Here is a 144,179-nt window from a genome sequence, read left to right on the forward strand (position 1 = left end):
ATTGGACGCCTACCCCACCTAGGTGACACATTTGAGGGGGATTTCAAGTGCGCTCTCATAATTTTGTCTGGATTAATGGAGGTGCCGGACCATCAGTTGCCAGAAAATCAATGGAGGACCTGTAATTAGCAAAATATATGCAAATTAATAGCCACAACATTGTCTTTTGGCAATTGCAGAAATGTTTTTGTTTTGAACATTTTTTTTGTTTTGTTTGAGCAGTTTCTTACTCAGTTGAATTCTACAGCTGTTTGTCCAATATTATGGTCTCTGCTTAATCTGGCTTAATTAATATCAGTTTCCCATGATCAAGAAAGACCATTATACATGGGAGCAGAATTAGGTCATTGAGCCTACTCCACCATTCGACCATGACAAAGGGAAAATGATTCTAGAGCCTGTTCAATTGCCATGACCCATGGTAGAAAGGTTGATTGATTTATTTGTGCAGAACAGTGATGGAAGTCCGACTTGCCTTGTTTCTCTTTTTTTTCTCCCTCTCTCTCTATACGTATATATATATAAATATTATATATAAATCTGATTTCCATACATGAATATACTGTCATTCATGTGCTGCACATGTTGATCAGAGCCTGGCTCTGCTGTGGAATGTAATTAGGAATGTAATTTAGCCTAACCTTATTAATACCTAATCCAATTTAAAAAGCATAAATGCTGCATTCAAGTACAAGTTAAAAGACTCACTACATTATGCACCAGATTGCACAATTTCAAGCTGAAAAATGTAAAAGCTCCCTTCCGTGGGGGGGGGGGGGGGGATGGTACACCCTCTCCAACACCCTCCCCCCCTCGGTTGCTCCACAATTTCTCACTCTCAACTCTCACCCAATGTTGGCAGCACTGAGTAATGTGATGTTTTTATTTTTTTTAATAATCTGTCCTTTGAATTCACTGATAATATAAAAATGGATGTCAATGTCTGGTTGAAAGAAATACCTACACATGTGCAAAATGAGACAAAGGACGACAAGAAAATGAATACAGTATCATGTGAATTTATAAACAAAGCAGAATTGCAAAATAAAAAAGACAATCGGAAAACAGAAAAATGTTGATAAGGATACTGGAAAATCCATACGGATCCATAGTCTCATCATTAGCCATGAAACTTGTAAAAGGAAGAATTGCAACGAGCAGGTAATACACTTCTTAACAGAACACTATGGGTAAAGAAAAATAATTGAACCAAGTAGAAATCTTCCTTAACAGATTTATCCATTGTTGAACATTGCTGGTTTGGGAGCAAGATTGAAACATGGATCCACAGGTCAGGACAAAAGATAATCTATCTTTCAGATGGTATGTACAGTATGCTCATGCGCCAATTGTAACATGAATAATACTGAATTTAAAGATAACACAATCTGAAAGGGACAGCTCAGATAATGACCTGGGATAAAGACATTTTTCACAAAATAAAACCAGCAGACTATGAACCACACCCAGCACTTGTCCAAGGAAAAACGTTGACCATTGACAGAACAACAAACCTCTTCTCCAGTCTCAGTGCATTTTGTAAACTCCCTGTGATATGGGCATAGACATCGTCCCTCCCAGTAAGCTTTCTTTTTCTTAAGCACTGTTCTTCCATAATAATTGGGTTAGTGTCTGCAACTGGCTGAGCACTCCCTTTCAATATTCTCTTCCTCCTCCAATATAATAGACGCATAATCATCACCCTCATGCTCTCAGGCACAAAATACTTTTATACCATCTGTAAATTTTCTCTTTCACAACTTGCAAACTCGCTAACATACTTTCCTTTGCAATGTAAATATGTACAGTGTTTTTCAAGTATTCTTGCTTAACTTTATGGTACAAAAACATTTATCCTCCGATATTGTAAAGTAACAAATTACTTTTTTGGACAAAATGCTTTAAGAATTCGAACAAACCTCATGAGTTCATTAAATATTTACCTTCCTTTTTCAGTAGGATGTGGTGAGTGTAGTTATTCTGAATAAAGCTAACTATAAGCAAATAGACAGTGCTTCATTAAGATATAACACCCATTTTATTCAGGTCTATATCTTGACTAAAAATATTGACCAAAGCAATAAGTAGTCCATTTCTAAAAGCAAGAGCCTTGAAGGGAGATCTGTGGCCCTACTATTACTAAATGGACAATTCGATGACAACATAAATACCAGGACATTCTAAAATATATAACTATTTACAAATCTGTACATTTTTTTTCAAACTCTACATTTCTGCTCATCTGGGTCCTGGCAATGTCAATTAAAAATTAATTGTTTGTTACAGCTGACAGATTAAAAAAAGCCTAAAGCCGAAATGTTGCTTAAATTCAATGGAAGTATTTTTTCACACCCACATCCTGAAGCAGACACTAATTCAGTCTCACATTGCTGCACACTTGGTTTGTAAGGCACGTCTTTAGTACCAAAACTTGAAGCACAGTCTAAAAAGCTATAAACACCAAATTGCATTCTGATGTAAAGGAGGGAGACATGCTGAGATATTTGCTGTGCAGAGCAGAAAGACTCTGCGTTATCAAGAATCATCCTTTGTTGAAGAGAAGCCAACGCTGTACCAATATGGATGAGTTGCTTTAGAGTCCCAAATTCAATTAGTTTAAGGCATTCGTGGATTTCTTAGGAGTAGCTCTCATTTTCTTGCCAAGATGTCATCCATTGTTTCTTGCCACTTTTCTTGCTTAATTTTTCATCCTCAAAGGGACGCTCTTCTTTCCGGATTCGAACTGCATGGTACCGTGGAACACTATCTTCATAACGGGAACGTTTAAAAAATCCACACTAAATGTGAAGAGGCAATTAAAAGAATCAGTTGTTTATAATACTATACCCATAGGAATAATTCTAGAGCATGCAAAGCTGCTTAAGAATGCAATAGTTATTAATATTAAACATTTTTAGTAATAAAGTCAAAACCACCATTAGCCCACAGCCTTGCAACACAGAAAGCAAAGAGAAGCCTTAAGTTTAGATCTTTTTCAAGGCTTGAAAATAAGTCTCCTTGAGAAACAGTGGAAACAAATTGACTTGCAGCTCAGCAAGTTGATTGGTTCAGGAGCAGCTCAACAGATTACATTTTCAGTTAAAATTTCTGATGGAGACATGGGAAAAACATATCTTCAATTTATTCCAAACTCATTGTAGCAGGATAGTTACAGGAAATTTAGGGAATGAACTCCATCAAAAATATTTGTAACAACATAACAGAAGTTACTCTTTCCCATGATGAAAATATTTGGTTCTTTCACTATTGACTCCAGCAAACAATCCATTTAAAAAATATTACTTTGGTGAGGAAAGATGCAAACTATAGAAGTCTTACTGATGTATTTTTAATAAATAGATTTGAAATTACAAATCAAAAAACCTGAATGGTGGTTCAGAAAATATCACTACACAAAGTACAATTTGGAAAGAAACAAATTAATGCTGGACGGATAACTGCCGATAAAAAGTTTAAATCATTTCTGAGAGCTGGAACGTGCGAGATAACACAAGTGTGGAAGTTCCCGTATTCAGTCACCTAAAGGGCAAGCACCAGTTCCCAAACAAGAAGTTACATGCAAAGAAGGCTGCAGCAAAGTTGCACAAACACTGAAAAGCTCCAATAAATATGACAGCATCTGTGTGTCTAACCAACAGTTGGGGACTGTGTTTGCTCATTCTTTGTAACGAATTACATTTTCAATTCAGAAATAATTAATAATCTAATTGAATAATTTAGAATTAAGTTATATATTTAAAATGATTCCCCGTGTTATTTTTAACATCAGAATATTGTATTTGTATATTATCCACACTCCAATAAGCAAAAGGTTTTGTTTCAGTGTTAATGCTGTCAATCTGTGAGATGTGTCCCTTTTGAGGAACAGGAAGATTAAAGTGATGCCAAGCTCCCCACACCATGCCATTCCAATCCAACAATCAGAGACCAATGGACTGACTATTTACCAAATTAGTGACTGTCAACATTATGCATCAGTAGTAAGTCTTTCTCTGTCAGATGGCTGAACATCGATCTCAGCCTTGTTATACCTGCCGTCATAGTGGGAACCTTTGTTTTTGCCGAAGAAACCAAACTACAAGATACAATGTTTAATAATCATTTTTTTCTGATGCCACTTACCAGTACACACTTGTTATAATGTAATTGTTGTTTTAACTCGTTAAAAGTTGCACACAATTTCACAGAACGCAACCAATCACAACCAGAATCCTCAGATGTTTTCAAAATACATTTAAAATACATTCAGAAGTGCATTCAGAAAGTATTCAGACCCCTTCACTTTTTCTACATTTTGTTATGTTACAGCCTTATTCTAAAATGAATTAAATTCATCCCCCACCCCATCAATCTAACACACACAAATACTCCATAATTAAAAAGTGAAAACAGTTGTTTAGCAATTTTTGCAAAGTAATTAAAAAAAACTGAAATATATTTACATAAGTATTCAGGCCCTTTACTCAGTACTTTGTTGAGGCACCTTTGGCAGTGATTACAGCCTCAAGTCTTCTTAATTGGGAGTCTACAAGTTTGGCACACCTGTATTTGGGTAATTTCTCCCATTCTTCTCTGCAGATCCTCTCAAGCTCTGTCAGGGTGGGTGGGGAGCATCGATGCACAGCTATTTTCAGGTTCCTCCAGAGATGTTCGATCGGGTTCAAGTCTGAGCTCTGGCTGGGCCATTCAAGGACATTCAGAGACTTGTCACAAAGCCACTTCTGCGTTGTCTTGGCTGTGTGCTTAGGGTCGTTGTCCTGTTGGAAGGTGAACTTCCGCCCCAATCTGAGGTCCAGAACGCTCTGGAGCAGGTTTTCATCAAGGATCCCTGTACTTTGCTCCGTTCATCTTTCCCTCGATCCTGACTAGTCTCTCAGTTCCTGCCGCTGAAAAACATTCCCACAGCATGATGCTGCCACCACCATGCTTCACCGTAGGTATGGTATTGGCCAGGTGATGAGCGGTGCCTGGTTTCCTCCAGACGTAACGCTTGGCATTCAGGTCAAAGAGTTCAATCTTGGTTTCATCAGACCAAAGATTCTTGTTTCTCATGCCTTTTGGCAAACTCCAAGCAGGCTGTCATGTGCCTTTTACTGAAGAATGGCTTCTGTCTGGCCACTCTACCATAAAGGCCTGATTGGTGGAGTGCTGCAGATATAGTTGTCCTTCTGGAAGTTTCTCCCATCTCCACAGAGGAACACTAGAGCTCTGTCAGAGTGACCATCGGGTTCTTGGTCACCTCCCTGACCAAGGCCCTTCTCCCCTGATTACTCAGTTTGGCCGGGCGGCCAGCTCTATGAAGAGTCCTGGTGGTTCCAAAGTTCTTCCATTTAAGAATGACGGAGGCCACTGTGCTCTTCGGGACCTGCAACACTGCAGAAAATGTTTTATACCCTTCCCCAGATCTGTGTCTTGACACAATCCTGTCTCGGAGGTCTGCAGACAATTCCTTAGTCTTCATGGCTTGGTTTTTGCTCTGACATGCACTGTCAACTGAGGTGCATGCCTTTCCAAATCATGTCCAATCAATTTAATTTACCACTGATGGACTCCAATCAAGTTGTAGAAACATCTCAAGGATAATCAATGGAAACAGGATATACCCAAGCTCAATTTTGAGTGTCATAGCAAAGGGTCTGAATACTTATGTAAATGTGATATGTCAGTCATTTATTTTTAATCACTTTGCAAAAACACTTTCTAAACACTTGTTCTCGCTTCTTCATTCTGGGATATTGTGTGTAGATTGATGATAAAAAAAATGAGTTGAATCCATTTTAAAATAAGGCTGTAATGTAACAAAAGTGAAGGGGTCTGAATACTTTCTGAATGCACTGTATAAGAACAGAAGAAATAAAGTTTGCACAGTTTATAAATCACGTTCATTACATGTAGACTCATTTAGACATAATATTCATTATTTATTTGTTTTAATTCATTTCAATATTATTGCATTAGTTTCTTTTTTTAAATTAATTATTAAAATCTCTAAATGTCCTTAATTTCCAATAATTATAGAATATTTCTAAATAATTTTAGAATTATTCTAAGATATCAAAAAATACTTATTTTGACAGCCACTAGGTCAGGCGACGTACCCAATGTTCCTTTCAACAATTTTAGAATCAGTTATACAGTGTGGAAACAGCCCCTTTGACCCAACTTCACCACACCAACTAGTGCCCCCTCTGCACTGGTTCTACCTGCCTGCGCTTGGCTCATAACCCTCTGAACATATCCCATCTATGTACCTGTTCAATAGGCAATAGGTGCAGGAGTAGGCCATTCAGCCCTTCGAGCCAGCACCGCCATTCAATGTGATCATGGCTGATCATCCACAATCAGTAGCCCGTGATCATCCACAATCAGCCTTCTCCCCATATCCCCTGACTCCGCTAACTTTAAGAGCCCTATCTAGCTCTCTCTCTTGAAAGTATCCAGGCAGAGAATTCCACAGACTCACAACTCTGTGTGAAAAAGTGTTTCTCTGTTCTAAATGGCTTACCACTTATTCTTAAACTGTGCCCCTTGTTCTGGACTCCCCCAACATCGGGAACATGTTTCCTGCCTCTAGTGTGTCCAAACCCTTAATAATCTTATATGTTTCAATAAGATGCCCTCTCATCCTTCTAAATTCCAGAGTATACAAGCCCAGCCGCTCCATTCTATCAACATTTGACAGTCCCGCCATCCCGGGAATTAACTTTGTGAACCTACGCTGCACTACCTCATTAGCAAGAATGTCCTTCCTCAAATTTGGAGACCAAAACTGCACACAATACTCCATGTGTGGTCTCAGGACCTCTTTGCTCCTATACTCAACTCCTCTTGTTATGAAGGCCAACATGCCATTCGCTTTCTTCACTGCCTGCTGTACTTGCATGGTTACTTTCATTGACTGATGAACAAGGACCCTCAGATCCCATTGTAGTTCATTTTCCCAACCTGACACAATTCAGATAATAATCTGCCTTCCTGTTTTTGCTCCCAAAGTGGATAACCTCACATCTATCCACATTAAACTGCACCTGCCATGCATCTGCCCACTCACCCAACCTGTCCAAGTCACGCTGCATCCTCATAGCATCCTCCTCACAGTTCACACTGCCACCCAGCTTTGTGTCATCTGCAAATTTGCTAATGTTACTTTGAATCACTTCATCTAAATCATTGATGTATATTGTAAATAGCTGCGGTCCCAGCACCGAGCCTTGCGGTACCCCACTAGTCATTGCCTGCCATTCTGAAAGGGACCCGTTAATCCCTACTCTTTGTTTCCTGTCTCGTAAATGTCTCTTAAGTGTTAGGATAGTACCTGCCTCATGATAGCATCTGCTTTAAATTTTGCTGGGAATCTTTGTGCCTCATCCTTGTTCCCCCTTCTTCTATTGCACAATACCCAAGTTGAATGCCCCATGTTGGTTCTCACCACTGAGTTTAGAGCAGCGCTTCCTCGCAGATTATCTTTGGGCTACACAGCAAAGGTAAATGCCATCTGGTTCTTAGCATTGTGGCAAGAGCTGACATTGGCATATATGAGAATTCATTTTGGCCCAAAATAAGAAATATCTACTACTGGCTGGTTTAAAGCAAACTGCGATCAACTAAGATAAATGCCAAAATACACCACAAGATTCCAGGTTGATTTACCACGGTTACAGTAACCAGTTCTGGAGTCTGTGGAATAAAAGGATAGATGCACTCACCTTCCATAATAAAAATATTAAAAGTGCCAATAACAGAATTCCAGCCAGGATCGCAACAAAAATGATCCACCAAGGAATTCCAAAATAATGGCTCACTGTTTTTTCAGGAAATACTGTAACCCGTACCTGAAAGAACATTTAATAAAATTAAACATCACAAAAAAATGCTCCTTTTCGTTGCTGGGTTAACCATCAGAAAAGCCACCGATCAAGCACATTAGCACAACAACATTACATTGGTCCTCACATCACAATCATTCATGCACACAAGGAACTGGTAAATTCTTTCATAAGATATATTTACCAAAACCATCCTCCAGCAACCAGTGTAACTGCAAAGAAATAACAATAAACTCGAACATTTCAATCTTCAAATGAAAAATACAAGAAAATTATATACAAGGGGCTCTTTGCTGGGCCACTTCTATGGGTAAATGATATTTGATTAAGATTGTGAAATTCTTGAAAGCCTGAGATGGAGGTACTTCCGGAAGGCTTCTGCCATCAATTTTGTTTCGCTGCTTCTCACTAATGCAGGCAACTTGTTTAGAGCAAGTTTAAATAATGTTCATTAAAATTCATTACTTCTACCCAAATTAACAAACATTCCCTTCAACAACATTTACAAAATCTATTCATTGGGAAAAATCAGATTTTAAATAAAAATAAATGCAATCATTAATTTCCAAGTAGTCTTCAAAAGTCAAAGTGAGGACCAACACAAATTGGAGGAATAGCACCTCATATTTCACTTGGACAGCTTAAAACCCAGCAGTATGAATATTGACAAGTAACCTTTGCTTTCCATCTCTCTCTCTCAATCTCTCTCGCTGTCCATCTCTCTCTCTCGCTCTTAGTCCCTCCCCCATCATCGTCCTCCGACTAGTTTCACTGTCTTCCTGATTAAATTTTACTAACTGTATGCCTCGTTGTCACCTTCTCCTCACCTAACAATGAACCATTCTACATTTTCCTTGATCATCATCCTCTTTGATCTGTCGTTTTCACCCCCTACACTGCCATATCTCTGTGACTTGACACTCAGTCTGAAGAAGGGTCTCGAACCCAAAACGTCACCCATTCCTTCTCTTCAAAGATGCTGCCTGTCCCGCCGAGTTACTCCAGCATTTTGTGTCAGTCTTCAAAATAATACTTTATTATAGGATAACGGTCACCAGATATTGATGTTTAAAAATCATCATTAAATCATTGCTAATTTGTAAAGATATGTAGTGCTGGGATCCTGTCAAAAGTGCTTGGATTTAAATCTGCATTGATACCTCTAATGTCGTATTTAAATAGCTGAGTAGATGGACATTTGCCTGTTCCAAATTCAGCTCTTCAGATACATTCAGCTCTCAAATCTTGTCTTTTCACTAAAAGCTGGAGTAACACAGCGGGTCAGACAGCATCTCTGAAGAAAAGGAATAAGTGATGTTTTGGGTCGAGACCCTTGTCCAGTCTGGAGAATGGTCTCGTCCAGAAACGTCACCTTTTCCTTTTCTCCAGAGATGCTGACTGACCTGTTGAATTACTCCAGCTTTTTATGTCTATCGGTTTAAACCAACATCTGCAGTTCCTTTCTACACTTTTCGCTAAAAAATATTTGGTGTCATTACATACAGTTTCACTGTGGGCTTGATAGCCACAGTTTTTCCATGTAGTGGCTGCATGTGTGTGTGCCCCTTGCAGCCAACATGCAAGTGAAAAGTTATCCACAAATCCTGTGCCTCTTGCTTTTTCTAACTGCTCCCTGTTCCTTAAAAATCTATAGTCAGCTGAACTCATAAATCCTCACTCCTTGACCAGTAATTATACGTAAATGATAATTCTATTCTATCAAATGCAATGCCTTCACATTAACTGGAGAAAATATTTTAGAAAATATGCATTAATGACGTGTCTTAATTTCAAACATAATTTCTTCATAATTACTACAATGTATATTACCTCCGTTTCTGCATTCTTAACCACAATGTTTTTGGCTTTAGATTCTACATTTATCTTGGCTTTAACAATGATGTCAAGATAGTTCAGCTTGGAAAATTCCTGCAAAACAGAATTAAACACATTTAATAACCAATATGTTAAAAGGAATTGTAAAGCCTAAGATTTATAAAAAGGTTAATGCACACTGCTCAGAGATATTTACCTCAAGGAAAGTGCTGTTCCATAGTCGTGAATGCAAGACCACAAATGCATTGCTATCAAGACCTCTGAGGGGACACTTTATATTAACACATTTAGCACTAGCACGCTCATGCTGGCCGCATTCCTGTGGAACATCAAGGTAAATAATTGTCAGTTTTGAGACAGAAATAAATATTCCAATTCAATTATTAAAGTAACGCCTGCACTTACCAGAGTTGTATACTTGCTTTTACCTGTGAAGTAAGAAGAAACTAATCCTGTATTCTTATTGTCTTCAACTTCTCTTCTCTTTCTTGTTTGGATTGGAGCTTCCTAGAACAAAATAACTGAGTAAATTGGAACGGTCACAAAATGTTCTGTAAATTAAGCCTGTAATTATGGAATGTGTTATCCGTGTTATTTTCACAAAGGATCATAATTTAGACAATGCATGCTCAAATGTTCAGGATTTCAGTTTTCATTTAATAATTTTTGTTAATTATTAAACCACATAATTTTTGTCCTTTGATAATAAACCTGCATTTTAATAATAGTAGGGATGTGTGGAAAGGAACTGCAGTTGCTGGTATAAATAGAAGATAGACACAAACTGCTAGAGTATCTCAGCGGGTCAGGCAGCATCTCTGGAGATAAATTATGTATGACGATTCGGTTTGGGACCCTTCTTCAGATTAAAGTATGTCTATTCAAAAAATCATTATAGTTCAAGAGACAAGAAGATAGAGATGCGATTTCCAACGTGCCAAGTTATCTTGTGCAATCCAAATGCTGCACTTTTGGGTTTCTGGCTGATCACATGGGTGATCACTTTTGGAAACATGATTATTTGGGCTTTTAAAGCATGACAGGCTGTTCACCTTCTATTATATGTTTACCATTTTCTGAAAGTGAAATACATATAATTTTAATAAAACTTAATTTTCATCCCCTCATCTCTACCACTATTAAAATGTGGTTTTATTGTCAAAGGACAAACAGTATGTGGATTAAAAATGAACAACACATTAAATGAAAACTGAAATCTTGAACATTTAGGTATGCATTAGCTGAATTATGATCCTTTGTGAAAATAACAAAACTGCATGTCGTACAAACACTCAAATAAATCTCAGTGACAGCACAGCTCGGCATGAAAAAGTATTCATTTCTGCAGAAATAACTTAAATCAACCTCATCTTTAAACAAATAGTCAACAGCAAATTACCTTCAACTTCCGTTCGTTAATCTCACTGCTAGGCTGACAAGATTCAGAATCAATGCCTTTTGAGTCAATTTTCATTAAATAGAGTAGCCATTTTCCATTGTAAATCGCCTTTGGCCACATGATTTCAAGCCAAGCACCGTCAAGAGTTTTAAGTGATCTTCCCAAATTAATAATCTGTGGAAGGATAAAAGTGTCCAGTGTAGATATCAAGCTCCCATTGTTATCTAAAGCAGCTGCTGTGAATCTCAACACAAACAGTATTCTGTTAAGATGGACAATTAAAAAATTACTACGCATTATTTGGATTAAAATCATAAATGATATTAACTGTATTTTTCTTTATGGACGATGTTACCACACTTACCCTGAACTCATACTGAATCAAACTTCCTACATCCTCTTCAGTCTTCATAGCACTCTCACCTACTTTTTTACCTCCAAAATACACCTGAGATGGTTTTGCAGCACTGTTCAATCAGAAATACAATTATTTGTTTATATTTTATTATAGTTTCTTCTATCCAACAACACAAATACAATACAGAGAAAATACTTGCATCAAAACAAGACTAGAGGAATGTGTTCCTACTCACCCAACTATAGACAAGAGTAGTTCAACCACTACTCTAGCGGTAGCGACGGATAACAGATTAACCTGTTCACTGGTCCTGTAAATGGAAATGAAAAGTTTAATCACAAATTACAAAATTGATCAAAAAAAATTAGTTTAGATTCCCTGACAGCTCAATTGAGCAAAGAAGAAAGTGGTGAAGCCTGACAAAGCAGAGTCATTAAATATCAGTTTGAAATTGGGCATGGCACTCAATTTTGTTTTTTAGAACATACCACTGGGAAAAGTTGTGATTCTCAGTCTTAATCTCTAACCAGTATCAGTGATAAGCAAGGCAGGAAATTAAATGTTGGTTCATTTACTCAAAGTAAATACAAATGCATCAGTTATTCTGCCATTCCATTTCATTAATGTGTTACTAGATATTACCTTGCAGATATTTATTTAGCTTTATTTTAGGTGAGGGGAAAGATTTAATAGGAACAGGAGGAAAAAGATTTTCAAACAAAGGGTGGTGGGTATATGGAATGAACTGCCTGGAGGTATTTGATGCAGATAATATAACAACATTGAAAAGTCATTTGAACGTACATGTTGAAAGGTTTAGAAGGATGTGGGTCAAATACAGGCAGGTGGGACCAATAGATGGAGCATCTAGGTTGGCGTAGGCAAGTGGGACTGAAGGGACTGTTTCCATGCTTGTCAATGCTATAAAATGCAGGCTTCAAGTTTCAAAAACTCAGAAAATATCTATTACGTCATCAAAGACTGCAATTTTTAATCAATGTATAAACAAAGTACAAATGTGTAATTTGCCTTACGTTTCAAGCTGCAGGTTGATGTTAAGGTTTCCAGTGTCCAGCGTTATTCCACCTGTACTCATGATCAAGTGGAAAGTAACCTAGAGATCAAAATCATCATTGTATTATTTGAACATTTCACTCAAATGTCACTTATGGTGCATGTGACAAGAAACTGACCTTGAAACCTTGACCGTGAAACATTTATCATATATCAACATAAATTGTGTGTCCAATTTAGAACACAGATAAACACAAATTCTCTTATTTTATAGCCAGTATAAATAATATAAATATACATCATGGAATATAAAAGGAAAATAGCATACCTCTGATCCACGTTTTAAAGGATTTCCCAAATCACACTCTGCTTGAGATCCATTTTTATTTGCAATGCATAATACTTTGTCCTAATATAAAAACAGGAAATAATATAAAAGTAAGTTTCTGTTACCGTAAGCAATCAATTAAAAGGTAACATATGCAAACATCCAATAAAATTAAGCGGTTGTTAGCAGGGAAATATACTGTTCTGTGTAGCATTAACTAATCTCAACCAGAGCATCCAGTCTCTTTCCTTGCCTGTAGGATGCCTGCTGGTGTTACTTGAAACTGGTGTATTTGGTGGAAATGAAGAGGTGGAGGGAGAAGATAAAGAAAGAAATCAAGATTCCCACTCTGATTTTCATCCTGCCTAATACGTAGCATCACACCTATATATTAGATAAGGACAAACTAGACCCATATGATGAGATATTATGTACTCCCTTCTATCCAGCTAAAATATGCTAACCTGGACGAGGTGTACGAGTGCTGGTATTAATTTATTCACCTTCCAACCAAAGACTATTTTGGGAGTGGCCAAAGAAGCAACAAGTAAATGGAGAAAGTTGAAACCCTCACCTGATTTAGGGATGATACTCGATATGCAGAGTAAGTCAATGTTTCAGGGAATGTTGCAGTCAAGTGAGCCTCATGCGCATCATCCCCATCTTTTTTCGGATTTCTTGGATCAGATGGCTTGTTAGAAACAGTTATTTCCAGTACTATATCCTTTTGGTCACTTAATTTAAATACTGGCAACCCATTATTCCTAAAGAAACAGCAACAAAAATAAATGATTGCATATTTCCCTCCACATCAATGAACAAAGCTAAAAGGTTTCTCCATGCTCCAATACAAGGAAATGATCTATTGGTTGCCTATCTTCAGTACTTAATCTTTTTTACATTTATTGCAAACACTTATTTCTTAAATAAACTTCAATTTTATTCTGTGATCTATTATACTTAAACAATTCTCACAAGGGGAAAAATTCCTAACTTGTAATTGCATTGTTGTAGATCTATAATAAATAAATCTATAATATTGGTAAAATGAAAAATAAAATAACAAGTCAAATTTAAAATAAACTTACACTTGTAAAGGAACAAATTTGTCCTGCTGCTTTTCAACTCTGGAGCCAAACCGATATTTTAGTTGAAGATTACTCTGGCATATGTGGTCAGATCCACAACCTTCCTTCAAAAACTGGATCTGTATTAAAATCACAACCAAGGGAAACCATGCTGCATCATACTGCAATATTTGAATGAAACAAGCTTACTAACGCTACATATGAGCATCCAGAGACCTCAACCTCATCCATGATTGGTTGGAAAGCTCAGATTCAAATATCTACATTGCAGTCAAAAACAACATATAGGTGCATAGTAGTTAAATTGATAAATGTATAATTCCTACGTAATAAACATAACTAAACTTAACTTCCATACACTTAAGGCCATGTGAAATAGCACCATGAGAAGGCAACTCAGCCACTTCATACTTGGCTGACACATTGAGTTTAGTTTGGCGTTACAGGATGGAAACAGGCCCTTCGGCTCACTATATCCATATTAGTTAATAGACAAGAGACAATAGGTGCAGGAGTAGGCCTTTCGGCCTTTTGAGCCAGCACCGCCATTCACTGTGATCATGGCTGATCATCCACAATCAGTACCTGGTTCCTGCCTTCTCACCATATCCCCCGACTCTGCAATCTTTAAGAGCTCTATCTAACTCTCTTGAAAGCAACCAGAGAATTGACCACCACTGCCTTCTGAGGCAGAGAATACCACAGATTCCCAACTCTCTGGGTGAAAAAGTTTTTCCTCATCTCCTTTCTAAATGGCCTACCCCTTATAAACTGTGGCCCTGGTTCTGGACCCCAACATCAGGAACATGTTTCCTGCCTTCAAGCATGTGTAATCCCTTAATAATCTTATATGTTCAATAAGATTCCCTCTCATCCTTCTAAATTACAGAGTATACAAGCCCAGCCGCTCCATTCTATCAACAGATGACAGTTCCGCCATCCCAGGAATTAACCTTGTGAACCTACGTTGTACTCCCTCAATAGCAGGAATGTCCTTCCTCATATTTGGAGACCAAAACTGCACACAATAATCCAGGTGTGGTCTCACTAGGGCCCTATACAACTACAGAAGGACCTCTTTGCTCCTATACTCAACTCCTCTTGTTATGAAGGCCAACATTCCATTAGCTTTCTTCACTGCCTGCTGTACCTGTATGCTTATTTTCAGTGACTGATGAACAAGGACCCCCAGATCTCATTGTACTTCCACTTTTCCCAACTTGATATCATTCAGATAATAATCTGCCTTCCTGTTTTTGCCACCAAAGTGGGTAACATCACATTTATCCACATTAAACTGCATCTGCCCACTCACCCAAGCTGTCCAAGTCAACTTGCATCCTCATAGCATCCTCCTCACAGTTCACACTGCCACCCAGCTTTGTGTCATCTGCAAATTTGCTAATGTTACTTTGAATTCCTATATCTAAATAATTAATGTATATTGTAAATAGCTGCGGTCCCAGCACCGAGCCTTGCGGTACCCCACTAGTCACAGCCTGCCATTCTGAAAGGGACCCGTTAATCCCTACTCTTTGTTTCCTGTCTGTCAACCAATTTTCTATCCATGTCAGCACTCTACGCCCAATACCATGTGCTCTAATTTTGCCCACTAATCTCCTATGTCGGACCTTATCAAATGCTTTTTGAAAGTCCAGGTAAACTACATCCACTGGCTCTCCCTTGTCCATTTTCCTAGTTACACCCTCAAAAAATTCCAGAAGATTAGGCAAGCATGATTTCTCCTTCATAAATCCATGCCAACTCGGACCAATCCTGTTACTGCTATCCAAATGTGCCGCTATTTCATCTTTTATAATTGACTCCAGCATCTTCCCCACCACCGATATCAGGCTAACTGGTCTATAATTACCTGTTTTCTCTCTCCCGCCTTTCTTAAAAAGTGGGATAACATTAGCTACCCTCCAATCCACAGGAACTGATCCTGAATCTATAGAACATTGGAAAATGATACCCAATGCGTCCCCAATTTCTAGAGCCACTTAAGTACCCTGGGATGCAGACCATCAGGCCCTGGGGATTTATCAGCCTTCAATCCCATCAGTCTACCCAACACCATTTCCTGCCTAATGTGAATTTCCTTCAGTTCCTCCGTCACCCTAGATCCTCTGGCGACTAGTATATCAGGGAGATTGTTTGTGTCCTCCTCAGTGAAGACACAAACAAAGCACCTGTTCAACTCGTCTGCCATTTCCTTGTACCCCATAATAAATTCACCTGTTTCAGTCTTCAAGGGTCCAACTTTGGTTCTATATTATCTCACCTTCTCATCCACTCCCTACACACTGGAGGCCAACTAAAGTACAAACCTGCACACCTTTGTGATGTGGGAGGAAATTGGATCAACTGGGTGAAACCCAGGTAGACATGCAAACTCCACAGACAGCAACCAAGGTCAGGATCAAACCCAGGTATCTGATGCTCAGAAAATATCATCAAATCATTGTAATAGACTATTTTTTTTGTAGTTTTCGATGAGTTTACCGAGAAGACAATTTTCTTTGGCTCATTCTTCTATTGCGAGTATTGAATATTCAAGCAAAAATAAATTGTTTTGTGGTTTGATTCACTGAACAATAGAAAATAAACATATCTGATTATTACTTAAAAATCAGACTACTAACCTTTGAGACTGTGGGCTCACTCTGTTGAAGGACAGGAGGCAAGTCAATTAAGTTAGAATGCTGCCTTTTCTTGCGCCCAGATTGTTTGATCTCTACTTCAACTGATATGGGAATCGGGCGCAGTTTATCTCTGATATTGTCCTGAAAATATGAAACAAAAACAGTGTGCTCTTGAACACATTTATGTTCATGTTTAAGAAGGAACTGCAGATGCTGGAAAAATCGAAGGTTGACAAAAATGCTGGAGAAACTCAGCGGGTGAGGCAGCATCTAATGACATGATAACTGTTATGCATAGGGAAGCAGCCGGTTTTGATATGTACCACTACTTGCCTACGTACCAAATATTTGCTTAAGTATGTTTTAAAGATAGCACAGTTACCATTAAGTACCGTGGATGGAATACAAGGAACTGCACATGCTGGAATCTTGAGCAAAACACAGTCAAACAGTATCTGTGGAGAGAATAACAGGCGATATTTCGGGTCTTCAAACTTCTGGAAAGTGAGGGACTGGATGGGAGATGAGTGTAAGGATGAATGGAAAAGAGAAGGTTCTGAAGAAGGGTCTCAATCTGAACGTCACGTATCCACGTTCACCAGAGATGCTGCCCGACCTGCTGAATTACTCCAGCCATCAAGCCTGACTAAAATGTTTACTATTGATAGGTTCTCACCCGAAACTGCAGCCGTTCAACGATGCATGCCATTTTGTTTTGCTTGTCTAGTACAATAGTGCCCATAACCTGGGTCTCCTGATCGTTCGAACGACCAATGAAGAATACTCTCGATTGCAGTTCCAGTTTTTTTCCCTCAGTGTCAGCATCAAGCTTGTAGCTCACAGCTAAACAGGAAATTAATCATTTTCAAAACTCAATCACCAAAAAGAAAAAGAACAAAAAAAAAGAGATGGTAGATTTTCATTCACTTACTTATCCTGGGATTGAAATTACTGGGTTTAGCTGTGTACTTAAAGCATGCATTGACGGTCACACTGCAAAAGAAACACCAAGGAGCATAATGGTCATCAGTTAGTTCCAATCAGAAAGAAGAGTTAATGAACAACAACTAGAAAAAAATGAGTCTGTGGTCACGAAATATAACTAACTACACCCTGCAAAAACAAAATAGAAAGACACAAACAACTGGAGAGGCTGGAATCTTGAGCAAAACACAAGGGCTGGAGGGTCTCAGTTGGTCTCAGGCAGCATTTGTAGAAGGAAATGGCCTGATGACATTTTGGATTGGGACCCTTCTTCAGACTGGAGAAGGGTCCTGACATGAAAGATCACCTGTTCATTCCCCTTCCACAGATGCTGCCTGATCTGCTAAGTTCCTCCAGTACTTCATGTTTTGGATGAAAGAGGTGCCTTTTCTAGCATTAAGATGAACAATGTTGTTTGAATTTGGCAGTTACTTTCTAGTGATTTGGCAAATATGAATTAATCCATTGTGTGAATTTGTCTCCAAAATAATGGCGTATACAATATCAGAGTCTGTTTCCTGATGTTTACATCCATAAAAGCCTTTCCAGTATTATCTTCATCTTCAAACTTTATACTTTTCGCCAATGGTTCAGTCATTGGTTTACACAAATGCTCTGTGCTATCTGACCTCAACCTTGACTTGAAGCACGATAGAATGTCAATCACAAGCCTTCATTTTATTCTCATATCTCCTGCCTAACAAACTGAACCCCAGGTCAGGCTACCTGATCAATTTACTTCCACCTCTCCTAGTGCTGCCAGTCAGCCCATGATTACTCTGCCTGCAGTTTCCAGTCCATGTTTCTTCCTTATTACGATACACTGTGTTCATATTCAGAGTGAAGGGAATTGAGATTTAGAATGTGAATTTCTGTTTTGTGCCTTCCTTGAACTCGAAGATGAAAGCAACATTCAAATTGTGAGGGATTTACACATGACACTCATCCATATATTTTGGAGTTTAATTAATCTGTATATTTTGTCTTGAAAATTGGCAAATTTCCACATTGGTAAAGGGATGTTTTTGATTTGAAACAGAGACTTTGTGTATCCAGCATCTACCAGAGATTAACATCATTTTAAAAAGCTTTCTGTGAACTCAGCTGCATTGGACATCTTGCCCACCAACATCCAACCCTCTCCCCCACTACCCATTACCCCATTAGACTCTATACCATGGCAGTGTTTTAGGCTAGTGTAGTCAATGCAGCTTGAAAGCTTACATTCATGTAGATACTCGCTTTTGTTTCTAATTACTTACCAAATTCCTTGCCCACCAGGGCAATTGTTGTCATTAATATTAATATTCTTGGGTGTAGTAGTAACTGTTTTCTCAATATTTATAACAGGTCGCGTTCTGAGAAAAAAAACAATAAAATAGTTTAGTAAAGCAAGTGGCCTCTAGATTCGTGAGTCTGTGAAAACTTGCTAAAACAGTATCGAGGGCTACACCTGCACATCCAGGCCAGCGGACATCTTTCATGCATGCACGTTGTGAAAGGGACTTGTGCAATTACAAGACCCAAAACATCATGTTTTTGCTCCTCAGCAAACACTGACCACTAGTAATTTCAGGAGTCTTGTGTACCAGCTGTAACTGAGAATGACGGATGACTGACTTCACACCAGCATCTGTTTATGAGGAGGAAGCTGTACAATCTGCCGTGCATCTGCAGCAACCATGGCATTATAGGAACAGGAGTAGACATCCCGATTCTTGGACACTGCGAATTGTAGTGGAAGAGGCGGAAGAAGTAGAGTATTGGGCAGAAATAGTGTTAGCGGAGAGGGTAGCAAGAGAAATCAATACCTGAAGTGGAGAATTTGGTTTAATGCCCCATAAATGTGCATGAGGTTAATGGAAGATCAGCAAACCCCATCTGACAAACACTGCGCTAGTATAGGTGAGAAAGAATTGCAGATGCTGGATAAAATCAGAGATAGACACAAAATGTTGGAGTAACTCAGCGGGCGAGGCAGCATTTATGGAGAGAAGGAATGGGTGAAGAAAGAGAAGAAGGAATAGAGTCCCCCTTGTCCTCACCTTCCATCCCAATCCTCTGACATTTTCGCCACCTCCAACGGGGTCCCACTACTGACCACATCTTCCCATCTCCACCCCTTTCTGCTTTCCGCAGAGACCGTTCCCTCCGTAACTCCCTGGTCAACTCGTGCCTTCCCACCCAAACCAACCCCTCCCCAGATACTTTTCCCTGCAACAGCAGGAGATGCAACAGCTGTTCCTTTACCTCCCCCTCGACTCCATCCAAGGATCCAAACAGTTTTTCCAGGTGAGGAAGAGGTTCACTTGCACCTCCTCTAACCTCATCTACTGTTTCAGGTGTCAACTTCTCTACATCGGCGAGACCAAGCACAGGCTCAGCGATCATTTCGCTGAACACCTTCCACTCAGTCTGTCTTAACCTACCTGATCTCCAGGTGGCCCAACACTTCAACTCCCCCCCCCATTCCCAATCCGACCTTTCTGCCCTGGGCCTCATCCATTGTCAGAGTGAGGCCCAGCGCAAATTGGAGGAGCAGCACCTCATATTTCGCTTGGGCAGTTTACGCCCCAGTGGTATGAACATTGAGTTCTCCAACTTCAGGTAGCCCTTGCTTTCTCTCTCCATCCCGACATCAGTCTGAAAAAGGGTCTCGACCCGAAACATCGCCCATTCCTTCTCTCCATAGATGCTGCCCTGCCCGCTGTGAGTTACTAGAGCATTTTGTGTCTAGCTGCACTATTATACTTGCATGCTTAGCACTATTTGAACACTTGCATTAACATATCTCACACCATGCACACAGTTTTAGCTACTCAGCCATGGCAGGCATCTGATGGCTGACAGGCGAGTTTGTCATGAAGCTGTTCTATTTAAATGCAATTGCACAGCCAGGTTGTGGTCTGGGCTGTTTTAGAGCAACAATACTGAAGATGTTTACTGGCACTGCGGCAAGGATAACTCGGGTTCATTTTGTAAAATATTGCTGTAATTAAACTGCACAACTGCTTCTGGAAGACATGATATCACTCAATGCCAATAAATCATGCCATGCACGGCAGTTTATAAGGACTAATGCTATAGTCTGTTGTACAATGAAATTATCATGCCTTATTTCTGGGCATCTTGTTAATTGGTACAGCACACCTGGCAAATGTGAATAGAATGAAAGCTTAGAGCTTGTAAACTATACTTGATTGGACAAGATTTTTACATGCTCCCAGTCTACCTGGATCTGGAGCTTCTGGGCAATGATTTAGCAATGTAGACTTTGCCCAATAATCCACTTCTTTTGGTCATTTGCTGGTGATTTGGTGATTTCTGTTGAAGGTCAGCAATCTATAAATTGGTGTATTTTTCTCTCTCATCCAGCATAAACTGGCCTGACTGCAGGACGTTTCCTACAGCTCTGCATTTCTCAGCCCTTAAAATTATTTGTTTCCTCCCCCTCTCTAACTGTCCATCTTTCATACTCCTTTGCTTTTGTTTTTCACTCCAACTGCTCTTGTTAACCTATCAACCAGATTTCATCGCTGTTTGCTCCTAGGCAACCCTGGTCTCACCTCATCAACAACATTCCTTTTGTCCCATCCATCCCTCCCCCACACTCTTTTCATCTTTAAATTAACTTGTTATCTCTTCCTCAGTTCTGACAAAGGTATTAAACTGCATTATTAACTCTGGCTCTCTTTTCACATATGGTGTCAGATCTGCTGAATGGTTCCAAAGCTTGCTAAATTTTCAAAAACAAATTTCAAAGTATTTTAGAATTGAAAATGTTGTGGGATCGATATATTACACTCCTATCTATATGGTTAATGAGCAAAGCATCTCACCTGTATATAAAGACTGCATTACTGAGCGATCCAACAGCCATGTCAGGATAGTGATTACCATCTAGATCCATGTTCCCGGCAAGAGAGTAGCCAAAGTGTTTGACAGATCTGTCTTTCGCATCAAGGATCTGGTTTATTTGCAACAATTACATTTTATTATTACTTTATCAGTTAGAGAACTAAATCATGCATCAACTCCAAAATGCCAGGAGCTGAATCTTTGATTACCTATTTTCCAACATTAACTATACTTCAAAATATACGTCAATGTATGTAAAGCTTTGGCATGCCCTGGTGTCATGAAAGATGCTATTTAAATTGAGTTAACGCAGCAGTTGAATTGCTGCTTTACAGCGCCAAAGACCCGGGGTTGATCCTGACTACAGATGCTGCCTGTGCAGAGTTTGCATGTTCTGCCTGTGACTGTGTGGGTTTTCTCTGGGTGCTCCAGTTTCCTTCCACATTCCAAAGGAGTGTAGGTTTGTAGGTTAAATGGCTTGTGTAAATTGTCAGTAATGTGATAGAACTAGCGTATGGGTGATCATTGGGCAGCTTGGACTCAAGTAAGCCGAAGGGCCTGTCTCCACACTGTGTCTCTAAACTAAACTGAAAGTTTCTTCAATTAATAGTATCGCTCAAAAAACAGTGATGTTGTTAACAATGAGGAGGAAAGATGCAGACTATGGAATATCATTGATCAGTTGCTAAAATTGGCAAACAATGGCAGAATTTAATCCTATTAAGTGCAAGATGATGAACTTTGAGAAGAGTAATTAAGAGTGGGACACAAACAATAAATGGTGGGGTACCAGGGAATATTAAGGAAAAGTGTGCCCGCAATATATAAATCCAAGGATCGCTGAAGCACTGGAATATAAAATGGTGAAAGCAGCATAAGTGATGCTCACCTTCGTTAGCAAGGGCATACAACACAAGAACAGAGAAACTTTGGTTAGGCCACAGCTGAGGTACACTGTTCTGGTTGCTACACTAGAGGAAGGGCAGACTTGCATGAGAGAGGGTGCGGAGGAGATTCACTAAGATATTGCACAGGCCGGAGTGTTTAAGTTATGAGGAAAGATTGACCAGATGGGGCTTGTTTTTCTTGGAATGGAGGAGGCCAAAGAGGGGCGAGATGGGGGAAATGGATAAAGAGCAAAATTATAAGAAACATGGATAGGGTGGATTGAAAGCATGCAAAATACATTCTTACCAGGTTTTATGTAAACAAGTCAGATAAATATTAAAATATTAAAATAAAATACAAAATACAAAACAGTGAACCCATACTCATATTCTGCCCCAATGCTGGAGTTAATTTTGACTAGACTACCAATTTATTACTGCTAAAAACTGTTAAATATACTGTGGTTTATTACATTGTAGAATAAAGGTACTATTTGAAATCTAGTGTAACTATTTCAGTTGGAATGGCAAGACCTTAAATGCATAGGAGGTATTTAGGCTGGCGATTTCAACATTAAAACACTCTCTCGGCTAACTAATAACTAATAATATCCTTTGATATGAACTGTGACCATGTTGTCTGTCAAAAAAAGAGCAAAAAAGTTCTGAAATACAGCCGCTATGCAAAATGCATAATTACATGACTGATATGCATCAAAGTTATACCCAAGCAAAAAAATGCCCTATAGTTTAACCTCTTTATTCCTTTAGATTCAATCCCCATTCATCTGCAGTAAATTTCTGACAATGGCAAAGCTAGTTATTATTACAATTCACAGTAAATGTTAAGCCACCATTTCATTTTGGTTACATAACTCACACAATAGGTTCTGCAGCCAAATTACTTGCTCACAGCTGATCAATTCACTGCATTATCTACTGCTAGAAATAACCCATGTTAAATGTACAACAGAATAAAATCACAAACATTATAACTTTGTTGTAAAATTGAAACAATTGGTTTTCTGAACAGTAACAAATCACAAGCCTCCAGTATTGTAAACATTGGTTAAAAATTCTTACCTGAGCTGGGATTGTATTTATTCCAGAACTAGACCCATGGTATATAAAAACTTTGCCATTGCCATCGTAAGGCGCTCCAATAGCAATATCTGAAGACGGATTAGCAGAATAATTAGCACCTACATTATAAACAGCCACCAAGTCTTACACAGCACATGTCACAGTGAATTAAAGAACAAAGATAAAAAGATGACTACCCACATAGTGATTAGCACTGTGGTATAGATTGTTGTACTGATTCAATTTCTATTTTTGCTGAAATCTGCAACTTTTCAAAGCTATATGAAAATGAACTGGCTTGGCTAATCAATTAAATGTTATCATAAGATCATAAGTGATAGGAGTAGAATTAGGCCATTCGGCCCATTAAGTCTACTCAGCCATTCAATCATGGCTGATCTATCTCTCCCTCCTATCCCCATTCTGCCTTCTCCCCATAACCTCTGACACCTGTACTAAGCAAGAATCTGTCTATCTCTGCCTTAAATATATCCACTGACTTTGCCTCCACAACCTTCTGCGGCAAAGAATGCCATGCATTTACCACCCTCTGGCTAAAGAAATTCCACCTCATCTCCTTCCTAAAAGAACGTCCTTTAATTCTGAAGCTATGTCCTCTAGCCCTAGACTCTCCCACTAGTGGAAACATCCTCTCCACATCCACTCTATCCAAGCCTTTCACTGTTCTGTATGTTTCAATTAGGTCCCCCTTCATTCTTCTAAACTACAGAAAATATAGGCCCAGTGCCATCAAACACTCATCATATGTTAACCTACTCACTCCTGGGATCATTGTTGCAAACCTTCCCTGGACCCTCTCCAGAGCCAGCACATCCTTCCTCAGATATATTGCCCAAAATTGCTCACAATATATAATGAATAAAGGGAAAGTTAAGAGAGCACAATAATGATGGAGCCAAAAACCTGGAACCAGCTTTTATGGATTCATTGAGACTTTTCACTCACCCCAACAAAACAAAATTCCACGTTTTTGCCGCCAACTTTCATGTTTCTCTATATGGATGGAATAAATCATCTCTCTAATGAGGAAGGGGCTACATGGCTGGGTGGGTTCTTAGGAATCCACAATCAAATGCACAGATGCCAAGTTCTATCACCTGTGCATTCAACATGGTCTCCAAAGGTTTAAAAAACATTTAGAAAGTCTTTGGTCCCCTGATGATGTTGGTAGGTCATGTGCAATTATCATTAACACCCTTTGGACCAAGAGAGTGATGGCAGATACAGTGGACTACATTATCAGAATCACATGATAACTCCAATATTCCAGTAGACATATGTGGTAGGATGTTAACCTCATGAACATCAGTTCTTATCCAGTTATCAATTATATCAAGTTCTGCCTAAAAGTAAGAATTATATGCCGAATGTGGGATTTATTTTGATCGGAGCAGTCGTGTTTTGGAAGTGTTAGTCAACAAAGCCAAGTAGATGCAGTAAAACCCTCGCAATAATGGACCTGTATAGCAGAATTCAGTTGTAGTGGATCGAGGCTCCTGTTGCACCACGTCCCCCCTCCCCCTTCCCCCCCCCCACTTCTGCCAATGACCCAATAAGATGGCGCCATGTGGCATCCTTCCGGTTGCGTGAGCGTAGAGAGCAAGCAACATGAAGGCGACGTTGGTACCAGGCCGTCCCTGGCGCACCCCGGGCTCTATAGCTCTCAGGCCCCGCAAATTCTCACGTTTAACCCCCACCCCCTCCCGATGCCGTTTTTCTTCCCTCCTGGCCTTGGGTTAAACTTTACCCCCCCCCCCTTGCGATAATCAACAATAACGGACACCATCCCTCTCCTTTGTGGTCCATTATTGCAAGGGCTTACTGTATTTATCTTCAACAAATGGGAATGCTTTTAGAGTATGATTCAATTGCACTTGGAAAATGCAACATAAATCAGTTTTACAATGGCGAGATGTCTGAACACATCCCACCATTTTATATTTAAATATATGTTTGCATTTTGAATGCATTATAAATGCTAACTAAGAAATTTCTATCAAAATGTAAATATAAAATAATGTTTAACAAAGTAATACTGTTAGTTGTAAAAATACATACAAGTGCAAGCTATATTTATTGGTTATCTACATTTATTTACATACATGTAAAAAGCACAAAAAATCCATACAAGCTATTTCTTACAGGTTACAGCTATGATATTACCTGAATATCCATCCTGGTCAATGTCACCTATATTCTCGACGGCTAATCCGAACATGGAGTCCTTGGTCCCATTTAATCGAACGAGATTGAATTTATTCCAATTCCCTTTGTTATTGATATAAACATATGCAGCCCCACCAATCTCCGCTTCCCTATCAAAGAACTGAGGTGCTCCAACCACAAGATCCTGCCAGCTGGGGAAAATAAACACATTAATGTACAGAAACAAGTCACCTTTTGATAATTTATCCGTCTTATTAACAATGCACACATACCACTCTGATACTTGCAGCTGCACAGACCCACCATTACACTACTATTGTTTTATTTGGTCAATTTCTATTGATTGGGACTTCATTGTATCGGGAGGCAATTATATGATCCCTCCATGGTGAAGAACATTTATTCAGTATTATATTTATTCAGAATTTATACCATCAACTAGGTTACAAAAACTAGATTGTAAACTTGCATTCTTGTGTTGAATTCAATTACTAACAATTTCTATTTTACAATCGAAATGCTTATATAACCATATCATAAAATCTGGCTGACCAGTTGCTTTTTCCATTATAAGCCACCTAATTTAACGCTGAACTCTTTCTTCGCTCTATCACACCAGTCTTCAATTCCTTTCTTAAAGATCTGTGGTCCTACCCCACCTCTAATATACAACAAGTGACCCACTCCACCTCCCTTCTAAATAAAACGCTCACCATGTATTGGTGAGCAAAGGGAAATATCTTAAGTACTCGGCTAGGTATCGAATATAACATTACAAATAATGATTGGGTTACAAACTCCATCTCAAAATATATGATAAGCACTTTTCTGGAGCAGTCGCATTTCCTACATTACAACAGCGCTTACACTTTAAAATGTACTTTATTAGCTGAAGAGTATTTTTGGAATGGTTTAAATAGTGTTATATAAATGCTAGTTTTTTTTCCTTCTGTCTGTAACAACATTTATTCTAAAGTATGATAATTTATCTGCACTAGTTGGTATGCCAGCAGATGGCATCATGATTTGGTTTTTGAATGCTAAAAAGTAATTGTGTTAACGTCACACTCTGCACTCTATTTTACTTGAACAAAAAAAATAATTGCTAAAGGTACTCAGAAGGTTAGGCCACATCTGTGGAGTAAAATGGATGGACAGTGTTACAAGTTGGGATCCTCCTTCAGTTACTCTAATTATATCCTGTAGCAAGTTGCAGTGTATGTTCCTAGCAAAGATCTTAGAACAGAGCAAGATAGACTACTCCTGCAAAATCCAATGGACTGACTTACAGTACGCAATGGAGCGTAACTTCCACCATTTCAGTAACCCCCGACCCTATCTTTGATCGGACCCGACTTCAGTTATGCGTTCAGTTAAAACGGCACATACCTTGTACAGGGAGGAACTGCAGATGCTGGTTTAAACCGAAGACAGACATAAAAGGCTGGAGTAAATCAGCGGATCAAGCAGCATCTCTGGAGAAAAGGACTAGGTAATATTTCGGGTAGACTTTTTTGATAGCTGCCATGACCCGTTTGATGTCATCCTTCGCCCTGTTCCTGGTCTCGGGCCGCACCGATCTGCCGGACATGCAGTGTGTGTGTGTGTGTGTGTGTGTATATGTGTATATATGTGTGTATATATGTGTGTGTGTGTGTGTGTGTGTATGTGTGTGTATATATATGTGTGAGTATATGTGTGTGTGTGTGTGTGTGTGTGTGTGTGTGTGTGTGTGTGTGTGTGTGTGTGTGTGTGTGTGTGTGTGTGTGTGTGTGTGTGTCAGTGTGTGTGTGTATGTGTGTGTATATGTGTGTGTGCGTGTGTGTGTGTGTGGGTGTGCGTGTGTATATATATGTATATGAGTGTGTGTGTGTGTGTATATGTGTATATATGTGTGTGTGTGTATATGTGTGTGTGTGTGTGTGTATATATGTGTGTGTATATATATGTGTGAGTATATGTGTGTGTGTATATATGTGCGTGTGTGTATATATATATGTGTATATGTGTATATATATATATATATATATATATATGTGTGTGTGTGTGTGTGTGTGTGTGTGTAAGTGTGTCGAAGTCTGAGGGGAGGAGCGCCGGCACCAAGAGCGAGCAAATGCGCAGACAGACGGACGAAAGCAAAGATCATAGAGCGGCATAGGTGACATTTCAGGTCAAGACCCTTCTTCGGACTGACAGTCAAGGGAAAGGGAGGCATATCTTCCATTCATTTGTCCTTAGTACCGTCTATATCTATTGTTCCTCTTTTCCCTGATTCAGTCTGAAGAAGGGTCTCGACCCGAAATGTCATCTATTCCGCTCTATGATCTTTCCTTTCGTCCGTCTGTCCGCGCATTCGCTCGGTCTTGCTGCCGGCGCTTCTCTCCTCAGACTTCGACAAACACACACACACAGCATGTCCGGCAGATCGGTGCGGGCCGAGACCAGGAGCAGGGCGTAGGATGACATGAAACGGGTCATGGCAGCTATCGAAAAAGTACCAAAATGGTAAGGGGGGAAATTTAAAAAAAACACCCGGAGGAAATAGATGTTTAACAAAAAAGGCGGCAGGTGATCGCTCCTTGTCCGTGTTGGAGACGGGGGAGGATGGCTTGAGTGGGTGCAGGATTTTCTGGATCTCCTTCCTAATGGCAATATTTGGTATGTTCAAAGTTAATAAGGAAGACTAGGCAGGAATATCAACAAAAATCACCTGCAGCTGAGAAAAAAAAAGATGATTTGTGTGGTATTTAATAAAATAATAGCAATATGAAGACACCATGACCAAAGCAAAGATACTAGAGCGGAGACGGAAGCTGGTTACGGAAATGGCGCAAAAGATTACCCATGACCTACTACAGCTTTTTCATCGAGTGGACTATCTTGCTCCACTCTAAGATCTTTGGTTCCTAGTCACTAGATTATAGGAAGGATCTGATAATATTAGAGGTGACACTGAGTAGATTCCCAAACTAGAGAAGGTTAGTAATGAGAAAGAGGGCCAGATTTATTATTTATTTTGAAACTGAAGAGATTAACAGGATATTTAGGTCAGATTAGGAAAAGAGGAGGTGCAACGAGACCCGGGTGCCCTTGTACATCAGTCACTGAAAGTAAGCATGCAGATACAGCAGGCAGTGAAGAAAGCAAATGTTGGCCTTCATAGCGAGGATTTGAGTACAGGAGCAAGGAGATCCTACTGCAGTTGTACGGTGCCCTGGTGAGATCACACCTGGAGTATTGTGTGCAGCTTTGGTTTCCAAATTTGAGGAAGGACATCCTTGCTATTGAGGGAATGCAGTGTAGTTTCACCGGTTAATTCTCGGGATGGCGGGACTGACATGATGAAAGAATGGGTCGACTAGGCTTGTATTCATTGGAATTTAGAAAGATGAGAGGATATCTTATAGAAACATAAAATTCTTAATGGATTGGACAGGCTAGATTCAGGAAAAATGTTTCCGATGTTGGGGTAGTCCAGAAATGGGTCACAGTTTAAGAATAAGGGGTAGACCATCTAGGACTGAGATGAGAAAAAAAAAAACCCGTTTTCACCCGAAGAGTTATGAATCTGTGGAATTCTGTGCCACAGAAGGCAATGGAGGCCAATTCACTGGATGTTTACAAGAGAGAGTTAGATTTAGCTCTTGGGGCTAACAGAATTAAGGGAAATGGGGAAAAAGCAGGAACGGGATACTGATTTTGGATGATCAGCCATGAGCATATTGAATGGCAGTGCTGGCACGAAGGGCCGACTCCTGAACCTATTTTCTATGTTTCTAGTTAATCAAAGTGCAAAACATTCTGAGGAGCCTAGATCCTTTATTTTGTATCTCAAGCCATTCCTTCTGGCTCTAAATTCTGGGTACCTAAAAGGGCACAAAGTGCCAGAGTATAACTCTGCAGGTCCGGAAGCATCTCGTATTCTCCAGAGATGTTCCCATACCTGCTGCATTACTCCAGCACTTTGTGTCCTTTTGTCGAAACCAGCATCTTCATTTGCCCTGCCATTCTTCCACAAACAAACAAACCAATTGAAGTTATATTTCAGAAGATGTGTATTTCCTTTTAACCATCAATCATTTTACATACTATTTCTTTGCTCTTTTTATCATGGTCAGATGAATTTTTGCCAATTGAGTCAGTATGCTTTCTTTTGGTCTTTCCTTATGAATAAATATCAGGAAAAAAGTTAGCATGGTCTGCACTTTTGCTCACTACTGTGTTAACACATTGTGTGGGAGAGAGTGGAGATACATGAGATTGCAGATATTGGAACCGCAAGCAAAAAACATACTGCTGGAGAGGCACAGCGGGTCCAGCGCTATTTGTGGTGTGAATGCACAGATGACATTTTGAATCAGATTTGATGGTAGTTGAAGGTAATAGCTGGCAGAAAAAAAGGTGATAGCTGGCAGAAGAAAAAAGTGGTGGGGTGAAAGCTTGCTTGTCTGACACGTGACCTGCAGTATATCAAATTATCACTTGTCCCTTGCGACAGCTCAATGGACTAACCCGTCTTGATTAAGATCCACTACAGCAATATCATATCCAAAAGACGACGCTAGCCCTTCTCCATTCAGGATGTACTCGGTCTTTAGATTCTGTCTTTCCATCGTTAGGAAAAGAACAGCCCCAGTGTGGTTGGCTCTTGGTGCACCCGACACAATGGTCAATATGTCTTGCGATATGATTCCTTTGCCAGAGTCCAGAGAGAAGCCTAACACAGAACAGTAGAATGAAAGCACATATTCTAATCAATAAAACGGTACTGGACAGGTAATGACACTATAATTGTGTAATTGCATCATATCTGCAATCTATTAAATCAATACATATTTGCAATTCGGTTATGAGTATATCACATGGTTGGGGAAGATACACTAGTGGCATTTAAGAGACTTTTGGATAGGCTTGTGATATGCAGGTAACGGAGGGATAATGAAGTTGGTCCTGGCATCTTGTTCTGCACAGACATTGTGGGCCAAAGGGTCAGTTCTAGTGCGGTACTGTTCTATAGTCTATTGAGCAGTATGATCACATTTGGTAATAAATCAAGGCTCCTGCTGTTTTTTGTGCATCTGGCCATCATTCTCTGCAGTCAGATGTTCTGACGACACTATCATGGGAATCAAATGGATGCAGACTAAAGGTGACCTGCATCTGTGGAACACCTCACAACAAAGAATTATACTTGATAAAAGCAAGTGGTTAATTATTCAAGTATAAATTTCATGACACAAGGTATAAGATAATTTAAAAAATCAGTAATTAAACATGCCTTAGATTCTAACATTCCTTAAGCCAATGAAGGTGGTACAAACCTCCACCGCTGGATCATAGTTCTGCTCAGACTGCTCTCTTCAATGCAAGTTTGTTGAGGGGGAGGTGGAACATCACCCTGGTACATTTTTTATTCGAACCAATATCGAAGGAGTACGCCTGAGTCACTTCCAAAACTTTCCTGGGAAAATTCTGCTCATTATGTCTTTAATAAGCCTCAGTAGAATTCATGCCAGCTCAAACCTGGCACACGTCCCATTTAGGCCATAAAAAAGACCGTAACTCTTTCAGTGACTAAGGCAAATTAATCAAAAGGAGATTAATGATCTTGGTCTGCAGGGAACAACGGCTCTTCAGGGAACAAAACATCTCTTTGGCATTTTTTTCCCTTTGGCCCAGACTTGCTGGGGACACCTTAGACTGGGCAACAGACTGAGCTCTTCTGGAATGTGTGTTGTGGAATTTGCAGCTTAGGTACCCCTACATCTCTCTGCAGTAAGTGAAATAGGCCCACTCCCACAAATAAGGATAGTTCAACTTCACTCCAGGATTTGGTAATTCCACATTCTTAAACTTCAGCAAGTCCCCCGCCAATCTTGGAGCATGGCCACACAAGACAAACACCGTGTTAGGGGGATAGTGACAAATATTCTCTTATTCGGAGAGTTACTCTCTTGAATCGAATTGCACAAGTTAACTACATAGAAGAGTACAGGATTAGAACAGACTCTTCAGCCCACAATGTCTGTGCTGAACATGATGCCAAGACCAACTCTGAATTGCCTCCACCATATAATTCATATCCCTCCATATCCATATGCCTATCCTACACATTCAGGACAACTTTACTGAAGCCAATTAACCGACAAACGTCTATGTCTTTGGAGTGTGGGAGGAAACCAGTACACCTGGAGAAAACCCTCAGAGAGAACGTACAAGCTCTGTACATACAGCATCCGTAGTCAGGATTGAACCTGGGTCTCTGGCTCTGTAATAGACAATAGGTGCAGGAGTTGGCCATTCGGCCCTTCGAGCCAGCACTGCCATTCAATGTGATCATGGCTGATCATCTCCAATCAGTACCCTTCCTGCCTTCTCCCCATAATCCCCTGACTCCGCTATCTTTAAGAGCCCTATCTAGCTTTCTCTTGAAAGTATCCAGAGAACCGGCCTCCACCGCCCTCTGAGTCAGAGAATTCCATAGACTCACAACTCTCTGTATACAAAAGTGTTTCCTCATCTCCGTTCTGAATGGCTTACCCCTTATTCTTAAACTGGTGGTGCTGGCTCGAAGGGTCGAATGGCCTACCCCTGCACCTATTGTCTATTGACTCCCCCAACATCGGGAACACGTTTCCTGCCTCTACCCTTAATAATCTTATATGTTTCAATAAAATATCCTCTCATCCTTATAAACTCCAGTGTATACAAGCCCAGTCGCTCCATTCTCTCAGCATATGACAGTCACGCCATCCTGGGAATTTACATTGTAAACCTACGCTGCACTCCCTCAATAGAAAGAATGTCTTTCCTCAAATTAGGGGACCAAAACTGCACATAATACTCCAGGTGTGGTCTCACCAGGGCCCTGTACAACTGCAGAAGGAAGTTTTTGCTCCTATACTCAACTCTTGTTATAAAGGCCAACATGCCAATCGCTTTCTTCACTGCCTGCTGTACCTGCATGCATACTTTCATTGATTGATGAACAAGGACTCCCAGATCGCGTTGTACTTCCCCTTTTCCCAACTTGACACCATTTGGATAACAATCTGCCTTCCTGTTTTTGCTACCAAAGTGGATAACCTTACATTTATCCACATTAAACTGCATCTGCCATGCATCTGCCCACTCACCCAACCTGTCCAAGGCACCCTGCATTCTCATAGTATCCTCCTCACAGTTCACACTGCCATCCAGTTTTGTGTCATCTACAAATTTGCCAATGTTACTTTGAATACCTTCATCTAAATCATTGATGTATATTGTAAATAGCTGCAGTCCCAGCACCGAGCCTTGCGTACCCCACTAGTCACTGCCTGCCATTCTGAAAGGGACCCGTTAATCCCTTCTCTTTGTTTCCTGTCTGCCAACCAATTTTCTATCCATGTCAGCACTCTACCCCCAATACCATGTGCCCTAATTTTGCCCACTAATCTCCTATGTGGGACCTTGTCAAATGCTTTTTGAAAGTCCACGTACACTACATCCACGGGCTATCCCTTGTCCATTTTCCTAGTTACATCCTCAAAAAATTCCAGAAGATTAGTCAAGCATGATTTCCCCTTCGTAAATCCATGCTGACTCGGACCGATCCTGTTACTGCTATCCAAATGTGCCGCTGCTTCATCTTTTATGATTGACTCCAGTATCTTCCCCACCACCGATGTCAGGGAACTATCGCTGCACCACCATGCCGCCCCAATGAATCAGAACCAATTTTGGAATAAAATCTCATTGCACATAAAGAAGCCATTTAATGCTAAATCACTGAATGAGCCATCTATTTGTCACAAAATTATGCCCTTGCATACAATATATACATACGCACATACACACACACACATAAAATATTTATTCCCTTTACTCAGCATACCTAAATAGCTATTCGCAGGAACAGGCACCAATTTCTCATCCCTGATATTTTCATCACCGACTTCGTAGGGTCCATCATCAAAATTAATTTCCTCAATATCTCTGGATTCTACGTGCACAATACCTGAGGGGACAAACAGTTAATTATCAGCATAAGTGATTCCATCCAAAGTACAGGTGCATGTTGCATTACGGTCAGTATGCTGCAGGTTACTTTGAGCATTAAATGAGAATTTTTGTTGGTTTTACATTCTCGATTATATTGATTACACAATTGTACGAATTTCAAATATTTGAATATAATTTCAGTAACTCAACCTGCAAATACAAATGATATGACGAGACTGAAGAAGGTCCATCTGCCTCCTCAGATTCTGGTGAACTTCTACCGCTGCACCATCGAGAGCATCCTTACCAACTGTATCACAGTATGGTATGGCAGCTGCTCTGTCTCCGATCGGAAAGCACTGCAGAGGGTGGTGAAAATTGCCCAACGCATCACCGGTTCCTCGCTCCATTGAGTCTGTCCAAAGCAAGCGTTGTCTGCGAAGGGCGCTCAGCATCGCCAAGGACTGCTCTCACCCCAACCATGGACTGTTTACCCTCCTACCATCCGGGAGGCGCTACAGGTCTCTCAGTTGCCAGACCAGCAGGTCCAGGAACAGCTTCTTCCCTGCGGCTGTCACACTACTCAACACTGTACCTCGGTGACTGCCAATCAACCCCCCCCCCCCCCCCCCCACCCCGGACACTCCTCCCACAGGAAAAACACTATGACTGTATGCATGTAAATAGATTTATTTACTGAAATCATATTCTATGTCGCTCTCCAGGGAGATGCTAACTGCATTTCGTTGTCTCTGTACTGTACACTGCACAATGACAATTAAAGTTGAATTTGATCTGAATCTGAATCTGATATTAAGAGTAGTCAGGAAAATGGTGGAATCGACTATGGGATGTGAAAATGGCATTTTGCAGAGTTTACATTTTCTTATGACAGGAAAATTTTGTATGATGAATCTGAAAACTATCCCGAGCAATTTTACATACAAACCCGTGCATGGTCATGAATTCAAAGGTGATTGAGCAGATTAATTTAACTTTACAAACAATTAGTTAAAATGAGTCAGAGAGGGGTGCATTGTGAGAATTCTGGCCTACTAGTATACCCACCAGACTGCAAATAACATGGGGCAATAGGGTCTCAGCCCCGTTTGGGGTTAGCAATGGCGTTAGACAAGGGGGGATTTTGTCCCCAGTCCTTTTTAATCTTTATATTGATGATCTGTCCAAACAATTGAAAGCATGTAACACTGGGTGCAGGATTGGTAATATTTTAGTGAACCATATTATGTATGCAGGTGATTTTGAGGTCTTTAGTCCATCTAGCGCTGGTCTACAGCAGCTCCTTACTGTATGTCTGTGTATGGTATGGAACATGCTTGTAAGAGTGCTGTTATGATGCATTTTTATGTAATGTTGTCCCTAGTCTGGACCTTGAATCCGAAATAAAGTTTATTATTATTATTATATTGTGAGCAGCTATTAATTGCCGATTCTTCATATATATATTACTAATTTTAAAAAGTGAAACTTTATTCAGCAAATTTGATATGCTTATTTTACAGATATCACAAGAAAACTAAATGTCACCGTGCTTTGCTTGGAAGAAAGTTACCTTTCCAGTTGTAGGCACCTGGAGCCCCGTACACACAATAATTATCACCCTTGGAGAAAGCACCAGCTACACCTTGCTGACAGATACCAAACTTTTCGTGACCTTGCGGTCGCCCGGCACAAAGTTTCACATTTACATCAGTTTCATTTCCTCGGAAAATTAGATCCTGGCTCAAAATATAGCACTGTCCAGTCACATCACGAGACTCCTCTACATTATTCACATGTCGCCTTTGCTCGTATCGATGCGCACAAACCTGAAATTACAAAATATTTTACATTCAAGATGAACAGTTAGACAATAAGAATAAGAATAATCCATGCAGTTACCTGATACAGCCCATCATTAAATGACTAGCCAGGAACCTATTCAACCGTGATAATCATTGCAACCATCTTCACCTGCTTCATCAATGAACTTCTTACCAACTTAGACTCAGAAATGATGTTTGCTGATAATTGTGTAATATTTGAATCCATTTGGCACTCCTCAACATATGGAACAGTGGGTGCATGCAAGCAGCAAGACCTAAACAGGCATGGGCTAAGTAACAGCTAGCCCGTGCAGGCGTGGGCTAAGTAACAGCAAATAACATTCATGTCACACAAATGCCAGACAATACCATCTTCAAGAGCAGTCTAATCGATCCTTGATATTCAATGACTTTACAAATGCCAAGTTTCCCATCACCAATGTCCCGCCGGTTAATGTTAACCAGAAAAAGTCCACTCCCTGTAAGTCGGTTTCCACATTTTGTTTTTGTTGTGCCTCACTTCGAAGTGATCATTTTTCTACTGAATTCTACTGATTCCTGCCAAAAAATCCCCTCTAATTAAAAATAATGAATTAAAGATACGTATAGTTATTAAAATAATGGTTCCCATCTACTTCTGCACGGACAGCACCCAGGCTGAAAACATAAGTAATAAGCATATAAACAAATAATTCCTTAATAGCTTTATTGTAGTTACAATTCCACAAGGAAATCCTTCAAATATATTTCCATAGTAAATAAAGCAAAATGGGGTTCCAATTGGACAAGAAATGAAAGGTCTCTAAAGGAACGATAAATACAATAAAAAAATTGCCAAGACTGTCAGCAGAAAAAATAAAATGAAGTAATGGTTAGACCTGAAGTTGTTGAGCTCAAAGGAGATTGTTTGCCACGTCAAAGGATGCTGATTTACAAGTTCAATTGAGTGTCATTGGAACAGTTAGATGGTCACAGTTAGCAAGGTTAAAAGGGGGTTCAACAGGTAACTAAAAGCTATCAGAAACTAGTGTCCACTCGTGGATTGAATGGAGATGTTCCGTCATTGCATTTAGTCTTCCTAGTGTAGATGAGCTAGTGCGGATGAGTTGTCGGCAGTAAATACAGTGGACTACTCTGAAAATAGCACAGGTAGATGGGTGGAAGGAACAGTTGAGCACCAGGATCTGAGGAAAGTAGTCGGAAAATAACATTTGTGAAGAGCTCAAAACTTACCATAACCTTTCCTCCCGGACCCTGGCTTTCCACAGATACACCCATCCACTGATCATCTTTACTTTCCAGCGATAGGTCAACTGTAAAGAGGGTAAAAATAACCTTCAGAGACAATTCAAATTAAATATTTCCCTTTAACCTTTTTGAATGTGCCATTAGGCTGTCCATAGTTCAGATCTTAGGCTCTGAGTGGTGGGAAAGAAGGTGGTCAAAGGACACGCCTCATATTTCTAGCACTGATGCTAGTTTGCAATGAGAAGGGCAGCAATTGTAGCATGTATAGTTCATGGAGATGTGGTCCTTCCCACTTGGATTCTCACAATGCCCCCCTGGAAGTTACAACCTTTAAAAATCACTAAATCTTTTGTAAGTGAAATTTGCTGCGACACGGAGCAGTGGAGGACACCAACAACATCGCCTGGCCAGGCCAACCTTGCAACTCCGACCCAGTGCCGCCACCAGGACTAAAGACCTTTATGGCAAAATTAAGTTTCTCCATTGTTAACAGCTTTGGACTTAAATTGCACAAAATGGCACTGGAAATGTGGTGACTCTCGTGTCCTGTCTCAGTGTAATCTTCTACTCTAACATTCTTGTATTCAAGTATGTTTGTGCCCGTCTATAGTAAGATTTTTAAATACAAAAAGGAACTTCACTGTACTTAGGAAAACAGAAATAGGGCACATCATCTGCCAAGCCAACGACACAGCTACACTTGCAGATAGGATTTACCACAGTCTCAAATGCCCAAAGCACTGACACTTGCCTAACAAAACTCAGAGGATAATAAACTCTGCAAATATATTTTATCTGCTGAGGAGCAAGGGAGACAAAAGTCCGTTTAGGTAAGCTAACCTGATTTCTCCAGGCAGAATGGATAAAGAAAAGCCCATTCATAGTCTGCACTGTTTTCAGATTTTCTGCCTAATAAACAAATGACAATACCAATCTTCTTCTATCAAGACAGATAAAATATTTGTTTTGTTTTCTACTCTTATCGTTTGACAATGGGTCATTAACCAAGATGTTGACGTAGTTGCTTGCTCCAATCCCTTCCCACCCCCTCCATCCCCTGGTTCTTTCCCCTGCAACCCAAAGAAGGTGCAAGAGATTCCACCAACCAACCAACGACTCAAGCAATCCTTCCAGTAAGGTAGACATTCACATGCACCTCCTCCAAACTGGCCGACTGTATTTAGTGCTTGCTATGAAACCTCCTCTAAATGGGAGAGACCAAGCGTAGATAAGCCAATAGTTTGCAAAGCACCCATGCTCTGTCTACAACAGCCACCTCAGCTTCCGGTTGCACATCATTTCAATTCCCCTTTCCATTCCCACACTGACATTCCATCCGCATCCCTTTCCACTGCCACAGTGTGACCAAACACAAACTAGAAGAACAAATCCTCATTCCACATGGGTGACTTGCACCACAATTATAATGAACATTGTATCTTCTATTTTCTGGCAGCCCATGCTTCCAGTATTCCTTTCCCGCTCCCACCTGTCCACCCATAGTCTCTCTCCCTTCGTTCAGCATTTCCATCACCCGACACCCCTTACTTGGTTCCATCTGTCCATCAGCCCTCCGTTCATCTGGTTCCACCTATCACCTACCAACTCCTGTCCTTCCTCTCTTCCTATATTGGCCATTTCCCCCCTCTCCCCCACCAATCCTGATACAAGGTCTAAAATGGTGAAACATTTCTTTTGTCTCCACAGTTGCCACTTCACCTGCCGAGTTCTTCTGGTGGATTAGTTTTTGCTCCAGATTCCAGCATTTTCGGTTTCTCCACATTATTAGTTGTGCAGTTTCTTGTTTCTCCACATTACTAATCGCAGAGAGAATAATTCTATATGCAATTCAATTATTTCTGGTAATTAGCTTTTCCTGTTTGTGTCCAAAATTAGTCAATTCCAGTACCATCCACCCATACCATTTTTTTCTTTTCACAAATGGTACCTTTTCTGCCAACTATTTCAGCATTCTCCTATTTCAGATTTCTAGCCATTATGTTGTGTTCAGCATATCACAGCAGTCCCAGCTTGAAGTGTCTGAAGAAGTCTCGACCTGAAACGTCACCCATTCCTTCTCTCCAGAAATGCTGCCTGGCCCACCGAGTTACTCCAGCATTTTGTGTCTACCTTCGATTTAAACTAGCCTCTGTAGTTCTTTCCTACCCAGCTTGTTTCATGTTCTCTACTGAGCTAATTCGTCTGCGTACATTTTTACTTTCTAGAAAGTACCACTAATGATTAACATTAATGTTCTCCCCTAAACCAATATCAAAAACAATTCCTAGACAACGTTTGGTGTCCACCCTATCAGACATTCCAGTGTTCTTTCTTTTCCTTCCCCCATTTACAACTTTACACAACATTTTATTTCCTTTTTCCACTTCAGGCCTGCAACATTAACTCTGTGTCTCTCTCCAAGGATGCCTCCTGATAGTCATAGAGTGATACAGTATGGAAGTAGGCCCTTCAGCCCAACTTGCCCACACCGGCCAACATTGTCATGTGTTCCAGATAGGACAATGAAATTCTTGCTTGCTGCTGCACAACAGAATATGTAAACATAATACAGAAAAGGAGATAAAGGTTCAGTGTGTCTATATACCATAGACCATATATATATATATTACTAAAAGTAAGATCTTGACCGCTTTTGACTCACTGCAGTGTGATTTCCGAGAGAACGCCGCCAATTACGGCCATCACCTTTGGCCACCTCGCTCAGAGCCCCCCTCGGCCGGACTGGACCGGAGGATTTTTCCCATCGATGAAAATCAGAGAGATATTAATGTCTAAAATGTTTTGCCATTCTCTCTGCTGCCCCCGCTGGTGGCAGGGGGGAGGGATTATAAAACCTGAACGTGTGGTGGCTCACTCAGAGGGTGACATCAAGATGGCACCGAGTGCAGGCGCCGTTGAATAATTCAGGAGAGCTGCTCTGTCTATGGTAAGTGTTCGTTGGATGTTATTTAAAGCACGTTTTTGCTTCAGCAGTGTGTGTGTGTGTGTGTGTGTGTGTGTGTGTGTGTGTGTGTGTGTGTGTGTGTGTGTGTGTGTGTGTGTGTGTGTGTGTGTGTGTGTGTGTGTGTGTGTGTGTGTGTGTGTGTGTGTGTGTGTGTGTGTGTGTGTCTCTGTCTGTCTGTCCCTGATCACAACTCAGCCTGTCGGTGACCCCCTCTCATACATAAACTAAACTTGTGGCTTCTTGGCGCCTGCCTTTATACAGGTATACATTGGCCTGGCCAATAATGCTGCTCCCAAATTCAAACTATATCCAATGGCAGGGGGTTGCGCAGGGCCTTCAACCCCCCCCCCAATTAGGAACAAAACGCTATCAGCCGCAGACTGGCACTCAAATCAATACACACAGCGCTACAGACTTGGCCCGCAAATCAATACACACAGCACTGACAGTTTGGCGCGCAAAAGTTTAAACAGAGCGCTGTCGGCTTAGCATGTGGGAATTTAAACAAAGAGCTGTCGGCTGCAGCGCTATGGGTTCTAAGTATAGCGCTGCCGGCCACAGCACTATGGTCATTAAATATAGCGCTACCGGCCGCAGAGCTATGAGCTTTAAACATAGCGCTATGGGGTTTAAATATAGCGCTATGGCACAGCGCTATGCGTCATAGACTGTTCGGACAAAATTCTCTTGTAACAATTACCAGCAGAATCATCTGGCATACAGTATGAAAGTATTATGATTCAACAGCCAGAGGATTACATTTATCTCCTTTTAGGGCATGTCCCACTAACGCAACTTTTTAGCGACTGTCTTCCACCTTCAAGTTCAAAGGCACTCGACTGAAAACCTCGAGCTGGATCGACCGTCAGCGATGAAACAGCGAGCCGGATCAACCGTCTGCGCACACACACACACACAAACACATCGCATAGGCGGGGGCAGGGGAAGCGGGGGAGCGGTCTGAAATTCACACCCGCGATGAACAGGTAGGTAAAAGCACAGTCATGGCCCTGTCCCACGGTACGAGTTCATTACAAGAGCTCTCCCAAGTTTAAAAAAAATCAAACTCATGGTAAGCACGGAGAATGAACGTAGCGGGTACGACGGAACTCTGGGACGTCTCTTAGCGGCTCATAACGCTAATGGCAGGTACTCGGGAAGTCTCGCTAACGGCGGGGGGGGGGGGGGGGGGGGGGGGGGGGAGAGAGGGAGAGAGGGGGAGAGAAGGGGGGAGAAGGAGTGGAGACACTTTTAAGAGGCCGGACAATTTTTTATAAAGTTTTGCGTTAAATTAACATTACCAGTCGGTTTACTTACCTTTTTTTTCTCAACGAGCTTTACCTTTGACTACCTTCGATTAGCTTTGATTGCCTTTGATTACATACGATAGCATTACGACCTACTATGACCTACTAAGACCTACCTCGAGTAAAAAAATATACATATTTTCTATGGCGACCTTTATTTACTCGCAAGCATTTTTCAACATGTTGAATAAAACGCTGCGACCTAGCTGAGGCCTCAAGTATGCGGGGACTACTCTCGAGCATGAAGGAGAGTTACAAAGACCCCCTAGGACCTCGTGTCGACCATGCTGCGAGTATGAGTCGAGGGCAAACTCTTCTAAACTTGTGAATTAGGTCGCCGCAGTGGGACAGGCACTTTACTACATTGCACACATTAGCCTATGACAACTGACTGTGAATGAAATTATCTTTAGTGCTGTATTAGATATTTGGAAAGGGCCATGTTTTCACCAACTAATTTTCTGAACCTGCCATCCATCTGGAAAACTAATGGTGAATTTACATGAGAGAGTAACTTCATTAAAACATTCTCTCCAGTGTTGGCAGCAGATTAATTTCCACAGCAGCTGGGATCTGCATCAAATTAGCAACCAATATAGTATAAACACCCATTACATTTCCAATGGCTGGGAGGGAACCGTATTACATCATGAAGTCAGGCAGAATCCCTGCAGTCAACTAAAGTCGGCGAAAGGCTTTCTGATCATAAAACTGATGTTATTTTATGTACAAAGTACACTGTAATATTGTGAGTTTCATTAAGGCACACAATGGGAACAAAATGAATTTGCAGTGATCACCAGCTTTACACTCCGTTTAATTCTCCAACCTCCATGGAGTACTGAAGGCAGGCACTGGATGGTGAATGTTGTTCAACTCACTCATATTTGGAATGCTTACCGGGAACAGGAACAGAATACATGTGTTCCGTGGGCTGGGTCTTAATCACCTCATTGTAGTCACAGTAACAGAGTAGCAGAATTCACCAGGTGGCCCAGAAAGCTAGTTGGTCGTATTGAGTCTTGAGTCCAATGTCACATCACAACATTCATGAAATGTTCACAAACGCAAATCATAGTTTGGTGGTCCACTTCCAAAACATTTACACCATGCAAGCATTGTTTTGGACATCAGTTTATCTCCCTTTCCATTTGCCATATATTTGCCATGTTTTTGATGCATTGTAAATCATTATAACCATTTAGTTATTAAGTCATACAGGAAACAGACTCTTTGGCCCAACCTGTCCAGGTTGACTAAAATGTTAGTCCCATCTAAGCTAGTGCATTTGCCTTTCACAAACCGAACACCTCCTTCAGATGAACTTGATCCCCAAGATTTCTTTGTTCATCAACATTCCTTAGCACCCAACCTATTATTGTACATGTTGTACCCTTATTGGACTTCCCAAAATGCATCACCTTACACTTGCTGAGATTATATTCCATCTGCCAATGCTACAGCCCAACTTTCCATCTGATCTGCATCCTGCTGTAGTCTTAGACAAAATTCATCACTGTAATGGTTTAATGGTTCTTATTATCATGTGTACCATGGTACAGTTAATTGTTTTTGCATTTAGATCAGTAAGGTTATTCCCAAACACTAGTACAATCCCCATTTAAGTACAGAATACAAAGAAACAGCCCACTGAGCCCATAGGCAAGTTGTCAGGGTTTTGACAACATTTGTTCATCCACATGTATTAATGCATTCCGTTTACTAATGACTTGAATGGAAATATATCACAAACAAATAACAGTCCCAGCACAGATCCCTGTAGTATATCACTGGTCACAGACTTTCAATCAGAAAAGTATTCTTTCACCTCTACACCCCACCTCCAAATCACTTTTGAATTGAGGTAGCCAGCTCTTCGTGGATCCCAGGTGCATTAATCTTCTAGACCAACCTAGCATGCAGGATGTTGTCAAATGCCTCACTAAAATTCATTCAGATACAGTCTACCTTTCATCAACCTTCTTCAATTACCTCCTCAAAAATTAAAAAACTCCAGCCTCTCCAGTCCACCCACATAATTAAATGTTATTCCAGAAATTATTTAGGTAAATCTCTTCTGTATCTCTCCAAAACCTTCAAATCTGTCTAAATGTTTGGCACTCAGAATGGACCCAATATTCCAGTTGTGGCTGAACTAGTGTTTTGGAAAAAAATCATGGCTTCCTTGCTCCAGTATCTCTTGTTTATAAGGCTAGGATCCTACATACTTATTTTTTAAAGAACACTTTCCAAACCAGCTCTGTTACTTTCAACAAATTGTGTGTGGATTAGAATTTTGTTTCTTATTCTTTTGCACCCAGTGCAGAGTTCCTCATTTCTTTGCATTAAATTTCATTTACTGCTCAGACCTCCATTTCAATTATTATGTCTATTATTATCCTTCTCAGAGCTTCTGAGCAAACACCAAATTTGGAAGTGGATTGCCCTATACCCAAACAATTGGTGGACTCACTGTGGTGGATGTTAATTTGTGTTTACTGACTGTTCTGTTGTTTATTATTGTATGTATGGCTGCAGGTAACGACATTTTGTTCAGACCGTAAGGTCTGAATGACAAATAAAGGATCTAAAATCACTGATACATTAAGAAAAGCAATGACCATAGCAATAATTCTTGCTGAATTTCACCATTTACACACACTCTCTCTCTCCCCCCCCCCCCCCCCCCCCCCCCCCCCACCAATTTTCAAGAAACAACTTTCACCACCACTATTCGTCGTTGTTTATCAATTTTCTATCAATGTTGTGCAGTCCTGTAAATATTTCCAATACTTGGGAGCTTTTAATATAAATGTACATACGTCTGCTGCAATGAGAGGATAAGTTATGAAATATATTTACAGCTCTCCATGTAGCTTAAAGAATAAACAGTCAGCAGTATTTTCTTGTTTAACATTTTCAGCAAGACCTTTTATACTGTTAGCTATCCTGGCCTTCAATAAAATAACACTCACCATCATTGTCAAAAACGGCACGCACACAGTCATTTTCTCTGTTTGTAATGGGGCATTTGTATAATCCTCCTGTTACTTTAGCCTTCTGCTCTGGAAATCCTTCTGCTTTCGGAGCACCAACCAATAACCTGTTCAGAATTCATTTTAAAACATTAGATGGTTGATCAAACAACACCACAGTCACAGATTATTGAATACTTCCGTGCAGGGCAGACAGAGGGGGAGAGCTTTGCAGCAGGGATCAGGGACTACAATATTCAACTATTCAATGGTTCAATAGTACGTTATTGGCACATGTACCTAGATACTGTGATTTGTTTTTGCATACAGTTCAGTAAAAATCTCATCATACATAGGCAGAAATCATACTTAATTACAAGAGTGTAAGATAGTAGATTACTTGCACAGTGCCGGTACAAATACTACCTCAGAAGCAATTCTAAACAGATAAGCATCATATATCAATTTCAAGCATATCTTACAATTATCAGGAATATTCTGTATGAAGATTGAATACCTTCCTAATTGTTTTTATATATGGTGAATATCAGCATTCAGGCCAAGTCTGAGAAGAACAATCAATGGGAGCCAAAACCACAGAAATGTTCCTTTGTACTCAGTGAGAACACCAGCACCTGGGATGTACATGGCATATTTTTGTTACTATCTGTAAATTTTTAGGCATTATATTAAATTAACAATGAAACACTAAGAAAAATACTCATTTTAAAGTAGAAACAAACATTTCTCTCTTCAGTCTTTTTTGAAAGGGACGTGCCAAATACCATAGCTTCAATTAATTTCCGAGTTTAGTGGAGTTGGGTGCATTCTCAAGGCAAAAGAACAGCTTTCTCTATAGTTGGCTTCCTTCCCTCTTTTTGTTGTAAAGAACAGATAGTGGCTTTCATTTCATGAAGCATGGTGACAAACAGCAATAGCCACAGGCCATTATTAGACATCTATGTATGACGTCACTGAAATCAACAGTCATGAACTTGAACAAAGGACAAAAGATTTATGAGAAGCTTGAAAACTTCTGGAAAAAGTACAAAGATCCTTTCAGAGACCAAAATGCAAGGGTTTGCAGAACTGCACTACAATAGCAAAAACAACGGCTCACTGACTCCAACTCAAGCTTCCATTTCAAACGCATTCCTTCCTCCCTCAGTATAAATTCTTAAGTGTCCCAAAACTCTTAGAATTAAAAAGCCAAGCACATGCATACTAAAATAATGCACCATACATTTCCAGGATCTTTAGAAATATTTTCAAGAATACTTATCACCTTTAGCAAAGGAGTACCCTTAGTCAAGGCATCACATAAACACAAATAGAGGCTTTGAACATCCATATATTTGTATTATGGATTTTGTATAAAAATCAAGAAGCAAACTGGATAGAGTCAGCTGATTTCTAATCCAAAATTCAATGCTCCCAAACAAGAGATTTTCAAAGGGCCACTGAGCTCTTCCCATGTCTGCTCATTAACTACCCAGGTCTGGGTACAATAAATAACATACAATGAAAGTCAATGAACAAGCCTAAATTTGCTGCTTAGATATTTATTTTTGCAATGGTTATTCCAAATTGTGCAAAGTTAAGGGTCTGTCCCACTTTCCCAAGTTATTCACGAATTTTCCCGAGTTAATTCACAAATTCTCCCGAGTTTTCCCCTTGATTCAAACTCGCAGAATGTTCGTAACGGGTCCCTAGGAGTCCGTAGATATATCGTAGCAGCTCGTTATGCCAGCCGTAGGTACTCGGGGCATCCTCCCGCCTATATTTTTTACTCGTGGACATTTTTTATCAGGCTGGAAAAAACGTCCTGACTTACCCGATGCCCCGTTACGAACATTCTGCGAGTTTGAATCAAGGGGAAAACTCGGGAGAATTTGTGAATAACTCGGGAAAGTGGGACAGGCCCTTTACTTGTTTTCGTCAATTTCTTGTTCACTGGGGAGAAGCAACTTACACAGAATGTAGGGTTCCGATGGGAACATGAATAGGTGGAACACGTTATCTTATTGAGGTTCTCCTATCAAAGGAAATATTCTCTCAGTATTTTCTATGTCTAGGCCTCTTAAGAAGCTTAGAGGCATTTCAATAAGACTACCTGTCATTCTTAACACTGTTGAGTACCAATCTATTTAACCTTTCTTAGGAGGTCAACCCCTCCATGTCTGGGATCATCCCAGTGAACAGGTACAGCGGGGATAATCTTCATTGATCAGTGAGTGATTATTAAACTGTGCCAAAAGGAAAATGGGGTTATGTGCTGCAAGTGGCATTATGACGGCCATCAGAAAAGCATCAGAGATTGCAGGCTCTGATTCTAGCAGTGATCACACATCAAATGAACATTAAGGCCTGTCCGTGGCCTCCCTAACTTTAACAATTAGACCAAATGCAAGCTTGAGGAACACCTCACCAGAGTACATTGCAGCCTTCAGGACTCTGCACTGAATTTTCCAACTTTACATAATTCGCTCCTATCTGCATCAGAACTGACCATTTCTGCCAGTCATCTGTTTAAAGAAAATTCTGACCAAGGGTCTTTGACCCAAAATATTAATTTGATTTCTCTTTCCACAGATGCTGGCTGACCTGCTGAGTGTACTTCCAGCCTCTGTGGTTTATTTTGCTTTTCCTTCAAATCGTTACCATTCACTCACTTGCACGTGCTCTTATTGCTGTGGCTGTTCCAGTCATTGAGACCCTGCACTTTGCGGACCCAGAGCCCTCTTCAGCTGGCTGCAGATGTCTTTAGGAATATTATGAAGTAACTGGCTTTAGCAAACAGAGCATCGGAAACTAATAGTATTGATATTTCTGGAGGTCAAAATCTTGTGGGTTCTTGTTACTTTCCCTCCCACAGGCAATGCAGTGACCCCTTAAAAGTGACATCAGTTTGCAATTGTTTTGCTGATTTATGGATCTCCATGCCAACTTTCACTTCCAACCAACAATAATAAAATGTTTGTGTTACTGCAGACCTCGACATCCATCATATACCACGTGGCTCTTTTCAATAATGACTGTGAAATTTTGCAAGCCAGTGACTGCCATCAATGATGTCTACATGCAAACATTCATGCTCTAGTACTATTTCCTACGACAAAGTAAGAGCTTGCTCTCGATTATTTAATCAAAGCATAATTTATACTAAAAAATAATCCACCATATTCTGAAGCTAATAACGATTAGCACAATAGGGGTTTCCTATGGCATTTTATTTATATCTTACAACTTTTCCCCTCATTCACAGACTGCTCTTTTAATAATCTCATGCTATTCTCATGATTTGACAGTGCCTCAGTGTTGTGGTTCTTTAATTACTGGCCTTCAGTTTCCAGACGCTGTTACCACACTGATCACTCAGAACCCACAGCACAATGATGTTATCATGAAAGGCATCAATGCTTTGTAGCTACACACTTAGCAGCTGAAAGTCAGTCAGAATTAATTGAATTTAACAAACTATTGAAGCAGGTTGTACTTGTCAATTTTTTATTAAGTTAACAAAATATGTCCTTGGTTCAACTGCTTGTTAGCTAATATGCAGCCGGGGACTAGAAAATCCTAGTGACCAAGTTCGGCATGGAAGGAAAAATTGACTGCAATTCCCAGAATTGGACAACAGTCGACAATCTTTTTGAAAGAATGCATTCAGTATACAGAAATGCACAGAAGTTACAAGTTTAGACCCTTTCGGTCCAACCATTTCATTTGACCTCACCTCTGTTTACAAACAGTCCTAATCCACATTGTTGCTTTCATCAATCAATATTCCAGACTGTTGTAAAATAGATCTAGAAATTCCATTGCATGGTGCAACATATAACTGCCCTACTAGATGGAATTTTATTAAAACTCCATTATGTAATGGCTACACCACAACTTTTTGTTTTGGGTTCTTCATGAGTTTAGCACACATGCATAGAATCAGTGGACACATCCAGTATTGTCAAGTGTGTGAGGCCCAATTTTGATGGTACACACGCGGTTCTGCAAATACGTTCCTGCAAACAGCATCTGCCTCACCCACTGAATTGAACTTGAACCAGAGGCTTAGTCTGTGCCAATGTTAGAGCATTTTGGTATTATTAGTTTATCATTGTCATGTGTACAGAGGTCCACCGATAAACTTTGTTTTGCGTGGGTTCTAGACAAACACAAGCACATAGGTAGCATAAAAGAAAAATAATTCAGAATCTCATATAACAACAGCAAAGAAAGTCCTGATTAAAAAAAACTGCAAGTAACAACAATGCAGATCAGAAGATCCTGAATTTATCCCGAGCGTACAAGAGGACCATTCAAGAGTTTGATAAAAGCAGACGAGGCATCTTGAATATATGCTTTCAATCTTTTACATCTTCTATCCCCAGGGCAAACGTCACAGGACCGTGAAGAAAAGAGAAGGAATGAGGAGTGGTTGTCCTTAATTATGCCGACTGCTTTTCTGAGCCAGTGTAAAGTATAGATCGCGTATTGCTAAGAATTAGTAAGTATTGAAAATTCATAAGGATACGTGTACTTCATTGGACAAATCATCGCAAACCACTCATTGGTATATAAAAAGGTGAATTTTATGAAGTACTCAAATTTAAATGAGGTACTCGAAGTTTGCCCAGCGTTAAAACTGTGGAAGAGTGATTTATTTGCTTTGCTTTCAATTACTTCCTTTCACAGAAGCTGCCGGATCTGTTGAATGTATTAAGCATTTTCTGCTTTTGTTTCAGGAAGTCAATCCAAATTTGTCAATTTTCATATTTAACCCAGGAATGCTGAGTTAGGATTATGACATCCCCTCTGGAAGATGGGTTGGTACTTAAATGTGTTCACATTACTAAATAAGAACAAGAGCAGTTTATGATACATGTCAATGAAACCAAGCCAAGTAGAAGCAAAGAAATGTGTAGGAAGGAACTGCAGATAACAGTTTACACTGAAGATAGACACAAAATGCTGGAGAAACTCAGTGGGACAGGTAGCATCTCTGGAGAGAACGAATGGTGAAGTATCGGGTCGAGACCCTTCTTCAGACTGAGAGTCAGGGGAGAGGGAGACAGAGATATCTCTATTCATTTCATTCCTTCGCTCCAGAGTTGCTGCCTGTCCTCCTGAGTTACTTCAGCTTTTTGTGTATATCTTCAAAGGAAAGAAACTTGGGAATCAACAATTTATTTTGACCAGATGTTACTTTGAGTGCTGATGTGAAATCAATAACTATGACGTTCTTTTCTGAAGAAATGTTATGGAAAGTTTGAGAGTTCACAATAGCTATGTGACTGAGGTTGAGTTTGGAAGTTTTGGAATCTCATATTTGCTTACAGCAGATCTTCACAAATACATCACCACCATTTCTCCAGTAGTAAGACGCAGAGAAATGTAATGATCTTCAATTGGAGGCTTAGGGCCAAATGTTGGCTCCATTGCAAAGAGGTGTTCATAACTGAGATGCAGTTGCAGGAGGTTCTATGTTGTATATTGGATGCATGGGTAGAGGTTCAGTTTCTTGTACATGGTCAGAACAGTAATGGAAAAGGTTCCATCACCATACACGGCAGCATATCGTTATCATCTCCTGAACAGTCGTACTTTACCAGCAGCAATGAAAGTGACCATTATCCCCAATCTCTACACTTCAGAAGCCTTCCAGGACTCGACTAGACACTTATGTGGGCTCTTGCTGCTGGCCACTCAGATGTGTCTAGAGAGATGGTCTTCTATTCGTGAGACCAGCCCCAATGACCTGGTATTTAGAGACGAGGCTCAGGATACTTCCTACAAGTGCAGTCTGTAATTGGCTGCATTTATGTCACCAGCCGATCACTTATTAATTAATTCCATTTCATTGATTACATTTATGTCCAAATGGTCTGCAGTCTCAAGCTGAACTTTCCCCGTGTAGCTCGCACGATTCATTCGACCTGCTGCACTCAAGCCAACCAACAGCCAATTTCTGAAAAAAGCTTTTATGGACCTTCCCCACTCTGATGCATCAATCAACATGCACTTTCAGAGCCTTCAAGAATTGTCATATTCTGGTGAAGTAGTTTAGACCAAACAGCAAGATTCAGGAGAGCAATGAAGGAGCAGCGCAGCTTAGTGCATGGTGGCTCAAAGCTGCAAGGTTCATAGAGCAAGAATGCCATCATCCTGCATCTAAATGGAAAGCTCACTTGCCTTGACTCCTTCAACCCAGATAAAGCAGTCGTAGTCATCTATATGTGCCCAGCCAAACCTCATTACTTATCAGTACACAAACTCCTCATTCCAAGCAGACAAAAACTACTTCAATACTGCAGAAGACCAGAACATGTTAATTATCTTTTAATTAAAGTTCAATAATAAAAACTTAAGACTTTGACTTTACACAAGTCCTCTATTTACAGACATTTGTGCAATTAGCAAGTTACAATCTTAGCAGTATATGCAATCCCTGTGGCTTCAGCGACAGTTGAGATGCCCAGATTTATGTTCTGACACCAGAAATGTCAGAGATCCTTCAATAGCTTACTCCAATACTTCCATATCCCCTCTCCCAGTGACACCTGATCTGCTCAGTGCTTCGAGCACTTTGTTTTTATTTTATGATTGGTTGTCATCTCGTGGCCTTCCTGCACTTTCGTTCCCAGGTGCTTCAGAGTATATTGAAGCAGGACAGTGAAACAATGAATGCCAAGGTCAAAATATATTTCCCCTTAAAAAGGTGCAACTTGTTGCACGTAAATTCTTGGAGAGACTGGATTCCACTCTGTAGGAAGCTAACATTTCCATGGACAAAGATGGCATTATAAAAGCCTGAAACAATGTGCTATTCTTCCATAAGACCAGTTCCTCCAACCAAGAAATAAGAACAAAATGCTGAACATGTCAGGCAGCATCTATGGAAATGAAAGCAGTTAATAAGTTCAAAGCCCCTTCATCTAATGCTTCTGGTCAAAACATTAGAGGCTTTGATCAATTTGATCACTTTGATCACTCCAGCAGGAAGGCTTGGACTCTCCTTAGTCATCTTGGTTCAGCTGCTCCTGCCCGGTACAATCCCCCCAAGTTGTCAGCAAATGTTGTAGCCTCTCGCCTACTGGAAAACTCAAATGTTGCCACTTCCAAAGAATCCTGACAAGAAGTGAGACGGAGCCTGACAAAGTCCATCTCTTCTTCAAGAGTCAAGAATGTTTTATTGTCATATGCCCCAGATAGGACAATGAAATTCTTACTCACTACAGCACAACAAAACATGTAAACATAGTACACAACGGCAGAAAAAAAAGTCCAGTGTGTATATATACACACACACACATTCGCACATGCTCAATAAATAAACAAATACTAGACTAAGTGGGGCCCGTTGGGTCCCATGTTCACACGGGAGGGCTGGTCCCCCAACGCAATATTCCACCTCTCCACCAATTCCAATATTGGTGGCCAGTGGGGGGGTGGGCTTTCAGGAGCATTAGTATGGGTGTTGTGGGGCCGAAGGGACTGGTTTCCAGAGGGCTAGTATGGACATTGTGGGCCAAATGAATTACTTGGGCTGGCAGCTCAGTCACTCCGACCTGGTGGGCTGGCAGCTCAGTCACTCAGGCCTGGTGGGCTGGCAGCTCAGTCACTCAGGCCTGGTGGGCTGGTCACTCAGGCTTGGTGGGCTGGCAGCTCAGCCACTCAAGCCTGGTAGCTCAGTCACAGGGCTGGTGGGCTGGCAGCTCAGTCACTCAGGGCTGGTGGGCTGGCAGCTCAGTCACTCAGGGCTGGTGGGCTGGCAGCTCAGTCACTCAGGGCTGGTGGGCTGGCAGCTCAGTCACTCAGGGCTGGTGGGCTGGCAGCTCAGTCATTCAGGGCTGGTGGACTAGCAGCTCAGAAACTGCCAGAAATTCTGCCCAAGAGGGATGCGCAGAGACCCAGTTTCTTGAGCTTGGTAGTCAGCTGTTTTTTTTTTGTTTTTTTAATGTTTTATTCATCACAAATTTATTCAATTATTAAAAAATAATATTTACACTACAATAAAACAAGCCAGAACTCACCACAATACACAAACAAATATCCTAAATAAACTACTATACAACCATGTTACAATCCTTATTGAGGATGCATTCAACACCCTGCAGTGTCTAGCGGTCCCGGAAAGCCCCCACTTGGTAACCAGCTTGGAGGGGATGATGGTATTGAATGCCGAGCTGTAGTCTATAAACAACAGCCTGACGTAAGTGTTTTTATTGTCCAAGTGGTTCAATGCGGAGTGAAGAGCCAGTGAGATTGCATCCTCCGTTGACCTGTTGTGGCGGTAAGCGAACTGTAGTGAGTCGAGGTTCTTGTCAAGGAAGGAGTTGATATGTGCCATAACCAACCTCTCAAAGCACTTCATCACTACTGACGTTAGTTCCACTGGTCGGTAATCGTTGAGGCACATCACTTTACTCTTCTTGGGCACCGGTATTATTGATGCCCTCATTAAAGCAGGTGGGGACCTCAGACCGCAGAAGTGAGAGGTTGAAAATGAACAGGTTCTGAGAACTCGACCGGGTATACCATCAGGTCCAGGGGCTTTCTGAGGATTCAGCCCCCGAAGGATTTTCTGACGTCGGCATCCTCAAGCCCCCTTTCTAATCCATACACTCCAGTTGATGTACACAAAGGCCTGTCCTCTACTAAAGCTGGGAAAGCAGGAGGAGTTGATGGGATCTACCTGGAATTTCTGAAGAACCCTATGGACGCAACTGGCTGGCTGCTTTTTTCCACCCATGTCCATTGTAGTGGAATTATCCCCAAGGCATGGAGAGAGGCTAAAGTCATCGCCATCTTCAAGCCTGGGAAATCTGCTGATGGTCCAGCTAGTTACCGACCCATCTTGTGCACATTCTACAAGCTGTTTGAGCGCCCCCTGCTTTCCAGGATTTCTCCATTGGTAGAAACTGTTCTGCCCAGAGAGCAAGCTGGCTTTAGACCTGGTAGAAGATCAAGTCCTTGCCCTCACTACCAATATAGAGGCTGGCTTCCAACATGCCCTGAAAACAGGTGTTGCTCTCATCTATCTGTCATCAGCTTATGACACTGTGTGGAGACATGGTCTGTTGCTGAAAGCTTCCAGAATCTTGAAGTGCCAAACCAGCGTGCGTGCCCTCTCATCCATCCTCAGCAACAGTAGATTTAAGATCTCACTTGGGAACCAGACCAGCTCTGTCAGGACCCTGAATGATGGCGTCCTACAGGGCTCTGTCCTAGCTGCCCTACTCTTCCACATTTATGTGAGTGACATGCTAACTATCTCGTCCAAGAAATTTGCATATGCAGATGATCTTGCCCTTGCCCTTGCCCTTGCCTACCAGGGAGCTGCCTTTGAGGATATCAGCAGAGTGCTAACCCAATACTTGAAGGGGATGGAGGAGTACTTCACCTTCTGGGAACTTCACTCTAACCCAGCTAAGACAACTGTCACTGCCTTTCACCTTAACCAGCTCGTCAATGCAAAGCTCCAAGTGTTTTCTTGTGGTCAGCCCATGAAGAATTAAGAATTCCCCAAATACCTCGGAGTCACCCTGGATCGCACCCTCACCTATCGTGAACACCTGAAGAGGGTGGCTGATCAACTGAGAGCAAGGGTCAACATCATCAGGAAACTTGCAGGCAGCAGCTGGGGATCCAATGCGCACACCCTCCCTAACCGAAGCTTAGCCCTAGATTACTCAACAGCCGAGTTTTGCTCAACAACTTGGGCTAATAGCTGCCACACCAAACGAGTTGACACTGTCCTTAACTCTGCAATGCGGGTCATCACAGGGACGCTCAAGTCAAAACCTTTGCAGTGGCTCCTTGTCCTCTCTCATATTGCCCCTCCCAGCATATGCAGAATGGAGAGGATGTTGAAAGATTGGTGCACCATCAAGGCTAACCTTGACCTTCCCATCCATGCTGACTTGACCAATCTGCCCGACATGCACCTGAAGTCCCGCAAACCCTTCTGGTCTTCAGTTAAATCCCTCGAAGACTTTGACTCCAAGTGTTTTGCACAATCCCACAGGCATTGCCACTTTCATTTCACTGCGAATGTTGCATGTGTATGTGACAAATAAAGTTGACTTGACATGAATGAGTGGCGCAGAGCCTGGAAAGATGCCAACACCAACAACGGAGAGGTCATCATAGACCCCACAGTGAAACCACCGGGTTATGACCTCCATCGCAAGCAATGGCTAAACCTGAACAGAATCCACACCCTCCATGCAAGAACACCCCACCACCGGCATAAGTGGGGGATGACAGGCAGCCCTGCTTGCGGACATCCAGACCAGACCATCCCACACATTGTGAATGACTGCCCACTGAGGCCTTTCCCTGGTGGCATCAAAGCCATCCACCCAGTAACTGATGCTGTCCTGGCCTGGATGTCTACCCTTGATCTGCAACTTTAGGCTGTGCACGCCATACGCAAGAAGATGATTCCATTGGCTCTTTGTGTGCTTCCAGTATTTTCTGGTTTCTCTTCTATTCCTACCTCCAAAAATCATGGATTTGATTAAGCTAATCATAGCTTATAGTTATAAGCAAGGAGTCCTAAAATGGGATTAGAGAACAGATAGGGCATGTTAGATCCCACCAAATATTACACCAGAGGCGAGGTGGATGTATAATTCACCAGTCCATATATGGGAGCAGGTATCACATCTTACAAGCAAGGGATGATGATTTACTGATCATTGGCACCTTATTTGCAACTGAGTGCAACTCAGCACCTAGATGTATAGAGATTGGAAGTTATTTCTGTGACTGTGTAGGTTCCTCCTTCCAACATCCTAAAGGTATTAGCAAGTTAACCATCTACCTAATGTCACAGCTAATGTAGGTTAATGGCAAAAATGCAAAGAGGAGTTGATGGACATGTGAAGGAGAAGGAGCTGCAGGGAAACAGAACTAATGGGGTTCCTTCTGAGGAGCATGCACAGAACCACCAGCCTTCTGTGTTTTTACAAGAATAGGATAGGCTGCTATTATGAATAAGAAATTCCTAAACTTTTATCTTGTTGCACCTTTTGGCAACACTACAGTGTGAATTCCTGGCCCACAGAAACAAGGTTAGTGCCCTGTAATAAAATATTTCATGCAGATTATCCCTTCCAAGAGTTTTTAAATGAACAGGCGATTGTAAAAAAATCATAACATTAACAAAGGACTTAATTTATGTTACTGAAGAAAGGTGCTGTAATAGAGAAAGTAATTTGGCTGCTTTCACCGTAGAGAGGAGAGAATGCAAAACACATACTAATATTTTCATCACCTTTTAATAAAGAAAGGACAAGATTTGTCTAGTCACAAAACTCAGAACAAAAGCACAAGTATTTAGTTATAAATATTTTGAATGAATGCAAAAAAAGTCCCTGCCCAAATGCAACAAGAGCAATAAAACTTACAGTACAGCCAGCAACCAGGTGTGTAACACATTAGAGTTTATCTGGTGGGTTGTTGTACTTTGTTTTGGTTGTGCTATTACATGAGGGATGTGGAGGCTTTGGAGTGGATGCAGAAGAGATTTATTAGAATGTTGCCTGGATTACAGGGTATTAGCAATATGGAGAGGTTGGATAAACTTCTACTGTTTTCTCTGGAGTGGAGATCAGAGACACCCAATAGAAGTGTAAAACATTTTGAAAGGCGTAAATAACGTAGCAGTCAGGACATTCGTTCCAGGGTGCAAATGTGTAAGGCTACAGGTCATAACTTTTAAGATCAGAGGGCAAATATTTAAAGGAGATGTGCAGAGCAAGATAATGTCACAGCTAATATAGGTTAAATGGCAATAAATGCATCAAAGTGGAGTTGATGGACATGCAAGTGGATGCATGGAACACACTAATTGGGATGGCGAGGGAACCATATACGATTGTGTCGTTTAAGCAGCTTTTCAATAGGCATATGGATATGCATGGAATGGAGGGATATGAATCATGTGCAGACAGATGAGATTAATTTGGCATTATGTTTGACACAATCATTGTGGGCTGCAAGGTCTCTTCCTTTGCTGTACTGTTCCATCTTCTAAAGAGTTATCTTGCTTTTTATTTAATTATCACTCCTTTCCATGGCCTAGGCATGCTCAAGTATCAAGTCTGTAACTTGGCGGCACGGTGGCGCAGCGGTGGAGTTGCTACCTTACAGCGCTGGAGACTCTGGGTCTGTGTTGTTTGTACTGAGTTTATATGTTCTCCCGTGACCTGCATGGGTTTTCTCCAAGATCTTCGGTTTCTTCCCACATTCCAAAGACTTACAGGTTGGTAGGTTAATTGGCTTGGTAAATGTAAAAATTGTCCCTAGTGTGTGTAGGATAGTGTTAATGTGCAACATGATGGCAAGACCAACAGGGCAGCAACGGTGGTGCAGCCGCAGAGTTAATACCTTGGCACCAGAGAATCGAGTCCAGTCCCGACTATGGGTGATGTCTGTACGGAGTTTGTACGTTCTCCCCGTGACAGCGTGGGTTTTCTCGATTTGGCCAACGAGATTCCAAAGCGATCTTCGGTTTCCTCACGCACTCCAAAGAGGTACAAGTTTGTAGGTTAATTGGGTTTGTAGAAAACTTACTTGTCCCGTGTGTGTGTGTGTGTGAGATAGTGTTAATGTGCGGGGATCGCTGGTCGGCGTGGACTCGGTGGGCCGAAGAACCTGTTTGCATCCTTTATCTCTAAACTAAAAATCTTATCTGCCTGCACATAATCTATATCATTCCATTCCCTGCATATGCCTAATAAAAGTCCCTTAAATGCCAGATTCATATCTGCCTCAACCACCACATTCGGCAGTGCGTTCCAGGCACTCGCCACATTTTGCATGAGAGAAACAAAACTTGCCTTGCACACCACTTTTAAACTTAGCCCTCTACAGCGAGGAAACAGGTGGGCCGAAGGGCCTGTTTCCTCACTGTATCGTCAAACTAAAGTCAACTCCATGAAAGGGGCAACATATACGTAGACAGAACGATAAAGACAGAATATGGTATGCTTGCTTTCATAGATCAGCACATCTACAATGCCAGAGGTTATGGGGAGACCTTAGAAGTATTTAAAATTCTGAAAGGCATAGATAGGGTTGTCAGAATATTTTCCCAGGATGGCAAAAATTAAATACTAGTGGGCATAGCTTTAGGCTGAGAGGGCTAAGTTTTAGTCAAGTCACTTTTATTTATATAACACATTTAAAAAACAACTCTCGTTGGCCAAAGTGTTTTACATTGGTGGAGGTACTAACGTTATACAAAATTGGTTCATAGATTAAGTACATACATAAATATACAGTGGCTTGCAAAAGTATTCATATCCCTTGAACTTTTCCACATTTTGTCACGTTACAACCACAAACGTAAATGTATTTTATTGGGATTTTATGTGATAGACCAACACAAAATGGTGCATAATTGTGAAGTGGAAGGAAAACGTTACTTGGTTTTCAAATTTTTTTACAAATAAAAAACTGAAAAGTGTGGCGTGCAAAAGTATTCAGCCCCCCCGAGTCAATACTTTGTAGAACCACCTTTCGCTGCAATTACAGCTGCAAGTCTTTTGGGGTATGTCTCTACCAACTTTGCACATCTAGAGACTGAAATTTTTGCCCATTCTTCTTTGCAAAATAGCTCAAGCTCAGTCAGATTGGATGGAGAGCGTCTGTGAACAACAATTTTCAAGTCTAGCCAGAGATTCTCAATTGGATTTAGGTCTGGGCTTTGACTGGGCCATTCTAACACATGAATATGCTTTGATCTAAACCATTCCACTGTAGCTCTGGCTGTATGTTTAGGGTCGTTGTCCTGCTGGAAGGTGAACCTCCGCCCCAGTCTCAAGTCTTTTGCAGACTCTAACAGGTTTTCTTCCAAGATTGCCCTGTATTTGGCTCCATCCATCTTCCCATCAACTCTGACCAGCTTCCCTGTCTCTGCTGAAGAAAAGCATCCCCACAGCATGATGCTGCCACCGCCATGTTTCACAGTGGGGATGGTGTGTTCAGGGTGATGTGCAGTGTTAGTTTTCCGCCACACATAGCGTTTTGCATTTAGACCAAAAACTTCAATTTTGGTCTCATCTGACCAGAGCACCTTCCTCCACATGTTTGCTGTGTCCCCCACATGGCTTGTGGCAAACTGCAAACGGGACTTTTTATGGCTTTTTTTTTCAACAATGGCTTTCTTCTTGCCACTCTTCCATAAAGGACGGATTTGTGGAGTGCACGACTAATAGTTGACCTGTGGACAGATTCTTCCACCTGAGCTGTGGATCTCTGCAGCTCCTCCAGAGTTACCATGGCTGCTTCTCTGATCAATGCTCTCCTTGCCCGGCCTGTCAGTTTAGGTGGACGGCCATGTCTTGGTAGGTTTGTAGTTGTGCCATACTCTTTCCATTTTCGGATGATGGATTGAACAGTGCTCCGTGAGATGTTCAAAGCTTGGGATATTTTTTTTATAACCTAACCCTGCTTTAAACTTCTCCACAACTTTATCCCTGACCTCTCTGGTGTGTTCCTTGGGCTTCATGATGCTGTTTGTTCACTAATGTTCTCTAACAAACCTCTGAGGCCTTCACAGAACAGCTGTATTTATACTGAGATTAGATTACACACAAGTGGACTCTATTTACTAATTAGGTGACTTCTGAAGGCAATTGGTTGCACTGGATTTTATTTAGGGGTATCAGAGTAAAGGGGGCTGAATACTTTTGCACGCCACACTTTTTAGTTTTTTATTTGTAAAAAAATTTGAAAACCATGTATCATTTTCCTTCCACTTCACAATTATGCGCCACTTTGTGTTGGTCTATCACATAAAATCCCAATAAAATGCATTTACGTTTGTGGTTGTAACGTGACAAAGTGTGGAAAAGTTCAAGGGGTATGAATACTTATGCAAACCACTGTAACCCTCACTCAGAGGACATCAAGAAAGGCTTGATAGTAAAGATGAGTTTTAAGTCTCGACAAAGGAGTCGATGGAGGGGGCAGCTCTGATGGGGAGTGGGATGCTGTTCCACAGTCTAAGAGCTGCAAGCGCAAAGGCGCAGTCGCCCGAGCTTATGCCTTATGTTCAGTAAACCCAAGTCGGCCGATCTGCGGGACCTGGGGGTGGTGTGGTGTGTAAGCAGTCTTTTGATGTAGGTGGGGGCAAGCCCGTTAAGGGCTTTGTAGACATAAAGGAGGATCTTGAAATTTATTCGGGACCGCACAGGGAGCCAGTGGAGAGAGGCCAGGATCGGGGTGATGTGGTCCCTTTTTCGGGTGCCCGTCAGGAGTCTCGCTGCGGCGTTTTGGACCAGTTGCAGGCGGGACAGGGAAGATTGGCTGATGCCATTGTAGAGGCAGTAATCTAGGCGGGAGGAGATAAATGTGTGGATGATCTTTGAGGTAATCAAACTGGAGGAATTGTTTTATTTTAGCTATCGTCCGAAGCAGGAAGAAGCTAGCTTTTACCACGGCATTGACTTGTTTGTCAAATTTCAATGCTGAGTCAAATATCACGCCAAGGTTTTTGACGTGAGGTTTGAGTAGTGGGGTAAGGCTTCCAAGGCTGCCAGCTATCATTTTGATTGAGTCTGAGGTGCCGAGAAGGATGACCTCAGACTTACTCTCGTTTAGTTGGAGGAAGCTCTGGGCCATCCAACACTTTATATACTCGAGGCAGCAAATAAGGTTAAGCAGATTTGATCGGTTTTTGGGCTTCAGGGGGAGATAGTGTTGTGTATCATCTGCGTAGCAATGGAAGAAAATGCTGTGCTTTTGAATGACTTGGCCTAAGGGGAGCATATACAGGGAGAAGAGAATGGGGCCAAGGATGGAACCTTGTGGAGCTCCACAGCAGAGGCTAGCTGGGGAGGAGAAAGAGTTGCCTATGTTAGTAGAGAAACTCCTACCTTTGAGGTAGGAGATGAACCAGCTCAGGGCAGTGCCATCAATACCAACCTCGTACCGGAGACGGTCAATTAGGATGGTGTGGTCGACAGTATCAAATGCTGCGTTGAGGTCGAGAAGGAGCAGGATTGCACAGTCACCAGTCACAGTTTAAAAATGGTGTGCAAGGCAAGTTTTGTTTCTTCCACGCAAAATGTGGCGAGTGCCTGGAACGCGCTGCCAAATGTGGTTGTTGAAGCAGATATGAATCTGGCATTTAAGGGACTTTTATTAGGCATATGCAGGGAATGGAATGATATAGATTATGTGCAGGCAGATAAGATTTTTAGTTTAGAGATAAAGCGTGCAAACAGGTCCTTTGGCCCACCGAGTCCACGCCGACCAGCGGTCCCCGCACATTAATACTATCCTACACACACACACACTAGGGACAATTTAGTTTTCTACAAACCCAATTAACCTACAAATTTGTACGTCTTTGGAGTGCGGGAGGAAACCGAAGATTGCTTTGGATTCCGGGAGAAAACCCATGCTGTCACGGGGAGAACGTACAAACTCCGTACAGACGGCACCCATAGTCGGGACTGAACCCGATTCTCTGGTGCCAAGGTATTAACTCTACCGCTGCACCACCGTGCTGCCCTGTTGGTCTTGCCATCATGTTTGCCATGGACATTGTAGGCCAAAGGGTCTGTTTTTGTGCAATGCTGTTCTATAACTGCATTTCCAGTTGATTTATTGCTTGAATATGAAACACAAGCTCTTGCTTGTCACTGTGTGATTTAACCATTGATTGGAGACCCAGAAATATTTAAAAGTTCACATGGGGAAAAAGTCTTTACAGTCATTTAAAAAATGTAAAGTTCAATGACAGAAGCCTCAGAGGCATTATGAGAAGGCATCATTAACACATGCATTCAGCCCGGCTATTTTTCAGATCTTTAAAACAAAGATGATTTGTTGCAGAATTGCAAGTGAGATTCTTTACGTACTATGTGTCTTCTTTGATCAAATGGAAGAATTTACCCAATGACGTGCAACTTACCCACGTTACTATTGTGTATTAATGTAGTTTTGTGATCACCAACTGCTTCTTTGATATTTTATTGTTGGAATGCATGTTAGTTTTCAAATAAATGTACAATTTTACAACAAAGCAACATTTACAAAATAACAATTACAATGTTATTTACTAAACACCAATAAATGATGCTGGGGTTTTTTTTTCAATATACAGTAAAACTGTCACAAACACATTTATTAACGTGGCACAGCTTTCAAATACAATTTTGTATTCAGGGAAATATTGTGTGTGTGTATGAGCTATCACATACATTTTGCAGAGCGGATTCATTAGCAACTAAATGTTTTGAAACCTGCATTTTAATTACTTAATTCTAGTTATACTATCTTTAATTCACTGCTATAATAGCTGGCATAAGCCAAAGCTAGTAGGCACATGTGGAGTATTTACAATTGTGTCATTCAAATGTTAATGTCAATGAAACACAGACTGAAAATGGTAGCCACATAAATTATGAATAGTTTAAAAAAAACATTAACACTAATGGGATTTTATTCTGCAACTGTAATAAAATGCTTCAAGAGGTTGGTTAGGGCACAAATCAATTCCTGCTTCAGAAATGACCTGCATCTGCTTCAGTTTGCCCATCGCCACAACAGATACTATCTCACTGGCTCTCCATTCTGCCCTGAACAATGTGGATAAGAGTATATCCATCAAGCTGCTATACATTAACTACAGCTTGGTGTTCAACATCATCCATTCCAAATTCGTCACCAATCTCCAAGACTTGGGCATCTGATCACTAACAGCACCAACAGCGCTGGGTGAAAACCCATGAAGTCATAGGGAGACCACACTCAAGGTCATGGGGTTGAACCCAGGTCTCTGGCACTATGAGGCAGCAGCTTTACCACCCAGTTTTCATTCTACTTTCCCATAACATCTGTTAACATGAGCAGATGTGCCCAGAAATGGTGGGACTCTGGAGGAGGACAAGAGAGGTCAAAATGCTTTACCTCTCTGTGGTGGTTTAGAAACATGAAGCTCTGTGGGTACAAGGATCAGGGGAAGGTCATGCATGTGCACACAAAATTATATCTAAATATGTTGGTTCTAAAATGATAGAAATATCTTGCTAATAGAGCTTACCTGCATTGGGTGCCATTTTAATTCTATGCATTTACCCATTTTTTTTAAACTAAAATAGTTTGGGTTTATAGTTGAAGCAGACTTTGAGTTCGACAAGTCGTTATAAAATTACACCTAAGCAATGCGTTAATTTAGTGGTTAATGTGACTCACCTTAAAGACATTTTTCTGATGTGGTCACAGCTTGAAAAATAGTGAAGACCACTGACCAGAATTATGTTTCAAAAGTACAATCTCAAAGGTGCAAATGCAATTCCCAAGAATAGAAATTCATTCAATTCTCATTAGGCTTTCATATCTTTGATAATTAAATTAATGGTTAAACATCTTTAGGGTGACAAATAGATGAGGTGACAATTAATATCACAACTTCATCTGCACAAAAACATTGCCTTGCATTATTGAAAATTACACCAAGAATAACACCAACACTTTGGCCAAACCTGTGTTAAAGTGGAGAATTAAGCTGGATAATATCCTTCATGTACAGGTGCACAACCTTTTATCCGAAGATCCAAATAACGAAAACCTCCGAATAGCGACATTTTTTCAGTCCTTGAAGAAAGGTCCTTGAAAACGTTCACCGAGGGCGGCCCGCAGAGGTGACAGCAGAACCTCCGGTCGGTCCTCAAAGAAAGGGGAACTAAAGCCCCATTCATAAAAGAGAAGGTGAGGGTATATTGCGCGGGAGGGTTAATAATTGACAATCTGCTGCTGCCTGCCCGCTGAGGTTAAAAAGTTCCCACGGTAGACTCACGATACACAGTATATCGTGAGTCTTGCGTGGGAACTTTTTTAACTCAGCGGGCAGGCAGCAGCAAATTGTCGCTCCCTTCAGTTTCACCCCACCTACACCCCTCTGCTTCCCGGCCATGTGTGTGACCCCTTCCCTCCCCTCTCCAGCACCCCGCGCATTGCACCGGCGCAGGGGCTTTGTACTGTCTTCACGTCGGAGCTAGTGCCAGTCACCGGAGACGTCAGGACCAACGGGACACCGGCCCCCAGGCCCACTGCAAGCACGGAGATCCCAGAGGCCCACAGCCAGCAGCAGCCCAGCCCCGCTCCAATTCCAGAGGAACACGCTCTCCGCTGTCCCCCGTAGGGACAGAAGCTGATGGCTCGGGCTGTGACGTCTCCGGCCACCCCCCTGTACAGGAGGAGACTGGGAACTGTGGGGCTGTTTGCAGTTGCAGAGGGAGGGGGCAAGGGCGGTACAGTTCCCAGTCTCAGCTCCATTCCAGGGCGGTGACCGGAGACGTCAGGACCAACGGGACACCGACTGCAAGCACGGAGATCCCAGAGACTCACAGCCAGCAGCAACTCTAGCCCAGCCCCGCTCCAACTCCAGAGGAACCCGGGTTGCGGATGAGGGGGCGCAGCTCGGGCTGTGGGCGAACTGCCACTTGTCGCTGTAGCGGCGCATCGGGGAGCGGGTTCCTGTTGGTCCTGACGTCTCCGGCCATCCCCCTGGACAGGAGCTGAGAGACGTCAGGACCACCACAAGCTGCTCCCCGATGGGCCGGTACGGCGACAAGTGGCAGTTCGCCCACAGCCCGAGCTACGCCCCCTCATCGGGACACCGACCCCCAGGCCCACTGCAAGCACGGAGATCCCAGAGACTCACAGCCAGCAACAACTCTAGCCCAGCCCCGCTCCAACTCCAGAGGAACCCGGGTTGCGGATGAGGGGGCGTAGCTCGGGCTGTGGGCGAACTGCCACTTGTCGCCGTAGCGGCCCATCGGGGAGCGGATTCCTCTGGAGTTGGAGGGACAGGGAGACACAGCGGCTTTTGAGAATGGTGGGCAATCACTTCCAAAGTTCTGCCCACACAGTCAGTACACCTCTCCTACACTTGTCTCCCGCACTAAGATCATCTCGCAGAGAAGGATCCCAGCCTAACCCTCCCTATTCTCTCCTATTCTGCAAGAAAAACCTACATTGAAGACTCAAACTCGCGATCGAGTAACTGCCGGGATCGAGGCGCAAACTCGCGACCTTGCGGATACGAGCCGAGCACTCTACCACTGAGCCAGCCGTTAAAATCTACGCTAAAAATCTTCCATTCCGAAAACCGAAAAATTCTGAATTACGCAAAGTGTCTGGTCCCAAGGCTTTCGGATAAAAGGTTGTGCACCTTACTTCTATGATACCTTTAGAGTTGTCATTTATTAACACTTCTGCCTGGCATCTTCATCTTCTGTGAACTAGGTGTTGAGAGAGATGGGAGTTTTGCCGGAACTAGAGGTCTCTGATGCTCAAGCTCTAAGAATGGACCACCCATCTTTGGCTGGTGTAATTGGCTCCCAGTTAAACTGCGCCTCCATTTTATAACCCTAATCGTTGATTTAAAATCCCTTCAAGGTATCACCCTTCCATCATTCTAATCTTTCCCCGCTACCAAGATGAATGCATTCCTCCAATTCTGGTTTCCCGAGTATGAGCTTTTTTCCCCATTATTAGCCCGTAATTGAGTAAATTCTTCTGAAACACGTTTAGTTCAGGGTTACCTTCCGATATTCCAAAAATGATCCATTCTGGTTTTGGTACCAGTTTTATTTTGATTAATTTTGTAAAGATATCAAATATTTAATACCAGAATTTTTTGATTTTTGTACAAAAAACAAAAGAATGTGCTATGGTAGCTTCTTGACAGACATTTATCACAGATGGGTGAGACATTAGGGAAGAGTTTATTTATTTTAGTTTTTGAATAATATAATCTATGTAATGTTTTAAATTAGATGAGAAGAAGAACTCACAAGAACTTTTAAAATGAATAAATAACAGGCAACACGGAAACATTCTACAAAAATTTATTCTAGTCCTTCGTTAACAACAGGCGCTTGGACTTCCAACAAACACCCACTTACCTCAGCGTAAAACTGGACAGGTCGCTTACATTCCGTCAACACCTGGCTGGTCTCCACAACAAGGTCATGGCACGTAGCGGCCTTATTGGACGCCTGGCAGGAATAAGTTGGGGGAGCTAGTCCATCATCACTTCACACCTCTGCCTTAGCTCTTGTGTATGCCCCAGCTGAGTACTGCACACCCGAATGGAGTAGAAGCAGACATACTAGCCTGGTAGACTGAAGCCTGAACAGCACCTTGCGAACCATCACTTGGTGCCTTCAACCTACTCCAGTTGAGCAGCTCCCTATACGTGCAAGCATTCCGCCTGCAGGGATCCGAAAGTAAGCCGCAACATTGGGACTATCTCATCGTGCCATGGACCCAGATCACCTCCTCCATCAGGCTATCAGCAGAAAGCAGAGGCCACCCCAACTGAAGTCCTGTCACCCCTTTGCTCCACATGGAAAACAACTACTAGCATCCATCCAGCCAACTGAGACAAAAGCACACTGGATAGCCACCAGGTGGTCACTGGAGTGGAAGGCAACCTCATCTCCATTACACAGCTACATCTCTTCACCAGATAAAAGCTGTGTCCTAGAGGAGCATGGGTGAAGCTCAACACTTCGTATTGGAGTTGGGAGTTTCAATGCCAGCATGTGGAGATGGGGACTCTGCCAGAGCCCAGCCTGTGAATGCAGAGCACAACAACAGACAGCCAACCATGTCATCTCTGGGTGCCCACTCTACCACCCACCAAGTGGAGCTCAGGGCCTGGCAGACATTGACACAGAGACAACAACCTGGCTGCTCAACACCCAGCTTGAGATCTAACTATTCCTTAGGTTTAAGTTCCATTCGCAAGAAGAAGAAGAAGTCAAGGACGAAGAAGAGTGCTACTACCTTTGCTACAATGCGATTCTCCACCCCAATCTATAGAATGTTCTGTTTTTATATCCAAGAAATAATGTTATAACCATATTGAATGCTCCGACTCGGCATTTATTCGATTTTGCGGCTTTCAATTAAACAGCTCCAGCTAATCTTGCTATCAAGAAACAAAAAGTACTCTTTTACTTATGAATCGGCTAACTACACTTTTCACTATTTTCAAGTTAATTGGATGATTATTTAAAATTTGAAGAATTAAGCAGCCAGCTGAAGGTCTTTATCAATTAAAATTTTAACATACGGCAACAGCACATTTATTGTCGAGTTGAAATGTTGCAATTTACATAGTAAATGCCATTGTCGAGAATAGAATATTTTCAAATGTTTCGTTCAGTTTTCTGTCACCAAATGAATTAGAAGACAAAAGGTTCCCTTCTAGAGGTACAGCAATACACCCAGTTCTCAATCTCCACCTTTTTCTAACATCTTCACTATTTGTGTGGGTTTTTTTGGTTTTTTTTTTTTAACTGGTTTAGGAATATGCATCCGACTACACAGGAGAGGAATTTACCTTATCAACCATAAATTAAAATCTAGGTGCTTGAAATGAAATGAAATTAAAGGACTTTTTCATTCCTCCATTGCCAAAGGCATCATTCAATTCAGTTCTTGCTGGATGCACAACCCTCTTCTAGAATCTCACTCAAATGGTTGTTTTTCATGAAGCCAATAACGGTGCATCAACAGACTAACTGACCCAGCAGGGATCTACACGGCTTAATAAATTTAATTGACACCCAAAACAATTCAACAGGACGAATGACCTCCTTTCTGATCTTTTGGGATCTACAGACAGTCACTTCTCTGCAGTTTTCATTGAATACCCATCACAATTTGGAATTCAAGCTGATTTATCTCCTGCTGAAACTGGAGGAGACATACTTCCACAAGACAAACTAAAAGGTCAATTGGAGTCTGCCAGATGGAGCTGAAATGTGCAAAGTTAACATCGCAGCAGCAACCGATTTCCATCCCCTGCCATAAACACATGTGCATTCATGCACAAGCACAGACTAGCGTACTTTACTTTAAAATAAAACAAGTTGAGTATGTGCTATTGTCCAGCCATGAAGAATTGTATTAATCAAAATTAGTTTTACTTCTTTGAACAATTAATCAGCAATTTTATGGGTCAAAACCAAGTATCTTATACAGCTGCATCTGTACAAATACAATATTTCCTCACAGTCTCTAGTGGCAAGCTTGCCTTCAATAACCTGACAATAGTGACCCAGGGTATTTTGAAGGAAAGATATTAACATAGAGGGAACACAAGCAGATTTTTAGTTTTAAATCAGTTATTTGAAAATAATCTGTTTCCATCCATGCAAACAATGAAATGCTGCTTTACAAACGGTCTCAGGACACATTTGCTATTGATTTGTGAACGCGGTAATATTTTTGCCTCCGAATCAGATGCCCAGGTCAACGTTATTATACTTCGATAAAGTGCTAGAGCAACTCAGCAGGTCAGACAGTCAGTGCAGAGAACGGACTGGCAACGTTTTGGATTGGTACTCTTCTTCAAACTGATTATCGTTGGGGGAGAAAGCTGGTAAAAGAGGTGCAGACGGGACAAAGCGGGACAGGTGATAGGCAAATACAGATGAAGTTTTGATTGACAGGTGGGTGGAATCAGTGGTAAAGGCAAGACATTAAAAGGAGACCAAGTTGTATTAGGCAAGGAGAAAAGAGGAATGCAACATAAAGCCAAAGGTGGGGTTATAGGTGGAAGGGGAATGATGGGGGGAGGAGGGTGGATTAAGAGTAAATGAGGGACTTGGGGGATGGGAGACTATTGTCTGAAAGTAGTGATAGGAGGAAGGTGTGACTGAATTGTGGGAGACCAGGCACCCATTTAGCTCAACACTTGCACTCTGTCCATCCAGGCTTGCTGGATTACCTGGTTGCCAACCGTTTTAACTTACTTTCACAATCTCATGCCACCATTTGTATCCTTGGCCTCCACCATTGCCAGAACAAGGGCACACAAACACTGAAGGAAGAGCACCTCATATTCCACTTGGATAGCTTACAACCTAATGGTATGAATGTTAAATTCTCCATTTTAATATAATGCCTCATAACCTCTCTCTTCTGTCACATTCAATCCCTCTTCAGTCACATTGCTCCTTTCCCCTCCTTGGTACACTCCTCTCCATTAGCAAGACCCATATGTCGCTTTTATTTCATCCTCTTTTACCTGCCGTCACATTCCTCGTATCCCTCCCTTTACCTTTATATTTCACTCCTCTTCCCTCATAATCTGAAACACTTGTGTTTTCTATTACACCACGAGCTTTTGACATTTATTCTACACATCTGCCAATCAAATACTCCTCACCTGCATCCACCTATCACCTGCCAGGCTTTGTCTCTCTGCAACTCTCTTCCAGCTTTTTCCCCACCCTACTGCAACCCGTCTGTCTGAAGAGTCCCAATCCGAACGTTGTCTGTCTATTCCCTTCGCAAATGCTGCCTGATTCGCTGGGTTTCCTGCAGCACTTAATGTTTTGCACAACATTCCAGAATCTGGGTCTCCATAATTAAAATACAGTCTGGCATTATACCTCAGTCTTCACTGTAAAAGTACAAGGTCACTGAAGAACATGGTAACGTGACGTCTCAGAAGGGACCCTTCTTCAGAGTCGACCCGAAACATCACCTATCCATGTTCCCCAGAAATACTTCCTGACTTGCTGAGTTACTTCAGCAATGTGTATTAACCAGCATCTACATGTTTCTATTACATGTTACTTGTTTCTGCATACTGGCTCAGTAATAGACCCAATAGAGATTCCATAAGGCTGTGAATTAGAAGTCACCCAATATCAACTACTAACAAGAATCCCAAGTCAACCATACAGTACTTTGTTTCAAAACTTCACATTTAATTAGACCAAAGAAGGTGGAAAAAATGTTTTTACAACCATGATCGAATCTAAATTTTTCCCTTACAAAAACATAATTGCAATCGATTTAAGGCATGAAGCATAAGACACTTTATGCCTTAAGTACTTATTAGTAAAAAAAAATTATCAAAGAATCTGTCAGGAGTACCTAGAAATATAATTCTTAAGTATGAAGTGTGTTCCTCATAAATATCTGGAAACTTGAGCCTCAAATGGAAGACCAACCAAATAACTCTTTGACAGCCAACACAGAACCATATATATCAACCAGTCTCTACCAACACCATCTTTATGCATGTCCCACCCTACCAGCACAAATACAGATCAAATTTGTCTTTGCTCACTTTGACTAAACCCAAGAATGTTAAAGGCTGCAAAAATAAAATGTAATAAGGTGGCTTGGTCCTATCATTGAAAGAGTGGCCACCGTCTCTGCAACAGTATTCAACGCTCTCCTTGCATCCCCAAATTCTACCCAATATAATCTTTAAATCATTTTGGAAATTGTGCTAATTCTTTCCTAATGCCTCATTCTTGTAATCCGTAATACCTCTTCTCACCATCTCTGTATGTTCAAATTCTCATAACACACCAAATTTCAATTACACCTATTTAAATACTTTTTGAACATCATTAAAACTTATGTTTGGTCTTATATCCTTCACTCTTTGGCTACAATGGATACAATCTATGTTAGGTTGCAGAAACTTCTGCCGTTTGAATCCGTTTGTAAAGATCACCCAACACCAACCTCTCTCCTGTTACTTATACACTTTTAAAAACCTTTCATCAAGATCTTCCTACAATAACCCTTTCTAACTCTTCAGCTTCTTCTTGCCAATTCCCTTTAATTGTGCAAAGCTTTTGGCACATTCTCCAATTAAAAAGAAACTGCATGCAATTTGTTGATCTTGTGAAAATGAATAGACCCATTATGATCACCAGTCCATCACCCAGACAAGATTTCCCACCATAGACTCCATCTATAGTTCACACTGCCTCCAAAAAAACAGCCATCATAATCAAATACGTTCCACCCCAGTCTTTCCTTCATCCTCTATCTGTCCAGCAGAAAGGTACAGAAGTTTGAAAGCACGCACCAGACTCAGCTTCTTCCCCTCTTATCAGGCTTCTTTAACAGTCCTTCCATAAGCCAGGGTGATTCACACTACCCCATTGAGGACATTGGATTTGGTCAATGGAACTGATGTGCTTGAGAGCCGACAACTATATCCTGCACTCTTCCCCTTTGCACCATGTATTGCACTAGAGTTTGACTTGATTGCATTATGTATGGTATAACTGATCTGTTTAGCTAGCATGCAAAACAAAGCTTTTCAGTGTACCTCAGTACATGTGACAATAATAAACCAAACATGTCAAACACATCTGTACTTCACTACACATCCCAACAGTACACAGGCTATGACAAATGTGAACCAATTTTAACAACCCCCTTTATTGGGGGTACAATGAAATAAACAGAATCCATCAGGTTGATTGATTGAAAGACACAGTAGGAAAACAGGCCCTTCGATCCACGCCAACCATCGATCACCAATAAACTAAAAACTGTTACACAAAAAAGCTGGAGAAACTCAGCGGGTGCAGCAGCATCTATGGAGCGAAGGAAATAGGCAAAGTTTCGGGCCGAAACCCTTCTTCAGACTGATCGGGGGCGGGGGTGGGTGGGGACAAGAAAGGGAAAAGGAGGAGTAGCCCGAAGGCTGGGAGGAGACAGCAAGGACTAACAAAATTGGGAGAATTGCACGGACCCCAACTAAAAACTGTTCCTATGTTATCGCACGTTTGCATCAATTCCCGACACACTGGGGGAATTTTACAGAAGCCAATTATCCCACAAACCCAAACGTCGTTGGGACGTGGGAGGAAGACAGACGCCGGCGGGGTAAATACACGCAGTAACACGGAGAGCCTGCAAGCTCCACAGCAACAGCACCCGAGGCGTGGATCGAACCACAGTCTCTAGCGCGGAGGCAGCAGCTCAGTGCGTACTATTGGGAGTCTCGGCAAGAATTGGTTTGCTTTTTAATTTGTTGTCACATGTACCAAGCTACAGTAAAAAGCTATGCAATGCAGTCAGTAAAATCAGCGGATAGATTAACCATGACCCGCTGAGTTACTCCAGGATTGTTTGTGTTCGGTGTAAACCAGCGTTTGCTGTTCCTTCCTAACAAGGTTACAATCAAGGCGTACGCCCCTGCTTGCGACTTGTTCCAGGGGGTCTTTAATGCCAAGGAGAAGAAGGGAATGCATTCAGCAACAGGTTTTACTTGCAAGAGGAGGCTGGCCAGCTCCACACCGACCTGCAGTCATGGCGGCGCAGTGGAGGCCGCGCAACCATGGCAACCGGACCCGCCGCCCGACGCGGCCCCTCCCCCGCCCCCGCCCCGCACCCACCCAAACCCTAGACTAGACGTTCAATGCACCACTCTCGCAACAAGTTTCTGGCAGGTTTTGTGCTGATGCATGTTCCGTGAAAGCTACTATCGCCGCCTCGTCGCTGCATTGTAACGTACGAGGCGTGCAAAAAATATTTGCAGAGAAAAAGTTTAGAACAAAAGTCCCTGAAAAAGTTGCATTTGTTCAGTTAAATAAATGTTTAAAAGGTTTCAACGCTGGTTGCAACCTTCTTTAATTAAAGGGCAATAGGTGTATGATAATAAAAAAGGCTTTTAGGATTACGTTTCCGATCATTTCCACTGAAGACAATTACGTGGGCTCATCCCGGCTCCAACTTTGCAAGACTTTGTGACCACCCCCACTCGGGGGAGTTAGCAGTGGGGGTGCAACACACGGCGCTGCCCTGCATACCAATGATGGCTTCACCCTTCACCGCTTTGCTTTCTTTAATCGGGGTGGGACACCCAGCTACATTCTTCGTGAAACATCTGCAACCATCCTACTTCTAATAAAGATTTTTAATATTTAAAAACATTTCACTACCAGAAGACCGATGTAGATTCATGGGAATCACAGAACAACCAGACACTAAGGGCAGCGGCAGCGGCAGCGTCTCCAGGGGTTTTCCTGGAGTGGCGGCGCTACCTCTATGCCCCCAGCGCCGGCAGGCTTGGGGAGGGGAGGGGGTTCAACAGGTACTGTAGCCGCTGGCGGAAACTTCTCGCTGCACTTGCTTAACCTTTGCGACAAGTTTAAATTCCATACGCCTGCTCGAATGCAATCGCTCCAGTGAAGGTACGCGAGGTTACACATACCGCGCAAAGTTCACACTTGCAATCCTCTCTACAGCTCAGAAAGTAGCGTCCTCGAGTAAAATAAAAATCATATGTATCCATACTTACATTATTTTATCTGAAGGTTGTAACTGATGGTGCATAGCAAGAGAAAACCCAAACAGGCTGGACGGTTCTCCGATTTTTTTCATGACATTTTGCGTATCCAAATTAAAAGCTAAAGTCCATTCCTTGAGGGAAAACAAAGACAGGTAGATAAGAAGCCACTGCTCTGCGGCCGCCATATCAGAAAATGCTCCTAACGTTATGTTCCCTGTCTGACTCTTATTCTGAGTAGCCGCCTTGTGTGGCAAATCATATTATAAAGTGACGGTGACGCCTCGCCCCGCCTCTCTCTCGCTCTCTGTGCCACTATCAACGCCAAAGATCCTATAGCAGAGCTCTGCTGTCGGATCTTTGATCAACGCCTCACACACTTCAATAAAGAGGAAGTAACCCGACCCCAATCCGCAGCTTCAGTCCCTCCAACCCAGCTCGGCCCAACTCGGCTTTCTCCTCTTAATAACGCCGCACAAACTTGTCCCATTCCAACAAAACAAGAACTTCGAACTCAGCTAATCACGAAAACCATGCAAGTGTATGTTTTAAGTGACTTACCTTAGCAGTGCTTTCGTGAGAACCATTGCGTTATTGCTGGTAATCAATGCAAATCTGTTATCAGCCACTGTTTCTTATGATAATAACAATAGTATTGGTGCGGTTCATGTTAGACATACATTCAATATTGGATCTGCAATTCTCAGATGAACCATACAAAGGGAATGATGGAAGAAGAAGGCAAGGAAATAGATGGCCAAACTGTTATCCATTTGCTATTATCCAAAATGAATCAAGTTGCTTTATTTTCAAGATGAACAAAACAACTCTCTACACTTTCCTTGGATTGAGTATTCAATTTAGGTGATCAAAATATTAGAATGCACTGCCCTTTAAATGAAAATAATGTTATTTGCATATTGGTAAGGTACTAGCTGAGTGGGAAAGATGGGAGAAGAGTTTATAAAAGGGATGAAACAATAGAGACTAAATTTAGGTGAAAGTTTTGTCAATCAATCATTCGGAAATACACCAATAAATGCAAATCTGAACGAAATTTTGTTGCATCTGGCTCCCCGTGCGACATAAAATAACAAAAGGATAAAATAGATAAAAAGATAAAATGGATAAAAAAATAAAATAGATCACAATGGCAGCACATTACATGGAATTCAAGAGTCTGATGGCTCGGGGGAAGAAGCTGTTGCAAACCTGGCCGTTCTGCTCCTTATACTACGATACCTTTTGCCCGAGGGCAGCAGAGTGAACAGTCCATGATGGAGATGTGTGGGGTCCTTTATTATACTGTTGGCCTTAGACAAGCAACGTTTGCAAGCAATGTCCCTGATTGAAGGTCCGATGATTTTTTCAGCGGTCCTCACCATTCTCTGCATGGACTTCCAGTCGGAGGCTTTACAGTCCCCAAACCAGACAGAGATGCAGCTGGTCAAAATGCTCTCTATGGTGCCCCTGTAGAAAAGTGGTGAGGACATAGAAACATAGAAAATAGATGTAGGAGTAGGCCATTCGGCCCTTTGAGCCTGCACCGCCATTCAATATGATCATGGCTGATCATCCAACTCAGTATCCTGTACCTGCCTACTCTCCATACCCCCTGATCCCTTTCGCCACAAGGGCCACATCTAACTCCCTCTTAAATATAGCCAATGAATGGGATGGGGGAGGTGAGCTCTTCTCATCCAGCGCAGAAAGTGCAACCGCTGCTGTGCTCTCTTAACTAATGATGTGATGTTTTGTGACCAGGTCAGACTGTTCGTGATCTCCACCCCCAGGAACTTAGTGCTACTGGCCAACTTTACATCGATGTCATTAATGTGAAGTGGTGTGTGACTGTGCCATTTTTTCCTGAAGTCAACGATGACCTCCTTTGTTTTACATGCAAGTAAATGTAAGGTCTGCCTAATATGGAGAATTGAGCAGTGGTTGAGACTAATGATGTGAAGGTAGAATCCACAAGACCCCAGTCAATATCAAATCCTAAAATTCACACTCTTTCCTTCAACTTAACACATGAGGCTATGTTGGCTACCTTGCTCCCAAAATACACGCTGGCAACGATCACCCAAGCATTTTGTAGGACAATTACAAACATAATTTGCACTTTCATCCAATATGGGATCGAGAATAACTGCAGGCAAACAAACATGGGCAAGCCAATGCTAGTTATGGGTAGGGGCATTGCTGTCACAAAATGCTGGCAAGGGAGAGGTGATTGAAGAAAGTATTTACTTATTGATTTATATGCTCACGACTGTACGGACAAATTCAGCTCTTATTCCATGTACATGTTTGCCCATGACTATGGGTGTTATCTGTGTGGAGTTTGTACATTCTCCCTGTAACCGCGTGGGTTTGCTCCAGTATCCAGGATACTGAGTTGGATGATCAGCCATGATCATATTGAATGGTGGTGCAGGCTCGAAGGGCTGAATGGCCTACGCTGCACTCCCTCAATAGGAAGAATGTCCTTCCTCAAATTTGGAGACCAAATACTCCAGGTGTGGTCTCACTAGGGCCCTGTACAACGGCAGAAGAACCTCTTTGCTCCTATACTCAACTCCTCTTGTTATGAAGGCCAACATGCCATTAGCTTTCTTCACTGCCTGCTGTACCTGTATGCTTACTTTCATTGACCCCCAGATCCCATTATACTTCCCCTTTTCCCAACTTGACACCATTTAGATCATAATCTGCTTTCCTGTTTTTGCCACCAACATGGATAACCTTACATTTATCCACATTAAACTGCATCTGCCATGCATCTGCCCACTCATCCAACCTGTCCAAGTCACCCTGCATCATCCTCACAGTTCACACTGCCACCCAGCTTTGTGTTATCTGCAAATTTGATAATGTTACTTTTAATCCCTTCATCTAAATCATTAATATGTATTGTAAATAGCTGAGGTCCCAGCACCGAGCCTTGCTGTACCGCACTGGTCACTGCCTGCCATTCTGAAAGGGACCCTTTAATCCCTAATCTTTGTTTCCTGTCTGCCAACCAATTTTCTATCCATGTCAGCACCCTACCTCCAATACCATGTGCTCTAATTTTGCCCATTAATCTACATCTACTGGCTCTCCCTTGTCCATTTTCCTAGTTACATCCCCAAAAAATTCCTGAAGATTAGTCGAGCATGATTTCCCTTCGTAAATCCATGCTGACTCGTACCGATCCTGCTACTGCTATCCAAATGTGCCGCTATTTCTTCTTTTATAATTGACTCCAGCATCTTCTCCACCACCGATATCAGGCTAGCTGGTCTATAATTTCTTGTTTTCTTTGTCCCGCCTTTCTTAAAAAGTGGGCTAACATTCTACATCTCCCAACATCTACTCTCCAATCCACAGGAACTAACTGATCCTGAATTTATAGAACATTGGAAAATGATCATCAATGCGTCCATCATTTCTAGAGCCACTTCCTTAAGTACCCTGGATTGCAGACCATCAGGCCCTGAGGATTTATCAGCCTTCAGTCCCATCAGTCTAACCAGCACCATTTCCTGCCTAAGATGAATTTCCTTCAGTTCCTCTGTCACTCTAGACCCTCTGGCCACTAGTATATCAGGGAGATTGTTTGTGTCCTCCTTAGTGAATGTTCAACTCATCTGCCATTTCCTTGTTCCCCATAATAAATTTGCCCTTTTCAGTCTTCAAGCGTCCAATTTTGTTCATAACTAATTTTTTCCTCTTCACATACCTAACAAAGCTTTTACTATCCACCTTTATATTCTTGGCTAGCTTACCTTCGTACCTCATCTTTTCTCCCCGTATTGCCTTTTTAGTTATATTCTGTTGCTCTTTAAAAGTTACCCAATCCTCTGGCTTCCCGCTCATCTTTGCTATGTTATACTTTTTTATTTTTATACTGTCCCTGACTTCCCTTATCAGCCACAGTCGCCCCTTACTCCCCCTTGGAATCTTTCTTCCTCTTTGGAATGAACTGATCCTGCACCTTCTGTATTATTCCCAGAAATACCTGCCATTGTTGTTCCACTGTCATCCCTGCTATGGTATCTTTCCAGTTAACTTTGGCCTGCTCCTCCCTCATGACTCCATAGTCCCTTTTGTTCAACTGTAATACTGACACCTCCGATTTACCCTTCTCCCTCTCGAATTGAAGATTAAAACATAATATTATGGTCACTATCTCCTAATGGCTCCCTTATCAAATCCAGTTCATTGCACAACACTGAATCCAAAATTGACTTCTCCCTGGTCGGCTCCAGTACAAGCTGCTCTCAGAATCCATCACGGCGGCACTCCACAAATGTTGGTACCATATCAACATTTAAAAGGCATTGGCCAAATATGGGCAGGTGGAACTACTGTAGATGGGACATTGTGGGGTTATGAACAAGTTTGGCCAAAAGGCCCACTTCCACGCTATGACCCTAATTACTTAAATGAATAACTAAGTAAATAATATATTCACACAGAGTTTTGTTCATTGAAGGACATAAGATTTTTTCCCTTTTTATCTTCCCTCTCCATACATGGGTATGGGCTCCAAGGCACAATTAAGTGAATCATTATTAATAGATGTAAAATAATTCATCTAGATACGTAGATGTGTTGATCTAGATGCAATGTCCAAGAACATTTGAAAGGCAGGATAGAATAAACAAGCTATTGACGTTCTCTGCTGTATCCAATCTTTATATACCACATCCTCACCCCAACCCCATTCTTTCCCAGTTTTTTGAGACCGTGATATATGAGACTGCCAATCCACCGCCAATCACCTTATTAATATGTTTCTTGGCAGTTGTGTCAACAGAACTCTGGCTATAATTTAAGGTACCAAAATTCAATGGACAGTGTACAGAGTCTCAATAAAATTACTCACAACAAAAGGAAAATCTAGTATTTTAAAGAACACACTGCCTGCCTCGAACACATTCTACAGCAGAACTTCATTCCCTACCAGGGCAGGGAATAGCCCACTGAATTTCAAATGAAACAAAACTTCCTGGCCAGGAAGTGCTCGTGCAGTAATTGGAATCTTAATGGATGGGTGATCTTGTTGTAGTTAGTGATGCCTGCATAAAATCAGGCTTAGTATAAAGATAAACTGGGTTAAGAAAAAGGACAATGTTTCTGCTCCAAATCATTATTTAATGATTCCTTCCAGAAAGGATTGTGCAGATGTTGGATAGATGATAAAGGACACTAGTGGTTATTGCTGGATAGACTAACCAACAGAAATATATGTTAAAAGACGTGGCCAAGATGGAATGGTTGCTAGTTCCCAAAAAATTATAACAAGAAAATGAACGCAATCAGGAGATGAGAGAAAACAAGCTCAGCAAATGCTACCTGTGACAGCACTGTGGTGGCACAAAAGCACAGCGATAGAACTGCTGCCTCACAGCGCCAGAGACCCAGGGTTGATCCTGACCTCGGGTGCTGACTGTGTGGAATTTCCACCTTCTCACTGTGAATGTGTGGGTTTCCTTGGGTGGCTCTGGTTTCCTCCTATATCCCCAAAATGTCCAGGTTTATAGGTTTATTGGCCTCTGTAAATTGACCCTAGTGTATAGGATAGAACTAGTGTATAGGTGATCACTGGTCAGCGTGGAATCTGTGGGCCGAAGAGCCTGTATCACTGTTGCTACTTCAAACTGAACTAAACTACCAAACTGAATATTTGAAAAAAAGTAATGGACAGGATAATAAATTCATAACTTGTGGGTTATGTTCAGTAAAATATGAATCCCTAAAATTTAATAGCCGAAGGCGATTGATTACTTTGTGTCTGCATCACTACAGGAAATTGCACCATCATGGGAGAAATATGCCACCACCCACAACTGCCTCATCTAAACTGTCTGTGCATGTTGAAAGGAAATTAGCTGTACAATATCTCCTTTTGCTTATACTATCTCCCCAGTCATATTTTACAATGACTATGGACAATAGTTGTCAAAGCTTCCCTATGCTGTATTCATCCAGTTATTAAATTGACAAATAGTAAAGGATATCAGATATTCTTCATAACGTACCATGTTCAACTTAAAAACCATTGGACAGGGCAACATGGAGAGAAATTGTGAATGGGAGCACTGAGAGAGAACTGATTTGGCCTGAGTTGTGATTTCCCATATGCTTGAGTACCTCACTTCATCCAGGGTCCACAAATGAAGAATGACCACATGGGTAAAGTACAATGGATCAGGCAGGAAAGAAAGGATATTAGTGAGGAAGTAATAATGCAGGAATTTGGTGCATCTGCTAATTACTGTGAATATAAATAAGTTTAATGTAAATGGCATTAAAATGTTTAATGGTGACACTGGCTCAGCAGTAGAGTTGCTCCCTTACAGCACCAGAAACCAGAAATAACTACTTTGATCCTAACCATGGGTGCTGCCTGTATGGAGTTTGTACATTCTCCACGTGACTCTTTGGGTTTTCCCCGGGTGCTCCAGTTTCCTCCCACACTCCAAAGACGCGCAGGTTTGTAGGTTAATTGGCTTTGGTAAAATTGTAAATGGTCCCTAATGTGGTGGATCACTGAGAGGAGATTGTTGGTCGGCGCTGACTCGGTGGGCCGATAAGCATTTTTCCATGCCGTGTTATCTAAAGTCTAAAAATAATATTTTCACGGGATCAATTTGCTCCTCAAGTTGAAAGTTGGCAGTGAAGATGGTTATCTGAAGTTCCTTTGAACTGTTTTGATAAGTTGATACTAGCTAAAATCTTTTATTATGTTCTCACACAAATTTAAAAAAATCCTATATTGCTTTACATGTCCTACTTAGTTTGCACCACCTCAGCAGGATTTATAGTTTACTGAGCTCTTGTCAGCCCTGTAACCAGACACTGAGATATACAGAGATCCTTCATTGTCTGTGGGAAAGAAGTGCCTGATCAGGTTGGTTTTTCCCTTTGGCTGTACTGTGGACAATATCACCCATATCAGGTGTCATAGTGAGTCAAAGTCCATGTGGCTCTCTTTATCTGCAAAAATAATTTATTAAATATCTCTTGGTGTGTTCATATATACTTTCATTATCTATAGAGCTTTCGGTATAGAAGATCTCCTTGGGGAAAGGTCAGCGTTGTATCGGATCTTTCTATTTAAATGCTAATTTTCTGTTTAGTTCAGAGATGCAGCATGGAAACTGGCCCATCGGCTTGCGAGTCCATACTGACCATCGATCATCCATTCACGCTGGTTCTATGTTATCCCACTTTCTCATCAACTCCCTACACACCAGGGGCAATTTACATATGCCACTCAATCTACAAGCCTGCATGTCATTGGGATGTGGGAGGAAATCGGAGCACCCGAACGAAATCCACGCGGTCGCAGGGACAACGTGCAAACTCCACACATGGTCAGGATCAAAACTGGGTCTCTGGAGCTCAACCATCTGCACCGCAGAATGCCCCATTCATGTGCTGCATCCTTTAAATATTTCTATTGAACTATATAGCTAACTTCCTCTTATTTCCTTCCTGTGATTTGACTTAAATAGCCACCTTTGGAATGATATTCCATGTTCCAATAACTACTTAATTGAAAATATTTCAGTCAAATACTGTACATTGTATATCCAAGAGTCTTGTTACAGGACTGACAAGAGCCTAGACAGCTATGAATCCTGCTTGATTATTTGGTTATTATTGACATCATCATCATCATTGAACATCATTACCCTCTGTGGAGTATGAAATCCGCTATGTTAGTCACTGTGAAACTCAGTTTCGGGTGACCTCTTCAACCTCATACCTTCTGTCTTTTCATCTCTGGTCTTTGTACGATCATCTGCGAATCAAAGCCCCCGCCCACCCCCTCTCCTCCCGCTCATCCATATCCACTCTGTCCTGCCGCTCCTCTCTTCCAGCTTTCTTTCCCCATCCCCCTCCACAATCAGGACAGTGGCACATTGATAGAGTGCCACATACCCAGGTTCAATCCTGACTATGAGTGCTGTATGTTCGAAGCTTGTACATTCTCCCTCTGCTCCCGTGGGTTTTCTTTGGGTACCCCAGTTTCCTCCCACACTCCAAAGATGTACAGATTTGTAAGATAAATGACTTCTGTAAAATTGTAAATTGACCTTAGTGTGTAGGATAGTGCTAGTGTATGGGGTGATCGCTGGTCGGCGTGGACTCGGTGGACCAAAAGGCCTGTTTCCACGCTGTACCTAAAGTCTAAATCAGTCTGAAGAAGAGACTTGACCTGAAACGTCACCTATCGATGTTCTCCAGAGATGCTGCCTGACCCGCTGAGTTACACCGGCACTCTCTTGTCTTTTTTTGTAAACCGGCATCTGTAGTTCCGTGTTTCTCCATGCCTTATGCCTTCTTTACCACCCTGTCTAATTTTATTGCCATTTTCAGGAAACTATAGTCACTATTCAATAGCGCTTCATTTGTCACTTATGCAACTGCACAGTATGAACAAGTATTTTTCCATATTTTACAACTGTGGTCTCCGTAATGTTTGATGCCATTATTCAAAGCCCAGTCAGGTTGGACCATCTGGCCACCTTTATGTCCCGGGGCACCTCCTGCAGCCAACCTTGAAGGTGCTGGAGGCATTACCCCAGCTCATGCTCCTACCACCCACATTCCTCACATCTGACATCTCCAGCCCCCTCGCGGTTATGCCGTCTGCCGAATCTTTGGGCGGGCTCCGTCAAGCCTGCAGGCAGGTTACAGGTCCTGCCAACCGACAAGCCGTTGCGGACCCTAGGTTACGCCATCAACAAACCATCAGGCAGGTCTTCAGGCGAGTTTCTGGTCCCACCGACTGCCGAGCCTTCGGGGGAGATCTCGTTGACCGATGAACCTTCCAGGCAGGCACCATGGCCGCCGCACCTCAGGAAGGCCAGAGTAACATTTGGTGCATGTAAGTAGTGAGTTTTCTGTGGTGGTACAGCTAGTGTGGCCATGGAGATTTTGCCTCCAGTTTTATTAACCATCCAAATTAAATTTGCTATTTTGTACAATGTAGTAGGTATCTGTTGATCATGGTAATACATTTAGTTGTTTTCTTAGATTCCTCAGCAAGTTCCTCTCATCTTCTTACAGTCATGAGTTAGTTCCTCCAAGCATTATCTGCTGAACCAAATTTGGCTTCAATCAGAGTACCGTCCTGCAGAGTTTTGGATTATAAGTACAAACAAAAGCCCTTGACAGTTTTCCTCTCTCACCTGTTGCTGCCTCAGATGGGATTACAAACAGCATGGGCAGGATTAAATCTGCAAATTTTCTGATGTGCAGGGGTCAACTACCAATAACTTTAAAAACTGTTGATTTTTGGAAAGAATTCAGAACTTGAGCAGAGGAAGGATCCAGGTTGGTGCACAAGTTAAGTCCATAAAGTGATTGGGTAAACAAAAAAACTACATTTACTGCTTGCAGTTATCCAATGTAGTCCACTGTACAAGCTTCAGCTTTAATTGCAATGGATTCACTGCCTCAAATTTCAGCAGGTTTGAGCATAGCTTTTATAAAACATTTCCACTATATTGCATCATTCCTAGGTGTGCCCACGTTTATATTCTGAGCACTGAACTATAATATGCATTGATTTTATCTAACACAAGTTTATGCTTGCTCTGTAAATGCTCCTTATACAAGTAATGAACTTGCCCATGGATTTGTGTGATGAATAAACATGAGCTTTCAGCCCAGTTTTATTGCAGTTAGTGCTGCAAAATATCCTATAGGGTGATGAGCAGATTGTAGCCTTAGGGATGTTCTTCTATGTGTAACCACATGATTTATCTCAGAGAACTAAGGCCTCTTTTAATGCATTTCTTTGTGACAAAGAACAGCTGGAAAGTGATCACAGTGAATTCCATCACAAGTGAGTTGATGTACAAAAGAAAATAACAGATTCTTTAATCTAACCATTCAGACAACATTATACAAATTCCCATTACCTTCTATACTTTCTTTGACAATGAAATGATTTTAAATGGCATTTATAAGCACAATTTCATTTACAGAGTTGTGCAAAATACTTTACAAGGAAACCGGTCAAAATATTTACAATTGCAAGATTTTTGTAAAAATTAAATTGGTTTAAAAATTGTAGAGATATACATTCAAAACCACACAAAAAAGCCAATTAAAATTTCAAATATTGTTCGTATGCAAAAATCATGATTTAATTAATAATTAAAAATTAAGTTGGTCTCTTTTATGGATGAAAATAATATCATATTTTACAATCTTTAATGAATATATATGATAAATGATATAATTGAATTCCAGGGTAGACAAAAATGCTGGAGAAAGTCAGCGGGTGAGGCAGCATCTATGGAGCTAAGGAATAGTTGAAGTTTTTGGGTTGAGACCTTTCTTCAGACTGATGTGGGGGTGGGGGAGGAGGGGAGGCGGGAAGAAGAAAGGAAGAGGTGGAGACAGTGGGCTGTTGGAGAGCTGAGAAGGGGAGGGGCAGGAGGGAGAGAGCAAGGACTACCTGAAATTGGAGAAGTCAATGTTCATACCGCTGGTATGAACAATAGAATTCCATATCATATCTAAAATGTCCCGAAGCTCTTCACGTGTTAGAACTTCGAACTACAGTGACTGTTAAACATGACCAAAAATTGTGCATAAGAAAATCGCTAGCTGCATGTCCTTTAAACAGACAGGCTAAATCTATAGGAAGGAACTGCAGATGCTGGTTTAATAGACAATAAACAATAGGTGTAGGAGTAGGCCATTTGGCCCTTCGAGCCAGCATCGCCATTCAATGTGATCATGGCTGATCATCCCCAATCAGTACCCTATTCCTGCCCTCTCCCCATATCCCCTGACTCCGCTATTTTTAAGAGCCCTATCTAACTCTCTCTTGAAAGCATCCAGAGAACCTTCCTCCACCGCCCTCTGAGGCAGAGAATTCCACAGACAGCGAAGACAGGCACAAAATGCTGAAGAGAAGGAATGCGTGACGTTTCTGGTCGAGACCCTTCTTCAGACTCGTTTTCAGTCCGAAGGGTGTGACAGTCTGAGAGACCAGAATAAATCTGACATTTATTATCAACCAGGATACCAGAAACAACAGAAACAAGACGAGCAATAGGATCTTTACCGCAACATAATGACAACATTTTGTTCTTGCATTTCATTTTTAACATAAATATTTCAAAGAAAATAGATCAAGCTTGGATTTTTTAATCAGCCAACTCCACCAGGAACAGATCTGTTATTCCGTTCATTTGCTGTTGGTGGGACTTTGTGGGACATAAACTGACCATAAATAAATAACTGTACTTCAACAGTTGTTGCAAAATAATGTGAGATATCCAGAGCATAAAAAGCAACTTCTTTCTGACCAGTTTCACCTGATCAACCGTGAAATTCCACCAGCGTCACTCTGCTGCAGAATGTGTGGCAGGCTGCAAGTATCTCTTCTTTTGTTTACCCTCATCTCAGTCCAAAACCCACTTAGGTGTCTATTTGAATAAAAGCAGCAGGTGCTCAGGCCATTAATGATAGGTTGTGACAAGAAATGAAAAAACATCTGGTTTCCTTTTTATTTGAATAAAACATCCCGATCGACTCCTTTGGAATTTATTTCCATTGTTGTAGCTTTGAAACTGGCTCATTTTATGTACTTTGCCTCAGCTCTCAGATTCCAAACACAGCATACAATAGATGCATTGTAACAAAACATGCCACCAGTTACATGCACCAGCTAATGCAGAGAATTAAATCGAGAACAATACAGCAAGTTCTACTCAAACACCATGTAATTATTCACGGCAATGTCTTCACAAATCCCAATGCTGTGTTGTTCATTTCCAGAATTGCTATAAAACTCCAGACACAATGTATAACGTTCTTTGAAATTCTATATTCTGTTATATTAAAGATTATTGGTTCTTGTCGGAAGTATTTTGGGAGAATACCATAAAATAGTTTGAATCCACAAAGTACAATTAGTCACTCGCCTTTTGAGTAATGGAATTCTTGCTCTGACCTTATTATCACAATGGTGGTGATCAGCCAGTACTAACATGACTCTTTCATCCCTTAGCACTGATATAGGCTGTTCAATTTCAGGAGCAGCTAACACCAGTTGCAGCAAGGAAACCTCTTTAAAGGGAGAATAGTGAGAAGAGGCCACATAGGAAGTCTAAAGTCAAGCCCTTGAACCTGGGTCAAATGCAAACAAAACATTGATAACCTTGCAATCATGGCACAAATTAAGCTCATCTCCCTTCCCAGCAAATGAACCATTTGGTTCCAACACTATCCAATGAAATATTATCCCATAACAACTGTTGAGCAAAGCTCAAAATGTATCCATACATTCCAAAATAACACTGATCTGACTAATACATCTTTCACCATAAAAACAAAAAGACACTAAGTGCTGGATTAACTTGGCGGGTCAGGCAGCATCCCTGGAGAACACGGATAGGTAATGTTTCGGATCGGGACATTTCTTCAGACCTCAGCCCGGACCTGAAACTTCATTGGAGGCAATTCTATGCATACGTTCATTATTTTTTGAAGAATACTGTCAGACACAACAGAGTAAGAAGTATTTATCCTTTCTGAGCTGACTAAATAAAATGGAGTTGACTTTCCAGAACTCAAGTTGCACTACTGCAGATGTGGCAGAATGTGGCAGAATGGAACTTGTGCCTACCCTTTCTGAACGTCATTCAAAATTAGAATTTGCGTTCAGAGTGATTTGACCATAAGGAATCCTAACCTAGTCCAGGCCATGCCCTCTTCTTGCAGTTTCCATCCGGCAAGAGTTCCAGAAGGCTGAAGTCCCACACCACTAGGTTCAGAAACAACTACTTTCCTATAACCAACAGGTTCTTGCACGACCATGAATTCATTTTTGAATTGTGTTTTGCACACATCTTGTTTATGCACAGTATTTTTCTTTTCAATGTCTTGTACAAAGTATGTTTTGTGTGTTGGCTGAGTCTATATTCCTGTGATCCAGCTGCAAGCAAGATTTGCAATGTACCTGAACCCCACTGTACATTTGTACATGACAATAAATCCAACTTGGTTTGACCCTGCAGTATCTGTTTCACAGAGGCAAGGATATTCAAAGTGAATATTTAGAGTTTAGAAATGCAGCATGGAAACAGGCCCTTCAGCCCACATTGTACCACTGTACACTGGTTCTATGTTATCTCACTTTCATGTCCTACACACTAGAGCAATTTACAGAAGCCAATTAATCCACAAACTTGCACATCTTTGGAATATGGGAGGAAACCGGAGCACTTGGAGAAAACCCACGTGGTCACAGGGAGAACGTACAAGCTCTGCACAGACAGCACCCATAGCCAGTATCGAGTTCAGCTCTCTGGCGTTGCGAGGTAGCAGCTCTATTGCGCCACTGTGTTACCAAAGGGAAGACAAGTGCATGGGCTATGTGGTCTGTTGGAGTCTCTGATGAAGGATAGAAAACAACGTTCTGCTTTTAAATTGTACATATCACTGTAGCAAAGCATACACTCTTAAATAGCAGTTTGTTGCTCTTGGATTGTTTGCTGTTTGGAGACAAGTAAACATGTTGTATGCAGGTCATCTAATGATGCATATCAAGTAAACTCGTGCAGCTCCTGGTGAATGCTGGTATCCTGCCAGATCTATCTCCAGGATTGATATGATGGCAGGTAGCAAGGAATGGTTGAAGAGTCTATGACCTTGCAGCAAAATGTATCAATTGGCCTGGAAAATACTGAAATAATATTTGCCTCAAGTGCCATCTCTGATTTTCACTATTCCATGCCAACAAGGCTAAGCAGTTTCGAGTTTATAAATGCACCCCTGCAGTTGTATACTTTCCACAAAAAATGGGCAAATAGCATTTAAACTTGTAATACTGGTAAACAATTGCGTAAACATGACTGTCTATTTTCAATTAGTTTAAGTTGATTATCGCGCCAGTCGTACTTGTTTAAAGATGAAGAGCCAGTGAAGAAACTTTTAAATTGACTAAGTATTTGACAGATAGCTTTAAATTCATTTATTGGTAACTGCTTTCACACAAGAGTATTAGGAAATAAATTATAAAAGCTGAACAAGGCAATTGATTTTTATTTTCTCTGAGGTCTCAAATCAATCCAGAATAAGAAGGTCATTCAGTAGAAGCAAGGAACTGCAGATGTATGTTTGCAAAACAAAGAGAAGCTCAGCAGGTAGACCAAAGTGCTGGAGAAACTCAGCGGGTGCAGCAGCATCTATGGAGCAAAGGAAATAGGCAACATTTTGGGCCAAAACCCTTCTTCAGACAGATCAGGCAGCATCTCTGGAGAACATGGCTAGGTAACGTTTCGGGTCAGGATCCTTCTTCAGACCCTTCAGAAGGACATTCATACCATTTCAGCTGAGTTTTGGTATGTTTACATGTCTGTTGTGCTGGTGCAGGTAAGAATTTCATTGTTCCGTTTCAGGGCATATGAGAATAAAACACTCTTGACTCTTGACTCTCGTTTATGTTCTTGAAATGGAGAAACAATCTATCAGGCCACTTCCATTTGTTCAGTCAGATGCTGATTTAACCCCTAAATCATTAAGGAGCTTGCAAAATCATATTTCTAATGTGATTCATACGTGAAATTTATAGGCTGAGAAAGAATAAAATGTCACTAGAATCTTCAAAAGAATATTCATGAGAAATACTTTGATAAAATAATGTGGATAGATCCCTGCAGCAAACCTATGGAGGAGCTGTAAGCGTTACTACAAATCTCTGAACAGGTGAGTCTCCATTCCAGGTCTGTACTAAATGTGACAGTTCACTTTAGAAAAATCAGCCAATATTCTCCATCTTAATGCTAACTAATAACATAATCTACAAATACTGATGTGTGAACATCACTTGTGGACAGAACCGTTTTTTTACGATGCGTCCATGTAAGAGCAAACAGATAAAGAATGCCTTGGTGAAATACTAGAGGGGCGTTACCTGTGGACTCTTAGCCAAAGGGGCAAAACAACTATGAAATAACTGAGAAACAAATGGGGAAATAAAGGCTAGACAATAGATATCAAAGCCAACAAGGCATCATAGTGTTGCAGAAATTATATAATGGGATATAATGGTATACTGAATTGTAAGAATAGTCACCTATCCATTTTCGCGGAGTTTGAACCGGCCCATTCGCGGAGCTCAGATTCAGTCGCGGGACTGACTTACCATCACCCGGCGGGGTCACAACATCGGAAGCCTGGATCGCCTCAGCGCAAGGGAGAGCAAGGAGGGAAGAGACAGAGACTTTAAGACTTTTGCCTTCCATCACAGTGAGGAGGTGCCTGGTGAACTCACTGTGGTGGATGTTAAATCTGTGTTTATTGTGTGTTTATGTTATTTTATTATATGTATGACTGCAAGGCACGAAATTTCGTTCAGACCGAAAAGTTTTGAATGACAATAAAGGATAATTCAATTCAATTCAATTCAATTCTCCAGAGTGCTGCCTGACCTGCTGAGTTACTCCAGTATTTTGAGTCTATCTTTTGTAAGAAACCTTAGTCTTCTCATAACCTTAGAATGGGGAATTAGATCAAATCTCTCTCTGTTACACAAGTACTGCAATAGCAATTCAGAGCAAGAACATTGTGATGAATGCTCAGAATCATAAGAACAGTACACCACTGAAAGTTGGCGGCTGTCATTCTGATGACCATTTACTGCACCCTCTCTTTATATTTCACATTCTAAATCACCGTGCTTGGAATTGCATGCAATTCTACACTCCTTGGATTGTCACCTTGTCGTGGTTGAGAGGCTTGTGTTGTCCTGAGATCCTGAGAGCGATGCCATCTGGAGCTATGCTCCTGGTAGGGCCACCTATGGTGGTAAGGTCGAGGGGGAGGTCTCTGCAAAGAGCAATCCAACCAAGACCTCAACAGTGGAACAGGCGGAGGATGATGGCTGACTTTAGTGGAGCGTCACAACGGCTGGGAAGGCGGATGAAGGCTGCAGCAGAAAAGGGTCTCCGGTCGTCTTGGACTCCATGCCACTGCATTCTGACCCAGATCTGTCAAGGGCCGTGTGGTGGCTGTCTGTGCACCAGTCGCCCCACGTTAAACAGTCATGCACAGGTGTCCTGTAGGCACACATTGGAGGACAGTCATACTCGTTTCAAGTGACCGCTGATGATGATGATGATGATTGCTTAGATGAGCAAAGTATTTAGTAGAGGTTCATGTCACTTCCTTGCTTTTGTACACTACATACTGTGTATATTTTCAGTAATCTGGTTCTGTTTTTCCACAGCTAAGTTGCTGTGGGTCAGAGGGGTGCCATTTAGCAAACTCAATGATCAGGGGTTGATTCAGGGTTTCAGGATTAAACAATGATATAAAAGTGTACTTTCTGTTGAGGTTTACACATGGTTGTTTAGTCTCCTCTTGAAAGACAGCAGCATGTGGTGGGAGGCACATTATAATCAATTGACAGAAGTTTCAAGAGTGGTGCGTTGGAGCAAGGAATTAAATGTTATAAATGGGACTGTGCTGTGGGAAATGACATGGCTACAGAAAAGTCATGCAGGAAATTAGAGCAAGGGAAGATCTTAGAGGAAATGAATGAACTGAAAATACATGTGGAAATTTGGAGTGATTAAAGGAAAGTCTGGAGGCAAGAAGGAAATTCAACAGGAAATTCAGTCAGGAGTGAAAATATAATAGATAATATTTTGTTAATGTGTGAGATTCCAGTTCTTCTGTGTGCTGCCATATAATGTGAAAGTGAAGAAATGAAACTGAGCTTGAGCTCAGTTAATGTTATTTCAAGGAACACTTTCAGTTAATAAAGCAATCCGATAGTGCATAGTTTGTCCGCTGGAGATCTCCATTGACAAGCCAAGCAACATCAAAAAACCTTGATAATTTTACAACAATATTTGTGGCAAGGTAAGATGCTGGAGGAATATAATCGCATTCACATATTACAGGGAAATACACTGGAAGAAACAGTTTTGGTGATATCTCTTTGTGACCTTGAAGTATCTGCTATTGGTATTTTATGTCGCTGAAAATTATAGGAGTATGGAGATAACCATTGTTTGATAGACCATGAGGTCAGAACCTATATATATCCCAGGGTGGAGATGTCCAACACTAGAGGGCATAGCTATAAGGTGAGAGGGGGAAAGTTTAATGGAGATGTGCAGGGAAGGGTTTTTTTACATAGAGAGTGGTGGTGGCCTTGAACGCATTGCCAGGAGTAGTGATGGAGGCAGGTACAATAGTGGCGTTCATGAAGATTTGGGGTAAGCACATGGAAGTGCAAGGAATAGAGGTATATGGATCACGTACAAGCAGATGAGATCAGTTTAACTTTGCATCATGTTCGGCACAAACATTGTGGGCCAAATGGTCCATTACTGGGCTGTTCTATGTTCTATGTTCATGCTGGATTTGAGATCTTGTTTTACTAACACTCTTTTCCTCAGGCAGCCAAAGGCCATTTCTGGAATAATGGCTGGGTAGGGGTTGATAAATTTTATCATCGAGGTAATTCTCATAATTTGGAAAGTGGTCTACATTTCCAGGGTGCTTTTTGAGACCTTTATTGTTTGAGGGGGGCAGTGTCATGTTGATGGGAGCAGGTTGGTGAATGAGTCTTCAGTGCATGTTTGGTGTAAGACTAGTTCTCTGGAAAACTTCAGTGAACAAGTCAAAACACAAAGTGCTAGAGGAATCCAACGGATCAGGCAGCACCTGCGGGGGGAATGGACAGATAATGTTTCAGATCAGGAGCCTTCTTCAAACATTGTGGTTTACTCATAATTCCAGCATTGGCAGTTTCTTGTGTCTCCGGTGAACAAGTTGACATTGCTTCAGATGCCATCCCCGAGTGTGTGCACATTCCATCGGGTGAAGCTTGATAATAGATAATGGAGTAATATTGCTTCTAGAGATCATGTTATAATGGTTGAACACTTCCCCATTAACCTCTAGATTAGTTCCACTCCAAATGAAATCCTTTTGGAGATGAAGATTAGAGCAGTCATTCTTGACCCAAGTCTGCACAAGAATTGGGCTGTGGTGGACCTGCTGGTTACAAACATGGATTGTAAGATATCATGTGGCAGGTATAGAAGAGAGAGGAATTCCTGAGAGGGGACCAATTTGAGAAGGACTCTCCACCAACTCTGACAGTTAACGGTTGAATTTAGTTTAGTTTAGAGATACAGCATGGAAACAGGCTCTTCAGCCCACCGAGTCTACACTGACCAATGATCACGTAACTAGTTCTGTTATCCTAGTTTTAGAGTCAGAGAGTCATGGAGTCATAGAGCCATTTTAGTCATAGATTCATGGAGCTATACAGCATGGCAACAGGCCCTTCGGCCCTACTTGTCCATGCCTGGCCAAGCTGGCATTCTGGACAAGTCTCAATTGTCTGCATTTGGCTCATGCCCCCAAACCCTTCGAATCCACATATCATTTCAAAAGTATTTGAAAGTCAAAATTCTTTAGGTTTATTTGTAAGAAAAGGCTATCTTACTTGCTATCCCCTGCATTTTTTCTAAGAGCTGTTTTGCAGTAAAGATCATTTCCATTGTCACTTCTATTTAGACAGAATCCACACTGTGATTCAGAGAGAAGCACCTTTTCCCAGGCATAGGTGAAAGGGCTGTGAATTTTTGACTTAGGTTCCTCTAGACCAAGTTTTAGAACTTGGAATTTTTCTGTCTCAACATCTGCTCTTTAGATCTTACTGACCAAACATTACACAAAGCCTTTCATCCACAACCTCCTGCCATTTTTCAAATGGAGAGCAGAAAAAATACTGCTTTACACAATAGATATTGTTGGGCAATACAATGCATTCATGTGTCTTTGATCTTTCAATGCAACAACGGATGTGAAGCAATCTCACAAATGGCCTTACTCATCCACGAGTGATTGAGTGTCAACAGGTTATTTGATTGCGACAGGGATCGTAGGATAAGATTAGATTAGATTACATTAGTATATTGTCAGATACACTAGGGTGCAATGAAATTCCTTCTTCGCATGAAGCTCACAAAGTAAACAGTATACATAGAGTAATGATAAATATAACATTACAATGACAAGTCCAAATCAATGGAAAAGTGCATGATTGTAGTGCAAAATCATGAGTCAAGAATGTTTTATTGTCATAAGAAATACAAATTCGTATTTACAGCAGCACAAAAGATTTATAAACATAATACTCACAGTGGGTCTGACAGCATCTCTGGAGAAAAGGAATAGGTGACGCTTCGGGTTGAGACCCTTCTTCAGTATACACAAACACATATATGCGTGTGTGTGTGTGGATGTGTGTGTGTGTGTGTGTGGATGTGTGTGTGTGTGTGTGTGTATATAATTTAAAACAAACAGACAAAAAATAGACAATAGTAGTCCAAATATATGTTCCCAAGTCTATATAGTTCGGAGCCTATGGCGGTCGTGGTGTTCAATAGCCTGATGATTGTAGGGAAGAAGCTGCTCCTGAACCTGGACTTTAAAGTTTTCAGGCTTCTATACCTTCTTCTAGAAGGCAGGAGTGATATGAGAGAATGGCCAGGGTGGTATTGGTCTCTGATGATGCTGGCTGCCTGTTTGAGGCAGTGACACTTGTAAATCCCTTCGATGGTAGGGAGGTCAGTACTGGTGCAAGTAGTGCAAAAGAATATTAAAGTATAATAAAAGAATTAGCAAACAAGGTAAAGTTAAGAGTACGTGGTAGCACCTACGGGGTTTGGGGCGTGATCGGTACAGAAATCGAATCGCAGTTGGGAGGAATCTTCTTAAGTGTGGACATTTGAGATTACAAGCTCCTGTATCTTCTCACATAAGATAGATGAAAGAAAAGGGAATGGCCAGGGTGACAAGCATCCTTGACAATACGTTCAGCCTGGAACGTACCATGCAACATACCTGGCAAATGGGCTAATTGGAAGGAAGTGACAAACCCGTAATAGACTGGGCTGTGTTCACAGTTCTCTGCAGGTTCAGGCGGTCAAGAGCGGAGCAGTTGCCACACTAGGCTGAGATGCATCCCCTCAGAAAGCTCTCTGTAGCGCATCTGTAATACTTTGAGAGAGTCCTTGTGGACATACCGAATCTTCTCAGATGCTGAAAAAGTAAACATGCTAAAACTTATTTATATTAATATTAATTCACATTACTGCATATTATTATGAATAAATATTATTTATTTTAATGCTTGGTATTAATAAAACACCTCCACTTTCTCATCTAACTCAACCATATAGATTTTGATCATGGTAGCCATTCTGAGACCTGATAAACCAGCAGGAAAGACAGTGGAGTTTCCTGGCCTGCATTGTTCAGCAACTCCTTGAACTTAATAAGATAAAAGGGCCCAAAAACATTTAGTGTGAGATCTCAAACTCAACAGCGATAAGGCAGAATTCCTCCTCATAGGCTCCAAAGCCACACTCAGCAAAATCAATAACCCCACTCTCACCATCGACGGCACCACTGTCTCCCCATCTCCCCAGGCCCGCAACCTTGGCGTGATCTTTGATTCCACCCTCTCCCTTGAGCCTCACATCCGCCATGTCATTAAATCCTCCTTCTTTCATCTCCGCAACATCGCCAAACTCAGACCCTCTCTCACACCGCCCGCTGCTGAAAGACTCATCCATGCCTTCATCTCCTCCCAACTGGACTATTGCAACTCACTTCTCCTTGGCATCAGCTCCACCTACATCAACCGACTCCAACTGGTCCAGAACGCAGCCGTCCGACTCATCGCCCATACCAAATCCTGGCATCACATCACTTCAGTCCTCAAACAACTTCACTGGCTTCCCATCTCCCACCGGATCACCTACAAAATCCTGATCCTCACCTACAAAGCCCTCCACCATCTGGCCCCCCCATATCTCACTGACCTCCTCTCCCCCTACCAACCCTCATGGTCCCTCAGATCCACATCAGCTGGTCTCCTCTCCATCCACAAGTCCAACCTCCGCAGTTTTGGGGACAGAGCCTTCTCCAGGGCAGCTCCCAGGCTCTGGAACTCCCTCCCCCAGCTGATCCGCAATTCCGTGTCCCTCACCATCTTCCAGTCCCGCCTCAAGACCCATCTCTTCACCTCTGCCTATCCTTAGCCCACGTGCCGTCCCTTTTCATTTGTGCATTAATTGCCTCATACTGTGTTTTGTATTGAATTCTGTAATTACTTTGTGTACTAGTCATGTCTCTACTATTTATTTCATTCCCCTTACATGTTTTTCCTCTACCTGCTAAATTTTTGTAAGGTGTCCTTGAGACTCTTGAAAGACGCCCATAAATAAAATTTATTATTATTATTATTATTATTATCGTGATTGGGATGCAGTGGTCTTAGAAAGACTAGACAGTTTCTGATGTTAGAATGCCTCTATTGTTCTGATTGGTGCAAAGAAAGATCGCAGATAATGACTTCCATTTAACTTCATAGAAGGCATGAACTCTCGACAAATCGTTACAGTGACATTAATCATCGAACAAGGGGCCCATATATAGTTTTACACAATGGTATATAGAATGTGTCTGATAATTTGAAATTGTCTATTATAAAAGGAAAATTTGAACAATGCAGTAACTTGAATTCAACAGTTTCAATGAGATTGTAAAATAAAAACGACTATTTAAATATTTACATCATTTCATAATTTAAATAACTTTAAATTGAGTTGAAGTATCCAAGGGCATCAGAAGGTTTAGGACTGTGTCAGTCTTTCTCTTTAATAATTATGTATTTTTCTGCACATTTCATTGATATATTTGACATCCAAGATCAGAGGAGAGGCAAAATAATCTTTCATAACATATTATACACAATGTAAACTGCACACGAATAAAGGAATCGGGTCATTCATGTTAAAACATTTTGACAAGATGTTACAGCGTTCTCCAGTAGCAATAACAGCTAATTCAATTTAAACCTTCCTTTTAACTTGGAAAATAATGTTTTGAAGCTTCAAGAAAGTGGGAGCAAAACAGACTGCAAATAAGGGGAAGATATTTGACTGCAAATCAGATGAAGAACAGCACCTCATATTCCTCTTGCAATATTAGATACACTCTCCCCCTCATCTACCCAGTTTTCTCCACTCTCTCCCCACCCCATTTACACATTTCTCTACACTCCCCACACCCCATTACACAATTCTCCATCCACCTAACTCCTCCCTACCTTGTCCTCCATTTTCCTCCATTTTCCTTCCCACCAACCCCACATTCCCTTCCACCCATCATCCATCCCTCTGGTTTGACATTTCACTCTCCATCTTCCTTCCTCATCAGATTCCATCATCTGCACCCTTTTGTCTTCTCCACGTATCACCTCAGCTTGGTTATTTTCTCCAACCTTCTCTCTTCCATCAGACTCCTCTGCCAATCAACCTTCCTCACCTGAATCCACCAATCATTTGTTAGTTGACCCCACCCTTTTCCCCTGCCCCTCACAATCAACTATTTCTCCTCTACTCCATCACTCTGAAGAAAGATCCTGCCCTCAAACATCATCTGTCCATTTACCTCCACAGGTGCTACATAACCCACTAAATTCGTCCAACAATATTGGAACAACACGTCGAGCAATCCTTGTTCAATACATACCAGGGCCCCATCCCCGACCTCTACCTCCGCTACATCGACGACTGCTTTGGTGCCACCTCCTGCACCCGCACACAACTGACTGACTTCATCCACTTCACCACTAACTTCCATCCGGCACTCAAATACACCTGGACCATTTCCGACACTTCCCTACCATTCCTTGACCTCACTATCTCCATTGCAGGTGATAGACTTCTGACCGACATACACTATAAACCCAATGACTCCCATGGCTATCTGGACTACACTTCTTCCCACCCTGCTTCCTGTAAGGACTCCATCCCCTACTCCCAATTCCTCCGTCAACGCCGCATCTGCTCCACGGATGAGGCGTTCCACACCAGGACATCTGAAATGTCCTCATTATTCAGGGAACGGGGGTTCCCCTCCTCCACCATAAATGAGGCTCGCACCAGGGTCTCTTCCATACCCCGCAACACTGCTCTCTCTCCCCATCCCCCCACTCGCAACAAGGGCCGAGTCCCCCTAGTCCTCACCTTTCACCCCACCAGCCGTCACATACAAAAAGTAATCCTCCGTCAGTTTCGCCACCTCCAACGTGACCCCACCACTCGCCACATCTTCCCATCTCCCCCCATATCTGCCTTCCGCAAAGACCGCTCCCTCCATAACTCCCTTGTCAATTCTTCCCTTCCCTCTCGTACCACCCCCTCCCCGGGCACTTTCCCTTGCAACCGCAAGAGATGCAACACTTGTCCCTTTACCTCCCCCCTCGACTCCGTTCAAGGACCCAAGCAATCATTCCAGGTGCGACAGAGGTTTACCTGCATCTCTTCCAACCTCATCTATTGCGTCCGCTGCTCTAGATGTCAGCAGATCTATATCGGTGAGACCAAGCGGAGGTTGGGCGATCGTTTCGCCGAACACCTCCGCTCGGTCCGCAATAACCAAGCTGACCTCCCGGTGGCTCAGCACTTCAACTCCCCCTCCCACTCCGTCTCCGACCTCTCTGTCCTGGGTCTCCTCCATGGCCACAGCGAGCAGCACCGGAAATTGGAGGAACAGCACCTCATATTCCGTTTGGGGAGTCTGCATCCCGGGGGCATGAACATCGAATTCTCCCAATTTTGTTAGTCCTTGCTGTCTCCTCCCCTTCCTCAGCCCCCCTGCTGTCTCCTCCCATCCCCCAGCCTTCGGGCTCCTCCTCCTTTTCCCTTTCTTGTCCCCGCCCACCCCCGCCCCCGATCAGTCTGAAGAAGGGTTTCGGCCCGAAACGTTGCCTATTTCCTTCGCTCCATAGATGCTGCTGCACCCGCTGAGTTTTTCTCCAGCTTTTTTGTGTAATCTTCCAACAATATGTTTTGTTAACACAAATTGTGATAACATTTTATCTTTTCTTTTAGTGAACATAGTTTAATACAGTACTATTTGTCCCTGAAGTAACATATGCCTGCAAATCAAAGTTGTAAACCAGAGCAGATAAACGTCCTATTGGGGACTAGACATGGCCTTTGGCCTCTAATTGCAGACACAAAACGATATAATGCAGCTAGATATGGTATAGAGTCCTGATAAAGGGTTATCAACGTGAAATGTTATCTCTGCTACTATTCCACAAAATCTGCCTGAACAAGCTTTTTTTAATTTTGTAAGCCTGATTTAGAAGGTTATTATTTTCTTATTTTGTTGAGATTGAAAAGAGTATAATTTGCTCCTTGTAAGCATCTTGAAGTCTATCTTCTTTGTGTTTTGCAAATTGAATTAGTTTTGTGGATAATGTTGGGAAATAATACTAGGAATGTAACTGAGCATCTACTTTTTATGCCTATAATATTTTAGGTTAATAGTTAGAAGCATTGCAACTAATTGTGTACAGTTTTTTGATGAGATTGCCAAATTACTGTCCATTGTATGCATTGATTTCGATTGTGTTGTCTTAGTGGGTGATTTTAATATTCACATAGATAATGCAGAGGATGGAGGTACAAAAGAGCTCCTGAACATTTTGGACAACTTTGGACTTAATCAGCACGTAACAGAGCCAACTCACAATAGGGGGCATACATTGGATCTGATTATTTCCAAGGGTCTCGACATTTCTGATGTTATGGTGACTGATGTTGCTCTTTCCGATCACCACTGTGTATATTTTAAAACGACCATCTCTGCTAGCAGTATCAGAAAAGAACCAGAGGTGATCGAAAGGCACTGTATCAATGAAAACACCAGCGCATTGTTTACTCAGGCCTATACACCACCACCAACTCTGCCCTCGGCCTCTGTCAATGACCTTGTGGATGGTTTTAGCTCCAATGTTATGACTCTTATGGATGCTATTGCACCACTAAAGGCCAAGGTTTTATCTGGAAGGAAAAAGTCACCATGGAGAAATGCCACAGCAGTGAGATCCCAAAGAACAAAGTGTAGACAGGCCTAACGTAGGTGGCGTAAAACCAAACTACAGGTCCACTACGACATCTACAAGGACAACCTCCGTATCTATAATCAGGAATTGACAGGGGCAAGGCAGTCCTTTTTCTCAGAGGTTATCAACAAAAATAATAATTCCCGCACCCTGTTTGCTGTTGTCGATAGACTGACAAACCCCTCATCATCAGTCCCTCCTGAGCTCCTGTCCAGCACGACATGCAATAACTTTGCAGATTTCTTCACTGATAAAATTCTGAAGATAAGACAAACAATGTCTAGCTCCACCTCAGGGAACATGGCTTTGTCACCTATGCCTCCAGATTCACTAATGAATCTACAACATTTTAAACTTTTAGATTGTGCATCTCTGACTGAAACTGTTCAACAGCTAAAGTCCACTACCTGCTGTCTTGATCTGCTGCCCACAAGCTTCTTTAAAAATATTTTTAACAGTGTTGCACCAGAAGTACTGAACATAGTAAACACTTCCCTTCAATCGGGGCATTTTCCCGAAGCCTTAAAAACAGCAGTGATCAAGCCCCTATTGAAGAAGCCTAATTTGGATGCCTCCGCTATTGAAAGGGTAGTTTACCAACAAATTTACTGCTTTATGACCCAAAACAATATTTTTAATGGTTACACAAAAAAGCTGGAGAAACTCAGCGGGTGCAGCAGCATCTATGGAGCGAAGGAAATAGGCAACGTTTCAGCCCGAAACGTTGCCTATTTCCTTCGCTCCATAGATGCTGCTGCACCCGCTGAGTTTCTCCAGCTTTTTTGTGTAACCTTCGATTCTCCAGCATCTGCAGTTCCTTCTTAAACACAATATTTTTAATGTTTTCCAGTCGGGATTTCGGCCACATCACAGCACCGAGACTGCACTCACTAAGGTCCTAAACGACATACATCTAACCAGTGATGCATCAAAAGCTTCAGTTTTGGTACTTTTAGATCTCAGAGCTGCTTTTGATACGGTGGGCCACAACATACTGCTTGACAGACTGGAGAAGTGGGTGGGACTCTCTGGTTCTGTGCTGGACTGGTTCAAATCTTACTTGAAAGATCGGGATTATTTTGTTTCCCTTGGTAATTTTGAATCAGAACGTACAAAACTCACATGCGGGGTTCCTCAGGGCTCCATTCTTGGACCCGTTTTGTTCACCATTTATATGCTCCCCCTAGCTCAGATCATAGAGCATTTTAACATATCCTACCACACTTATGCCGATGACACACAACTATATATCGCAGTGTCACCACATGACCATAGTCCCCTACACTCACTGAGCCAGTGTATCAAACATATCAATGAGTGGATGAACCAGAACTTCCTCCAGCTCAATGCAAATAAGACAGAAATTATTGTCTTTGGTCCCAAAAAAACAAGGCTAGAGGTGAGTGCTCAACTCGACTCAATTGCACTGAAAACCACAGACAAAGCCAGAAACCTTGGTGTAGTTATGGACTCGGATTTGAATTTTAACAGCCATATAAAGACCATTACCAGATCTGCCTATTACCATGTACCATCTAAAAAATATTGCAAGAATCAAGGCATTTCTGTCCAAAGAAGACACTGAAAAACTTGTTCATGCATATATTTTTAGTAGGTTAGATTATTGTAATGGCATCTTTACAGGTCTCAATAAAAAATCAATTAAACAACTGCAGCTTATCCAAAATGCCGCTGACCAACACCAAGAAAATGGACCACATTACACCTGTCCTTAAATCTTTGCACTGGCTCCCTGTGTGTAAGAGGATAGATTTTAAAATTCTGTTACTGACCTACAAGGCACTGAATGGTCTAGGTCCAAAATACATCTCTGACCTACTTGTTGTATATGAGGCGCCTAGACTCCTCAGGTCTTCAGGGACAGGTTTACTCTGTGTTCCCAGGGTCAGAACTAAAAAGGCTGAAGCAGCATTCGTTTTTTATGCTCCACACCTGTGGAACAAGCTCCCTGAACACCTGAGGTGTGCACAGCCTGTAAGCGCATTTAAATCAGACCTACAAACACTGTTGTTTTCTATAGATTGTCCATAACCCGACATGCAGGTATTCTTAACCGTCTAATTTTAACCCTTTTATGTGCTTTTTAAAATCGTTTTATTGTTTCATTGACGTTGTTTTATTATTCATACATTTTGTCGTATTGCTTATCTTGCAATTTTTAATTATTGACTATTTTATTTTTTCTTTCCTGTAAAGCACCTTGAATTGCTGTTTGCACGAATGGTGCTATACAAATAAACTTGCCTTGCCTTGCCTATGTTTCACCTACAATACAAGTACACCTGCTTCACCTATAGTTAAAGCAAAGGCTAAAATTAAATGGCATGTGAATGTAAATAATGTAAATAAATGTTATATCATTATGATATATATTATTAAAAGACAAAAGTATATCATAGTACCAGCAACTTGAGTCCAACCATGACCACCAGTACTATTAACAGACAAAAGTAGGGCAAAGTACCAGCAACTTGAGTCCAATTCCGGCCGCCTGTATTATCTGTATGGAATTTGCATGTTCTCCATGAGACCGCATGGGTTTCCTCTGGAACCTTCAGTTTATACTCACATCCCAAAGATATGCAGGTTGGGAGGTTAATTAACCACTGAAATCAAGTGTGAGGGTTGGAATTGATGGGTATATGGGGAGAATTAAGAAATAGGATCAGTACCTGTTGAGTGCAAGTGTTTCCTTGACGATTGGCTTGGACTTATTGGGCTACAGAGCTCACTGCTGTGCTTTCTGACTGTGATTTTATGAAGATCTGATCTTTGGTCAGATCCTAATCATAGAATATGTTTTAATTCTGTGACCATCCAGAGACCCCAGCAGTTCCTCAAGGTGAGACAGAGGTTTACATGCACATCAGCTAACCTCATTTACTGCACCCAGTATACCCGATGTGGACGCCTGTACATCAGCGAGACCAAGTGGAGACTCGGCGACCGTTTCTCCAAACGCTTGCGTTCGGACCACCAATGCCAACTGGATCTCCCAGTTGCTAACCATTTTACACCCTTCCCATTCTCATACTGACCTTTCAGTCCTGGGCCTCCTCCATTGCCAGAATGAGGCCACACACCAACTGGTGGAACAACACCTCATATTCCGCTTGAGTAGCTTCAACTCAACAGTATAAATACTGAGAACGGTATTTCTCCAATTTTATGGTAACTGTTCGCTCCCCAACGAGAAGGCTGGAAAAGTATCGCAAAGTATCACTGAAAAGGAATGACTCAATAACCTTAGTCATAGACATTGAGTACGTCTGCCTCACATGGGAATTGAGCATTCCGTTTGAACTTGTATTGTGTACAGAACAGCTTTGTCAAATAGCACATTTACACTGAAGTTAGACGCAAAATGCTGGGGGAACTCAGCAGGTCAGGCAGCATCTCTGGAGAAATGGAATAGGTGACGTTTTGGGTCGAGACCCTTCTTTAGGCTAAGCATCTGGGGAGAGGGAAAGTAAGGATGTGAAGAGGTGCGAAGAATAAATGAATGAACGGTATTCAGAAGGACAAATCAAAGCTAGAAATGATTCATCATAGAGGGGGTGCAGTAACAGAGTGTGTGGCAGAACTCTCATTGGCGAGTTGAGGAGAGCTCTGTTGGAATGCAATTGCTGTCCATACACTGTAGTTCTGACCTCAGCAGAATCAAAAAGAGGGAAATATATTTAAGTGGGAATGCAAATCTCACAGGCATACATGGAATAGTAACTTGTTAGTTCTTTGCACAATTGCTGACTGTAGTGGTAATATCCCAAAGGCTGTCCTTGGCGTGGGGGATGTTAGTCATATTTTAATCAATCAGGACTCTTTCTCCCCTTATTGTGTGGGGTAAATGGAGAAAATAAACCTGTCTAATTCAGAGAAAAATAAAAATAAAAAAAACCCTCCCCAAAACTAGCCCTAGCTCTAGCGCAAAGCACAAGGTCGGTGATGGTTAGATACTAACCCATTCATTGAAATCACATTCATTAGCTATTGTTTTAAGCATCAAAAGATCCATCTTGTACCTGGACCAAGGTTATATGGTTATATGGTTGTACCTGGACCAAAAAATGCCTCCCCAGCCTGTCTGAATGACTACCGTCTGGTGTCCCTCACCTCGGTAGTCATGAAATGCTTTGAGAGGCTGATCAAGAAACACATCTGTGCCTTCCTCCCTCGCAACATGGACCCGCTACAATTCGCATACCATCCGAACAGATCCACGGACAATGCGGTCTGTCAGCCAGAAGGGGGGCTACGTGAGGATGCTGTTCATAGACTTCAGTTCAGCCTTCAACATGATAGCCCCCACCATACGTGCTGAGAAACTGCTGGAATTGGGGCTCAACACCCCCTGTGTGCCTGGGTCCTGGGCTTTCTCACCGCCAGGCCCCAGGTAGTCAAGATGGGAGGAAATACATCAAAGTCCCTCACCCTGAGCACAGGATCGCCCCAGGGTTGCGTCCTCAGCCCCCTATTGCACTCCCTGTACACACATGACTGTGTGGCTAGGTTCAGCCCCAACTCTATAATCAAGTTTGCTGATGACACTGTGGTGGTGGGCCTGATCTCCGATAACGATGAGAAGGCCTACCGGGAGGAGGTGGCTGATCTAGCACTCTGGTGTCAGGATAACAGCCTCTTCTTGAATGTCATAAAAACTAAGGAGCTGATCGTGGACTTTAGGAGGGCACAACATCCGAGGACGTACACACCATTGAAGATAAATGGGGATACTGTGGATAGGGTGAGCTGCTTTAAATACCTGGGAATCCACATCTCAGAGGATCTGACATGGGCATCACATGCTGCAGCACTGGTGAATAAGGCAAGGTAGCGCCTTTACCACCTCAGGCAATTGAGGAAATTCAGAGTGTCTCAGAGGATCCTCCAGTGCTTCTACTCAGCGGCTGTGGAAAGCATCCTGTCCGGAAACATCACAATTTGGTTTGGGAATTGCTCTGCCCAGGACAAGAAGGCTCTGCAGAGAGTAGTGCATTTGGCCGAACGCACTATGGGAACTACACTCGCCCCACTGCAGGAACTATACATCAAAAGGTACAAATCCAGGGACCCCTTCCACCCCAGCAACAGACTGTTCCAGCTGCTATGGTCAGGCAAATGCCTCCGTGGCCATGCTGTGAAAACAGAGAGGATGAGAAGGAGCTTCTTCCCAGAGGCCATTAGGACTGTAAACTCCTATCTCACCAGGGACTAAACTACTGTACCAATTTACTGTTGTGTGGTGTCTTTTTAAATTGTTGTTTCTTTTTTTCTCTCCCACAAATATGTAATTACTGATTCTGTTCCATTCTGTTTTGTAGTTTTTTTGTACAATCCGCAAGCATTGCCACTTTTCATTTCACTGTACATCTCGTATGCGTATGTGACGAATAAACTTGACTTGACTTGACTTGATATCTTTATCAATGAATAGTGGTAGAGAGAGTGAACAAATTAAAGTTCCTGCATGTGCATATCAATGAAGATCTGTCCTGGGACCAACACATCGATGCAATCTCCAAGAAAGCTCATCAAGCCTAAACTGCCTCAGAAGTTTGAAGAAATTCAGTATGCCAACAAATACACAATTGAACGTGAAATTGAAGGTGTACGGACGGTATAGAGCACACCAACTGGTTGTATCACAGCCCGGTTCAGCAACTCCAACACCCAGGAATGAAGGAGATTACAGAGAGTGGTGAACACTGCCCAGTCCATCACAGTACTGACCTCCCCACCATTCTATAGAAAGTGCCTTCTCAAAAAAGCAGTCAAAAGGATCAAATACAATAGACAATAGGTGCAGGAGTAGGCCATTCGGCCCTTCGAGCCAACACCACCATTCAATGTGATCATGGCTGATCATCCCCAATCAGTACCCCGTTCCTGCCTTCTCCCCATATCCCCTGACTCTGCTATTTTTAAGAGCCCTATCTAGCTCTCTCTTGAAAGCATCCAGAGAACCTGCCTCCACCGCCCTCTGAGGCAGAGAATTCCACAGACTAATCATTCTCTGTGAGAAAACGTGTTTCCTCGTCTCCGTTCTAAATGGCTTACTCCTTAATCTTAAACTGTGGCCCCTGGTTCTGGACTCCCCCAACATCGGTTTCCTGCCTCTAGCGTGTCCATACCCTTAACAATCTATATGTTTCCATGAGATTTCCTCTCATCCTTCTAAACTCCAGAGTGTACAAGCCCAGCTGCTCCATTCTCTCAGCATATGACAGTCCCGCCATCCCGGGAATTAACCTTGTAAACCTCCGCTGCACTCTCTCAATAGCAAGAATGTCCTTCCTCATATTAGGGGACCAAAACTGCACACAATACTCCAGGTATGGTCTCACTAGGGCTCTGTACAATTGCAAAAGGACCTCTTTGCTCCTATATTCGATTCCTCGTGTTATAAAGGCCAACATGCCATTCACTTTCTTCACTGCCTGCTGTACCTGCATGCTTACTTTCATAGACTGATGTACAAGGACCTCCAGATCCCGTTGTACTTCTCCTTTTCCCAACTTGACACCATTTAGATAGTAATCTGCCTTACTGTTTTTGCTACCAAAGTGGATAACCTCACATTTATCCGCATTAAACTTCATCTGCCATGCATCCGCCCACTCCCCCAACCTGTCCAAGTCACCCTGCATTCTCATAGCATCCTCCTCACGGTTCACACTGCCACCCAGTTTTGTGTCATCAGCAAATTTGCTAATGTTATTTTGAATCCCTTCATCCAAATCATTGATGTATATTGTAAATAGCTGCGGTCCCAGCACCGTGCCTTGCGGTACCCCACTAGTCACTGCCTGCCATTCTGAAAGGGCCCCGTTAATCCCTACTCTTTGTTTCCTGTCTGCCAACCAATTTTCTATCCATGTCAGCACTCTACCCCCAATACCATGTGCCTTAATTTTGCGCACTAATCTCCTATGTGGGACCTTATCAAATGCTTTCTGAAAGTCCAGGTACACTACATCCACTGGCTCTCCCTTGTCCATTTTCCTAGTTACATCCTCAAAAAATTCCAGAAGATTAATCAAGCATGATTTCCCCTTCGTAAATCCATGCTGACTCGTACCGATCCTGTTACAGTTATCCAAATGTTCAGCTATCCCATCTTTTATAATTGACTCCAGCATCTTTCCCACCACCGAGGTCAGAGGGATAACATTAGCTACCCTCCAATCCACAGGAACTGATCCTGAGTCTATAGAACATTGGAAAATTATCACCAATGCATCTACAATTTCTAGAGCCACTTCCTTAATTACCCTGGGATGCAAACCATCAGGCCCTGGGAATTTATCAGCCTTCAGTCCCATCAGTCTATCCAAAACCATTTCCTGCCTAATGTGGATTTCCTTCAGTTGCACCACCACCCGAGATCCTCTGGCCATTAGTAACATCAGGAAGATTGTTTGCGTCCTCCTTAGTGAAGACAGACCCTGTCGCCTGTTCACCCTATCTGCCATTTCCTTGTTCCCCATAATAAATTCACCTTTTTCGGTCTTCAAAGGTCCAACTTTGGCCTTAACAAATTTTTCCCTCTTCACATACCTAAAGAAGCTTTTACTATCTTGCTATTTACTTCTATTTACTATTTGTACTATTTGTACTATGTACTTCTTTACTATTTACTAGCTTCCCTTCGTACCTCATCTTTTCTTCTCGTATTGTATTTTTGGTTATCTTCTGTTGTTCTTTAAACATTACCCAATCCTCTTGCTTCCCACTCATCTTTGTTCCGTTGTACTTCTTCGCTTTAATTTTTATATTGTCCCTGACTTCCCTTGTCAGCCATGGTCGTCCCTTTCTCCCCTTGGAATCTTTCTACCTCCTAGGAATGAACTGATCCTGCACCTTCTGTATTATTCCTAGAAATACCTGCCATTTCTGTTCCACTGTCATCCCTGCTAGTGTATCTTTCCAGTTAACTTTGGCCAGCTACTCCATCATGGCCCCATAGTCCCCTTTATTCAGCTGCAACACTGACACCTCCAATCTACCCTTCTCCCTCTCCAATTGTAGATTGAACCTGACCATGTTATGGTCACTGCCTCCTAATGGCTCATTAACCTCGAGGTCCTTGATCAAATCCGCTTCATTACATAACACTAAATCCAGAATTGCCTTCTCCCTGGTAGGCTCCAATACAAGCTGTTCTAAGAATCCGTCTCGTCTAAGAATCACATCCATCTACGAATCCATCAAAGACTTGTGTCCATGTTCTCATTTCACTGTTACCATCAGGAAGAAGGTACCGCAGCCTGTAAACCATGACCACCAGGTTCAAGAATGGCCTCTTCCCAGCAACGAACAAGATCTTGAACACCTCACAACACTAACCTCAGCAACTATGAACTTCTATGGACTACGTCTCTGCTTACCTCAATTTTTGCCCTGTTATTGCTACCTAGTTTTATGATTATGAATGAATTAATTAAATCATTAATTAAAAATATGTATTATATTTTATCTTTCGGTATTATGTTTATGGGCCTGTTACACTTTCTGCAAGTAAGAACTTCATTGTTCCGTAACACCTCTCTCTCTCTTTCTCTCACTCTCTCTCTCTCTATCTCTCTCTCTCTCTCTCTCTCTCTCTCTCCCTCTCTCTCTCCCTCCCCCCTCGTGGACACCCGCTGTGCCAGACTGCTTGTCTGGGTTTTCTGAATCAGTGCACGAATATAGATATGGTGGTTTCTCTCGCCAACCGTTCTACGGTGATTTCCCAACTTGACTCAACTTGGAATCCAACAGTGGAGAGCAAGTTTGCTATTGCTGGAGAATCCATTCAAAGCGTCTGAATGAACGGGTTATTTTGCACATTTGTTTTATCGTTTTCCAATTTCTCTACATTTTTTTCCAAAACATTTGGCAGAGCTTTGCATGTTTCTAAATGACCACATTGATAACCACTTTAGCCACAGGATATGACAGCAATGACAACCAAAGTACTTTTAGCAGCTTCATGCATGTGGTTTGCACTGACCCAGTCTCCTTCATTGTGAAGTGGTTTGTAAATGGAAAGTCCCATCACCATTGAGCTGAACTTGCAGCAAGTTCTCTGTCGGTCCAACATTCCGTTGCACAACATAGAGAACTGTAAATTATGTGCTTTGGTCTTTCATGGAAGGAAAATTGAGAACAACCTGCACAATTTGCAACTGTGGTCCTGAGATTATCTTCCCCTTGTCTAATTATTTTACGAACTTCTGCCTCAGACACAATTTAACAACTAGTATCTCAAGTTTATATCAATGTTTTTCTTCTTCACCTAAGAGGCAAACTGGAAATGACATGTGAGGAAAGAACTTATCTCCAGATCAGCCACGGCGCTATTACATTGAAGAACAGGCCCTCAAGGGCCAAGCAGTTTACTGTTTAGTTCTGAGATACAGCATGGAAACAGGCTCTTTGGCCCACAGGGTCTGCACCCACCAGCGATCCCTGCACATTAGCACTATCTTGCAGACTAGGGATAATATATAATTTTACCGAAGCCAATTAACCTGCAAACGTCTTTGGAATGTGGGAGGAAACCGGTGCAGCTGGAGAAACTGGCGACATCCCATGCGGTGATGGGGAGAAGGTATAAACTCTATACAGACAGCACCCAGTCAGGATTGAACCCGTGTCCCTGGCACTGCAAGGCAGAACGCTTCCGCTGTGCCATCATGCCACTCACTGCTTCTCCTAATTCATATGGTTGTATTGTTCCTGATATTCTGACCAATATTAGTCCTTAAAGAACATCAATTAAAGAGAGACAAATAAATGAAGATGCTTGTTTGCAAAAGCAACACAAAGTACTGGGTAACATTGGGTCAGACAGCATCTCTGAAGACCACGTCCTCCAGAGATGCTGCCTGACCTGCTAAATTGCTCCAGCACTTGTTGTTTTTTTTAATCAATAAAACATAACCTATCCGTTTAACATTATTGTCCAAAGTGAGCTTGCAATGCACAAATTAGCTGCCATGTTTCCTATGTTACAAGAAATAAACGTCAAAAGTACATCATAGCCAAGTTTGATAATGATAAGCAAAGTGATAGGAAGGGACATAAAATATATGTTTATAATAATAATAAATTTATTTATGGGCGCCTTTCAAGAGTCTCAAGGACACTTTACAAAAATTTAGCAGGTAGAGGGAAAACATTTAAGGGGAATGAAATAAATAGTAGAGACATGACTAGTACACAAAGTAAATACAGAATTCAATACAAAACACAGTATGAGGCAATTAATGCACAGATGAAAAGGGACGGCACGTGGGGCTAAGGATAGGCAGAGGTGAAGAGATGGGTCTTGAGGCGGGACTGGAAGATGGTGAGGGACACGGAATTACGGATCAGTTGGGGGAGGGAGTTCCAGAGCCTGGGAGCTGCCCTGGAGAAGGCTCTGTCCCCAAAACTGTGGAGGTTGGACTTGTGGATGGAGAGGAGACCAGCTGATGTGGATCTGAGGGACCATGAGGGTTGGTAGGGGGAGAGGAGGTCAGTGAGATATGGGGGGGGGGCAGATGGTGGAGGGCTATGTAGGTGAGGATCAGGATTTTGTAGGTGATCCGGTGGGAGATGGGAAGCCAGTGAAGTTGTTTGAGGACTGGAGTGATGTGATGCCAGGATTTGGTGTGGGTGTTGAGTCGAACGGCTGCGTTCTGGACCAGTTGGAGTCGGTTGATGTAGGTGGAGCTGATGTCAAGGAGAAGCGAGTTGCAATAGTCCAGTCAGGAGGAGATGAAGGCATGGATGAGTCTTTCAGCAGCGGGAGGTGTGAGAGAGGGTCTGAGTTTGGCGATGTTGCGGAGATGAAAGAAGGAGATTTTAATGACATGGCGGATGTGAGGCTCAAGGGAGAGGGTGGAATCAAAGATCACGCCAAGGTTGCGGGCCTGGGGAGATGGGGAGACAGTGGTGCCGTCGATGGTGAGAGTGGGGCTATTGATTTTGCTGAGTGTGGCTTTGGAGCCTGTGAGAAGGAATTCTGTCTTATCGCTGTTGAGTTTGAGGAAGTTATGTTGCATCCAGGTTTTTATAGCTGACAAACAGGAGTTGATATGGGAGAGGGGGGGGGGGGATTTGGTGCCGAGGTAGATCTGGGTGTCATCAGCGTAACAGTGGAAGTCCAGATTGAAGTGGCGGAGTATCTGAGCAAGGGGAAAGATGTAGATGATGAAGAGGAGGGGACCGAGTACGGAGCGTTGGGGAACGCCTTGAGTGACTGTGGCTGTAGCAGAGATGTGGTTGTGGAGAGAGATGAAGTGGGATCTGTTGGAAAGGTAGGAACGGAGCCAGCTGAGTGCAGAGCCTTCAATGCCGAGGTCTTTGAATCTGGTGAGCAGGATGTTATGGTTCACTGTATTGAAGGCTGCGCTCAGGTCGAGGAGGATGAGGTTGTTGGGATGAGGGAACCAGTGTCAGCAGAGGTGAGGAGGTCGTTGAGGACTTTGAGGAGAGCAGTTTCTGTGCTATGGAGGGGGCAAAAGCCAGATTGGAGGGGTTCAAGTAGGTTATACACAAGGTTATAGTTCATCAGTGAACAAAGTCAAATTAAGCAACAATGATGGACTGTCGAAATCAAAGGCATTGTATTTGAATGCACAAAGCATTCTTAACAAAAAATACAGGCGAGTGGCCCAAAGAGAAATAAATGAGTTTGACCTATTAATGTACTATAGTTGCATACTGAGCAATGTTGGAAACTAAATACCTTAGTGTAACTGATGGACAAAATGGATAAGGGTACAGCAGTCGGGGGTAGATGAAGGGTGTTACAAGCTATGATAATAAAGGATGATGTAAGAGAAGTAGTCATCTTGAGGAATGATCTTGGCTTAAAAGGATGAGAAATAGAATCGGAATGTGTGCAAAGAAGAGATAACAAAGGAGAAGTTTATAATATCCTAAACAGCAGCAACTGTCGATATTATCAGGAAGTAGCTGTGGGGAGACTGAGCTATCTATGACTGAGCTAGCCATGTGTCAATGAGGCTTTTAACACATTTCCAACACGAGTAGAAAGGCTATGGATTGGGACAATTTTACATAGTGATGAATGATCAAAACATTGATAAAATGTGTGAATATAATGCCCCTGTCCAACTTAGGAAACCTGAACGGAAACCTCTGGAGACTTTGCGCCCCACCCAAGGTTTCCATGCGCTTCCCGGAGGTTGCAGGGGGTAGCCGGATGTTGCAGGTAATGAAAGCAGGTGGGGAGACTGACAAAAACCACCGGGAACTGCACGGAAACCTTGGGTGGGGCGCAAAGTCTCCAGAGGTTTCCGTTCAGGTTTCCTAAGTGGGACAGGGGCTTAAGAGTAAATTAGTAAGAATTGCAGAACATTGTAAAAATTCTACAACTAAGAATGAAAGAGAAGAAAATCCCTCTTCATTCTTTTCAAGCCTTACATAAGTTTTATACATCGATATCTTGCTGTGCACATTGACTGTGTTCCCAGGAACAAGAGGGTTAATGGAGTCATCATAACATTATATACAGAGCTTTGTTGTGAACTCCTGCCCTCCCTGCTGCAGCACAAGACTGTGCTAGGAACCTTGCACAAACCCAGCAGAGTTGCCCCACATCTTGGTGCGGGCAGGCCATTGCTGCAAGGGCATTGATGGACCCATTGGATGTGATGTTCTCACCCATCACCCTCTGTTGGATGTGATGGAACCTGCAGTCTCCCACTCTTTGTCTGCACAGCTCTCCCCAGCCCAGTAGCCTGTGACCACCGTGCAAATTGTTGACATGGACAATGCTCCAGGCTGGGAGGAGTTGCAGAGGCACTAGCATTCAACTCATCCAAGAGGAGACTAGAAGGGGGGACCACAGGCTCCAAGAAGTCTGTTCGCACATGGAGTCTTCAGCTATGGTCACATTCACTGCGCCAATCAGGGTGTACTCCAAGCATCACGGGACAGCGTTGACTGTTCCCACTGACCCTCCTGCACTGGCCAACACAAGCCCTCATGGACAACCTTTCCACACTGAAATGTGGGGCGACTCACTGCGAGGGAAACACCTGTAGAGAGCAGGGATTTGTTTCTGGTTCCCAGCACCAGACTCCTGGATCATTTGCACACAGTCCGATCAGATGTCTTTTTTAAAGTAAAGGGATATGTATCAGTGAGAGTTTTGACTGGAGGACAATGACCATCATAACAAACAACCACTCAATGGGATATTGATAATTGAATCTTATGTGAGCTTCTTTTGCAACCTAATTAGTGTCTCCTCATGAAGTAATTTCTGCTTCACAACATAGAACACAGCACAAGAACAGGCCTTTATGTCCACAATGCCTGTGCCCAACATGATGCCAAGACCATCCCTTACCTACCTGCACATAGCGAACATCCATCCATTCCTTGCGTATCTTTGTGTCTCTCCAAAAGTCAGATAATAATAATAATAATAATAATAATAATAATAATAATAATAACTTTATTTATAGAGCACTTTAAAAACAACCCCTGTTGCCACAAAGTGCTGTACATGACTATTCATGGACAAAAAATTATTTCATGACAATAAAAACACTAGAAGAGAAAGTAAAATCAATAAAATTAAAAACATTAAAAGCACTAAAACAGGAGGAAAGTCTCAAGCAGGGTCAAAAGCCAAGGAATATAAATGTGTTTTAATACTGGTTTTGAAGATGGACAGTGAGGGGGCCTGTCTGATGTGCAACGGCAGTGAGTTCCATAGCGCCGGAGCAGCAACAGAGAAGGCTCTATCCCCTCTGAGCTTCCGCGTAGACCTCGGTACCTCCAGGAGCAGCTGATCAGCTGACCTGAGGCACCGGGCAGGAGCGTATGGATGGAGCAGCTCAGAGAGGTAAGGCGGGGCGAGCCCATTTAAAGATTTAAAAACAAATAAAAGAATTTTAAAATGAACTCGAAAGTGCACCGGGAGCCAGTGTAGGGAGGCCAGAATTGGCGTTATGTGCTCCCTCTTTCGAGTTCCGGTTAAAAGACGAGCAGCAGCATTTTGAACCAACTGGAGACGAGCCAGTGAAGATCGAGCAACTCCAAAATAGAGTGCGTTACAGTAATCCAGCCTAGATGTTATAAAGGCATGGATTACTGTTTCAAAATGCTGCCGCTCAAGAATGGGCTTCACCTTTGCCAGCTGCCTTAGGTGAAAGAAGCTGGACTTTACCACTGTGCCTATTTGATCATCTAATTTAAAATCACTGTCCATCCTAAAACCCAGGTCCAAAACTGTTGGCTTCACATACCGTGCCAGGGGACCGAAGTCAACAGGGGGAGGTTCGCGGCAGCCATTTGGGCCAAACAATATCACCTGTCTTCTTTTCATTAAATCCTAGAAAGTTTAGGGCCATCCAGGACTTAATGTCCTCAAGACAAGACAGAAGTGATTTGACAGAAAAGGCATCTTCCTTCCTTCCTCAGCGGCATATATAGTTGGGTATCATCAGCATAACAATTAAAAGAGATGCCATGCTTTCTAAGAATGGAACCCAGAGGAAGTAAGTACAGTGAGAAAAGTAGGGGCCCTAAAATTGAGCCCTGTGGAACCCCATATGACAGAGGAGCGGAGGAGGATTCAAAACCAGCAAGGCTTACACACATGAAGATATGAGGTTTGCTTTGGCAAGTAAGGTGAAAGTAAATCCAAAGGGTTTCTACAGCTATATTAATAGCAAAAGGATAACGAGGGATAAAATTGGTCCATTGGAGAGACAGAGTGGACAGCTATCTGCAGAGCCAAAAGAGATGGGGGATGATATTGAACAATTTTTTTTCTTCGGTATTCACCAAGGAGAAGGATATTGAATTATGTGAGGTAAGGGAAACTAGTAGAGTAGCTATGGATACTATGAGGTTCAAAGTAAAAGAAGTACTGACACTTTTGAAAAATATAAAAGTGGATAAGTCTCCAGGTCCTGACAGGATATTCCCTAGGACATTGAGGGAAGTTAGTGTAGAAATAGCCGGGGCTATGACAGAAATATTTCAAATGTCATTAGAAACGGGAATAGTCCCCGAGGATTGGCGTACTGCGCATGTTGTTCCATTGTTTAAAAAGGGTTCTAAGAGTAAATCTAGCAATTATAGACCTGTTAGTTTGACTTCAGTGGTGGGCAAATTAATGGAAAAGATACTTAGAGATAATATATATAAGTATCTAGATAAACAGGGTCTGATTAGGAACAGTCAACATGGATTTGTGCCTGGAAGGTCATGTTTGACTAATCTTCTTGAATTTTTTGAAGAGGTTACTAGGGAAATTGACGAGGGTAAAGCAGTGGATGTTGTCTATATGGACTTTAGTAAGGCCTTTGACAAGGTTCCTCATGGAAGGTTGGTCAAGAAGGTTCAACTGTTGGGTATAAATGCAGGAATAGCAATATGGATTCAACAGTGGCGGAATGGGAGAAGCCAGAGGGTAATGGTGGATGGCTGTTTATCGGGTTGGAGGCAGGTGACTAGTGGGGTGCCTCAGGCATCTGTGTTGGGTCCTTTGTTGTTTGTCATGTACATCAATGATCTGGATGAAGGTGTGGTAAATTGGATTAGTAAGTATGCAGATGATACCACAGAGTTGATGTGTTGTGGATAATGAAGAGGATTTCCAAAGTCTACAGAGTGATTTAGGCCATTTGGGAAAAATGGGCTGAAAGATGGCAGATGGAGTTTAATGCTGATAAATGTGAGGTGCTACACCTTGGCAGGACAAATCAAAATAGGACGTACATGGTAAATGGTAGGGAATTGAAGAATACAGTTGAACAGAGGGATCTGGGTATAACCGTGCATAGTTCCTTGAAGGTGGAATCTCATATAGATAGGGTGGTAAAGAAAGCTTTTGGTATGCTAGCCTTTATAAATCAGAGCATTGAGTATAGAAGCTGGGATGTAATTGTACAAGGCATTGGTGAGACCAAATCTGGAGTATGGTGTACAATTTTGGTCGCCCAATTATAGGAAGTATGTCAACAAAATAGAGAGAGTACAGAGGAGATTTACGACCGAGATATTAAGGTACCATGGTCCACTGTATCAAAGGCGGCAGATAAGTCCAGCAGGACAAGAACCACATAATCACCAGAATCATTAGCTAGGAGGATGTCATTAAAAACCCTTAGCAATGCTGACTCTGTGCCAGATCATTAGGGAAAGGAATGGATGAGGAAGCCAGGTAACATAAAAACATCGAAAATAGATGCAGGAGGAGACCATTCAATATGATCATGGCTGATCATCCAATATCAGTACCCCGTTCCTGATTTTCCCCATATCCCTTGATTCCATTAGTCCTAAGAGCTAAATCTAACTCTCTCTTGAAAACATCCAGTGAATTGGCCTCCACTGCCTTCTGTGGCAGAGAATTCCACAGAATATAGTGGAACTAGTGTGAACAGGCAGTCAACGATCAGTGTAAACTTGGTGGGCCGAAGGGCCTGTTTCTAAACTCTAAACTAAATAAAATCGCAATGGTAAAATCAAGATTTTTCAAACCTGACAATCTTCACCTCAATATTCTTAAACTAAAATGGCTATGGGGCTTATGGACACATAACTGATAACCTTTCAAAATTACCGAGCTTCTGGTTCAATTCTAGAAGATTTAAAGATCACAATCACAAACACAATAATACTTTATTAGCCAAGGAGTATGTTTTGCAACATACGATGAATTTCATTTGGCAAGTCAGTAACATACAAATAAAAAGCAACGGAACACACAAAACACATTTTAGCATAAACATCCATCAAAGTGATTCCTCCACATTCCTCACTGTGATGGAAGGCGAAAAAATGTTCAATCTCTTCTCTTTGCTCTCCTGTGGCCGGGGGCCTCAAGCCCTCTGTTGATGGGATGAACTTGACTCCTGTTGCCGGCGGCATTTTGGGCCCTCTGCATCGAGGCGATCAGCTCCTGCATAGGAGGGGGGGGTGTTAGCCCCCCTGCGCCAGACGATCGAACCCCGGGTCGGGGCTGGACAAACCTTCCGCGACGTTGGAGTTCCAGACATCCACAGCCTCTCCCTAGACTGCGAGCTCCCAATGTAAAGTGCGCAGCCACGGTTGGAGCGATCCCAGGCAATGGATCGGCCCCTGTGTAAGTCCACGCCCCACTCCAAATCCAGTCCGAGGAGGCCTCCAGCTCCACCGATGTTAGGCCGCAGAGCAACCGGAGAATGCAATCCGAAAACTAATCGTATCTCTGGCAAGGTAAGAAACTGAAAAAAGGTTTCCCCTCCCCCCACATAAAACAAACCCGAGAGCATTCACACATTTTAAAACACACTAAAAATGTTTTTTAAAAGACAAAAAACCAAACAGACTGCTGGCGGGGCACCAATATTTCTGTGCCCCTGGTGGTAAGCAGGGGCGCCAAAACAGGGGGGGGGGGGGGCACTTGGCGGGGGGGGGGCACTAAGCAGCAATGGAGGGAGGGAGGGAGAGAGAAAATGGGCTTTTGGGAAAATGATGAACTCCATTTTCAAGAATTCAACAAAACAAATTCTGAAGAAGGGTCTCAACCAGAAACATCACCCATCCTTCACTCCAGAGATGCTGCCTGTCCTGCTGAGTTACTCCAGCATTTTGTGTTCATCTTTGGTGTAAACCAGCATCTGCAGTACGTTCCTACACATGGACATATTTTATTACAAATGTAAATAACACAGTAGATAAATGAGAACAAGTGAATGTTCTAAATTAGCTACTCGCAACATTAAACTTTGTATAAAGGGATCTTAAGAAGCCCTTTTTAACGTAAAAATAAACAGCCTACCTTCCGTTTTCCCCTGTATGAGATCCGGCCCGTTGTCGGCGGTCGGGGGTTTAGAGGTTAATTTTTAACCTGCTATAACAATTAAATAAAGCCCTTAAAACTAATAATAGCTCAAGCGAGGGAATCTTCCAGCGATTGTTCGTTAATAATTAACTAGGCTGAAAAACCTCGATTTGAACAGCCTAGGGAAAATCGCGTTTTAAACCCGCCCCCTCTAAACGGCACCAAAAATCGCGCACATGGGCTGGGACAGATTTTCAGCGACACTTCAGGTACGTTTTGCAACATACCTACCTTCTCTCTCCCTTCTCTCCCCTTCTCTCTCCCCTTCTCTCTCCCCTTCTCTCTCCCCTTCTCTCTCCCCTTCTCTGTCCTTCTCTCCCCTTATTTCCCCTTCTCTCCCTCCCTCCCGTGCTCTCTAAAAGGCTTACCGTGCTCTGTGGCAGCCGTTTACCTTCCTCTTCATTGCGCAGACAGTGCTCCTCCGCTGTCCCTGGCCCCCACCTTCACTATGTTTTGTGTGTGTGTGTGTGTGTGTGTGTGTGTGTGTGTGTGTGTGTGTGTGTGTGTGTGTGTGTGTGTGTGTGTGTGTGTGTGTGTGTGTGTGTGTGTGTGTGTGTGTGTGTGTGTGTGTGTGTGTGTGTGTGTGTGTGTGTGTGTGGTGTGCGATTGGTAGCAAAGATCCTGTAGGATCTTTGGTCAGTAGATGCAGTTCACGCTTCGGTCGAGGCTTTCCAGGCGAGTGACCATAACCTCTGGTGACTCATGGAAACCTTGGGTGGGGCGCAAGGTCACAGAGGTTTGTTTCCGTTCAGGTTTCCTAAGTAGGACAGGGGCTTAACAGATTGTTTCATGAAGTAAGGGCTCACAGTTGGGAGTTGGCGAGGGCCTGGGTAATATACAGGTATTTGCACGGTTGAAGGATTGTTTGTCAAAAAGCAAGTTGGCATGCATGAGTATTGAGGCACAAGATTTCTAAAATGTGATTCAAAATAAACTCTGTCAATACTGGAAATCTGAACCAAAAACAGAAACTACTACCAAAACCACTCAGTGTGTCAGGCAGTATCTGTGAGAAGAGAAACAATGTTAACATTTCAGGTTGAAAATACTTTTAGGCTGTGGGCCGAGGAGCTTTATTCTACTGTTTCGTGACCCAACTCACAGAACTACATTAAATTTTCACATATTGTATAAAAAAATTATATAAATCACCCATGAAACTCGTCATGAACAAGACTTGCACATTTTTATTAAATGAGCTGTCTGCCAGTTGGCCAATCACGCGCTTTGTTTCAGGCTAGCACACATCATAGCTGAGAGGGCTTCACTGATGCCTGTTTTACTGGAGATTCCAATGAAGGTTCTTTGTCGTGGAAACTTGCAGCAGGGTAATTGAATTTAGTGAAAAAAACATTAAGAAGTCTGAAAAATGTGCAGCTAAGTGGATAGAAGTGGAAGAAAGTCTTGAAAGCAAAGTCCCTGCAACACAAAGTTGTGAAACTTTGTGAATCAACTCAAACTGAAAGGTAAGATCTAAAGTCTGAATTTATGAAAATTAATCTGTATGGACTTTAATTAATTTAATTGCAGCCTTTCATTCATTCATTCACTCACTCACTCACTCACTCACTCACTCACTCACTCACTCACTCACTCACTCACTCACTCACTCATTCACTCATTCATTCACTCAATCATTCATTCATTCATTCATTCACCCATTCACTCATTCACTCATTCACTCATTCATTCATTCACTCATTCACTCACTCATTCACTTATTCATTCATTCATGAAGTTGAGGGCCTAAACTATATGTATCAATAACAAGGTAAATTAAACATTTTCACTAATGCTAGCTTGTTGTAGAGTAATAAGTCTTAATCATCTAATCTCGGAGCTGCCTGCGATAACTTACCGGGAAAAGGTGCTCTGATCGCGGGGCCTATGTATTTAACATAGTGAAGCCGCTGTCTCAATTAAAAAGCGGCCGATTCGCGAACGCGGAGCCGCGGATCTTCTCCGCGGGCGGGGGGTGTGTACATAGTGCCGTCCGTAGCAGCCGTTTCCAGGAAAACGGAGGAATATATCTATCTGGAATATATATAGTTTTAATAATATATTATATTATTATATTATACTATTATATTATTATACCTATATTACTATCTGGAATATATATATAGGTATCATGATGTACAGTTTAAATGGACTGCAACACAGAAATAGGGTGCCCATCGTGTAATATGGGCATTGGCCACTAGATGACACTTACTTTCCCGGTCTCATTTTCTAATTAGTTTAATTAATTAATGTGCAACTTTCGGCAATGACGAGTTATGACATCCTTCTCAATTATATTTCATCTAAATCTGTGGAAAATTTCATGTAGTTTGGTGACTTGGGTCACGAAAACTGATTTCAAGCCCACAGCCTATTTAGCAGATTCTAAACAGGATTGACAGCATAGATGTTTAAGAAGGAACTGCAGATGCTGGAAAATCGAAGGTAGATAAAAATGCTGGAGAAACTCAGCGGGTGAAGCAGCATCTATGGAGCGAAGCAAATAGGCAACGTTTCGGGTCAAAACCCTTCTTCAGACTGAGCATAGATACTGTGAGATTTTTTTCCTCAGTCTGAAAAATCTCCAACTAGAGATGACAGCCTCGTAATAAGGAATTAACGATTATGAATGAGATGAGAAACTATTTATTTTCTAGAGTGTTTGTAAATCTTGGAGGGTTGTTCTGAAAAAGATTGTGGATAAAGAAGGGTCCTGACTCGAAACATCACTCCACGTTCTCCAAAGATGCTGCCTGACCCACTGAGTTACTTCAGCACTTTGTATCTATTTTTTCTCATTGAGTACATTCAATGCTGAAGCTGACACATTGTGGGAATCAAGTGGTAAAGGGATTGCGCAAGAAAATAGAATCATGGTCCACAATCTACCAGGACTTTATTGAATTTTGTAATAGGTTCAAAGTGCCACTTGTTGCAGGTTTAGTTTAGTTTAGTTTAGAGATACATCATGGAAACAGGCACTTCGGCCTACCAAGTCTGCACCAGTGATCTAGTGTGATCACACTAACACTATCCTACACACACTAGGGACAATTTAAAAGTTACAGAAGACAATTAACCTACAAGCCTGTACATCTTTGGAGTGTGGAAAGAATCCGGAGCACCCGGAGAAAGCCCACTCGGTCACAGGGAGAATGTACAGACAGCACCCATAGTCAGGTTCAAACCCAGGCCTTTGAAACTGTAAGATATGCTCTACCGCTTAAATGCCCACGACATTTTACATTCCATTTATTTCCCTGCTTGGGCTCTCCTAAGTTCAGATTGTTTCCATGATGAGAGAAATACAGCTTTGAAGACTTGGAGTCATCATAATCCACAAAAAGGCTGGACAACTTGCAACGATGTTAAGTTTTCTCTCATAGAGTTACCAGGGTCTTGGATTTCAGGGCAGCGGAGTAATGTAAATGTTTTTGCTTCTAATGTGATTTTGCTTCTAACTTGACTTGTCTTTACCTGAAAAAGCATGTGCTTTGCCAACCTATCTGTTAACCAATGCTTCTTCTTGCCAATGAAATATAAACCAAAGGAATCGTTAGATCTCAAGCCGGGTGTTGAGCAGCCAGTGATATTACACGGCTTTGCAAGTAAAAACTTTGTTTTCAATTATAGTTTAATCTAATAAAAACTTATTTTATCACAACAAAATTAACTATAAAATGAAATTGCTAATTTTCTAACTACTTTTTCATCTAAGCAATGATGAGTTAGATCTGTCTAATATACTATTGGATATATTTTGTGGGTAAATTAAAATATGTTCCTGTGTTGTACTGTTTTATGTTCCATGTTAAATCAGATTTAGTTGCAGTTGTAAGTTTAAGCCACATCACCCCTGCCATTATGAAATTTATAAGGTACGGGATGCCACCATTGAACAATAGGGGATAGAGTGTTAGAATCCCAACCAATTTTTGTCCAGCCCAAACTGTGACTGTGACATTAATTAGTTCGCACTTATTTATTTTCAGAAAATGCATTACCTTAAAATGCATCATCTGGATTGTTCCATCTGCCCACTTTACCAACTCAATACAATATTTTTAAAGTGCAGATGTTGTAAATCGGAAATAAAAACAGAAAACGCTGGAAACACTGAGCAAATCAGACAGCATTTGTGAAAACAAATAATAACAGGCAGAACTAATGCAAAAATCTTAAATCAAGAAACAAATGTTGGAAATAGCCAATTGCTTTGTCAGTGTCTCATTGGAGAGTAAAACGGAGAATATTATAGATTAATAATCTTAAAGCAGACTTGGCCTTCCCTGATACAAATAGTAAAAACAGGTGATCTGAAATTGTTGAGATCAATTTTAAATGTGGAAGGCTACAACATACCGAACAGAAGTTGAGGTGATGCTCCTTAAAAAGCTCTCACCGTAAGACCAGGGAGGCTGCAGGCAGATGGATCAAAGTGGGAATGGGGTGGAGAATTAAAGTGACAGAGTTGGCCCTGCAGACAGTATGCATCTTCTCCACAAATCATTCAAATAATCATTCTCCAACATTGCAGCGACCTTATTGTGGGCACCAGATAAGAAGAGTCATAAATCTATTGCTGCATTGCCTTAAAGAGCTGTTTAGATCCCTGGATGGCGGGGAGGTAAGAGGTAAAAGAATGTGTATTGAATCTCCTGTGATTGCATGAGAATGTGGCATTAGAAGGGACTTATAAGATTGTTAAGGGCTTGGACACACTAGAGGCAGGAAATATATTCCCGATGTTGGGGGAGTCCAGAACCAGGGGCCACAGTTTAAGAATAAGGAGTAAGCCATTTAGAATGGAGATGAGGAAACACTTTTTCTCACAGAGAGTAGTGAGTCTGTGGAATTCTCTGCCTCAGAGGGCGGTGGAGGTGGGTTCTCTGGATGCTTTCAAGAGAGAGCTAGATAGGGCTCTTAAAAATAGCGGAGTCAGGGGACATGGCGAGAAAGCAGGAACGGGGTACTGATCTGGGATGATCAGCCATGATCACATTGAATGGCGGTGCTGGCTCGAAGGGCCGAATGGCCTACTGCACCTATTGTCTATTGTCTATTAACTTGCAAAGGGAACAGTTTCTTTGGAATACGAAAAGAGGAAAGCAGGAGAATTTTATGAAAGCGATGGAAATGGCAAAGGATGATCTTTTGAGCGGGGAAACCAGGGAGCTGGAAATGGAGCACGAGGGGATCGCCATCCTAGCTGTGGTGTTAGGAGAGGTGAAAAAATGAGGTGCAGGAAATAGATGAGATGCAGCAAATGGCTCTGTCAGCTATGGAAGAGGGCAAACCATGGTTAAGGAAAAGGGAAGACATCTCAGAGGCACCTGCAGTACATAATAAATCTTGACCTCGAAGCAGATGTGACAGATTTAAAGGAATAATAGTTTTCTGTCTTTTGTATCATAAGAATAAAATAAAACTTAATTTACATTAAAATAGTGAAACTTCCAAAACAAGCTCTTGATTCTTTATATATTTTTATAACTGAATTTCTGCATTTTCAATAATGGGCTCTTGCATACTCCACCACTGTATACATTAGCCATGATCAAATAGCAGAGCCGACTCGACGGATGAATGGCTTAATTCTTATGATCTTGTACTATCTGACCTAATCAGATTTGCATGAATCATTTGTGGATGCAGCAAATATACTAAAGGTTCCCAGCTCCTTCCTGTCCCTGATTTACATGCTGTCTTTTAAGACTGCAGGAAATGCTGAAGAAAATGGAAGGGAAAATAAAGGGAATTCAGCCAAACAAACTGAAGAAGGGTTTCGGCCCGAAACGTTGCCTATTTCCTTCGCTCCATAGATGCTGCTGCACCCGCTGAGTTTCTCCAGCTTTTTTGTGTACCTTCGATTTTCCAGCATCTGCAGTTCCTTCTTAAACACTAGAGAAGTGCTGTGGTACATTTGGGCACAAAGTGCTGGAGGAACTCAATGAATCGGGCAGCATCGCTGGAGAACATGGATAGTTGATGTTTCGGGTCAGTACCCTTCTTCAGACTGGTATTGTTGAACTGTAAAGCTGATATCATTAAACAGTTATCACATCATGAAACAAGAAGGCATTGCAAATTTATTAGGAACGGGGCAATGAACATTTACATTTATGTAAAGTAGTAAAGTTTTAGTAAAGTTTATTATTCAGACATTCACTGATTATCAGATACATGGCCGATACACACAGCAATCTGAGTAATAGATAGACCACTCCCAAGTTCAGTGACTCAGATGCATATTTTGTGAAGAGTTAAACCACAAAATATAAAATCACGTTACATTCATCATAACAGTCCAATCTATGATATAATATAAAAAGGGTGTGACTGCAGATTCAGCTGAATACTAATCCTTCACCGTACTAAAGTACAAATTCCAACACATTTCCTGTTTGTTAGATACAGCTAGTGCTTGCAGAGTAATCAAATACACAAACATGAGTTGCCGAACACCTGGTTAAAGCAAGCAGGCTTTTCGAAGAGTATGAAGAGAAAAAGATCGCAAGCATTTGCTGAACAGTGGAACAACGCAGAATAAGACAAAAATGTATGTTAAATGCAAGACAAACCAAGCCTGATTATCTAGGAAAGCTCTGAGTGATTGTCATTTTGATCAGCATCGATTGTACTCATTTGAACATTGTCTCAGATGCTGGGAAGTTACAAATATTTCAATAATACTTTTGAAAACCTGGCAGCTGCATTCCCAGTTTGTTCTTTGGAAATTATAATGTCAAGGTGATTCCTTCAATAGTTAAAGATAGAGAAAGCCTTTCCCCAACTTGAAAATAACAAGGCCTCGGCAGCAAACTCTGGCCTTTAGTTCAGTTTAGCTTATTATTGTCACGTGTACTGAGACACAGTGAAAAGCTTTTGTTTCGTGTTATCCAGTCAAAGGGTTCCGATCTGAAACATCACCCATCCTTTTTCTCCAGAGATGCTGCCTGACCCACTGAGTTACTCCAGCACTTGTCTATCTGAAGAAAAAACTCTACTTAATTAATCGCCGTCCACAGTGTGCAGATAAAGGGGTATAACATTTAGTGCAAGATAAAGTCCAATTACGATAGTTCAAATGTTTTCAATGAGATAGATGAGAGTTCCGGTAAAGGTATATGGGAGATACCTCTGTACCTTTTACCTGATGAGAGAGGGGAGAAGAGGGAAAGACCAGGGTGAGACTGGTCCTTTATTATGCTGGTGTCCTTGCCGAGGCAGCATGGTGTAAATTGAGTCAATGGGAGGGAGGTGGGTTTGCGTGATGGTCTGGGCTGCGTCCACAACTCTCTGCAATTTCTTGCATTCTTGCACGGAGCTGTTCCGAAAACCATGCTGTGATGTATCTCGATGTAAGAAGGTTTCTACGCTGTATCTGTAGAGGTTAGTGAGGGTTGTTAGAGGCATGACAAACGTCCTGAGCCTTCTAAGGAAGTAGAGGTGTTGGTGTGTGTAGATGGGTTATGCATGTCGTTGGTTATGCATATATATAAGTTAGCATCATTAACCCCACCCCACTGTAACGTTTATATTAACACTTACATCCGGTACTGCTCAGTTCGAACAGCAGTTAGGATGTTCTGACAGCTAACCATCCTCTATGCTGTTAAAGTCTCTATGCTGATTAAAGATGACTTTGGATCACATAGTGTGTATGACTCCTGTTTACACTCCTGTTTACCATGTGGTTTCTTGGCCATAGCTTCGACGTGGCTGGTCCAGGACAAATTGCTGGTGATGTTTAATTATAAGAACTTGATACTTTCAACCATATCTACTTCGGCGCCATCAATCAGCCGCTTGCCAAAAAAAGATACAAAGTGCTCGAGTAACTCAGTGGGTCCGGAGACCTCTGGAGAACATGGATAGGTTAATATGTGTCGGAAGGAACTGCAGCTGCTGGTTTACACCTACGATATATAGACACAAAATGCTGGAGTAATTCAGCGGGACAGGCAGCATCTCTGTAAAGAAGGAATGGGTGACGTTTCGGGTCAAGACCCTTCTTCAGTTTGCTTGTCCATAACCCGCTGGGTTACTCCAGCACTTTGTGTCTTTTCATAGCTTTAGAGACAGTGAGGTGAATGGGAGTGTTCACATATAAAAAAGGCATATTTTCTCGATACAAAAAATCATATTTTTCTAATATTAAAAAAAATCTCTATAATTTTGAAACTAACAGATCCTATTTGCCAGCTGACAGCATGCAAATTATTTGTGAACAATTCCCATGATCAGCTTGAACATAACAGTGTAATGCCTAGTCCGAAGAAAAATAAAAAAATAAATTTGTTGACATAAAAACAAATCCACTCTGTGTCGGAAAGAACTACAGATGCTGGTTTAAATCGAAGGTAGACGCAAAATGCTGGAATAACAGCGAGACAGGCAGGTCTAGGGAGAGAAGAAAAGAGGTGAGTTTCAGATGTGGAGAGATCTTCACACTTCATGCAAAAATGTAACGATTCCAACTAGGTAACAGGCCCTGTCATTGTTGTGTAGGGTGAAAATTAGATGCTAGTGCAACTTGGGTAGGGGAGGGATAGAGAGAGAGAGAATACCTGGACTACCTGAAATGAGAGAACTCAATATTCATACCACTGGGCAGTAAGCTGCCCAAGCGAAATATGAGATGCTGTTCCTCCAACTGAGTTTCTCCAGCATTTTTGTCTACCTAAGGTCTATGTAGGAATGGGAAGGAGAATTAAAGTGTCAGGTTGTCGGGAGATCAGGTTGGTTCACACGGACTGAGCGAAGGTGTTCCGTGAAACGATCATCCAGTCTGCGTTTTGTCTCGCCGATGTATAAGAGTCCACATCTTGAACAACGGATACAGTAGATGAGGGAGGAGGTGCAAGTGAACCTCTGCCTAACCTGATAGGACTGTGCAGAGTCGAGGGAGGAGGTACAGTGACAGGTGTTGCATTTTCTGCAGTTGCAGGAGAAGGTACCTGGGAGGGAGTGGTTTGGGTGGGAAGGGATGAATTAACCAGGGAGTTGCGGAGGGAACGGTCTCTGTGGAAGGCAGAAAGGGGAGGAGACGGGAAAATGTGGCTGGCGGTTAGATCCCGTTGGAGGTGGTGGAAATTTCAGAGGGTTATGTGTTGTATGCGACGGCTGATGGGGTGGAAGGTAAAAACTAGGGGGACTCAGTCTCTGTTGTGACTCGGGGGAGGGGGAGCAATGGCGGAGCTGCGGGGCACCAAGGGGACACGAGTGAGGGCCTCATTTATGATGGGAAAGGGGAACCCCTGTTCCCTAAAGAATGAGGACATTCCAGATGTTCTAGTATGAGCCACCTCATCTTGGGCACAGATGCGGCGTAGACGGATGAATTGGGAGTAGGGGATAGAGTCTTTGCAGGAAGCAGGGTGGGAAGAAGTGTAGTCAAGATAGTTGTGGAAGTCAGTGGGTTTGTAATAGACGTCAGTCAATAGTCTATTTCTTGTGATGGAGACTGTGAGAGGGGAGGGAGGTGGCGGAGATGGTCCAAGTAAATTTGAGTGCAGGATGAAAATTGGTGGTGAAGTTGATGAAGTCCATGAGTTCTCCATGGGTGCAGGAGGTAGCACCGATGCAGTCATCAATGTAATGGAGATAGAGTTCAGGGATAGGGCCAGTGTATGCCTGGAACAGGGATCGTTCAACGTACCTTACAAAGAGGCAGGCAGAGCTGTAGCCCATGCGTGTGCCCATAGCTATGCCTTGGACTTGGAGGAAGTGGTAGTAGTCAAAGGAGAAGTTGTTAAGGGTGAGGACCAGCTCCACTAGGTGGAGTAGAGTGTTAGTAGAGGGAAATTGGATGGTTCTGCTGTTGATGAAGAAACTGAGGGCTTTAATGCCTTCCTGGTGGGGGATGGAGGTGTAGAGTGACTGAACATCCATAGTAAAGATGAGAGAGTGTGGGCCTCGGAGAGCGGAAGTCATTAAAGAGGCCAAGGGCATGTGAGGTATCTTGGACATAGGTGGGGAGAGAATGGACCGGGGGGGTGATATGATGGAGGATATAGGTCTTCACTTCATTTCATACCCTCTTCATTTCATTGCTGCATTGTAAACTTCTGGTCGTGATTCAGAGAGCAGACAGATGAGGGTGGGGAAGTGATTGTCTGGGATATTTGCCTTTGTTTATTGAGACACCGAGTATAAGAGCAGGGAGGTCATGCTTGAATGGTGAATCACTCTAGTTCCACCGCAGCTAAAGCACTGTGTACATTTCTGATCAATACGTTGCAGAAAGTATGTGATTGAGCATGCGATTTCTGAGGGTGTTGACAGAGATGCAGAATCTAGGTTATTAAGAGAGACAGACTTTGCTGACATTGCTCTTTTTGGCACAAAGAAGGCTGAAGGAAAATGTAATCAAGACGCATGAAGTTGTGAGAGGGGACAGAGCAAAACATGTAGAACCTATTTCTATTACCGGGGAGACCAAAAACTAATGAACATTAGGGTTAAAAACGAAGTCATAAATTTAAGGTAATTTCTAGAAAGATGGGAGGGGCAATTGAGAAAACAAAGTTTTCACCCGAAGATAGTTGAAGGTAAGGAACTCCCTGCCTCACGGGGTGGTGGAGGGAGAAACTGAATACACAGTAAAGATGCCTGCACCTACACAATGGTGGAATTAGTATAAGAGAATGGAATTAGTCTCTGTTTTCCAAGCAGGGACTCGATGGGCTGAATGGCCTCTTTCCATACCATCATTTTCAATTACTGTGTTTAGAACCTGTGTTTAGAGTCTAAAGTTTAAACCCACCTCCGTTACATTGACTCCATCAACACTTCACACATCATGTGACGATCTGGGCTACGTCCACAATTCTCTGCAATTTCTTGCATCCCCAAACCATGCTGTGATGCATCCTGATAAAACCAAGGCTCCAGCTAGTCACTCAAGTGGACATAAGACATCTCACAATATTATCTCAAAAAGGTCAATGCCAGTTCTCTCTAGCATTTTGCAGCCCGACAAAACGAATGCCGTTTATTTAACCGATATTTAGTTCATAATGTGCGGATTACCAAGAGGCATATTTGTGTTCCCAATGTGCACAAACTGTCAGACCTATACTACGATGACTTCAAGAAAGAGGATAATTAGTTGTCAAAACCAAAGTGTTGGGGGAACTCAATGCAGGAAATGGACAGATGGTGGTTTGGGTCTAGGCTCCTCTGCAGACTGATTAGTTGCAAAACTGTTTGGAATGTCCTGGCAATATGAAAGGTACCAAATCTTTTTACCGCATCCGTTTAATGGGGAAAATGTTTGGAGTTAACTTTTCTTTTGTTTTAATTGATGGGCAAAGGCCTCACCTTCATTTCTGATGTCTTGGCCGCTTCGTTCCACTATAATTAAATTGTTAACATAAAATTATCTCAGATGAGATTCACAGCATTTACAACCACATGTCATGTCGTTTTTGCAGAATTGCAGAACTACATGAATCAAGCAGTCTGAAGGAGGGTCTCGACGTGAAACATCACCCATCCTTTTTCTCCAGAGAGACTTCCTAACTAACTGAGTTATCCCAGCACTTTGTTGATATTGATGTAAATTTTGTGTAAAACAGAATTTAACAAGGCCAGAACTTAAACAATATTTAACACGTTAGTTCTGACTGAAAGTTGAAGTAGCAGGAAAGTAAGTAGCAAAATCACGTAAGTTGTCAGTCTCAAAGTATGAGATGGATGTATTACTCTGGTAGAGCCTGTGAACAAAAGCTACAAAGAAATAGCTGGTTACTCTTTGATCATGTTCATCGTTCCATTGCTGGTTTACTAAACTGTGCTGTGACTTTCACCCACCTACTGCCCTTAGGGAAATGGAAAACCAATACCACGTTCAAACAAACTGTAGATGCATAAGCAGATAGTTTTATTTCAAGAGAGTCAAGATAGAGTCACAAGTTGACACACCTACTGACAGGAGGATAATGAAATTCTTACTCGCAGTAGTTTAACAGACCCATAAGCACAGATAAATATAATAATGAAAAATTCCATAAAACAAGCATAATACTGGTGCAGAATAAAAAGTCCACAATGTAACCAAAGACAATCAATAATTGAGGCTAGTGTTGTGTGCTGTTCAAGAGCCTGATGGTTTCTGTATAAACCAGCATCTGCAGTTCCTTCCTATGTATTAAAACCATAGGAACCTGAGGGTCATGGTGTTAATATGTAGGAAGGAACTGCAGATGCTGGTTTATACAGAAGATAGACAAAATGCTGGAGTAACTCAGCGGGTCAGGTAGCATCTCTGAAGAAAATGAATACGTGACATTGACATTCAAAAGATCATGGTTTAAGTTTCTGTACCTTGGAGTGAAGTAAAAGCATGGCCAAGTTGGTGAGGGTCTTTGATCATATTGGCTGCCTTTTGAGGCAATGCTTTCAATAGATCCTCTTTATGGTGGAGTCATTTGCTGCAGACACCAAAAGGGTGATTACTTCGGAGGTGTTCAGTCCAGTGAGTGGGTTATATCATGACTGGTTCAAGCATGTTGTGTTACAGCAAAGTTCATCTATTACCTCGCCTAGCAACACACGCAGGAACAAAGACAGACAGACACCAAAGAAAGAAACAGCCAATAGGCACGTTCTCTAAGTTATTCTCAAAAGTTTGTGCAAACGAGTAAGCCAAAAATATGTCAGCAGAGTTATTATCACTATTTTAATTAAACTTTTATGATGAAAAGAAATGAGAAAGGTTCTTCCCTCTCATGTTCTGAACTGCCTTTGCAGTGAGCTGGAAATCTTCACACATCCCCAACCCCCAGCCACTTACAGAACTTGTCTGCTCCCAACACGATAAACAGCAGTGAAACCTGAAGGATAAATAGTCTGTTGGTATGGAAGTGGGCTTGGCATTGCCTCCACTCCCGAGCTGGCCAACAGCTTGCTTGCAGTCTCAATACCCCCTGAACAGTTGGGAACTGTTAACACCTCAGCAGCTGTTTGGTGTTAATGATTTTCAAAAGAAATGCTGAGAATTCACCCAAAACAATCATCCTCAGTTCAAACTATTCAGTACAAGTGTTTCGTCACTTTTACAAGCCAAAATTCTGATACAGCAGGAACCTTATATTCAGCAAGTCTATTAACAAAATGATTGGAAATTAAACATCTGGAATAAAGATTTATTTTGAACTATTGTGGTATTTGGGTGTCAATGATTTTTCTTCCAAAAATAAACTTTATTCAAAATTTAAAAAATATCTATAACATACAGATTCAGATTCAGATTCAGATTCAATTTTAATTGTCATTGTCAGTGTACAGTACAGAGACAACGAAATGCATTTAGCATCTCCCTGGAAGAGCGACATAGCAAATGATTTGAATAAATAATAATAAGTGTCCGGGGGTGGGTGGTGATTGGCAGTCACCGAGGTACGTTGTTGAGTAGAGTGACAGCCGCCGGGAAGAAGCTGTTCCTCGACCTGCTGGTTCGGCAACGGAGAGACCTGTAGCGCCTCCCGGATGGTAGGAGGTTAAACAGTCCATGGTTGGGGTGGGAGCAGTCCTTGGCGATGCTGAGCGCCCTCCAGATACTGGTTTATACACAAAGCAAGAACAGTGCAGAAATGTTTCTGACATTCTCAGCATCGATACTTTCCTGTCATCTGCAGTAGTATTCTCAAACTATCCTTAAACCAAATACCCTTGCCACTCACATGGCCCCCTGCGGTGATATTCCTTCCCTTGTTTGTGGCTTGTCTCCACCGGACTCTGCCCCACAGTGTCCTGCAGGGGGAGGACCCTAGACTACAGTCCTCCTCCACAGAGCCTTGGCATTGGCTGCACCAAGCTTCAGCAAGTCCCTCAGCGCATTCTCCTGCCATCCGGAATAGTCCAGTCGGCAACATTTCCTCTCCCACATCTCGCAGATCAACCCAGTTTTCAGGCAGATCAATGAGCATATTTCACCGAATTGGTGATCTTCCTGCAACACTTGGTGTCCATCTCCGGATTGGTTCGAAAAGTTCATTAAGATGGTTTATATCACCATGAGAAGCTTTCTGTGAGGAGGTATGGTTGATGCATTTGGAATAAAAGGAGTTTAACAAAGTAGTTTAACAAAGTTCAATAAAGTTCAGAATGTGATAAATGTATAACCCTGGTCAACATGCCACTGTTCACGAGGTGATGCAGCCTGCCTGCTGAGCTTGGTCAGCAGGATTATTTGGAGATGAGAAAGAGGGACTGCAGATCTATCCTTACTGGCCTATCTCCCAATTCGAATGAATGAACGATACTTTATTGTCAGATGTAACTGAGTTCAGTGAAATTCTTTGTTTTGCAATTAATCTATTGAAACATTATTATAAAAAGTACATCAAATAACTATTTTCCAATAGAGATTTCAGGAACCGTTATTTAGGATTTCACACAATTGTTTGGAAATAAGATGTGTCAATGCTGCCAGGGCCAGATTTACCTATAAGCTAGACAAGCTGAAGCTTAGGGCCTTGAGGCCTAGGGGGGATCCCGGCCAAGGCAGGACACCTACCGTTCAACTCTGGGCGGGGTCCCCCTCTCCATCTCAATCTCTCTCTCTCCATCTCCCCCCGCTATCTGTGTCCGGGCCTTACAAGTGGAACAGTTTAGGGCCTCTCTTCATCTAAATCCGGCCCTGAATGCTGCTGTAGAATTCTGTTGAACTATGAGACAGCATTACTACTAACATACAGTACATATAGAATCATACAGTGTGGAAACAGGCCCTTTGGCCCAACTTGCCCACGCTGACCAACATTCCCCATCTACACTAGTCCCACCCTCCTGCGTATGACCCATATCCCACCAAATCTATCCTATCCATGTAACCTGTCCAAATGTTTTTTTTATGTTATGATAGTACCTTTGTGTAAAAAAGGTTGCCCCTCAGGTTCCAGGTTAAATCTTCCCCCCGCCTCACTTTAAACCTATGTTCTCTGATTCTTCATTCCTCTACTCTGGGTAAATTATGTACATCCTCCTCTCCCACCCAACATTCAGTCTGAGGAAGGGTCCTGAACGGAAACATCACCTATCCATGTTCTTCTGAAATGCTGCCTAACCCGCTGAAACCAGCATTTCCAATACTGTGCCTTCCTTTATACCCACAGACTGTTCTACAACTCTGAAGAAGGGTCTCGACCTGAAATGTCTCGACCCTTCGCTCCATAGATGCTGCCTCACCCGCTGAGATTCTCCAGCATTTTTGTCTACCTTCTATTTTTCCAGCATCTGCAGTTCCTTCTTATACAACTCGTGAAGTGATCACATTGCTGTGTCATTGTTCCGATTAGGATAAAATCTAATAGAGGGATTAGTGTGGACAATGACTCTACGAACAACCATACTGGGCAGCAACATCCCATTCAGGTATTTACATCAGGGTGGTCAAAACAATGGAGGCACCAAAGTCAAACACAGACTGCTGCATGGGCTCATTAACAAGCAATCTCTATGTTCCTTTGAAATGCCCCGACAGGAAAACACAGTTTAAAGTGAGCAATAGGCAAACAGGATGGTCATTATCAGTGACTGGAGGTGCTAACTATAGTTGGGGTGGTTCAGGAAATTGGTGAGTGTCGAACCAAAGAACTGCAGATGCTGGTTTAGGCCAAAAATAGACACACAGTGCTGGAGTAACTCAGTGGGTCAGGCAGCATCTCTGGAGAAAAAGGATGGGTGATGTTTTGGGTCAGGACCCTCCTTCAGACTGCTGAATCATAGGGAGGGAGCAGTGAGAGAGGGTACACAAAAATGCTGGAGAAACTCAGCGGGTGCAGCAGCATCTATGGAGCGAAGGAGATAGGTAACGTTTCGGGCCGAAACCCTTCTTCAGACTGAGAGAGGGTGTTGCCAGAGGCTAAGGTACAACATTTTGGCAGGCAGGTTTGCTGGTGCTACACGTGTGGGTTTAAACTAAATAGTGGGGAGGGTGCTGGGACCGCAGCTATTTACAATATACATTATACAATTGACAAATTGGGAGTATAAAGACGGACTTAAAGGGGAAGTGAGTACAGGAAAAGTTACAAAAATCTCCCGAATTAATGGGAAGGAAGGTTCGAGAAGGGATAAGAGAGTAAGGTCAGGGCCAATTGTGAGCGTTGTGAGAGGGGAGGTGAATATCGAAGTTAAAGTGTTGTATATGAATACGCAAAGTATAAATAAAGTGGACGAGCTTGAGGCTCAGTCAGAATTTGGCAAGTATGATGTTGTGAGAATTACAGAGACATGGCTGCAAGAAGGCCAGGGCTGGGAACTGAATATTCAGAGGTATATCTCCTATCGAAAAGACAGACAGGTGGGCAGAGGGGGTGTGGTAGCTCTGTTGGTGAGGAATGAAATTCAGGCCCTTGCGAGGGGTGACATAGAATCAGGAGATGTAGTCAGTATGGATTAGAACTGAGAAATTGTAGGGATAAAAAGACCCTAATGGGAGTTATCGACAGGCCCCCAAACAGTAGCCTGGATATAGGGGGCAAGTTGAATCAAGTTAAAATTGGCATGTCGTAAAGGTAATGTTACGGTTGTTATGGGAGATTTCGACATGCAGGTAGACTGGGAAAATCAAGTTGGTACTGGACTCCAAGAAAGGGAGTTTGTGGAGTGCCTCCGTGATGGATTCTTAGAGCAGCTTGTAATGGAGGCTACCAGGGAGAAGGCAATTCTGGATATAGTGTCGTGTAATGAGCCTGATTTGATAAGGGAACTCGAGGTAAAAGAGCCATTAGGAGGTAGAGACCATAACATGATAAGTTTTAATCGACAATTTGAGAGGGAGAAGTGAAAATCGGAAGTGTCAGTATTACAGCTGAACAAAGGGGACTATGGAGCCATGAGGGAGGAGCTGGCTCCATAGTCCCCTTTGTTCAGCTGTAATACTGGTTAATACTGGTCAAAAAATGGTTAAGACAAAAGTTGGACCCTTGAAGACTGAAACAGGTGAATTTATTATGGGGAACAAGGAAATAACAGGTGTTGAACAGGTACTTTGGATCCGTCTTCACTAAGGAAGACACTAACAATTTCACTGATGCACTAGTGGCCAGTGGACCTAGGGTGACGGAGGAACTGAAGGAATTTCACATTAGGCAGGAAATGGTGTTGGGTAGACGGAGGGGACTGAAGGCTGATAAATCCCCAGGGCCTAATGGTCTGCATCCCAGGCCACTTAAGGAAGTGGCTCTACAAATTGTGGATGCAATGGTGATAATTTTCCAATGTTCTATAGAATCCTGTGAGTAATGTAATCCCATTTTTTTAAGAAAGGCGGGAGAGAGAAAACAGTGAATTATAGACCAGTTAGCCTGACATCGGTGGTGGGGAAGATGCTGGAGTCAATTATAAAAGAACATTTGGATAGCAGTAACAGGATCAGTTCACGTCAGCATGGATTTACGAAGTGGAAATCATGCTTCACTAATTTTCTGGAATGTTTTGAGGATGTAACTAGGAAAATGGACAATGGAGAGCCAGTGGATGTAGTGTTCCTGGATTTTCAGAAACCATTTGATAAGGTCCCACATAGGAGATTAGTGGGCAAAATTAAAGCACATGGTATTGGGGGTAGGGTAATGACAAGGATAGAAATTTGGTTGGCAGACGGGAAACTAAGAGTAGGGATTAACGGGTCCCTTTCAGAATGGCAGGCAGTGACTAGTGGGCTACCGCAAGGCTCGGTGCTGGGACCGCAGCTATTTACAATATACATTAATGATTTAGATGAAGGGATTAAAAGTAACATTAGCAAATTAGCAGATGACACAAAGTTGGGTGGCAGTGTGAACTGTAAGGCGGATGCTATGAGGATGCAAGGTGACTTGGACAGGTTGGGTGAGTGGGCAGATGAAGTTATCCATGTTGTTGACAATAACAGGAAGGCAGATTATTATCTGAACGGTGTCAAGTTGGGAAAAGGGGAAGTACAACGAGATCTGGGGGTCTTTGTGCATCAGTCACTGAAAGTAAGCATGCAGGTACAGCAGGCATGAAGAAAGCGAATGACATGTTGGCATTTGTAACAAGATGAGTTGAATATAGGAGCAAAGAGGTCCTTCAGTTGTACAATGAGACCACATCTGGAGTTTTGTGTGCAATTTTGGTCTCCAAATTTGAGGAAGGACATTCTTGCTATTGAGTGAATGCAGCGTAGGTTCACGAGGTCAATTCCTGGGATGGCAGGACTGTCATATGTTGATAGAATGGAGTGGCTGGGCTTGTATATTCTGGAATTTAGATAGATGAGGGGGGATCTTGTTGAAACATATAAGATTATTAAGGGTTTGGACACGCTGGAGGCAGGAAACATGTTCCCGATGTTGAGGGAGTCCAGCACCAGGGGTCACAGTTTAAGAATAAGGGGTAAGCCATTTAGAATGGAGATGAGGAAAAACTTTCATACAGAGGATTGTGAATCTGTGGAATTCTCTGCCTCAGAAGGCAGTAGAGGCCAATTCTCTGGATGCTTTCAAGAGAGAGTTAGATAGAGCTCTTAAAGTTAGCGGAGTCAGGGCATATGGGGAGAAAGCAGGAATGGGGGACTGATTGTGGATGACCAGGCATGGTCATCACAGTGAATGGCTGTGCTGGCTTGAGTGGCCAAATGGACTACTCCTGCATTGTTCTTTATTGTGAGCATTGAACTCATCCGGGAGTGATATGTCAACTGTTGCTTTAGCTACTTGGTTTCATCATGTGCAAGCCCTGTCACAGTTATCGAACATCCATCTGAGTCTTGGGAAGAATCTCTTTCCTTTTTTTATGGTCAAAATGGGTCTTCTTCTATGAATCTGTATCATCTGACCTGAATGTCAGAGATCCAGTTCTCAGTAAGTTTCAGATCTCCTGGTTCATCCAAGGCTTCTGGTTAGGGAGCACTCAAATCGTCGTCTAGGAGCAAAGAGGTCTTTTTGCAGTTGTACAGGGCCCTAGTTAGACCACACCTGGAGTATTGTGTGCAGTTTTGGTCTCCAAATTTGAAGAAGGACATTCTTGTTATTGAGGGAGTGCAGCATTGGTTCACAAGGTAAATTCCCGGGATGGCAAGACTGTCATACGCCGAGAGAATGGAGCAGCTGGGCTTGTGTACTCTGGTATTTAGAAGGATGAGAGGATATCTTATTGAAACATATAAGATTATTAAGGGTTTGGACACACTGGAGGCAGGAAACATGTTCCTGATGTTGGGGGAGTCCAGAACAAGGGGCCATTATTTAAGAATAAGGGGTAAGCCATTTAGAACGGAGATGAGGAAACACTTTTTCACACACAGAGTTGTGAGTCTGTGGAATTCTCTGCCTCAGAGGGCGGGGGAGGCAAGTTCTCTGGATACTTTCAAGAGAGAGCTAGATAGGGCTCTTAAAGATAGCAGAGTCAGGGGATATTGGGAGAAGGCAGGAACAGGATAATTATTGTAGATGATCAGCCATGATCACATTGAATGGCGGTGCTGGCTCGAAGGGCCGAATGGCCTACCCCTGCACCTATTGTCTATTGTCTATTGTTTATTGATTGGAGGGGGAAGGAAAGAAAGTAGTAAGAGAGAGGCACGACAAAGCCTGGCAGTGGCAGGTAATAGTTTAGTGCAGGTGAGCAGGGTTTTTTGATAGGCAGATGGCTCGATGAAGGTCCAAAAAGACAGTAGATGTGATTAAAAAGGATTGAAGAGTTGTGAATTGTGAAACTAGAGGAAGGTACGTAGATGGAATTCTTCTGCACCCTCTCCAAAGCCTTCATGTCCTTCATATAGTGTTATGACCAGGACTGCACACAATTCTCCAAATGTGGCCTAACCAAAGGTTTATTGGCTATTTGCTTGGGTAGCTTACACCCCAGCGAGATGAACATCGACTTCTCTAACTTCAAATAGCCCCTGTTTTCCCTCTCTCTCCATCCCCTCCCCTTCCCAGTTCTCCCACCAGTCTTACTGTCTCCGACTACATTCTATCTCTGTCCCACCCACTCCCCTGACATCAGTCTGTAGAAGGGTCTCGACTCGAAACGTCACCCATTCCTTCTCTCCAGCGATGCTGCCTGTCCCGCTGACTTACTCCAGCATTTTGTGTCTACCTTCAATGTTTTATACAACTATAACATGACTTGTCAACTTTTATACTCATTTCCTCATCCAATGACAGCAAGCTGTATGCTTTATTTACCACCTATCCACTTGTGTGGCCACTTTCGGGAAGCTACAAAGGATACAAAGGATACAAAGGACATTTATTATCACATACACCAATTGGTGTAGTGAAATTTGACTTACCATTGCTATGGATTTGTTACCAAGATTTGTGCGTACATCAATGTTCCTAAGGGACGAACAAAACACTGAAATGGTCCTAAGGGTCCAGCTATTTACTATATAGTTTCCTCTTGCATTTAACCTTCCAAAATACATCATCTCATATTAAACACCAGCTGACAATTCTCTGTTCAAATTTACAACTGATCTAAACCCTGCTGTATATTTTGACAACCTTGCTATCCACAAGATCAATTTTCGTGTCATTTGCAAACTTACTAATCATATCACCTACACTTTTTTTTGGGGGGGGGAATTTATTTTATTAGAAGCAATTGTACAGGGATAAGGCAATTGACATAACAGTTATACAATTATTGTACAGCTTGATTTTTAACATTGAAACCTAAATCAAAACAAAAGGAAAAAAAGTAGCAATGTTACAAAATGTTGAGATTTTAAAAATCAAGTCTGCAATTTCTCCCATCAGATAAAGCATAAAAAGAAGTTTAATTTGACACCTAATTCACTTTCATATCTTCAATATTAAAAAAAGTTATGGCCATTTTCATACTAGGAAATTAGCACCTTGTTCCCTATTGCTTTTCCATTGACTTAACACAAAAGCTGTGATCGAGGAGAGTCAAATGCCCATAACTTTCTTAAAAATTAAGAGAACTGAAATACATTTTCAGTTATTATAGATGGAAGCATTCTGAAACAAATATGAAACAATCTTACTTGGATGATCTGAAATTAAAGCATATAATTACAATACAATACAATACAATACAATACGGGTTTATTCGTCACATTGCACATGAAGTGCAAGTGAAATGAATATGTCAGCAGTGATACAGTGAGAAAGAACACACAATACACTATAAAAATGTAACACAAACATCCACCACAGCATTCTTCACTGTGGTGGAAGGCACAAAAATTGGCCAGTCCTCCTCCATTTCCCCCCGTGGTCGGGACCAGAGTCCAGAGCCAGTCCATAGTTGGCTCTTCCCCACCAGAGACCACGGCTTCAGGATGGTGTAGGCCGCAGGCCGGCGGTCGAAGATTTAAAGTCCCCGCCGCGCCGCAGCCAGAAGCACCGCAGACCGCAGGGCCGGCGGTCGAAGCTCCCCTCCAGGGGTGATGGTAAGTCCATGCCGGGCCCACAGTAGAAGTTGGCCGCGGGCCGGCAGTGGAAGCTCCTTCTTCCCCCGGGTCCCCCACGAGGGATCCTGGGCTGTAGACGCCACGCCAGCTGGAGCTGTGCAGACCGCGGCTTCAGGCTGCCGGCTGCCGCGGGCCAGCGAAACGGAGCGTTCCCCTCCAGCGAGCTCCAGCGAGGGCTCACCCACTCCATGCCGAGTCCACACAGTGCCCGCCGCTGAAGCCCCAGGCGCGTCTCCGGGAAAGGCCACACCGATCCTCGTTGTTAGGCCACGGGGGAGGCGACCTGGAAAAAGTCGCCTCTCCGTGGAGGAGGCGACCAAAGCGGTTTCCCCCCTCACCCCCCCACACCACACAAAGAACCATTAAAAACATACTTCAAAACATACTAAAAAAACAAAAAAAGTTGAAAAAAAACGGACACGCTACTGAATTAGTTAGTTACCTAATTGCAGCTAATTACATCATTCAATTACTAGATCTAAACATCTATCCATTTCTTAAGAAAAGATCAACATTTTTAAATAGCCTAAGTGGCCAAATAACATTTAAATCATCTTGCGAGTGGGTTTTTCTGGAACGCGATCATTTGGAACGTTGCGGTTGCAGTGAATTTGTACCCCATGTCGGCAGGAAAAATACTGCCAGTTCGGAAGGGCTCCGTCACCTTCTCGCAACTTAAAAATTTGATTAAAGGGATCTGAAGAAGCACTTTTTAATGTAAAAATAAACAGCCTACCTTGCCTTGTCCCCTACGTGAGATCCATCCCGTTGTCGGCGTTCGCGGCTTTAGAAGATGATTTTTAATTTACTATAGCAATTAAATGATTCAATTAAGTTTAAAAATAACTCCAGAGAACGAATGTCGCAGCGATTTTTCGTCAGCAACTAAACAGGCTGAACAATATCGATTTCAACAGCCTGGAGGAAACTGCGTTTTAAACCCACCCCCTCTCAAAAGCGCAAAAGTCGCGCACATGGGCAGTGACAGAACTGCAGCGCCGCTGAAGGTAAGTTTTGCAACATATCTAAAAAAAATGAAATAAGAGAAAAAAGAAGAGAATGAAGAAAGTGAAGTAAAATAAAAGAAAGCAAGAAAAAGACCCCTAAGCTACCAAAGAAGTGCAAGAGGAAAGAAAAGAAATAAGAAAAGAGAAGATGGAGATATACCTTCCCCCCCCCCATCCCTGGCATCGGGTTTAAAATTTGTGTTTGACCGTTCTGTTGTTGCAGAAATTCAGTGAAAGGCAACCATGTCTTGAGAAATTGATCTGCTTTTTCAGCCAAGACCAGCCTAATATTTTCTAAATGTAGTGTCTCGGACATATCAGTAATCCACATCTCCACTGTGGGAACTGTTGTCTTTTTCCAAAATTTGAGTATTCGTTTTTTCTCCGTTATTTGGCCGTAATTGAGGAAACGTCTTTGAAATATCATTAGCTTAGAGCAGGCCTCTGACATACATAATGTTATCAGTTTTATATCTGATTCCAATTTAATTTTAAGTAATTTAGAGAAGATATCAAATATTCCCCTCCAGATGTTTTGTAACTTTATACAGGAAGCAAAGGAATGGGTTATAGTTGCTTCTTGGAGGTGGCGTTTATCACAAATAGTAGAGACGTTTGGGAAGATCTTGTTCAATTTGGTCTTTGAATAGTAGTCTATGTAATATTTTAAATTGTATCAGGGAGTGCCTGACATTGAGAGAGCAGTAGTGTATGTATAGTAGACTTTCCTCCCAGCTATCATTTGAAATTACTGAACCCAATTCGTCTTCCCATGCTCGCCTATGCATCTCAGAAGATGGGATATGTGCAATTAAAAGAGTGTTGTAAATGTAGGATATTAACTTGCTTGTATCGACACGTCTATTCATACATTCATCTAGTATATCTGGACCCATAAAATGACAGTCTTGTATATATGTTTTCACATAGTCTCGGATTTGAAGATATCTAAAAAGATTGCTTGCTTTCAAATGATATTTCTCCTGTAGTTCTTGAAACGAGAGGAAAATCCCCTTCTCGTAAAGATCTAAAGTAGACGGTTTAAATGAGGGATTATTAGCGATTGGTAAAAGGAGAGAGAAATTTCTCAGCTTGAGACTTAATTTCAATTGTTTCCAAATACGTAGGGTACTGTGTATTATCGGATTTTGATCATACGTTGATTTATTCAGATGTGTTGGAGAAAGAAGAATCGGGGCTATATTAAAAGGCAAACAATCTTCCCTCTCCATTTTTAACCAATTTACCTGTTGACATGTATCATCCATCCAGTGGATTAAGTTTTTGATATTAGTTACCCAGTAATAGAAAAGAAAATTAGGGAGTGCTAATCCTCCATTTTCGTTAGATTTACATAAATGTCTTTTATGTATTTATGGGTTTTATAGTCCCAAATGAAATATGTGATAACAGAGTCAAGATTTAAAAAAAAAACTTTTGGGGAGATAAATCAGTATTGATTGAAATAGGTATAGGAGTTGTGGAAGGAAAATCATCTTTATGGCATTTACTCTACCTATAAGGGAAATAGGGAGTGTTTTCCAAAATTGAATGAGGGCATTTAATTTAGTAATTAATGGTGGGAAATTTGTTTGAAATAGAGAGGCACATTTTCTAGTCACATAGACTCCAAAGTATCTAATATTTTCAATAACAATTCTAAAAGGAAATTTTTGGAGTTATGAAAGGTCTTGAGCTTTTATTGGCATAATTTCACTTTTATTCCACTTTATTCTATACCCTGAAAAGGAAGCAAATTGTTCTATAAGGCTTAATATATTTGGGATACTAACTTGGGAATTGGTGACGTATAAGAGTACATCGTCTGCGTATAACGAAATCTTGTTATTGGTATGTTTAGTATTTTATCCATGAATACCAAAATGTACTCTTATGATTTCTGCTAAAGGTTCTATGGCTGGCAAATAACATTGGTGAAAGGGCACATCCTTGTCTATTACCCCTGGATAATTGAAATTTAGGTGACAGAATTTGATTAGTCAATATTCTGGTTGTAGGATTGTTATATAACAGCTTTACCCATGAAATGAAATTTTCTCCTAGTTGGAATTTTTCCAACACTGTAAAGAGATAGGCCCATTCTACTTGGTCAAATGCTTTTTCTGCATCTAAAGAAATAATTGTTAAATCTTCATTTATCGTTCTGTGTGAATACATTATATTAAACAGGCGTCTTAAATTATGAAGCGAATGTCGCTTAGGTATAAACCCAGTTTGGTCTGGATGTATTAATTTACTAATGTACAGACTTATTCTTCTTGCCAAAGTCTTGGCTAATATTTTCTGATCTGTATTTAGAAGAGCTATTGCTCTATATGATCCAGGCTCTTCAAGATTTTTCGTATGTTTTAGGTTTCAATGTAATGGTTGATTCAGCAAGGATTTGTGGTAAGGTCTGTTCTTTAAAAGCTCGTGGGGAAATTAAATCATTGAATTTTTTGTAGAATTCGTTACTGAACCCATCTGGACCTGGCGTTTTCCCACTATTCAGTGATTTGATAGTCTCAGCACCTAATTCCTCTCGTTCCTCCACATTAAGTGATGGGAGGTTGCAATTGTCAAGAACGTTTTTGATCTTTGCAGAGTCAGCTGATGTTTTTGATGCATATAGATGTTGATAGAATTTTAGGAATATTTCATTAATGTCTTTGGGATGTGTGAGCAGCTCACCTTTTTCTGATCTAATTATTTGAATAGTATGATCTTTTTCCATTTTTCTCAGTTGGCGTGCAAGATGTTTGTGCGGTTTATCACCAATTTCGAAATATTTTTGCTTAGTGTATTGAAATATCTTAATAACTTTTGCCGAGAGGATCTGATTTAGCTTAAATTTTAATGCTGCTATCTTATTATGTTTAACAGTAGATGGATCAATCGCATTTTCTGAGTCAAGCTGGTTAATCTGTTTTTCTAATTCCAATTGTTCCAACCTGTTTTTTTAATTTTGAAAAGCCTGATACGAAATAATGTAGCTTCTGATAAAGGCCTTGAAAGATTCCCACAATAACGTAGCCGAAATACCGGGAGTGTCTCATTTTGGCTCATAGAATAATCCCATCTGTTGCTTCAGGTAGTTTTTCACAACAGTTAGTATTTGTGGATTAAATCTCCAGAACGTTTTTTTGTTATGCATTCCTTCTAGTTTTAAGGAGAAGATTAATGGAGAGGTGTCAGAAATGATGTTTGGTGGTATTTGGGGTTGAATGTAAAAGGGATCCGTTTTGAATCCACCAGAAAATAATCAATTTGTGTATACGTTTTGTGAACACATGAATAAAAAGAGTATTCTCTTCCGGATGGGTTGGCAATCCTCCATACATCGGTTATGTTTGTGTTTTTTATGTAAGTATTTAAAAGTTCACTGGATTTTGAGTTTGAAGTGTTTCTCCTTTGCTGTGAAGATTTATCCAAAATTGGATCTAATACACAATTTAGGTCCCCTCCAATTATCAGATTCTGCTGACACGAGTCTGAAATTATATTAAATATTTTATTAAAAAATTGTGGGTTATCAAAATTAGGAGCATAGATGTTCACCATAGTAAGTGGGGTTGAGTGTAATTCCCTATATATTATAATGTACCTACCTTCCTTATCGGCTATAGTGGATTTGTGTTTAAATGGTGTACCTTTACGAATTAGAATTGCAGTGCCTCTTGCTTCGGAAGGAAAAGTAGAGTGATATAATTGACCAATCCAGCTAGCCTTCAGCCTGTTATGAGCTCCATTTTTGAGACCACCTACACTTTCATCTACATTGTTAATATTTATTACAAACAACAGAGGTCCCAAGTCTATTCCTTGCAGAACCTCCTGCCAGAAAAACACCCCTATATGACTACGTGTTGTTTAAGAAAGAACTGCAAGTGCTGGAAAAATCGAAGGTAGACAAAAATGCTGGAGAAACTCAGCGGGTGAGGCAGCATCTAATGAGCGAAGGAATAGGTAACGGCATCTAATGAGCGAAGGAATAGGTGACCCGAAACGTCACCTATTCCTTCGCTCCATAGATGCTACCTCACCCGCTGAGTTTCTCCAGCATTTTTGTCTATCCTATATGACTACCATATGTTTTCTATGATTGAGGCAATTTTAGATTCAATTTGCCAACTCATCATGGATCTCTTTCTTGTGAATTAATCTTCTGCACCAGCCTTGCCTGAGGCTCCTTATCAAATACTTTACTAACGGAGGTCCCTGTCAAATCTTTTATGTTTCTTTTCATTTTCCTCTTCCCAGGATTAAGAAATCAAATACTGGACGGCACAGCTTTAAGGTGAGAGAGTCAAAGTTTAAAGGATATGTGCGAGTTTTTTTGCGCAGGGGATGGTAAGTGCCTGAAACGTGCTTCTGAGGGTGGTGTTTGAAGCAGATACATCGGGGCATTTAAATGTCTTTTGGGTAGACATATGGATATGCAGGGATTGGAGGGATATGGGTTATGTGCAGAGCAGGTAGATAAATGATGATCTTAGCAGGTGCACGGACATTGTGGGCCATAGAACCTGTTCTTGTGCTGTACTGTTCTACATTCTAAGCTCTATATAACAATGTTCTCTCGTGAATTTAAGAGTTAAGGGACAAAATTCCACATGATCTCTGCCGTCTCAAGCAGGTAGCACGTACTTTACATGCTGAACCCAATTCCATGACCAATATAATAATCTTTATATAAAATCAGAATGTGCACGGATGCAGTTCAGCAACAGGATCACTACCAAGGTCAGCAGCTGATTGGAAGAGACCAAGATAAGGTTGAAATATTTTCCTTTGTAAGAACATTTCACACAGGGTCAGATGCTGGCAATCTTTCATCAGGCACTAGCAGGAATTCTTGTGCATTCCTTGTCCTACTCTCCCCACCACATCCCATGTCCATCTGTCGTCTTTAGCTTTTATTCCTACTGATTACTGCAGCCTTTGGCAGCTGGAAGACACAGTAATCAATAGGATTGAAGGTTGAAGATGACAGCTGGGCTTGCCTGCTTTGGCTCTCCAATGCCACGACTTCAAAACTGAACAAATGAGTCTTGATTAGATAATAATGACAAACTGAAGGTCAACAGTGTTGTTGGAGGTTAATTATCTTGCTTGGGATTTTCAGAATTTAGATTATAGTTTTATAACATGAAACAGACCATTTGGCCCAGCATGTCCATGCCAACCATTGCGACTACCTACATTAGTTCCATTTGCCTGCATTTGGCCTTTATCACTCTGGATATTTCTTATCCATGTACCTATCCCAATGTATTTTAAATGTTGTAATTGTACTAACCATTACCACCTCCTCTTGCAACTTGTTCTATATACTTTAGACGAGAGATACAGCGTAGAAACAGGCTTTACGGCCATCGAATCCATGCCGATCAATGATCACCAGTACACTAGTTCCATCCAACACACCAGGGTCAATTTTACAGAAGCCATTAACCTACAAACCTGCATGTCTTTGGTATGTGAGAGGAGACCGGAGCACCTGGAGGAAACCCAGGTAACAACAGGGAGAAAGCAGAAACTCCACACAGACAGCACCTGTAGTCAGGATTGAACCCGGGGGTCTCTGGGACTGTCAGGCAGCAATTCTACAGCTGTACCACTGTGTCGCCCAAGTAGGGCAAGCAGAAGTGCATGCAGTGTAGCATCACCTACACCATGTACAGCAGTAACATGATGCCACACGTTTTATACGCAGTGCCACGTATAATGGTGGCGAGCATGCCGTATGCCTTCTTCACCATCCTGTCTACCTGTGTCACCACTTGTACTCCTGATCACCCTGTTCTGCAGTCCCCGGGGACCCCAACACTCCATTGGGTGGTGCCATCGTAGTGGCAGCCTCACCAGCAGCTGTTTGTCCTTTCACCCTTTTTGTTATTTTTAGTGTGTCTAAAAGTATGTTCTAAAGGTTTCTTAGACTTTTGCATGTGGGGGGGGAATAGGGGGAAACTGTTTCCCAGGCACTTACCTGGACAGAGATGCGTCTTCTCTCTGAGTCGCAGCTTCGCCCCCCCCTCACGGCCTAATAACTGGATTGGTGCGGCCTTTCCCACCGGAGACCGGCCAGAGCTTCAGCGGCGGTGCAGCACTGAATTACCATCGCGGAGCGGGACGATGTCTTGCTGGGGATCGCCTGTGTTGGAGCTCCAGAGTGTTGGGCCAGCTGACTTTAACATCGTGGAGCTGTGGTTTGCGGAGCTTCTAGCCGCGGGCGGCGCTGACTTTAACATCGCGGAGGCCTGGGACCCCTTGCTGGGGGTCGCCAGTGTTGGAGCTCCGCCTAGTTCGGCCTGTGGACTTCAGAAGCCACGATCTCCGGTAGGAAGCGGCCGATTCGGAAACTCCAAGCCGCTGAGTACGTTCCGATCCGTTCTGACTCCAGAGCTCCAATCATCCCAGCGAGAGGGCCTGAACATCGGGCCGTCCGTAACGGCGACTGCGGAGGGTCCCTACCACGGGTGAACAAAAAGGAAGATGACTGAACTATATTGCCTTCCCTCACAGTGGGAAACGTTGATTCCGCTGTGGGGGGTGTTCATGTTAAACCCTATCGTGTATTGTGTTCTTTTTATTTGTATGGATGTATGGTAACTCAAATATCACGGTACCAATTGGTGCATGTGGCAATAAATGAAACTTGAACTTGGTTTAACTACACAAAATACTTCACTTCACACTAGGCTGCATTAAATTCCAAGCTGTCATTCCTTTGCCCACTTTCCCAGTTGTTCTAGATCCTGTGGTGACCTTAAACAATCTGTTCCACTTTTACACCTCCAATTTTGGTGTCATACTGAAACTTACTAATCATGCTAACTGCATTCACATTCAAACCATCAATATATATGCCAAACAACAGAGGACCCAGGGGTTCTGAAGAAGGGTCCAAGCTGAAAGTGTTACCCATCCTTTTTCTCCAGCAATGCTGCCTGACCCACTGAGTTACTCCGGCACTTTGTATCTATCTTCAGGGGACC

The 144,179-nt window shown here is 42.0% G+C and overlaps 1 protein-coding gene across 2 annotated transcripts; it reads right to left on the minus strand.

Moving 5' to 3' along the window:
- Positions 1–1,003: 1,003 nt before the first annotated feature.
- On the minus strand, positions 1,004–72,192 carry LOC129698747 (integrin alpha-6-like). Of its 2 annotated transcripts, XM_055637975.1 has the most exons (26): positions 71,921–72,190; positions 43,819–43,946; positions 36,557–36,636; positions 35,071–35,326; positions 33,391–33,513; positions 30,027–30,231; positions 25,512–25,705; positions 23,328–23,416; positions 21,339–21,466; positions 18,762–18,857; positions 17,447–17,508; positions 17,192–17,358; positions 16,516–16,656; positions 13,871–13,989; positions 13,357–13,546; positions 12,783–12,863; positions 12,475–12,554; positions 11,676–11,750; positions 11,447–11,549; positions 11,083–11,256; positions 10,089–10,190; positions 9,880–10,002; positions 9,678–9,776; positions 7,728–7,853; positions 3,969–4,096; positions 2,660–2,798 (listed from the first exon to the last, which is right to left on the minus strand). In XM_055637975.1, exons 1-25 carry the CDS (start codon positions 72,094–72,096, stop codon positions 3,989–3,991), a joined length of 3,225 nt encoding a protein of 1,074 aa, XP_055493950.1. In that variant the 5' UTR covers positions 72,097–72,190; the 3' UTR covers positions 2,660–2,798; positions 3,969–3,988. The 2 variants fall into 2 exon arrangements, with proteins under 2 accessions (XP_055493949.1, XP_055493950.1); XM_055637974.1 differs by lacking the exon at positions 3,969–4,096 and having other exon boundaries at positions 1,004–2,798; positions 71,921–72,192.
- Between the last annotated feature and the right edge of the window lie 71,987 nt (positions 72,193–144,179).

Source organism: Leucoraja erinacea, chromosome 7, assembly GCF_028641065.1.
Source record: "Leucoraja erinacea ecotype New England chromosome 7, Leri_hhj_1, whole genome shotgun sequence".
Classification (NCBI taxonomy): domain Eukaryota; kingdom Metazoa; phylum Chordata; class Chondrichthyes; order Rajiformes; family Rajidae; genus Leucoraja; species Leucoraja erinaceus.

Excerpts from the sequence above, each read along its gene's own strand:
- LOC129698747 (XM_055637974.1), bottom strand. The coding sequence starts at position 72,096 with ATGGCGGCCGCAGAGCAGTGGCTTCTTATCTACCTGTCTTTGTTTTCC. Across the intron at positions 11,257-11,446 it reads TGATTCAGTATGAGTTCAGG|ATTATTAATTTGGGAAGATC; the intron begins GTAAGTGTGGTA and ends ATCCTTCCACAG. Across the intron at positions 7,854-9,677 it reads TTAAGAATGCAGAAACGGAG|GTACGGGTTACAGTATTTCC; the intron begins GTAATATACATT and ends ATGTTCTTTCAG.